This window comes from Scedosporium apiospermum, assembly GCF_000732125.1.
Source record: "Scedosporium apiospermum strain IHEM 14462 chromosome Unknown SEQ_SAPIO_0044, whole genome shotgun sequence".
NCBI lineage: Eukaryota > Fungi > Ascomycota > Sordariomycetes > Microascales > Microascaceae > Scedosporium > Scedosporium apiospermum.
The window spans coordinates 151,934-273,829 of NW_015971745.1; the positions used below are offsets into that span (position 1 = coordinate 151,934).

At 52.6% G+C, this 121,896-nt stretch overlaps 28 protein-coding genes and 2 pseudogenes across 28 annotated transcripts; 12 read left to right on the plus strand and 18 right to left on the minus strand.

Moving 5' to 3' along the window:
• Positions 1 to 4,447: 4,447 nt before the first annotated feature.
• SAPIO_CDS0895 (uncharacterized protein) lies at positions 4,448 to 5,457 on the plus strand (the record flags this gene model as incomplete). Its single annotated transcript, XM_016783575.1, has 3 exons — positions 4,448 to 4,630; positions 4,750 to 4,852; positions 4,931 to 5,457. The coding sequence occupies 3 exons, from the start codon at positions 4,448 to 4,450 to the stop codon at positions 5,455 to 5,457; spliced, it is 813 nt and encodes a 270-aa protein (XP_016645849.1).
• Positions 5,458 to 5,741: 284 nt separating this feature from the next.
• SAPIO_CDS0896 (uncharacterized protein) lies at positions 5,742 to 9,338 on the plus strand (the record flags this gene model as incomplete). Its single annotated transcript, XM_016783576.1, has 5 exons — positions 5,742 to 6,943; positions 7,006 to 7,045; positions 7,115 to 7,327; positions 7,416 to 7,747; positions 8,294 to 9,338. 5 exons carry the CDS (start codon positions 5,742 to 5,744, stop codon positions 9,336 to 9,338), a joined length of 2,832 nt encoding a protein of 943 aa, XP_016645850.1.
• A 537-nt stretch (positions 9,339 to 9,875) lies between these two features.
• SAPIO_CDS0897 (uncharacterized protein) lies at positions 9,876 to 16,086 on the minus strand (the record flags this gene model as incomplete). The annotated part of the gene is made up of 5 exons (XM_016783577.1): positions 9,876 to 10,056; positions 10,154 to 13,248; positions 13,749 to 15,285; positions 15,363 to 15,752; positions 15,818 to 16,086. The coding sequence occupies 5 exons, from the start codon at positions 16,084 to 16,086 to the stop codon at positions 9,876 to 9,878; spliced, it is 5,472 nt and encodes a 1,823-aa protein (XP_016645851.1).
• A 2,384-nt stretch (positions 16,087 to 18,470) lies between these two features.
• On the minus strand, positions 18,471 to 20,406 carry SAPIO_CDS0898 (uncharacterized protein; the record flags this gene model as incomplete). The annotated part of the gene is made up of 2 exons (XM_016783578.1): positions 18,471 to 19,973; positions 20,047 to 20,406. The coding sequence occupies 2 exons, from the start codon at positions 20,404 to 20,406 to the stop codon at positions 18,471 to 18,473; spliced, it is 1,863 nt and encodes a 620-aa protein (XP_016645852.1).
• Positions 20,407 to 21,532: 1,126 nt separating this feature from the next.
• Positions 21,533 to 22,391, plus strand: SAPIO_CDS0899 (uncharacterized protein; the record flags this gene model as incomplete). The annotated part of the gene is made up of 2 exons (XM_016783579.1): positions 21,533 to 21,790; positions 21,855 to 22,391. 2 exons carry the CDS (start codon positions 21,533 to 21,535, stop codon positions 22,389 to 22,391), a joined length of 795 nt encoding a protein of 264 aa, XP_016645853.1.
• Positions 22,392 to 23,122: 731 nt separating this feature from the next.
• Positions 23,123 to 23,911, minus strand: SAPIO_CDS0900 (uncharacterized protein; the record flags this gene model as incomplete). Its single annotated transcript, XM_016783580.1, has 3 exons — positions 23,123 to 23,342; positions 23,422 to 23,770; positions 23,863 to 23,911. 3 exons carry the CDS (start codon positions 23,909 to 23,911, stop codon positions 23,123 to 23,125), a joined length of 618 nt encoding a protein of 205 aa, XP_016645854.1.
• Positions 23,912 to 26,857: 2,946 nt separating this feature from the next.
• Positions 26,858 to 27,335, minus strand: SAPIO_CDS0901 (uncharacterized protein; the record flags this gene model as incomplete). The annotated part of the gene is made up of 2 exons (XM_016783581.1): positions 26,858 to 26,905; positions 26,985 to 27,335. The coding sequence occupies 2 exons, from the start codon at positions 27,333 to 27,335 to the stop codon at positions 26,858 to 26,860; spliced, it is 399 nt and encodes a 132-aa protein (XP_016645855.1).
• A 659-nt stretch (positions 27,336 to 27,994) lies between these two features.
• Positions 27,995 to 29,535, minus strand: SAPIO_CDS0902 (uncharacterized protein; the record flags this gene model as incomplete). Its single annotated transcript, XM_016783582.1, has 4 exons — positions 27,995 to 28,792; positions 28,966 to 29,042; positions 29,173 to 29,194; positions 29,506 to 29,535. 4 exons carry the CDS (start codon positions 29,533 to 29,535, stop codon positions 27,995 to 27,997), a joined length of 927 nt encoding a protein of 308 aa, XP_016645856.1.
• Positions 29,536 to 32,036: 2,501 nt separating this feature from the next.
• SAPIO_CDS0903 (uncharacterized protein) lies at positions 32,037 to 32,666 on the minus strand (the record flags this gene model as incomplete). Its single annotated transcript, XM_016783583.1, has 4 exons — positions 32,037 to 32,062; positions 32,212 to 32,435; positions 32,546 to 32,583; positions 32,664 to 32,666. The coding sequence occupies 4 exons, from the start codon at positions 32,664 to 32,666 to the stop codon at positions 32,037 to 32,039; spliced, it is 291 nt and encodes a 96-aa protein (XP_016645857.1).
• A 505-nt stretch (positions 32,667 to 33,171) lies between these two features.
• Positions 33,172 to 34,005, plus strand: SAPIO_CDS0904 (uncharacterized protein; the record flags this gene model as incomplete). Its single annotated transcript, XM_016783584.1, has 3 exons — positions 33,172 to 33,311; positions 33,392 to 33,575; positions 33,688 to 34,005. The coding sequence occupies 3 exons, from the start codon at positions 33,172 to 33,174 to the stop codon at positions 34,003 to 34,005; spliced, it is 642 nt and encodes a 213-aa protein (XP_016645858.1).
• Positions 34,006 to 34,623: 618 nt separating this feature from the next.
• Positions 34,624 to 35,772, minus strand: SAPIO_CDS0905 (annotated as a pseudogene; the record flags this gene model as incomplete).
• Positions 35,773 to 37,383: 1,611 nt separating this feature from the next.
• On the plus strand, positions 37,384 to 38,166 carry SAPIO_CDS0906 (Uncharacterized protein; the record flags this gene model as incomplete). Its single annotated transcript, XM_016783585.1, has 2 exons — positions 37,384 to 37,616; positions 37,683 to 38,166. The coding sequence occupies 2 exons, from the start codon at positions 37,384 to 37,386 to the stop codon at positions 38,164 to 38,166; spliced, it is 717 nt and encodes a 238-aa protein (XP_016645859.1).
• A 1,008-nt stretch (positions 38,167 to 39,174) lies between these two features.
• Positions 39,175 to 40,809, plus strand: SAPIO_CDS0907 (BTB/POZ domain-containing protein; the record flags this gene model as incomplete). The annotated part of the gene is made up of 3 exons (XM_016783586.1): positions 39,175 to 39,331; positions 39,498 to 39,707; positions 39,788 to 40,809. The coding sequence occupies 3 exons, from the start codon at positions 39,175 to 39,177 to the stop codon at positions 40,807 to 40,809; spliced, it is 1,389 nt and encodes a 462-aa protein (XP_016645860.1).
• A 2,368-nt stretch (positions 40,810 to 43,177) lies between these two features.
• Positions 43,178 to 45,249, plus strand: SAPIO_CDS0908 (Glutamate decarboxylase; the record flags this gene model as incomplete). Its single annotated transcript, XM_016783587.1, has 7 exons — positions 43,178 to 43,431; positions 43,540 to 43,567; positions 43,633 to 43,915; positions 44,001 to 44,162; positions 44,213 to 44,385; positions 44,504 to 45,112; positions 45,196 to 45,249. The coding sequence occupies 7 exons, from the start codon at positions 43,178 to 43,180 to the stop codon at positions 45,247 to 45,249; spliced, it is 1,563 nt and encodes a 520-aa protein (XP_016645861.1).
• Positions 45,250 to 46,255: 1,006 nt separating this feature from the next.
• SAPIO_CDS0909 lies at positions 46,256 to 48,679 on the minus strand (annotated as a pseudogene; the record flags this gene model as incomplete).
• Positions 48,680 to 65,469: 16,790 nt separating this feature from the next.
• SAPIO_CDS0910 (Hormone-sensitive lipase) lies at positions 65,470 to 67,760 on the minus strand (the record flags this gene model as incomplete). Its single annotated transcript, XM_016783588.1, has 2 exons — positions 65,470 to 67,603; positions 67,669 to 67,760. 2 exons carry the CDS (start codon positions 67,758 to 67,760, stop codon positions 65,470 to 65,472), a joined length of 2,226 nt encoding a protein of 741 aa, XP_016645862.1.
• A 2,003-nt stretch (positions 67,761 to 69,763) lies between these two features.
• SAPIO_CDS0911 (Acetylornithine aminotransferase, mitochondrial) lies at positions 69,764 to 71,195 on the plus strand (the record flags this gene model as incomplete). The annotated part of the gene is made up of 2 exons (XM_016783589.1): positions 69,764 to 70,096; positions 70,167 to 71,195. The coding sequence occupies 2 exons, from the start codon at positions 69,764 to 69,766 to the stop codon at positions 71,193 to 71,195; spliced, it is 1,362 nt and encodes a 453-aa protein (XP_016645863.1).
• A 715-nt stretch (positions 71,196 to 71,910) lies between these two features.
• SAPIO_CDS0912 (Ubiquitin elongating factor core) lies at positions 71,911 to 75,752 on the minus strand (the record flags this gene model as incomplete). Its single annotated transcript, XM_016783590.1, has 7 exons — positions 71,911 to 73,264; positions 73,339 to 73,431; positions 73,560 to 73,765; positions 73,834 to 74,568; positions 74,641 to 74,854; positions 74,938 to 75,584; positions 75,666 to 75,752. The coding sequence occupies 7 exons, from the start codon at positions 75,750 to 75,752 to the stop codon at positions 71,911 to 71,913; spliced, it is 3,336 nt and encodes a 1,111-aa protein (XP_016645864.1).
• A 3,861-nt stretch (positions 75,753 to 79,613) lies between these two features.
• SAPIO_CDS0913 (Calpain-1 catalytic subunit) lies at positions 79,614 to 82,743 on the plus strand (the record flags this gene model as incomplete). Its single annotated transcript, XM_016783591.1, has 2 exons — positions 79,614 to 81,100; positions 81,171 to 82,743. The coding sequence occupies 2 exons, from the start codon at positions 79,614 to 79,616 to the stop codon at positions 82,741 to 82,743; spliced, it is 3,060 nt and encodes a 1,019-aa protein (XP_016645865.1).
• Positions 82,744 to 82,901: 158 nt separating this feature from the next.
• On the minus strand, positions 82,902 to 86,199 carry SAPIO_CDS0914 (Uncharacterized protein; the record flags this gene model as incomplete). Its single annotated transcript, XM_016783592.1, has 8 exons — positions 82,902 to 83,111; positions 83,188 to 83,363; positions 83,436 to 83,996; positions 84,109 to 84,497; positions 84,567 to 84,685; positions 84,766 to 85,506; positions 85,576 to 85,832; positions 85,908 to 86,199. 8 exons carry the CDS (start codon positions 86,197 to 86,199, stop codon positions 82,902 to 82,904), a joined length of 2,745 nt encoding a protein of 914 aa, XP_016645866.1.
• A 1,181-nt stretch (positions 86,200 to 87,380) lies between these two features.
• SAPIO_CDS0915 (uncharacterized protein) lies at positions 87,381 to 90,604 on the minus strand (the record flags this gene model as incomplete). Its single annotated transcript, XM_016783593.1, has 6 exons — positions 87,381 to 87,429; positions 87,556 to 87,689; positions 87,766 to 88,580; positions 88,954 to 89,282; positions 89,983 to 90,001; positions 90,367 to 90,604. The coding sequence occupies 6 exons, from the start codon at positions 90,602 to 90,604 to the stop codon at positions 87,381 to 87,383; spliced, it is 1,584 nt and encodes a 527-aa protein (XP_016645867.1).
• A 3,175-nt stretch (positions 90,605 to 93,779) lies between these two features.
• Positions 93,780 to 98,113, minus strand: SAPIO_CDS0916 (Xanthine dehydrogenase; the record flags this gene model as incomplete). The annotated part of the gene is made up of 3 exons (XM_016783594.1): positions 93,780 to 95,565; positions 95,631 to 97,844; positions 97,935 to 98,113. The coding sequence occupies 3 exons, from the start codon at positions 98,111 to 98,113 to the stop codon at positions 93,780 to 93,782; spliced, it is 4,179 nt and encodes a 1,392-aa protein (XP_016645868.1).
• A 1,104-nt stretch (positions 98,114 to 99,217) lies between these two features.
• Positions 99,218 to 101,707, minus strand: SAPIO_CDS0917 (uncharacterized protein; the record flags this gene model as incomplete). The annotated part of the gene is made up of 3 exons (XM_016783595.1): positions 99,218 to 99,984; positions 100,051 to 100,662; positions 101,536 to 101,707. The coding sequence occupies 3 exons, from the start codon at positions 101,705 to 101,707 to the stop codon at positions 99,218 to 99,220; spliced, it is 1,551 nt and encodes a 516-aa protein (XP_016645869.1).
• Positions 101,708 to 103,435: 1,728 nt separating this feature from the next.
• Positions 103,436 to 105,090, plus strand: SAPIO_CDS0918 (putative Aldehyde dehydrogenase; the record flags this gene model as incomplete). The annotated part of the gene is made up of 4 exons (XM_016783596.1): positions 103,436 to 103,714; positions 103,801 to 103,855; positions 103,936 to 104,724; positions 104,804 to 105,090. The coding sequence occupies 4 exons, from the start codon at positions 103,436 to 103,438 to the stop codon at positions 105,088 to 105,090; spliced, it is 1,410 nt and encodes a 469-aa protein (XP_016645870.1).
• Positions 105,091 to 105,674: 584 nt separating this feature from the next.
• Positions 105,675 to 107,225, plus strand: SAPIO_CDS0919 (putative aminotransferase C6B12.04c; the record flags this gene model as incomplete). Its single annotated transcript, XM_016783597.1, has 4 exons — positions 105,675 to 105,736; positions 105,853 to 106,185; positions 106,273 to 106,442; positions 106,516 to 107,225. The coding sequence occupies 4 exons, from the start codon at positions 105,675 to 105,677 to the stop codon at positions 107,223 to 107,225; spliced, it is 1,275 nt and encodes a 424-aa protein (XP_016645871.1).
• A 1,030-nt stretch (positions 107,226 to 108,255) lies between these two features.
• Positions 108,256 to 109,283, minus strand: SAPIO_CDS0920 (Steroid 5 alpha-reductase; the record flags this gene model as incomplete). The annotated part of the gene is made up of 3 exons (XM_016783598.1): positions 108,256 to 108,849; positions 108,916 to 109,119; positions 109,200 to 109,283. 3 exons carry the CDS (start codon positions 109,281 to 109,283, stop codon positions 108,256 to 108,258), a joined length of 882 nt encoding a protein of 293 aa, XP_016645872.1.
• A 1,086-nt stretch (positions 109,284 to 110,369) lies between these two features.
• SAPIO_CDS0921 (DUF455 domain-containing protein) lies at positions 110,370 to 112,987 on the minus strand (the record flags this gene model as incomplete). The annotated part of the gene is made up of 2 exons (XM_016783599.1): positions 110,370 to 112,892; positions 112,961 to 112,987. 2 exons carry the CDS (start codon positions 112,985 to 112,987, stop codon positions 110,370 to 110,372), a joined length of 2,550 nt encoding a protein of 849 aa, XP_016645873.1.
• Positions 112,988 to 113,726: 739 nt separating this feature from the next.
• SAPIO_CDS0922 (uncharacterized protein) lies at positions 113,727 to 115,418 on the minus strand (the record flags this gene model as incomplete). The annotated part of the gene is made up of 3 exons (XM_016783600.1): positions 113,727 to 113,824; positions 114,312 to 114,830; positions 114,902 to 115,418. 3 exons carry the CDS (start codon positions 115,416 to 115,418, stop codon positions 113,727 to 113,729), a joined length of 1,134 nt encoding a protein of 377 aa, XP_016645874.1.
• Positions 115,419 to 116,172: 754 nt separating this feature from the next.
• SAPIO_CDS0923 (uncharacterized protein) lies at positions 116,173 to 116,711 on the plus strand (the record flags this gene model as incomplete). The annotated part of the gene is made up of 2 exons (XM_016783601.1): positions 116,173 to 116,248; positions 116,374 to 116,711. The coding sequence occupies 2 exons, from the start codon at positions 116,173 to 116,175 to the stop codon at positions 116,709 to 116,711; spliced, it is 414 nt and encodes a 137-aa protein (XP_016645875.1).
• A 967-nt stretch (positions 116,712 to 117,678) lies between these two features.
• SAPIO_CDS0924 (uncharacterized protein) lies at positions 117,679 to 118,728 on the minus strand (the record flags this gene model as incomplete). The annotated part of the gene is made up of 3 exons (XM_016783602.1): positions 117,679 to 117,960; positions 118,022 to 118,214; positions 118,301 to 118,728. 3 exons carry the CDS (start codon positions 118,726 to 118,728, stop codon positions 117,679 to 117,681), a joined length of 903 nt encoding a protein of 300 aa, XP_016645876.1.
• Positions 118,729 to 121,896: the final 3,168 nt, after the last annotated feature.

Here is a 121,896-nt window from a genome sequence, read left to right on the forward strand (position 1 = left end):
GTTACAGCCACAACTGCTGGGTGATGTGCGAAGATGGCGTCACAGTCTTCTCAAGACTCTCAGTCTCTGCAGCGAATCTGTTGACTGCCGCCCAGTCAACCGCAGGAGCGAAATGCACTAACATTTGCCTTTATATGCCGTTTTCCTTCGAAGGCGTGGTCAGCGTCCCAGCTCTGCTTCTGTCGGCGTTGACGCTTCTACGTTAGACCTTATAGATTCTTGTAACGGATCGAAACTCGGAATGAGCTTTACCCAGCAGCTCACAGGGATAACAGAGAGGTTCGACATTATGTTGACCCTCTGTTAATAGGCTTCGCCGGTTCGTGGAAAACTGAGACGCGCTCTGCTCTCCCTTTCGCTACTCTCAATCGAACCATGGCCATCAACCCGCCCAAGATACCATCGTTGCCCAAACTCCGGGTCCGTGCCTGGAGCCGGAAATGCTGCAAATGCCGCAACTGCTGAGAATGCATGCTGCTGCCGCGGAGATACTATTGGCGAGCCTAAACATGGCTAATTTGTACAGCGAGGTCTCATATCCAGGCAGCTGTCACGTCGTTTAATACACAGGGGCTCGCAGGGAAGACGTAGCGCCATCTGCCGTGTTGCAATCGTCCCAACCATCCTGCTGATGAAGGACCGTTGTGGACAGTAACCTAGAAATATACTCACGTGGTTTCTTTTCTCTTTTTCGAAAAGGACAAGGTCTGGGAGCTCGTGGAATGGAGAGCAGAAGCCGTTTACATCCACGCCGTCTCCCGAGTGGGCCATCTAGGCGAGGATGACAATGCCAGTATCAGACTCTCTCGTCGACTGCTATACGAACATCATATGTCTCATCCTCACCAGTGTCCCAGCGGTCTGCTTCATCCGTTCAGTTCCATACCGTTAACCGTACGATGGCCCGAGCTCCAACGGTGATCCACCTACTCCTCCTCATTCCTCTATTTTAGGCCTCTATTTCATTGCAAACCGCAATCGAGAAACCGATCAAGCCAACTCAACATGGCGCCGACTCTAAAAACTGCCGATCAGGCTCAAGAGTATCTACGGAAAGCAATGAGCGCCGTACCTCTCTCAGTCTATCGGAGCCTGGATGGAAATCGGATAAACAAGTTGCTTGATCGGTTAGCAGCGAACAAGAGTACGGCGAACCCAAGCAGTCAACCATTGGTTCAACGGGTCAGACGATGTTTTCCCAATGGTCGTCCAGCAAGAGCACCAGCGAAAAAATATACTCCCTGTTAATGTGTATGCCTGCTCTGCATCGAGACAGACGCGGAGTTCATGATCTGGGCACCACCGTCCACTGATGGGACTATTCAACGATCCTAGCCGCATCATATCCCCCTACTTCTCAGCTCGGAAATTGGCCCGCTATTCTCGACGAAGTTCCACCAATTGCTATAGTTTCCAGTCATTATAGAGATTTTCTCGTGTTTCCCTCAAAGGAAAGGAGATGGTCGAAGACCTGCCAGCCTGCAAAAATGATAGCGTACGAGCCGACAGCAAGCGTATCTCTTGCTGCGTTTACTCCGGCGGTTTTCTGTTCCTATCGGTGTGGTACCTCCTGAAATAATAATATTATTATTTTACTCTATATACCTTCTTCTTTATACTGCGGTCCCGGACTGTGGTTAGCCAGCAGCAAAGCTAACCGAAGGAGAAAGAACATGAGCGCACACGCGCCGCAGACGAGCTGTAGCTATATAGCAACATCGACCATAACATTGAGTTTCTTGATCCCGTCTTTCCCCCTAGGGATCCTATTAGCGGCAAGGATGGAAGCGATGGTGCCTCCTTCCCCTCCCTCCCTTCGGTCCCAATACTGATCCTGCACCTCCTCGTTCTGCAAGCGTCCCGTCCCCCCCACGCTGGCTGCCAAACATTCTATCGCCGTCTGGGAGGATGTGGGGGTTCTCCTGCGCCCCTTGTTTCTCCCGGCACCAGGTGCCAGACGCTGCCACAGTCACCTGGGCTTGTGTTAAGTCTGTCGGTTCGTGCACGCGCTGTCTGCATTCTCTCACGCCGACGAACTCTCACTTCTCCTGAAATAGTTATCCAAATAAAAACACCCAGGAGGTCATCGTACCCCACCAGCACGGCGGCAATTACCGTGCCACTAGAAGAGAATAGCACCGACAGCTTGAGCAGACTAGAGACAGAGATGTCCCAAATCTGAATCGCGTAGTCCCCAGGTCGCCGAAGCCCCGGCAGTTCACGACGGCCGGGACTTTGGAGCTATATATCATATATAGACCTATGTATGAGATCGCCGCCATGGGGATCAGTACATACGTCTTGGCCTGTAGATGGCGGAGAAGGTTTCTATGAGAAGGTAATTCACCATGGGGCTGTGGCCCAAGGTGCTTCGCGAGACTGTTCGGCATCGTGCCTTTCTCGCCGCGGCGTTACTGATCGGGGGCCCTCGTTGTCAAATATAAAAAGGCTCGAACCCTCTCTTCGAAACCCTTTTTTCTTTTTTCTTTTTCTTTTTCAAGGTCGTAAGGCACTCGACTTCCCTGCGACTCCGGCCGTCCCCTGACCCCTCCGCTTCTTTCGAAGCAAAGAAGAAAAATATATATATCAATCACAATAATTTCCAACTGTCCCTTCACCAGGTAGTACCCGCGGCCTCCTTTCTTCTTGGTTCTCACCTCCTTTACACCTTGTAGCGACGCCCCTTCTAGTTCGCTGTTACGTCGCTCTGCCCCCTTTTCCTTTGTCGTTTTTTTTCTTGCTCGTTTCCTCATCATGGCCCCAAAGCGGAAGGTTTCTTCTTCTGGTGGCGGCGATACCGCGAAGCATTCTCGGAGTCCTCGTAGTGACAACACTTCTACCTCCGTTGGTCCCGCCTCTTCTTCGTCGGGTCCTGCTTCTTCCTCTCCGGCTCTCGCGCCTTCTCCCGCGCCTCCCCCTCCGCTGGAGTAGCTGGGCAACCCTCTTTGATCTGGAGGCGTCTTCACTTCAGCTCAAGCCATGGCGCATCCCGGCAACGAAACCGAAGCAGTGGTTCGGTTCGCGTCTCTCTATAGCTTGCGAATCAGTTTCGTTTCTTCGCCTGCGCCTCTACCGCCCTGCCGGTGTTTAGTAGGTTGACACAACAATATCCATGTAGAACTTGGTAGGGGCTTCTGCCTCAATTTGTCCCTAGGCTTGCGGTTGGCGTTATTGTCTATCAAGCTGCCTCGACACGGACTCCTGCTTCCGGCCCCATCTTCTCGTTCGGCGGATGCGCCGTTAGCTCAAGATCTGTGTGTCGGCGTATCCGCGACAATGCTGTCTCGGGTTGCCGAAGTCACCACGGGGTTATTTAACGTCCTATAGAGTCCTTTAGCCACACGGCCGAGGGAATATAAACCACAGGCGCCTGATCCCTCTCCAACTGTCTTGTTGCATATTGCGAGGTGCTTTTTAGTAGACATAAAATCAATACAATATGCCCTCACCCATATCTGCTCTCCCATCTGTTTCTGCAAGTGATCCTCTCCAGTGAATGGATACTGTGATCCTCAATGTCTGACACCACTTCTTTGACCCATACAATTGACCTATGTGTAAATGACCCTCAGTAGAAAGGAGAGAGGACAATCCTCTCTTTCCACACTGATTGAACAATGGATGATTGAATGCTGCACTGGTCTTTTGTGATAATGCTCTTCCTTAAGCCCAGCTTGACATCGCACAGGCTCTAGCATGTCCTTGCCATGGTGATTTGTTCCATGATTGCTCCGCCTTAGTGACCCGGTCCGGCCTCGCGGAGTCCTTTCAGGACACACCAGACGCACGCTCCCACGATGATGATGATGATAATGATGATGATCGCAATCGCCATCCCCTCACAGACCAAGAAACAGAATGGCAAGAGCTTTGAGAAAGCCCTAGGATCTTTTTCCCTTGGCCCAACACACAAAGCTTTGTTTCTTCTCAAGTTCAAAACAAAAACGCGTCCGACTCCAAGAACTCAGACTTCTCTATCCCCATCCCATTCTCACATTTCACCCTCCCCAAGCATCATCGAAGCATCGAATCCCCTCTGTTCTTCCTCAAGAATCCATTGTCGTCGAGCGAGACAGCATTGTCTCGATCGTCCATCCCCTTTCATCTTTTATTCGTGGCCATCTCCCCTTTCCCTTGAACAGCCTTGGCAGTTCCTCAATCCCCTATCCCCTAGTTCCCCAAGCACTAAACAGCCGAACGTGTCCACCCACGAGAGGCTTCTCCCAATTCCCTCGTCATTTGTCAGGCTCATATCCACACTCAAATAGGTAACTCAGACAAAGCTCCCGATAGTCGTGACGACTGCGAAGGAACTTGCGAGGAGTGTCAAGGCCCTGAAGATCCCAAACCCCTTCGTGACATCGAAGACCTCAAGCCCAAACAGGGGACCGTTGCGTACTGGGACCCTGTACGTTCCCAAGTTATCCGAATTGGCCGAGTTCGTCGAATGCCCCAAGATTGGCTAGCTCAAGTTCAAGCTGCCGAAGCTCGTCAAGCTGCTGAAGCTCCTCAGGCTACTGAAGCGCCTCAGGAGGCACAAGAGGAACTGGAAAACCGGGACGAGAATAACGAAGCCGTTAAGCTTTGGCTAGAGACTCTGCCAGACTCGATCCCACCCCCGGCAGAAAATGTGAGTTGTCACAATATCCCCTATTGTTTTTCCCTTTACCCATGCTCTCAGTTCACAATGTTGTTTGGATTCGCTCGCTTCTGGTTCCAGCTAAGATGCTAACGATCAACGTCCCTCAGACTCCTGAGGACTTGGCGGATAATCTTCCAGGTATCGGCGACAAGATCATTAACTACGCCGCTCTATCGTCTTCGGATAGCGATTCTTCTTATGGAGAGTATGGTAAGCCACACGAGGCCTGGTTATGCTCGTCTCAGATTCCATAACTTAATGTGGTGCCTAACGTTGCCTTGGAAATAGACAAGACGCACAACTCTCCGATGGTGGCCAATCCGGAGGAGTTCGCCGAGCGGGATCGAGCGACCATGAACGTCCAGGGTCACCTGTTTCCTCTACCTCCGACTGGTGGCGTCCCGTATACGGCCGAGACTACCGGCCAGGATCCGACCTTTAGTGGTCTTGCATCGCTCGCGTCAAACAGTAGCGGTAAGAGGCAGGACGGCCAGGAGACCCAGGGTTCAAAGGCCACTGGGTCAGAGGAGGACGCGATCTCAGGTTCTGTCAATTTCATCCTTGGAAGTGATGGAAGCAAGAGTGTCAAGGATTTGAAGAAGGATAACCAAAAAGACAGTGACAACGACTCGAAGGGAGGAGTCCATGCCGACATCGACACAGGCCCGACACATCAAGATGAGAAAGCTCTTTCCAAAGGGAAGGAGCAGCCGACTGCCTCGAAGCCCCCGGGTTCTGGTCAACAGACGGCTTGCTCCAGTAGCGACAACACGCAAGGGGATTCTTCGGGCGGTGGCTCGAAGGAGGTGCCCTAAACTCGTCACTCATGACTCGGTCCTGGGCACACAAACACAACAACGACGCGCTCTTCCATCCCCAGGACCCGTGTTCAAAGCGTCGTTTCCTTAAAATCTAACTTCGACTTACCGAGACCACAACAAACTTCTTCCATCCGCCCACAAACCCTCGAGTGCTTTTTTTTTTTTTTTTTGCCTTCTTTCTCCCTCATACACAAACCTCACACCACACCTTCAGTCATTCTTATTTTGTCAAAACCCCATATTCATATCCACATCCACACAAGAATCGTCGACCAAAGATGAGCAGGTGGGATGACCAGATTCCCATGATGCCTGATGGGCATCAGTTTGCCCATCAGGCGGCCCAAGGGGAATGCCCTGGCGAGTTTCGAGCTCCGGCAAGCCCATACAGTCCTAACGAAGACTTCCAGCCACATCAAGGCGTCGTCCAAGGCTACTATCAGACCCAACTGCATGAGCAGGGCTTCCGCGACGGTAACCTCGCCCAGAATCAAGGCCCTGGCCCCAGATTCCCAGCCCTGCAGCAAGGACCTGGCCCCAGCACTCCAAACCAGCAGCAAGGGCACAATCCGAGCATGTCTAGCCAGCAAAGCTGCAGCTGTAGTTCTCAACCGCAAAACCCCTCCCAAAGCTCCTTGCACAACGCCTCCCAGACCTCGCACCGTCGGGTGTACCATCACCGGGAGCCGGCCCAGCACCATATCTGGCCCCTATTCTCACAGCCATCTCCGGAGGAAAGGTACTACGCTCCCTCTCCTTCCCCTCACGATGTCGCCATCAACCAGGGCCAGGGGCAGCCGCACCTGCGATTTTGCAGCGAGGGACAGCAACAAAACCTCGGTCGAGCACTCCGCCAAGAGCGGTTTCCGCATTTGGTGTTTCCCGAACAAGATGTCGGTCAATCTTCCCGACTAGCATCAGACAACTGGGCTCCAGCCCATACGGACTCTGCTCCTCCCAAGCTGCATCTTCCACCCATCGCTGATGCGTACCCGTCCTCTCCAAATGGGTTCGACGGACGAGTTCCACCCCCTAAGCCCCAACCTCCCCCCCTGCCTCCGCGACCGCGTCCTCAGAGGTCTCAAGTGGACACTCTGAGGCTCGCCCAAGCGATGGCTGACATTTTTGAACCAGTTGAGCCGGGCAGTTGGGAGCTAGCACCACTTGATGCGCCGGATTTGACTAAGCCTCTACCTCCACTCCCGTCATCAGCAACCCAGGTTCAATTTGTCACAGAGCAGGGCCATTCACACGAGAAAGGAAAGGAGAGAGCCCATTCTGCTAGTCGACGCCAGCCAATCGATGCGTCGACGGTTCAAGATCACGTTCTGCCGCGTCCAGACGCCACACCGGGCCAGATCACAGTGCTGGGTCTTCCAGTTCCCGACGACGTGCCCGAGCCCATGCCTGAGCTTCCTGCGCAGGAGTATAACATCCTGCTAGTTGGAGAGGCCGAAATTGGCATCACCTCATTGATCCTGTAAGAAATTTTCCGCCCTCGAGTTGTTTTTGCAAAGTTGACGCCAACGTTTTGTCAAACAGGACCCAGGTAAATGGCCGTTGGGTCGACGCTGCCGGAAAAGTAAGTTCAGCCAAAAAAAACCCAGAGTCGTTGAAAAGAGAGCCAGATGCTAACCAGACATCGCTTCAGTGGAGCCTCAGTCGTCTAAAGAGAATGGTCGAGAAGAAGATCTCCCACGAGACCGAAATGGCTATCGACACCCGCAGGATCAAGGTCACGCTCTGGGATGCCCCCCTCGACAAAGTCGACACCATCCATCTCTTGAACACCGCTGGTTGGGACGCCGTCATTATCTGCTCGGATGCATCTTTCCCGTGTACACTCCTCGGACCACTGCGTTGGGTAAGTAACCAGAGATCTTTCCCCATATACCCTTATTGTCCCTTCTTCTTCTGCTTCCAGCTACTAACTACTGTTTCCTCTTCTTCAGTGGGCCGCCAACAAGGACACCATCAGGGCGGCCACGTGCCACCCTCTACCAATTCACGTCGTAGCCCTAAAGCGCGATCTTCTGGTCCCCGCTCGTCACCGACTGTCCAGACAGCACGGGGAATTCATGGCCGCGTCGTTCGCCGCTACCGATTACTCCGAGGTCTCCGCCAAGAAGGCCGACGGCGTAAACGGTCTCTTCGGCGACATGTTGCGCAGGATTTACAGGCAACGACTGGCCGATTGGGAGGCCAACATTGAGACACACCGGATCCAGGCGCATCGAGCTCGTACTTACAAAAAGATGTGGGGAGAGGAGCCTCCGGCCGTGTTGTGAGTTGATGTTGTTGTTGGCGCGGCGAGAAAACCGTTCCTCACTTTCGTTTTCTCGTTTCCTTTTCGTTCCCCCCCTCTTTCTTTTTCATTTGTTTTAAGTCCATTCGGACGTTCCGCTCATTTTAACAACCTTTTCCTTTGTCGGCAACCACGCTCCTTTTGTTAGTTTTCTACTTTTCTTTTGCCATTGTCCACACTCCTTTGTCATTCTCGTTTCTTTTCTTTTGTACCTTTAGGGTCGGCGTTTGGAAGGAAGCAGCATGGACAGGGACAATGAGTTGATGATACCCGAGAAAAGACACGAGGGCAAGATTACGAGTAGTAAAAGGGAATGAGGATCAGGAGTTAGTTATGAGATCATGGGTTATGAAAGCCTAGTAATGAATTGTTTTCTTTTCATGCTCATGATGATGATGGACTGAGATGGGAGGAAGTCGCGTTCTGGCGCTACGCGACTGTCGAATTTGCATCTGACACCCCATGGGGTGGATTGATGCATGCACTCAAACACTTCAGCTCTGCTTATCTAATCTCACACCTCAGGCTCACGCCAGCTTCAACCTCATCTCTTCGAACTTCAAGCTCCCAAGCTCCCAAGCTTCAAGAGCAACCAACCAAAAACCACCTATCCAACGTCCACCGACCCGTAAAACTCTCCTCGCCCTCTGGAGTCTTCCTCGAACCTACCAAGACCGAGATTATTACCCAAAAACAGCAGAATTTTAAGCAACAAACCTTACACATCAAAATGGACCCCCCACCACTCCTCCTAACAATCCGCTTCTCAACCTCCCACCCCGACCTCCCCCTCGACATCCCCTCCCCCCGCACAACGTCTCTCGCATCCCTCAAGCTCCTCATCCGGACCTCTATCCCGACGCTCTCGCGCCGCCGCCTCCGCTTCATCCACCAAGGTCGCATCCTCAAGCCCGACTCGACCTCTCTTGCCTCGGCGCTCGACCCGCGGAACAAGGGCAAGTCCACGCCGTCGGAGCGCATTTTTCTCAACTGTTCCATCGGCGACGTGCTTTCGCCTTCGGACCTGGAAGAGGAGGCGCGGACGTCGAAGTTGCCTCCTTCGGATTCTGCGGCACATGCGTCTTCTTCTTCCTCGGAAGGACAGCAGCATCAGCAGCATGATGGCGGGGCGGGTAGTACCAGGAGACGGAGGAGAGGTTTCGATAGGCTGCTGGATTCGGGGTTTTCTGCTGGCGAAGTGAATCAGCTGCGGCTACAGTTTCGATCGATTCACGAGGCGAGACACACGCCTGATACCATGCCCAGTCACGATACCCTGCTCGATATGGAGGATGCCTGGATCGATAATAACGGTACGGGCCAGGAAGATACCACGGGCGAGGACCACTTGACCGGCGGCGGTGGAGGAGGCGCGAATGCCATCGGCGACGTGCTGGATGTGTTTTTGCAGGGGATCGTTACCGGGTTCTTCATGCCGATGGCGAGCATGGCGTGGTTGTTGAGGGAGGGGGGCCTCTGGTCCAAGAGGAGGCAGGTGGCGGTATTTTTTGGCGTCCTGGTTAGTGTTATCATCGGTTTGTTTAAGACCATATCCGGTGAGGCCCAGTGATTATGGTTTCAAGTGCACCGGGAGGAATCATCGACGACGTTTATGACCATCGGAAATGGGACCCTTTTTGTATGAATACGGGGCTTTAATAGGCGGCATTTTGTATTATGCACGACACGAACACATCGACTCGGCATAGATCGAAGCATTCAAGAGAAACGGCGTCAAGGATACAATGGCAAGGGGGCGCATACATTACTTTTCAATTTATACCTTAGCATGGGGATTCCAAGATCCCACAAAACTAATATCAATAAAAGATTCGTCCCATACAAACCAGAGTGTAGGAAAGAATAAAGTCTATATACACTGCATAGTGCATAGTAAAAGAACTCATCAAGGTATCATTATCTACACACAGACAAACTCAAGGAAATTCCTGCACACAGAGCTGTGCCAAACGAGCCCTTCGTTGACAAGACGCTCCATCACCTTTTGTTTGTTCCTCAAAAGAAGGCTATGCCCTTCCATTCTTTTTTTTCCACTCTTTTGCTCACACGCTCACACGATGTTCAGTCCATAGTGATATCTGAAAGATTACAGATACAAGCTCTGGGCAGCGACAATGTCGCGCCTGATCTTGTTCAGACTCTCTTCAAACTTTTGAGTCAGCTCCTCGCTGCCCATTACCTTGCCGGCCTGGGCCATTTGGCGAAGCAATTCCTCGAGGCGGCGGAAATGGCGGATAATGGAGCCCTCGTAGACGTCCGCCATTTTGCTAAAGAAATTTGTTAGAAACTAACTCGTCTGAACGGGTAAAGAGGGGACATCGAAGAAAGAATAGAGGGCAAGAAAAAGAAGGGGGAAAAACTTACCAAATCTCCGCAAACGGACGACCCTCAGCCCACGCATAAACAAGCTCCATCAACTGCCACTTCAGCTTCTCCACATACGCTTCTTCGTCCATATCAAGCTTACTCTCCTGGCTCACCCTCGCAATGATCCTCGCCTTGGCCACAATCTCCGCGTACGGCTTCGCCAGGGCCTCCCTGAGCGCCGGTGCGTTGACCTTCTCGTCGAAGACGAAGCAGCTGAGCACGGACGCGCACATCTCGGGCGTCATCTCGTTGAAGAAGCGCTCGAAGAGGAGCTCCGAGAGGAGCAACTCGTGGCCCTCGGTCGACGAGATCTCGCAGGCGACGCGCGCCTTGAGCTGCACGACCTCGGCCTCATTGATGAAGCCGAGGCGGCGGAGGACGCGCTTGCGGGACTTGAGCTCTTCCATTTGCACGATGCTGTGGGCTTTGGCGATGGACATCTTCGTCTCCTTGATCTTGTCCGTGAGCTTGAGCTTGCGGCGGTAGAGCTCCCAGAGCTTGGGTAGCTCGGGCGAGCCGTGGAGGGGGTTCGCTAGGAGACGGGACTCGAGAACTTCGATCTTGCGGAGGAGCTGCTTGAAGGAGTCGTCGGTGATGTCCATGTTCTCGAGCGGGTCGAGGATCGGCACTCCGTCGGGGAACCTTCGCTGCACTTCGCTGAGTGCTTTCCGGAGGTTGGCTCGCTCACTAGGCGAGTCGATGTTCTTGGGCATGAAAAGCCGGATCTGGCTAATCGACTGAATGCAGGTGAGGAGGCAGGGAATTCGCTCGAACCGTGTCTTCTCTCCAGGACGCTCAGGGCTGATCCCCTTAGGTAGGGCCAAGTCGCCGCTGGGGAAAACAAAGTTGGTGTCCGTATCGGCGGGCACATTCATAAGAACGTCTATCATCTTGGACTCCTGAGGCGGGTAATCGTCGTTGCCGCCAATCTTATTACGGCGACGATCCATGGAGTTGACAACAATACCCCAGCCGAAATCGCGCGTCTCGAGAACGTCACCCTCGTCTCCCGTAAATTTAGGGTCGTAAATGCGCACAAGGCGGCCGGGCTGTAAGAATTCCCAACAGTGCGCGGGATGCTGGATGACGGCTCGCATGTCTTGGGTATACGAGTTGATCTGCTTTCGCAGGTTGTAGTATTCTTTCATGGTCGACTCGTCGGGGATCATCAATCCGTCGCGGTCGAGCTGCAGCGACATGAGCTCCTTCTCCAGGGCGGGCACACTAGCAGCGTTCTGGAACTGGAAGAAACAACGCTCCAGCATGTACTCTGGCGAAACGGCCTCGATACGCAGAAGGTTCAGCACCATGTTGTAGCCGAGGTAGAAGGCAGAGTTTAGCCTCTCCTGTTCTCCCACGACAATCTCCTTGGCGACCTCCGGCTCCATAGACTCATCAATCATCATAATCACAATACCTCGAGCATCAAGACCACGACGACCAGCACGGCCAGACATCTGGACATACTCGCCGGGGGTGAGAGGGCGTCTCTTAATACCATCCCACTTTGTGACTTGCGTGAACACGACGGTCTTGGCAGGCATGTTTAGACCGATAGAGAACGTCTCAGTTGCGAAGAGAACCTTGACGAGGGACTCCTGGAAGAGAATTTCAATGGTCTCCTTCAAAATAGGAAGCAAGCCAGAGTGATGCACGCCAATGCCTCGCTCCAGAAGGGGGAGAAGGTTGGCAATCTGCGGAAGATCGCGATCGGCCTCGGCCAAGCTCATGACGGCATTGGAGAAGACGCGCTGCACCATCTTCTTCTCCGAGTCGTTATTGAAACAAATGTTGGATATCGAGAGGGCAAGGCTCTCGCATTCTCGCTTGCTGAAGCTGAAGACAATGACGGGGTCGAACTTCTTGCGAATAATCATCTTGATGACCTTGCTGATGTCTGACTTGCTATCGGCCACCTCGTTGCGTCCCTTCCTACCCTTGTTCTTACCCTTGCCGCCGCCGCCGCCGCCACCGGGCCGCTCTTCGCTCTCCTTCTTCTTCTGCTCGACCAGCGCCATGGCCTTATTGAAGTTTTGCTCCTTGAAATTCCTCTTTTCGTCCACGACGAGATATATTCCGTCATGGCCGGCAGGGAAGAAGTAGTTTTGCAGGGGTGTAGGTCGGAAGTCGGTATATACGACGTGACAGGCCTGGTGGTGGATCTTGGCTATCCACTCGGCGAATTGGAAAGCGTTGGGAATGGTGGCGGAGAGGAAGACGTAGCGGACCTTGTCGGGGAGCAAGATGATGGTCTCCTCCCACACGACACCTCTCGTCTTCTCGCGAAGATAATGCACCTCATCGAAAACGACCCAGGCAACCTCGCGCATAATCTCGGAACCTCTGTACAACATAGACCGCAAAATCTCCGTCGTCATTACCAGACACGAAGCCGTAGGGTTAATCGTGATATCACCCGTCATCAAGCCTACGTCGCCGAAGATGGCATCAAAATCTCGATACTTTTGGTTACTGAGGGCCTTGATCGGACTCGTGTAGATGACTCGCTGATTCCGCTTCAAGCACTGCGCAATAGCATACTCCGCAACAACCGTCTTTCCAGCCGACGTATGCGCCGAAACCAACACGCTCTCATCCCGCTCGATTGACGCCACCGCAAGACTCTGGAAAGGATCGAGCTTGAAATTCCACGTCCTCGCGGGCTCGGCCGGGGGTTTGTGTTCGGATAGCGGCACGTACTCGTAGTCGAGGTCCGGCGGTAGGGCAACCTGATGCTGGATATTGTGGGAAAGAACGAGGGAGCCCTCTTCGGTCTCGGTCGTGACCAAGGACTCGGCCGCAGCGACCTCGCGAGATGCTGCCGTCTCGAATGTATCTGTCAGGACGGGCTTCTCATCTTCCTTCTTGCGTCGCTTGTCGTCGTGCTCGTCCGAGGCGGGAGCACTATCTCTGGATGATTTTGTCGGCGCGGATTGGGTCGACTGTGGGGAACTGCCGTTCTTTATCGCACCGTCGGCCCTACGCTTCTTGCGCTTGTCTGTGGGCGGTGCGACCGCAACGGGGGCTTCCTCGGAACCGGACTCATCGTCGGATTGAGGGTCGGCCGCGAAAACGTCAAAAAGATCAGCCATCTGTGAGGATTCCGTTAGGGACAGATGGTATGGGGTATTGTGACGACGTCCGTCGATGGGGATTTTAGACGAAGAAAAAAGGTCAGATAAAAGAAGAAAAAAAAAAGTCGAAAAGCGGGCGGGAGTTGGCTGGAAGTGGCAGAAAAGCGAGAAGCTCCAGTAGGTTGAAATTAGGAAGGCGGTGGGAACATGTTCAATTGATCCGCAGATTTCCCGAGAAACCCAGCTTCTACGCCGAGATGTGGAAGGTACATACGGCGACTTAATTCCACGATTCTATTCAGTGCATTTTCGAGTATTGTCTGGTACCATTTTCTTCATCTTCTGCATCTTGGAGAAGGCTTATAACTAGATATCTACAACGGAAAATATGATACTAATACAAAAACAAGAGAAAAATAACGAAAATAAAAAGAGGATACTCAAGAAAGTATACGCTCCCACTATATCATCACAACCGCCGCCAAAGCCGCCACCAAAGCAAGAAGACTCCCCCCGACCCTCGGCGCACCAGCGACCTGAACCGGCGACTGCTGAGCAGCAGCGCCCTGCGCTCCCGCACTGGGGACGGGGCCGGCAAGCGTCGTAATAGTAGAGAGGCCAAGAGGTGGAGCGGGAGCAGTGTCACTAACCTGAGCCGCAGCCGCATTTTCGACGACGGGGACTACGCCAGGGACAACTGTGAGGGTGGAGAAACCAACAGGAGGGGCAGGAGCAGAGGCATCAGGAGCAAACACCGCTCTCGATCCGCTAAATTCCGCCGCACTCTCCGGCGCGGGAATGGCGCTTGGGATGACAGAGAGGGTGGAGGAGCCAGGTGGAGGAGCAGGAGAAGAACCAGGCGGAGGAACCACCGCGCTTGACCCGCTGACTTGAGCTGCATTCCCCGCTGCCGGGACAATGGTGATGGTAGAGAGACCAAGCGGAGGGACAGGACTAGAGACAGCTGGAGCAAGTACGGCATTTGTTCCACTAGCCTGCGCCGAATTTCCCGGAGTAGGAATGACGCCAGGGACAACAGTAAGAGTAGAAAGACCGAGAGGCGGGGCCGGAGCTTCGACAGACTGCTGACCGTCAAGCCCGCGCGTGATAGTAGAGAGCCCGAGAGGTGGAGGGACCGCGGTTGTAATGACGGCGGTAGGATCGACGGTCTCGCTGGCAACAGTCTCGCTGACATCAGTCACAGTCGTGCCAGTGGGCTGCTGCTGCTGCTCCCTAGTGACGGCATTAACCACCGAAGTAGGCACAAACGTCGAAGCATCCGTGATGCCCGCGAAGCAACCACGGGCCTGCGTAGCGGCAGGCGGGCAGACAGTAGCTTCGTAGGTGACGGTTGTCCTGAGCTCGATGGGACAGACTACGGCAGCCGTGGCGCAAGCGACAGCCGTAAGCTGCGTAATAACCCCTTCGGCTCCGAGGGTGCGACCCACGAGTTTGGGGGTCTCGGCCTCGTAGGTATGGATGGTACGTTGGAGAGTAGATGTCCTCGTAATATGGATTGTGGTGACGGGCTCGCCGGCAGTCAAGGTCCTCGACGAACCGGAGCCTATGGGGAGAACATTTGAAGCCGCCGGGGTCGCGACGCATTGACGTTCCGTAGCCAAAGGCAAAGACCTAATCGGGACCGGCTGGCCGAGCGGCACGATGCACGCAGTAGGCAGCGGAAGCACGAAAAGGGTCGTGGTGGCGGAGGGTTCGAGACCCACGAAATTGTCCAGGAAGGAGACGCCGACCTGGGCGAAGGTGCCGATGTTGACGTTGATCTCGGGGACGGCCTCCAGAGCGCAAGAGTTCGTGGGAGCGACGTTGCCGATGAACTCGACGATGTTGATGAAGGCGCCGACCTCGGCTCCGGCGCCGATGTTGGGGAGATCGACGAATGGGATACCAACTTCGCCTAGACCAGGGACAGACACCCCTTGGTCGGTTCCTCCACCGATTCCAAGAGAGGCTTTGAGTTGAAGATCCACTTTTATATCGACTTGGGTGTTGTTCTTGTTGATGGTGATTGGCAGAGGCTTCGAGACGACACCGGTGCTATGACAGAAATCGTGTTAATTTCCTTCCTTTCCTTTCCAGTAACCAAATTTTTGAAAAGGGGTTGTTGTTCATACAAATCTTCAGAGTGGAGGCCTTCAGCGGTGATATCAATCTCAAAGAAAGATCCATCAGGAATCTTGAGATAAAATCCACCACTAAGATCAACTTCGGCAGAGAGCTCAAAGAGGAGGACGAGATCGATGAAGAGACCAGCCTTGAATCCAGGCAGCTCAATGTTGGCGAGCCCAGGAGGAAGTTTAAGTAGCGGAACTTGAAAGTTGCTTTGAGCGGAGACAACTACGTCCAGCTCAACGAGGGCCTCGACACCCACGAGATCGATTCGGAATTTGGGGTTGACAATGTCGTTGAGGTCGGAAGGGAAGGTCGCTTCCACACTTCCTTTGGAGCAGCACCTCGTGCAGACTACTTCAATTGAGGGGCCGGTAAAGAGGGTGATGTCGGAACTATTAAACCATGTTAAGTTAATGGCCCGTTGCCAAATAAAATGAAGACAGGAGTGGCATATTACCTATTGAACAATGGCTCATTTTCAAGTGTCTGTTCAAGACTGACAGATCTCGTATCAGTCCTCGCCACAAGACCATTCCGCCTAACCATAGGCGCACCAGGTTCCCTCGAGACCAGGCGCCCGTCCCTGTGAACAACAGGCTCAGGTACGTTTCGGACTATCTGGGCTCCAGAACCACCCGCCTTTCCATCTTGATGAGACACAAAAGGGCTAGCAAGAGCCAGCGGCGCCACAAGGCATGCCGCGAGGAGGGAACTGAACCGGGTCATAGCGGGCAGAGAAAGAAAAGAATATGAAGAACGGTCAGGGTTCCGGCCCCGTGTTGAAGAGAAGGGTTGACAAAAAGAAGAAGGCACCGAGTCCAAGAAAAAGAGTGACTTGGTCTCAAGAGAACCAAGATCACAGAAGAAACGAACGAAAGGTGTCGAAGGAAAAGTCACCAAACAGGAGAAAGAAACGAAAAACCGAGATGGGACGGATGTTTCCATGGGGGGAAGGAATGGGCCGGGGCCTTCACTTATACACCCATTTCACGATGGCAAGCCTTCCCAAGCGGAGACCAGGGAGTTGGGGTTAGAATCCTTCCCAATTCCCGCATGGTCCAAATGTCAGAGACATACCCCGTCTTCGCCCGGGGGGGCATACCGAGAGAAGAGGGACGGCTCGTCAAGGGGCTCCCATCACCAGGCTGAGAGTAAGACAAGATCCCGGTCTAGACACTAGTACTTCGTAATACTACACTCAATGGGAGAGAATTCTACTGGTACTACCGTTACAGTGAGTAGAAATTCGCATGAGAACGCTAAAATACACTGCCATGGTAATCATCGATGCGGAGAACAGAGGTAGTCGAGGCGTAGCATTGGCAGAGGTGCAAACAAGAAAAGCGATCCCACAAAAGGGCAGGTCGACCACTTCTGCGACGATCATCTGAAGGATTCAATCCAGGAACTGCCAAGGGAGATCCCCAGAGGATGTGTTGAACTGTGGGAACTTTCCGGTCATCGGAAGCGATTTTCTTATTAGAGTTGGCCAATGATAAAAGTCCAAGCAGACGTCACATTGCCAGATTGGGTAAAAGGGGTGGGCAGCAAAGCACAAGAGTAGGAGCAGGGGTATGGACGAAGAGGGGGAGAAGGGAAATATAGCTCAATCACAATGGATGATGGAATTGGGGCCGTTTGAAGGGTCGCCATGACCAGAGGATAGACCAGAGACACATGGTCGATGCGCCAAACGTCAGTGAGGCTGGGGCGATCTTGGATACCAGTCGGTGTTAGAAGGTTGCATTGGACGTTCGTGCTGGCAGGGGCGCGACACACTCCGAGTTTCAGAGAATTTTCTTGAGCGTCTGTGTCCCTTGCTGCAAACTGCGACATCAGCACTCGATGTCTCGAGCAGCCAAGAACTGTGCGAAACAGACTCCTGCATATTTTTGTTTGCGCGACGAACATTGGACATTTCCGGTTCGCGATCATGGAGGACCTCGATTATCGCACCAATTTACCCAATTGAACTAGGGGAGGACAGAGCCCTTCTGGTCCGCATGGGCTGGCTATTACTATGCTCCCAGGCCATTCCGAGCGTTACTGCATTCTGGCGTCGGCAAGCCATCCAGGCCAGGCTCGCCATCAGGCTCCGTGTTCAGGCAAGGACTTTAGAGGCAATGGAGCTCAAGATAAATCGAATGCCCCGCGAAGGATCCCCAAAGGATCAAAGAGAGCCCCTGTATTCCAATTCTTCCAACTCGAGGCCAGGCGGTGTCCTGCACCCAACGTCTCGCAAAGGCCGTCCGTATATGCGACCAGGAATCCATCCACATTCCAGTTCGCAATCTCCAGAGACCAGGCCAGCCTTCCTAGCTAGCGAGTAAAAACCATGCCAACAATCAGAGAACCGGCCACCTTCGAAGGATCGAAGGAGCGGGCCGCAGGCTTAGTTTAGCTAGCCAACGTGGCGACGATTAATATGGCGATGGCTCGACTTCGTCAGTGTCAGTGTGTCAGATCTCCCATCGAAACCCGGTCGAGAAACAAACACGCAAAGAACAAGCATATCAATCTGATATATTCTAATGTAACAGTGAGCATGAAGGTGAACAATTCCACAAGCGCCCACCTACATCATTCACCTCCTGCTAGTAAACATAGAATAGGGGAAAACAGAGGAAAACCGACAACAGACAAAAATAGAAACGCCCTGAAGATGAGGAAGGCCCCCAGGCAAGATATCTAGAACAACAGCCTATAGGGAAAAAAAAAAGAACAATAAAAATTAGACCAAACAGTAACAAAACACAAGGATCCAACAGGCATTAATCATGGTATTCCCTTTCCCATCATCGCAAAACCCGATTTTTGCGCCTGAACACCACATGACAAAATGCATATCGTGATCCTTTTGCCCCCTTCATATGTCTGCATCACTAGTACAAAGATGAAAGGGGGGTAAATGAACAAAACTCAGCGGCTGCAAAAAGCAGCCGCACCTCAAAACCCCCTTACACAACACCGTTCATGAAGAATCACTCTTACAACATCCACCACAAAGGGCCTACAGAGCCCTGAGAGTGATCAGTGAAACTCCAATGCCTGCTTTAAGCGGCAGGTAGCCCTCGAGACACCAAGGCTCCTCACTTGCCGCAATAACTCCATTAAGATCGAGACTTGTTAGCGAGACGCGCCATCGGCGCACTCATGTCCCTCCTCTCCACACCCTTAACCATCTGCCTCCGTGGCGTCGCGGCTCCCTGTGCCGCGCTTCGCGCACGCCCCCGACGTTCACGGATCTGAGCAAGCGCCTGTTCCCGCGTCATGGTCGGCGTCAAAGCCGGGTTGGAGGCGTCAAAGGACGACTGGCTGCCCCGAGACTGGCTCCGAACGCGGTTCTGGAAGTCGGACTCATCCGGGATCTTATCATCTCGTAGAGGGACTGTTGTCGTGGTGGTGACCGTGTAGAACGCCGCCGAGGTATGGGGCCGCGATACATCCGTCGTGTCTATCTGCATCTGAGCGCGTGGCGTAGCGTTCTCATCCTCATAGACGATGCATCGGGCGTTGTCCTCGTTGGACATGTCGGACATGGTCGGGATCGAGGGGAGATCGTCGGTATAATCATCATGCATGTCTTCATGGGGGGCGTTAAGGAGGGAGAGGAGAGAGGTTCGCTCCTGTGCTAGCAGGGCAAAGGAAGGCGGGTCGACGGAGGGAGTCCTGGCGTACTTGGGATGATCCGGCCTAGGTTCGACAGGGGTAGGTGGTTCGGTATAGGTATCTTCTTCAACCTTTTCCAGAGCCTCAGCCTCTTCCTGCGAGATGGTGCGGAAGATGCCCTCCTTAGGGCAGAAAATAGTGCTTCGTCGCTTTTCCTTGGGTTTGGGCTTGGGCTCCAGAGCAACGACTGCCTCTTGCTCCTCCTCCTGGATAGGGGCTCTAGCCTGAGCCTCCAATTCTGGAATGGCCATTTCGGCGTCGGCGGCCCTCTTGCTAAGAATGGCCAAATCAGCAGCGTCCAAAATCTCAATATTCTGAGGTCGCATGCGGCGAGGCGAGAGCAAGGTCGTCCGTCTGTTCGACCTTGCGCATGGGCAAGAGCGTAGCTCGCACTCTGCGAGGAGGAAGTCAACGTGTTCTTGCGCCCGGTCCGCGCGCTTCTTCTCCCACTCGAGCTGCAGGGAGAGATCCTCAATCTCTTGCTCACTAGCTGCAGAGGAGACAATGTCCACGACGGACAAGGATGCCCTGGGCTTCTTCTTGGGGGACGCAAACTCATCGTCCGCATCGTCGGCCGGGGGAAGCGGTATACAGCCCTCGGCAGCGATGCGAGCTACCTCCTCGTTCTTCGCCAGGGTCTTGAAGGCATCACGTTCCTGTTCGACGACCTTGACCCTCTCCAACGCCTGCTCGAGCTGCTCTTGCACTCCGACAATCTGATAGCGTGCCTTGAAGGCTTCTTGCTCTCGAGCGCGACTGCGCTCCTTCTCCTTGACGAGGCTGGACTCGGCTGTCTTTAGGGACTCCTTAGCCAACTTGAGTTCTTCCGCATGTTTAACTCCGACCGAGTGCGCTTTGAAGTACTCCTTTCGTTGTCGTCGGATCTCTTTTTCCCAAATCGCTTGCGTATGTTGGTGCATTTCTTTTAAGCGGATGTATTGGTCCTTTAGAAAACTCCAATTAATATCCATCGAACCATATTCGAGGCCGCCATTTGGGGTGTAGGGAAAGACTTACCATAACCTGTTCCATGCGCTCACTAACTCGCTTCTCTCTTTCCTTGCCGTCTTCAAGGGCTTTTCTCAACAATCTATTCTCCTCGCGAGTTCTCCGCACCTCATTTTCCGCCTCTTCGCGGCCGATAAGGGCCCTTGTGAGCGCGGCGTCTGCCGTCTTGCGTTCGAGCTGCTTTCCATGGCTCGCGAGGCTGTTGAATTGGGAAATCTTCTCGTGAACGGAGCTGTCCCGTAGCTCGTTTCGTATCGTGGACATGAGGGCGGAATGGGGTCTCTGTTGGTTAACGCGGTCTGGCGAGCAGATATTCAGTGGCCTTGCAGACCCCGGAGGGCTGCTGGAGAAGTTTGGGTTATTTTCCATTGCTAGTGGATGGTGATGTAGTGCGTGGGTGTGTTTGTCGGGGCGTGCGGGAAATAAGAGAGGACCTCTTAAATGCTATTGCATCTTAAGCAGCAGAGAAGAGGAATCCGATTTGCCTAGTCGGAATTATTAGTCTTGCTTTTGGTTTTCTTTCGCAAAGAAAAGCGTTCAGTGACTGTGTGCCTGGGGGAAGATTCGAAATGCTGAATCCAACTTGTTCGTGGCGATGTTTACTTTCTAATTGAAGTTGTCTTGGTGTTGTATCACGCCCCGCCAACCCGCCAAAATTGGCAGGCACCAATGGATCATATTTGATCATATCATTGATAAGCCGTTGACTGGGAGACGGCCTGAGGACAAACGCGGCTGCGAAAGCTGGAAATGGTTATATCACGTGACCAATTACTGCCATTTTGGCCCTGCCGAAATTAGGCGTGCAGATGAAGTGGAGCGGAAAGAGCTGCACAATGCACGAAGATTGGACAGATCGTCACTCTCACCGTCGTTGTGCCATTGAGCCAAGAGCTCTCTAGATCACTTGAAGCTTCTGCAGCCACTTTGGAGCTCTCGTGTTAGTCCGAAGCTTCGTCCATAGACCTGTCTACATAGCTGCCAAGAGGCTGATCAATCGAGAGAGCTCCTTGGAGCTCTTCTCTTCTCGGCCCACTTTACTCAGAACCAGCCGAATCGCTGTAGGATTCGAGTCTCTCTCTGAATAATTCCTGGTTTCGTTCTTTAAGAAACGAGTCGATACGAGCCTCGTGTCCTTGACCATCTCTCAACACGCGATTGGTCTTAAGAAGATCCACCTCCCGTATTGGCATAAATTGTGGCGTGACCTTTCCAGGAAGTGTGGCTAGAGGAACGGGCCGTACGTAGCACTTTACCTCGAATCTGGGACGTAACAGGTGGGATATTAATGAGACAGCTGTCCTGAAATCAATGGGGTCTGATATTCTACACGGCGTCTCCCACTCTTTCCCTCCCTTTCAACTTCTCAATTGAATAGACGACTGGCTGGCCAGAAGTAATCGACCTGATAGAAAAATCCACAGGATTCCCACGATTCCAAGTTGAAGCTCTGAGACCACCCGGACGCTTCACCCACCCAAAGCCACAGCCCACCATGGCAGATTCAAGCTCGGTACGGCAGCGCAAAGCGCCATCAACCGAGAAACCCTCGCCTAAGACAAGCGATACTCGGAGAAGGGTTCGAGAAGAAGATGATTCCTCCTCCTGGGTGGTTGACGCCCTCCGCGTAATCACCTTTCTGTTCCTCGCCTCGTGCGGCCTCAGCTACCTCATCAGCGGAGGCGAGACATACTTCTGGGGCATGAAGAATAAGCCCAATTACATGCGTCTAGACTGGTGGAAGAGCCATTTCGTACGTCTCGTCAGCGCCCCAATATCCCTACAAATCCGGAGCTAATCAAATCATACAATAACAGCAACCACCCCTCGAACTCACCATCGAGGAACTCGCCGCTTTCGACGGCTCCGACCCATCCACACCAATCTACCTCGCCATAAACGGCACAATCTACGACGTCACGCCCGGCCGCCGCATCTACGGGCCCGGTGGCTCCTACCACTGGTTCGCAGGCTGCGACGCCTCTCGTGCCTACGTAACGGGATGCTTCGCTGATGACCGCACAGCCGACATGCGCGGCGTCGAAGAGATGTTCCTCCCCCTCGAAGACGTCGAGGTCAACGCGCTGTACACGAAGGAAGAGCTCAAGGAGCTGAGGAAGCAGGAGATGAAGGCGGCGAGGGAAAAGGTGCATGAGGCGCTGAAGCACTGGGTGGATTTCTTTGCCAAGAGCGATAAGTATAGGAGGGTCGGTACGCTGAAGAGGGAGAAGGGGTGGTTGAAGAATGAGCCGAGGAGGGAGCTTTGTGACGCTGCGAAGCAAGGGAGGGTGAAGAGGAAGACGCCGGAGGAGAGGGCTAGGGAGAAGGAGGAGCAGGAGAATGGGGGAGCGTAGACTCGGCTGGGGATTAAGATGAGCATATGGAATAACGATGATCATTTGGAATTCTGTGGCCTTCGTCAACTCGAGGTATTGATGCTTCTCTTCATCGTAAGAGCTGTCAATTCTTCAGATCAACTGTTCGTGATAAATACCCTACTCTTTCATTTCCCTCCACCACGAACCTCGATTCTGTGCTCGTCTGGCTGTTGTCGGACAGCCCAGCACCGGATCCGACCCTTGTAGACTGAGCACAAGATGCAACATGTCAACGCACAAGAAACCGCAACTACTCAACTCCAACTTCAAGCACATGTCAATATCACGGAGAGAGAGAGAAGATCAAATTCCAGAAAAAGAAATAAGAAAACTCGATTCATGCAGTTAATCGATATGCAAAACACGCCGTACCAACATCAGGGAACCATCTAAAGGTGGCCCACCAGAACCGCGCGAGGGAAACATTCCAACTATGTATAAATAGTAGAAGAGAAAGAGAAAAAAAAAAAAGTCACCTCTCCACCCCGACACCTAGCGAACTAACGTAGGATAGATTCCTTTTCCAAGACCTGGACATCGAAGCAGAGAAGGGGTTCTTTTCGAAAGGTATTAACTTCTCCAAACAGCACCTCCGTTTTGTACACGATTCCTCCAGAAAGAGGACCCAACTCCCAACCGCCATTCGAGACGTCTGAACCGTAAAACTGAAAAAGAGGAAAAGAAATGAATTTGCGTGTTTTCCCTTTTTACAGGAGGACGGCAGCAGCACCGGCCACGACAGCCAAGAGGGCAGCGGGTACCCTGAGGTCGGCGGCGGCGGACTGACCATCGGTGGGCTGGCCACCGTTGTTGTTGTTGTTCTGTCCGTTGGTGCCGCCGACGCCGGGGGAGGGGAGAGTAGCTTGTTGGACGGCGGCGGCGATGGTGCGGTGGTTCTCGAGAGAGCGGGAGCTGTTGGCGGCGGTGCTAGAGAAAGGAATCTCATGTTAGTATATTCCCACTTGCCCTTCTTTTACCAGCTGCTGGTTCCATGAATTCTACTTACTTCTCGTTGATAACCATGGTCATACCGTTCTGGCAGTGACGACCCTGAGCGCAGTAAAGCCAGATGGGGCGGGTGTCGTTGATCATGATGCTGTAGACGGGGATCTGACCGGACTGCATGGCGTTCATGGCGGGGACGAAATCCGTGTTGATGCCGACGGCGGAGGCGTTGATGGCGGAGATGGGAGTGCAGGGCTGGTCGAAGGTGGACTGGGTGACGGTGTGGTTTCCTCCCATGAACTGGAACTGGACCATGGAGCCGACGGGGGCGGTGACCTTGTCGGGGGAGAAGATGGTGCCGGCGGTTCCGTTGGCGCTCATACCGACGAGGACGGGGATGACCTCAACAGCTAGACAGTTCGTGTTAGTGCCATGTTCCCTTTCGTCCAATCCAATTCTGCTTCCATGTTCTCTCGATCTTCGTGGAGGGCTCGCTACGTACCAGAGGCGGCGCCGAAGAGGGCGGCAGCGGCAAGAGTCTTGAACTGCATTTTTTCGAGAATTTTTTATAAACTGGGTATCTGGAAAATTTGAAAGAATGGACGGTCTTCCTCAAGATGACGAAAAAGATTGTATGTAAAAAGATGTATATAAAAAAGCGTCTAGCGCTGCTTGCAAGAGGACTAGCCTTTTTGTTGGAAGAAGGTTAAGTTGGTGAAGGAAAAAGGAAGACGGAGAAGGAAGAGAAGCAAAAAAACAAGAGAAAGGAACTTTGGTGTGGATGGATTAGAAGAGAAAAGAGAAAAGGAAAAAAACAAAAGAGGCCAACTGGGTCTGGCAGGAGAGAAACGGCATGAATATATGGAAGCTCGGGATCGCCCAGAGCTCAGATCCCACCCCCTGCAATGGATGTTTGAAGTCCATCTCAGCAGGGATGGCTCCGGGCTTGGTACGAGTTACGGGTGGGAGAACGGAGACAGGACATGGAAGACGTGGAAGACATGGGGTAGTCGTGTGCGGGTGAGGTTTTTTGAAACACGTTTTGACCATCTCATCTCGACGTTGCGAGGACACCCATTGCAACGTCTGCTTGGCGGGAAAAGAGGAGACCAGCAGGTCTTCACACTTGCGCGTCCGAGGCCTGGCCAGCCATCATGAAGAATGGACGAACCACACCTTCGGATCCACGATGTTTGCTTGCTTCCCATAGCCTGCGAACAAGTAATTCGATGCATCCTTCACAAGTCAAGTCTCTCGCAGTATCTATCAAGAGTAGAGAATTTCGTTTATACTATCGCCACGGGCGAGTCCTGTGACAGCGGGTCCAAATAGAGTTAACTTCAATCTTCACCCCTTCACCCACTTACAAGATTCAATTCAGCGGAGCCTCAATCTGTCTTGGCTTCCTGCATGCTACCAATTGAGACGCAAGCCGGCCACTCATAGCCGGTAGGTCATCGACAGCAGCCGGCGCTTCCCAGACAAAGACCCCGCAGCAATAAAATCCGATAGGACCCTGTCAGGGGCAAAGAGAGAAAAGGTAGGGGTCACCACCACCAAAGAATTGCCTGCATACATTCTTCTTTTCCAAGGGGAGCCTGGGTTGCCAATGCGGACAAGAAAGAGGCCGAAATAAGGTTGAGGCAAGCGTCAACTGCCTTTTTAGCGTTAGACCAGGGGTTTAAGCTCGGTTGTGTGTCAAGCCGGCCTGGCTGTGACAAGGTCGAGACATCCAAGTGTTTCAGCCTCCAACCCCCCCGGGCCACCGCGCAAGCTCTCTGGGTTTCTTCGGTGGCACCCAGTAATACCGGAGGAAAAAAGGTAAAAAGGTAAAAAGCCAATCGAGGCAATGGAGTTGCAGTGATTCGGGTCCCCGGCACCCAGTCAAGCCGGGACCCGCGATGAGAGGTGAAGCTGATGAAGCGCCGAGGGCGCTATCATGGACACCCTGGAAGCGTAGAACGAATTTTGCTGGATGTGATCAATTCGTGTTATCTATGGGTTATTCGATTTGGGATGCCTTGCGGTATTCCTAGAACGGCGATTCGTATTTTCTAAGCGCCCTTCACCAGCCCGGGCTGGGAATTACTTTTGGGTGCCTGGAGCAAAGCTGGAGCCGGGGGACGAAATTGGGCCCTGCCAATATTTGATGACGTCTTAACGCATCGATGCAGAGTTGAATCGAAGCGTCCCTCTTTTGTCAATATCCTTGATGTCCTCCATTGATCAATGTCATCCTGTCATCCCCATCCAGTTGTTGACGGTGACTTGCTACTTTACTCTGTACCCCAGGAATGAATATTTCGCTCCCTGAAGTCTCGTTTACGGCACTAGAAGTGAAGAAAGACTCAAGGGCATCGCTGACACTAAGAATGTCACCTTCCATAAGATCGAATCTCACGTCTCGACCCCTCGACAGGGGCTAAAAGTCAAAGCACACTTCAGAGTCCGGGCTTTGGCAAAAGTAATTACATCGTGGTAGTGCCCCATTTTGGGTGCCGAGCAACCGCCTTCCAGCCTCCTTCGTAATCCACCAGACTAGACTATATAGCCGAAGGAGAAGACTCGCCAGGCGATGCAACGGTATTCATGTTTCGTGAAAAATCACACCCTGGGACTCAAAGAAACAAACATCCATGCACCTACTCCGTAATCGACTCCTCTTTGCATTCCAGATTACTATTACAGGTCGATGGCTGTGCTATGTAGTAGCTATGATCCCGTGCTCAGTCCTGATCGGCGACGTATTGCCGTGTTCTGTAGCCCTTAAGCTCGACGAGCCTGAGGGAAAGGATAAGCTCAACATCTGACATCAAGGGACACCCTAAAGTAGCATCCGCAAAGACAAGCCAACTCCTTGAATCCACCGAATCGAGTCGTAGGAAAGTATTATCGCCGTATGATAACACGCACTGGTCCTAAGTATAGACTAAGAAGTGTTGCAACCGAACGTCCGTTATCCCCAGGACCACATTCTCCCATGTTTCACACCTCAACCTTGTTCCTCGACCAAAAAAAAATCCCCTTCCCCCGATCCCCTCCTGAAAACGGTATCATGATTTTCCTTTCGCGCCGCATTGATCTACTCCAGTTTTCTGGACGTGTCAGAGGCCGCTATGTCGGCACATCGGTCCAGGAGATCAAGAAATGTGTTTCCTTCCTTCCACCGCCGTGGTTCGTGTGTGGCATCGGAAAAAATTGCAGACCAGAAGATCTTTGGGTGATGAGTGGCGAAGGGGGGACCAAGTCAATGAAACGTCTTCGTTGTCAGGAATATTCCCGAGACGTCCTCACGGACGAACCAATCTTCTCTGAGAAGATTGGCAGTCGTTTTTGGCAGAAACGTAGAAACATTTGACTCCTCAAAAACTCTGTATCCTGGCCCGTCAGACGACGTCAAAGGCCAAAGGGGCATCTTCTACCTCCGGGAGAGGCTCCTCTTTTCGTAGCAAAAATGGAGAAACCAAAACTCCCAATCATCGTCCCATCTGAACTCATCAAACATCCATCAACAACTGCGGCACGATCTTCTCCAAATCCTCAACCTAGCCCAAGAATTAGCATTCCCCATCTATCTTACTCCCGCCACTGAAAAACAAGGGGCTCAAAAGAGAATAAACTCACCTCCAAAAACCGCCCATCGCTCTCCTGCGCCGTCCTAGCAATGGCCTCCTGCACAAAAATCTCAAAATACTTCCCAACAGCGTGATTCGCCGCCTTCGACATCCGCGTATCCTCACGTTGGAAGAAATCGTGCAGAATCCTCGTGAGCAGGTCGTCGGGGATCCTCTTGACCTCGTTCGCGTCTTCACCGGGGCCCGGTGAGTCGTTGTCCATGTCTACATCTCCGGTCCTTGAGGCGCCTGAGGCCTTTTGCCAGCGGTCTGAGGTGTTGTTGGCTCGGGGCTTCGTCGCGTTTGGTCGTGTGCTTGACGATGATGCCTTGCCCCCTCGGGATGTGGATTCTCTGGGCATCGTTACTGTTTTGTTCTCTTAAGTGGGAGATGGTTTAATAATTCCCTCCCATTCGTATTGGGAAACGCAAAGGAAACACTCGTCCGTCTCTAGATCGAGTTGTGTTGCATGTCCTTCTCACAACGCTGGAATAATAAGGAGTCCTTACTGGGAGCCCACTCTGCTGGTGGGGCACAACTCCAGAGAGCAAATCAGGCGCCAAACCACGTGCAACCTACTCTTCTGTGGCAACAAGGTCTTCCTCTACCAAGCCAGGACTTGCAATTATAGTCCCCATCAAAATCATCGAACTACATTTATTGTCACGATTTTGAACACGAATTGCACATTGTTGCTCAACGTCAACTTAGATTTTAGAGAATCAAGGGAACTTCGCCGTTAGGTTATATTACAAGGGTCGTTGGTTGGTTGGTCCATTACTCCAGCACCAGAAGAGTATATGAAACAAGCCGAAAAGAAACCCTAAAAGCAGGCTGCTCAAAATGCCAAAGAGAAGCCTTCCCAGCAGTCTCCCTCATGCAAACTTCCATCTTTCGTCTGATATGAAAATATGAAACGAACCATCATCCATTTTTTGTTACCCCTCTATTGCACAACGTCCAGTCCGACTTACATCATCCACCGCGACGTCCCCTTCCCCGAGTCTAGTAGTGACACGCTTATTTGAAGGCCTTGCCGAAGAGGAGGACCTGGAGCTGATCGTAGATGGAGAGCACACCAGCACCGGCAACACCACGGAGAATGTTGGCACCGGCACCCTTGAAGAGGGAGCGGACACCCTCCTTGGCGATAATCTGGCTGGCGGCATCGAACGAGCTCTTGTACTTGACGGCCTCACCAGAGGTCATCATCATTCGTCGACGAATGGTGTCAAGAGGGTAGGAGGCGATACCGGCACCAGTGGTGACGCACCAACCGAGGAGGAAAGAGGCAAGGAAGTTGTTGGCGAGGGCACCGGTAAGGACGACAGGCTTGATGGAATCGTACATGCCGAAGTAGAGACCACGGTAGACGATGATACCAGCGACGGAGGGCATGAAACCACGGTAGAGACCGGCAATACCGTCAGAGGCGAGGGTCTTGCGGTAGACGTCAACGAGACCGTTGAACTGGCGCTCACCACCGCTCTTGGCGTTCTTGGCATCGTTGGCAAGACGGGTACGGGCGTAGTCAAGGGAGTAGACGAAAAGGAGCGAAGTGGCACCAGCGGCACCACCGGAGGCCAAGTTACCGGCCATCCACCACCAGTAACCATCACGGTCCTTCTTGAAACCGAACATCTTCTTGAACTTGTCGCGGAAAGCGAAGTTCAAGGCCTGGGTGGGGAAGTAACGGATGACGTTGGCAGTGTTACCACGCCAGAGAGACATCACACCCTCGTCGGCCATGGTACGCTTGAAGCAGTCAACGATACCGTTGTACTTGCGGTCAAGACGACCAGTCTTCAACATCTCATCCTGCACTGTTTGTTAGAACGCTTCGTCCAAATAAGAAATGGAAATATCGAGTTGCTCCTCCCCGATCGTGATGGCGTCGTCACACCCAACCATGGTGAGGGAGACAGAGCCAGGTGGATACAGGGTATGCCAAAGAGCAATGAGGAAGGAAAAGAATAAACGACGAAACTGACCTGGTTCTGGATGAGAAGCTTGACACGCTCGATGGGAGCGGCAGCGGTCTTCGAGACGGCAGCGGAGACACCGCCCACTACGATGATAGTTAGTGTTGGTTCATTCAGTATAGTTCCCCGGCATCGGAGTCGACGTGATCGTTCGCTCGTCGTCGCGAATTGACGGCGAGCATCGCGATACAGGTGATATCGATTGATAGAACGTACTCAGGAAGTCGACCATGAAGGGCTAGATGATGAACAATTGTTAGCTCCATGCCTTCCGGAGTATTGATGGATGTCGTTCCAATGGGAAGGGAAAAATTTTCCCTCGCAGAAGCTGCGCGGCCGTCGCCATTACCGAGGCCCTGGACCGAGCTCTGAGCTCGCAACCTCCACTGTCGCGACATCGCACAATCCCAATTGAAGGACGACGATGTGCTCGAGATGGCCGCTTCGAAGCAGAACAGGATCCGATCGGGCCGCGGATGATGGGATGGCCATTGGCATTGGCGACGTGGATGGCGACGTGCAGAAGGAGGACACATGAGAAGAACTTACCGGAAGCCCCAGAATCTTGTTGTCAGACATGGTGATGGCTCAAGAGGTGGATAATGAATCTCGACGAAGGAAAGAAAAAAGGGAGAGAGCGGAGATTGATTCCCGACAGTAAGAAAGGAGGGGAGAGGGTATTTAAAGTGTCGTGGTGAAGCGACAACTCTTTATTTTTTTTGGTTTTGGGGAGATGGACAGGAGGAAAAAAATTTTGGGATACGAACACCTTTCGGACTTTTGGCTCGTTGGCTGGGACTAAAAAGAGCGCAGGGACCAAGACGCGCCCCCACCCTCCTGCCTCCTTTGGTCCACTGGCTGGGAAGTACCTAAGCATTAGACAGGTCCTGTGCGGTCCTTGCTAGCTCCTTCCTGGAGTACTCATACTGAGCACGGTAATTTTAGTGGGAAGGAGCAATTGATTGGCAATTGCCCAGTAACCTCGCTCCCGCTAGCCCAGCCGCCCGGCTACTTCCCTAGCAACGAGGTCCACAGTAATTTTTGAGGTACAGTTGTGCCGACTCCTATCAGAGAAGTCAATTACCACCAAGAGGCTCGAGCCGACTTGCTCCGAGAAATTCTCGGACCAACCGTCCAGGCACTGTACGGGAGTAACATTTTGCTACCGAAACACCGCTATGGTGCCTTGCAACGCCCAGTATGATTTCCGAACCAGCCACTGTTTCGGCATTGATCCAGGAGTGAGAGAAAAAAAAAAAAAAAAAAAAAAAAAAAAAAAAGCCTTTATTTTTGGTTATCACCGTCCATCCGCGGCTATGGGCGGCCTGGCTCCTCAATCTGAACCATCAAATTTTGATGGCGTCAGCTTCGCATTCTGCTGACCGCCTGGAAATACAAGTATAATGCTCAATTACTATTTTCGTCTCTAGACAGATATCTCACGGAGGACAACCTCTGCATATGTCCTCGTGATGCTTTGAATGCTGCAGCTGCATTGGTTTTCCATCTATCCAAGGTGAGATTGCAATATTCACCGAGGTTGCCGATGGACCCGCGCCTTGATACACTTTCACTACGCCATCGACAATAAAAAGTAACGGGGAAGGAGAAAAATTCTTTCTCAATGTTCCCTTTCCCACAGTGTACCCAGGAACACAGTACAAGTAAACAGGCACGGCTACTGCTTCTCCAATCCGGTTGTCCCAAATTTCGCGTATCTCCGCAAGCCGTGAACCATAGCCGTAGGTAGAGACGGAGGTCCTCACTGGGTGGACGGGCGGAGGCTCGGCCAGCCCTTCGCCTCACGAATCCGAGTCGCTGAATTGAAAAAGCTTGGTTGGGCCTGTATTATTAGCGGCGTCTTGCCTTATCGCCTACCTCCTTTGTACCCCTACCCCATCACATTACATCTAGATCGTTTGCCCCTTTTTGGAAATTTGGTCCAGAATCACATGAAGGAAAGGTCGGCGCCACAGGGATTGATCAACATTCTTCAAATTCTTCCTTGCTCTTCGACAAGGTTAATAGCGTTTTTGCCTCCACTTGAAAAGATTGATGGTCGTGGCTGGTTTCGGAGTAACCTCGCAAACCAAGGCTCGGAATTTTGATACCTGAGTCGCTTGGTCCGAGGATACTGTATGGGGTGTACACCTTCTTTGTCCACAGATGCTTGTCCAGGTTGTCTTGGATGTGGATGCCCACATATCGCGCAAATTCAGCTATAATACCGTATATTCCGTACTTCCTACCATCCATCCTCGAAGGTGGCTTTCCCCTTGGCACCAAGACATGTGGCTTCGCCAATGTGTGGCTTTTCTCTCGCTGCTCAGTAACTGCGACACCAAGTAACAACTGTATTAGCTCCCCGAGCACTCATCCTCCTTGCCATCTTCTATACATTTTCCTCCTCTCCATTCGCTAACTCGAAAGAGGGATTGGCCTCCCTCCCTGAACCCCATGGCTGTCCCGTTTCGCGTTTCTCGTTCCTCATCTCCCGTCTCTCGTCTCTCTCCTTACAGGAACCGAAAAAGAAGCCCGCAACCGGAGACTGGGTACAAGTTCTTGGGGGAATGGCAGAGCACGGGATAATCAGGTTCCACGGAGAGGAAGGGGACCGGGGACCACCAGGCTTGAGGTCAATCGAAACGATCCGGTGGTTGTAGGACGTAAGAGATATCCGTGTCCCAGAGGTTCACTGGCAGGCCAATAGCCAAAAGACATAAACTCGTTCAAGGTTTCGGCCAAGCGGTCATATTCACTACCCTATTCTGTAGGAGGGACATCTGCCCAGAAGTAAAAGGGGGGGGGGATAAAGTCCGGCGGTGGTATGGAAGAGTGCGTGCGTTGCCAATTCAAGGATTTTTCATTTCCCTATGCTGGAGCGTATATCCGGGGCCAAAAGAAAAAAACGCCTCGCGGAGAGTGCAAACTCATTGTGGGACGTATGCCCGCCCACTGCCAAAGCCCGCCGTCTAACTACCCTCAGCCTGATGTTTCGTATCAGAGTTTTAACTCCTCCATGAACCCCCCCGAACAAAAAAAGATTCTACATAACCGGCGTGAGAATTTTCCGTTGCAATTTAGTCCGAAGCGCCAACCGCACGAGCTGAGGAAAAGGAGAAAACCGTTAGCTTTTTCTGATTCTGGCAGACGTATAGGGAGGTGGGGTGCCGTAATGGTTCAGGGCCCGATGTTTGAAAGCCAAGCCTCGAGACCAATTCCACAAGCGTGCGTTTGTACGGGTTCACGACATACTGTAAATCTTCATCTTGCTGTGCTCAACAACAGGCTTGATCAGGCCCTTCTCCTCGAGGTCCCTGAGGCACTGCCTGGCGAGAGAGCCGTTGATCTTCATTCGGTCGACGAGGGTAGCGACGGTGACGAGACGGTAAGACTGGACATCCTTGTAGAGCTTCTCGGTGGTGGCCTTGTCGAGGATGACGGCGTGTTGGGCCTTGTCCTTGACCTTGCCCTTGGACCTAGATTCCCGCCCTCCGTCAATATCCTGGTCCTGCGTCGCAAAACAAAATAGCAATGATGGATGAGGGGCACAGGGAAGTCGTCGACGAGCCCCGATCACGATACATACCACTTCTTCTTTTGCTTCTTAGCTCCTGCAGCTGGCGCCTGTCGAGAGCGTTAACATCTTTGCGTTAAAAAATAATCAGGACGGCAAAAGCCCTTCTTCTTCAGAGTAATATTCGTACCATTTTGATATGTGATTTTCCCTTGGTTGACGACTCGACGTTGAAGGTTGGAAAAAAAGGTCAAGAATTCGCAAAGAGGTAATGGAAGAGGGTCACACATCACATCACATCCACAGACAAGAGTTCGTCTTACCCAGAAAGGCGGGAGGGCTTGCCCTACTAGCAATTCTGCGCGGTGGGGCTACACACGCCACTCTGATTGGCCGAGACAGCAACCCCCCAATTTTTTCCCTCCACACAGCAAAAGTTGAGTGAGGGCTTCAATTCCACTTTGGTGGTTCGAAAGTCTGCTACATTTTCCAATTGCTACTGACCGAAACGACCAACCCTTCCCTCGACTCCCAACCGCCCACTGCATCCCCAAAGAGTGAGTCGCGCAGAAACGAGAAACATCACCAAGTAAAATTCTCGTTCAACACGCCGAAATTTTTTATTTCCTACTCTTTCTAACCCGCTCCTTTTAGATAGCCCCCGGATCAGTCAATACCCTCCCCCCAAATCAGCCAACATGTCCGACGCCGGTGATATCGAAGTTGAGAACGTCGAGTCCTACAACATCCTCCCCAAGGAGGTCGCTGAGGACCTCGGCACCGTCAAGCTTTTCGGTCGTTGGGACTACGACGTCGAAGTGCGAGACATCTCTCTCACGTATGCCATTTCGCGAAATCTCGAAAACCTTGGATATATGGTCGGTTGTAGCATCGCTAACCACTTGGGAAATTATGTAGTGATTACATCTCCCTCCGCAACCCCGTCTACGTCTCCCACTCCGCTGGCAAGTATGCCGCCAAGCGATTCCGAAAGGCCAACTGCCCCATCATCGAGCGTCTCACCAACTCGCTCATGATGCACGGCCGCAACAACGGCAAGAAGCTTATGGCCGTGAGGATCGTTGCCCACGCCTTTGAGATTGTGAGCACACCCATCATCACCACCGGCTTAACCAGGGAGGAGCCTAGGAGAAGGATGACGAAGAGAGGAATTAGAATAGACAGGGACACAGATTCTAACACACTATCCCTAGATCCACCTCATGACCGACCAGAACCCCATCCAGGTTGCCGTCGACGCCATCGTCAACTGCGGCCCCCGCGAAGACTCTACCCGTATTGGTTCCGCCGGTACCGTCCGCCGACAAGCCGTCGACGTTTCTCCCCTCCGAAGGGTCAACCAGGCCATCGCCCTCCTCACCACTGGCGCCCGCGAGGCCTCTTTCCGCAACGTCAAGTCTATCGCCGAGTGCCTCGCTGAGGAGCTGATCAACGCGGCGAAGGGAAGCAGCAACTCGTACGCCATCAAGAAGAAGGACGAGCTCGAGCGTGTGGCCAAGAGCAACCGATAAAGGATTTCGGAACCCGGGTTTTATCTGTTTTACTCACACACATCGGGGGAGAACCATTTCGAAACGGTTGGTTGTCGTTGTGTGGTTGTGGCTGGCATCGGCGTAGTTCCTGGCATCTTTCGAATGCTGCTTTTGCATTTCTGCGTTAGGGAGGGTCTTACGAGGAAATGGCATGTTCTTGTCAGATAAGGGCTTATGGGAAATTCCTTTTTCAAAATTTAGGGAGAGGAAGCCCGGACTCGGTAGAGAAAAATGAAATAAAAGTCTCTAATTCAGTGTCCAGCAGTTGATCGTTTTTGTTTCGAACGGGAAAAACAAAAGTTACTTGTATTGTCTTTTATCATGGTACATAGACAGAATGCTGTCCTTCCAGACTGCGTATATACTGTGGTTTTATTGTCTTTCTCATGATCTCATATAACCTGCGTATCTAAACCGTGGTCTTGTAATCGCCATATCATCCTTCGGTAGAATGGTCATGGAAGAACATGAAGAGTCGAGTATTCTTCGAATGCAATATGCATCAACACCATTTTTATGCAGAGGATCATCTCGCATCATGCATGCCTCTAACTCTCTTTACCAAACGCGGTAGGGGTCTGAACGCTCCAAGTCTCTCTAGAACTCAGCGTCAGAATCGGTCTCATTGCTAGACTCAGAATCGGCCCCGTCGTTCTTGGGCTGGCCCTCCTGCCCCTCCTCCTTCTCTTTTTCAGCCTCCGCCTTCTTCTTCGTTTTCTTGCCAAGTTTTTCCAACTTAACAAAAGGGTTACCAGGGAAATCAGGAGGAAGTAGGGGGTTCCTCAATCCAGGAGGGGGCTTCTCGATATCAAGACGAAGAAACATGCCGACGTGAGGAATACCCTCCTCGTCCCAGGTACCCATCTCCTCATCGACTTTGAACCCCCATTTCCCCCAGGCATCGGCAGCCTGCGCCTGCGCATGCGCGCAGACGAGGCCCTTCCATTGTGGGACGGCCGAACGCACGGCATCCAGTGGCGCAAGGCCATGGGCCGCGACGCTCGGGTCGAAGAAATAAGGATTGTCGCTCATCCACTGGACGGCGGACCTGACTAGGAGCGAAGCCATCCCCTGCCCGCGGTACTCCTTGACGACGGCGAGCCTGCCCAGCTTCAAGTACGGTTCCTGGCCGTCGTGGAAAGTGGTAGCTCGGTCGACGAAGTAGCCCAGCTCGGTCTTCTGCACGGAGGGAGGCGGCTGCTTCTTCTCATCAGCCTGGGCGGCAATCTCCTCCTCCGTCTTTCCGCCCCAGTACTTTGCGCCCTTGATAGGGTGCGGATCATGAGGAAATGGAACGATACGAATCGTTCCAATAGGCACGCGGCGCGCCTCACTCTTGCGCGGCACGAGCACCTCCCCCGTCTTCTCGTCGAGGGCCTCCTCGCGAATCGTCTCACGCACGCTAGCGTAGACAACAAAGTGGCACGAGCGACTATCATCGTCGTCGAATTCGTTCTCGGCGGGGACTTTCTGCTCCTCCACGAAGACCTGCTCGCGGACCTCCATGGCGTCGAGGAAGGTGGGCGGCACGGTGTCGCTCTGCTGCGACCTCGGCAGACCCCGCTCGTAGGCCTGGAGGTTGCTAGGCTTGAGGGTCGCCAGAAACGGGGTCGCCATTCTCTTCTTGCGGTCGGCCTCGCTCTCGGCCTTGGGGATTCGCTTGGCTTGATGTTCGGGAGGTGGTTCCCAGCCGATGCCCACGAGGGCGGTGGCTGTCTTGAGCCGCTTGTCAGGTGGACTGGACATTTTGCCAGCTGGCAAGAGGTGTAAATCTGTCACGTGTATTGCCACGTGGGTAAATTGTGTAATTTCTAAATCTAGATTAGCGCCTTGGCGGTGTGCTGTCTCGGTGTGCCTTCCTTTGGTCGAGATCACGGTTTCGGTCAGCTTGAGGGAGCTGAATTGTTGGCTGTTTTGGAGGGCAGGTCTCAACTTACCTTTATGTTGTCTGCAGGATGGCCTTCTTTGTTCTTGGAGATGATGAGGGTTTTTCACAGAGGAGAAGAAAAACAGAGAGCTTCACTGAGGAGCTATTTATTCTCGACATTCTGTCAGCGACAAAGCTGGGCTGTATAAGCATCGTGAATCATTGGTTATTCGGCCATTCACTGGCAGTGCCAGTTGATTATGTTCTTTTCCCAAGTAGTTCCTTCTTCTTCTGCAAACTTATCTTGGAAGATTCTTGTCTGCTCATTATAACTGTTGTGTTGTTGTTTCAAGGGAGACGATATTATCAAAGGCTCCTTTGTTGGAAGTGCCATGGCCTCTCCTCCAGCTTGAGTTTATTCCGCTCAGGATATTGTCAAAGAAGGAAGCAACGCTGTACAGCTAGGCCCTTTGCCAGCTGCGAAGCCCTCTATCAATACCATTGAGATATAAAAGATTGGTTGACAAGAGTAGAGGGCGCCGAAGTCCATAAGCGCCGGGTTCTGTTTTGACTTGAGGAGTATTGCGACGAAGTAAACTGCCTTGAAATTTGCTAATTGGAAATACACGAACTTCCATCCAAGTCTTGATATATCGACCTCCGGGAAACCGTGGATTGATACGTCCTTGGAATCATGTGGCTTGAGCGACTGCGTGTGTCCCGGTCGTTCTCCTTCCACTCTCCTCCTCTCCACCAGCTCTGCGGGCAGCCGAATCACACCAATTGATGTCTTAAAAATGAGATCTAATTGTGTTATTTATTTCGAACCTTCAATATTCCTCGCTGTTTCCACAATGCTTTTTTCCTGGGTTGCAAAGCCGCTTCAAACGTCGCATTAACATAGATCTTCACATCCACACATCATCATCTCCGTTACCGCGTGGTCCTCTCTCCCCTTAGCATTCGAAGAACATGGCGGGCGTCACAACTTCTTCCCGGTGACCTAAACTGGGTTCCCCCGCAAAATTTTAGACCTTTGCCGGGGACTAGGATGTGCCGATATCTTTTGCGATTCAACACACCGGCCGAAATTCCCGGATTCGGGAAAAGCGCCCCGTCAATATTAATACTACTCTTATAGGACCCAAAAAGGGCTCACCTCATTACTACAATACTACCCCATGTGCGGTCACGACTCGTCATCACTAACCTCAAGCGGGCGAAGAAGCAGCTCCGCGCAGGGATGCGTTGAAGATATGTCCGAGAGCCATCCGTCACCTGCGATGTCGTGGTGGCGGAGCGCCTTAACGCTCAAATCTGAACTCCTAATCGCAACCGCGGATTCACATGAGGATTGTTGATGATCGCGGTGAATGTAACGTCCGCTGGTATAAAATGGATGCCATTCGGACATTCCATCCGACTTGGTTCCTTGAAAAGATGAGATATCCAAGGCCATCTGGTTTCTAAATTCAATACGACTTGCCGCCATGCTTCGCCAAGGACTTCTGACTACACTTTCCTGCCTCGCGGCAATCAGTGGCGTAGCTACTGGTAGGCCGGTCGAGAGGCGGAGTGTTATCAACCACGACGCCGTCGTGGGCTTCTCAGAAACCGTCCCCGCTGGGACTATCGGCGAGCTTTACCTCAAGTACAAGCCGTATCTCAAAGTCTTTAACGGTTGCGTGCCATTCCCGGCCGTAGAAGCCGACGGTGACACCAGGTATGTGAAGAAAACACTATCCTCGTTACTAGTTTTACTCAAGATCCGCTCACAATTTGAATATAGCGGCGGTCTCTCCCCCAGCGGCTCCCCCGAAGGCGGCTGCTCCAGCAGCACCGGCCAAGTATACGTCCGTAGTGCACAATACGGCAGCGCCTTCGCCATCATGTACTCCTGGTACATGCCCAAAGACTCGCCGTCCTCCGGCCTCGGCCACCGACACGAGTGGGAAAACATCGTCGTGTGGCTCTCGGGCGCAAGCACGTCGGCGTCCGTCCTCGGCGTGGCCGTCTCCCAGCACGGTGGACACGACAAGAGTACGTCGCCCGACATGTCGGGGACGCATCCTACGGTTGGGTATATTAGCTACTGGCCCGTGAACCACCAGTTGATTTTCACGTCGACAGTGGGTGGGACGCAGCCGTTGGTGGCTTGGGAGAACTTGACGGATGCGGCGAGGAAGGCCTTGACGGAGACGGATTTCGGGGATGCGACTGTGCCGTTTAAGGATTCTACTTTTGGAAACCAGTTGGCGAGTGCGGCGCTTTAGGAAGGGGTGAACGTCGGTGAACGTTGAGGGTGTGTACATAGATGTATATGACTGTGTGTGCAGGTGTCCTGTGTGAAAGATTCAATATGGCCATATAGGAGAGAGGCACTTGCCAAGACATCAACTTTGAGAACAATAATCAATAATCTCTCGGCCACACAGCTTCCCGGGACATGTATGCGCCCTCGCCTTGAGCAGAAGGCACGGTACTATATATTAAGCCAGAGAATTACAAAGCTTGCTTAAGCGACTCGGCCGGGAATGCAGCATTGTCGGCTGTACTGGCCTGACTCGAGATTACGCCGAAGATGTGAGAGGAGAAGAGAGAGGCGGAGATGTGGATCTATCGACGGTTCGGCGTAGTTTCATCGTCGCCTGTGCAACATGGGAAGTTGAAAAAAGGAGCTCAGACATCAGTGATGATGGCTCAGATGTGTGGGCTTGGGGGAGACGTTGGTGTAACCAATTACGACTTGAATGTGTTACTCTTAAAAGATCTCGATAAGTCGGATCTCTGGTCTTCCCAGGAATAAATTTGCAGGTATTTTTCTATTTTATTTTTTCTGAACAATTAGAAAGCAACTTTCCTGGCCGTGACTGCCTGATACATCCAATCCCAAACACGCCGTTCTGTTTTTCTTCAAAGTTAAATTCCTGACCAGATCCGATTCTGGTAATCGTCATTGCTCTCTTTCAGATTAATGGTCCGTTAATTTGACCGACTTGCGACACTTTGGAGGGGGGGAACAAGCAGCACCACAAACCCCACAGGGCCTTCATTATCACTAAATGCTTCGCTGTTTGCCCCGCGACAAGTCATCATCACCCACGAAGTACAGTTGCTTCTCGACAGCTTTGGACTTTCGCGCGGCCGCACAAAATCTTCCCTCGACAACGACCCCCAGCTAGTCCGTTTCGTTCTCCTCGAGTTGATCAATTGCTTTCATTAATTGATCTGCCTAGGTTTCAAACTCCTGGCCGGTTTTTGTTTCTCTGGCCCCCAGAGCGATGGACACATCTCCAGATTTCTCGGGCCACGAGGTCAACGCCCACAACGAAACCACGATATCTCGAATCCCCAAGATCCTTCCACACGAGCGCGTGTTCCCTATACAAATTGGCACCGAGCTATTCAAGCTTTCCGGAGCCTCTCTCTCCTCTGACGGTAGGGCGAGATGACTACCCCGCATTCCATTTGATATTGGAGCCCCCCCTCGGTGATGGCTCTGTTTCGCAAGCCATTCGCTGGGTCGTCCTCCCTCTGTGTGATAAAAAAAAATATAGAAATTTGAGTCGGTGTGCTGACTGCTTCGGATGACAATCACATCCAGCTCCTTCTTACTTTTCGCAATACTTCCTCTGCCAACTCAAGACCGCCGAAAGCAATGGCGAGGACCCCACCACTGCCATCCGCACCCTCTACATCGACCGCGACCCCGAGACATTCCGAGACATTACCCTTCATCTGCAAGGCTACCATGTCCAGCCCCGCGATGGCACGCACTTTGTGAGGCTATTTGCCGATGCGCAATTCTACAATTGTATGGATGCCTAGTCCTAGGGTCTGGTCACACGTGGCCTACATATCTAGATGCGTACCTAACCGTAGATTTCCTCACAGTGCCCAAGTTGATATCACAGCTCTACGAAGAGTCCATCTTTATATGCATTGGCCACCGCGAATTCCAAATCCCCCGCGACATCTTCAGCGACCCCGGCAACTCGCCCAACTTCTTCTCCCTCGGCTTCGGCGCCTTCTTCTCCAACCCCACAGACCTGTTCCCCGGCCTCGACCGCGAAGGCCTAATACGCCCGCCCTCCATCCTCCCGCCCTCCGTACCCCACCGATCCGCCGACACCTTCGCCGAGATCCTCCAGCTTCTCAAGGGTTACCCCGTCCACATCCGTAACGACGCCCACCGCGCCGAGCTGCTCCGCGACTGCCGTTACTTCAACTTTAAGGGCCTCGAGCAGAGGCTCATCCCACACCACATCAGCTTCAACCAAACCCGCCAGAAGAAGGAGATCGTGATACGCGTAGAAGACATCCTCAAGAGCGGCATCAGCATCCTCAAGGAGGGACCCGCGACCCCCGCCGATTCCCCCGTTGCTTGGGTCAACTATGCCCGGCCTTTCGTCGACGACCAGGCTTCCGAGCTGGTCCTCGAGATCGGCGGCGAGACTACGCGGCTCCATTTTATCGCCTCCGTGGCGCGGGCCGAGTTTTTCGGTGAGGTTCGCACGAGGGTGACGCGCCTCTTCGAGGTCATCGCCACGAAGCTGAACCTGCCGCCAACCACGCGTCCGCTGGGCCTCCTCATGGCCACAGGCGGCGCAAACAGCCAGCCGGCGTCGCCCGGGAGCACGCCTCTCAGCGGTGACGACTTCGTCAGCGTGGTGATCGAGCCTGAGACCGCCATCACGCTGGACGGCCAGCCCTACAGCCAAGCAGACCTCGACGCCAACGCTGCTGCCGTACCCTTCGCGGAGTGGATCGTGAGGAGGGGTCAGTGGAGGCTGAGGATACAAGGGTCGACGACGAATCCGAAGAGTTCGTTGGAGTGTGTGCTTTTGGCTGTGAAGCTTGATGCGATGACTTCGGAGAGGGGCAGGAATGATGCGCGGGGGTTCTTGAATTCTTAGGATGGGAGAGGGAGGTTTATTTTTCAGGGGCGCATTGTTTATTCCCGGGGTGTAGTTCGGGTTTTTTTCTTTTTTTCATATGCATTTTTCGATTTACATTTGGATGTCTAAGGCGAGGTGTTTTGGGTGGGGAGTGTAGGGTTAGGCGGGATATAGTTCTGTGTACGGAGGGATTGATATTAACAAGCACGTTTTCAAACATGGAACTGGGCGTGTGTTAGTGGCATTCGTGCGGTTCCCGTGTCGTTGAGGACGTGCTGGCTGAACAGCGTTCCTGCTGACCTCGAAGATATTGAAAGCACACTGAGCAGGTGGTTTAGGAAGTCGGGCGACTACGATTAAGGCTCATCGGTGGGAAGAGCGCAAGACTGCCCCGGGCACGCAAACTACGAAAGAAGCCAACCTCACCACAGGAACGAAGATCATAGGAGCCAAGTTGGGATCAAGAGCAGTCGGCCTTTCTCTCGATCCACCAGGAATTCCCTAGATAAAGGTATGAGTTGCGCTCACCCTTGGGATCCCATGCTCTATAGAGTGTGTGCCTCCTGGCAGCCTGCGAGAGGTTTCAGCATTAATGGGGCTTGGACCGGGCGGGCGGTACTGCTGTGAGCTCCAATTCTCGTGTTTCGCTGTTGAATTTTGAGGAAATTGTTTCAGGTTATAGAAACATAAAAAGGCAGCAATATAATGTGCATTCTCGGATTCAAAGACCATCTCATTTCACAAAGCTCGGGGAGCTGCCTGACTGATGGGGCGACTGGAGATGATTGCGCAATACCATTTGAGGCACCCCGTCCGCTATATCCGAGACCTCGCCCTCTTTGCACCCTTGCTCCGTAGCTTTGTAACCCGCCTCAATCAATTGCAACACTGACCGGTGCTGTTTTCAGAGCTGCCAAAGAGAGCAGAGCAATGTTGAAGCTGACAAGTCGACATTGAGCTCGTTCATCCCTACGCTGCTGTTTATGCCCAGTGGGCTGATTGTTCCCTTCGGGTTCCGACAGCTGCTCCGTTGGGTGGTCGGAATTAGCGGTGGGCTGCTGTTAGATGATGTTAGGGGTGATTGAGGCTGTGGGAGACCGAATATCAAGGTTTCCAACTTTCGATATTCCAGGGTCTCTCAATAAACTTTTCGGTCCCTTTTTCAGGGGGTCTCCCGAGAAAGCCTCCCACTGCTTACAAGATTGATGAAATGAGGCAGCCCGGGGGTGCCGTTTTCCGAGGTGGAACACCGCCGAACGGGCCGTATCCTGGGGATTAATACTATTCTTGTTAAGGAAATGGGGTGCTTTTTCTTCCCGGCTTGAAACGGGGTGGTGGGACAGACAAGATTGTTTTCCAACTCACCTTCAAACAGGGCGGGGAGGGACGCGTTGCTCGACTATGGGTTCTCATGAGGTCCTTGGCCCCTTTACGAAAATCGATGACGTTGGAACTTGACGGGCTACATTCATTCGTTTGACACCCTTTGAGGAAGTTCGCTTTCGCTTCCCGCCCACCATCCAAAAGCCCACATGGTGCTTTTGTCCCGTCAGGTACTGGTGTCGAGCTACATTTCGTTTTCGTATACTGCTTATTAGAGCAATATTCCATAGCTAGGCCTACGACGAGCTCCATCAACAATCAACAGCAATCTCCTCGCAACTTCCACAACAGTGACTACAGAAAAAAAAGTATATAAGCTCCCAAAGAGACTCAAAACTCTCAAGTCCGAGATAGCTTCATAGCTTCCTCTGCAATATTTCCCAATGTCAATCAAGTGTCTCTCGCTCTTTCCTTCAACCCCGATGTTTGCCCCGCTTCCCTGACCAGACCAGCAAGCTCCTTCCGTTGCCACTTGCAGCTTGAACACCAACCAATCCTGGTTCCTGCCTCAAACCCGCCTCCATTCTGCTTCTCTCCTGCCTCTCATTTGGCCCCGTTGTCGTCGCTCCTGCCTCCCTCTTGCTGCAGTGGAACCCACTCTGCTGTCCTTCCGGCTCGCAACTTCCGGAAGCTGAGCTGGATACGTGCCAGAGCTGCAGGAGCTTCCCCGCTATACCTGCTATACCTTCGTACCACAACTCAAGTTAGTGCAAAGAGGATAAGATCATAATACAAGTAACCATGAAGGACATAATGCAGATAATGTATGCCTTACTCGTCTCCCAAAGCCTTTGATGTCTCCATCAATCTCTCCGACTTCCACCTCTCCACCTCCCTCCCCATCTTCCCCGGCCTTCTGATGCCGTCTATTACTTTTCCTCAAACTTCTTGCTATTTCTCGTCTTTTCCCTGACCCGTCTTCATCCCTAGGAAGAGTAGTAGTTCAATTGAAACAGAGGCAATTTCGAACACACCCCTCGAGATATTAATCGACTCTGCCGAAATGGTCCATCTTGCTTCCATTCCAGTGGTTAATGGAGATAAACCTCAAAGCGGGGGCACGCTGAAGATTCCGAGGCCGCGATCTCCACTTTACCTGTCTAACCATTCCGACTGCTATACCACGAGCGTCTATGGCTCACGTTTCGCGGCCGAGCCCCTCCCGAAGCTGGAGATGCCCGAGGGAGAGATGCCTCGGGATGTGGCCTATCGTTTGATCAAGGACGAGCTGAGCTTGGATGGAAACCCGATTCTCAAGTAAGCCAGGCGCCTTTTTATTTTGAGCCAACTTGAAAAAAACCTGTAGATTTGTCTAAACGTGTTATAAAATGTGTGAATTGAAACTGATACCTTGGGTTTGGATAGTCTGGCTTCGTTCGTCACCACCTACATGGTACGTGGAAATCCACTTGACACTTCGTCTCCTTACCTTGCAAGTTGACTAACTCATCGACATAGGAGGAAGAAGCCGAGAAGCTTATGACTGAGTCCTTCTCCAAGAACTTCATCGACTACGAGGAATATCCCCAGAGTGCCGATATTCAAAATCGATGCGTGTCCATGATTGGCCGTCTTTTCAATGCCCCCTCTGCACCTAACCATGTCGGTGCCATCGGAACATCGTGCGTTGGTTCTTCCGAGGCCATCATGCTTGCCGTCTTGGCCATGAAGAAATGCTGGAAGAATAAACGCGTTGCCAAGGGTCTCCCGTGTGATAAGCCGAATATTATCATGTCCTCCGGTGAGTGTTTCGAGCTTGGAGGCCCCTCGGCCTCCTTTGGTCTAACCTCTGTCTTTGGAGATCTCACTGACGCGCAGTTTGACAGCCGTCCAGGTCTGCTGGGAAAAGGCAGCGCGCTATTTCGAGGTCGAGGAGAAACTTGTATACTGTGCTCCTGATCGATATGTTATTGATCCCCAGCAGGCTGCGGATCTGGTCGATGAGAATACCATTGGCATCTGTCTCATTATGGGGACTACGTACACGGGTATGAGGAAAAGACCTACTTACGATGTCTCATCCTAACTCAGGCAATAGGCGAATACGAAGATGTAAAGGCTGTCAACGAGATCTTGATCGAGAGGAACCTGGACGTGCCAATCCATGTTGACGCAGCTAGCGGCGGTTTCGTTGCGCCTTTCATATCGCCCGAACTTGAGTGGGACTTTAGGTGTGAGAAGGTTGTATCGATCAACGTATCGGGCCACAAGGTAAAGATACACACACATACACACACATACACACACATACACACACATACACACACATACACACACATTGTCCTTATCCCATTTGTATCCATGGCAGGCTAACTAGTTTCCCCAACAGTACGGCCTTGTCTATCCTGGTGTTGGTTGGGTTTTGTGGCGTTCGCCCGAGTACCTCCCGCAGGAACTCGTCTTCAACATCAACTACCTCGGCGCCGACCAGGCTTCCTTCACACTCAACTTCTCCAAGGGTGCATCTCAAGTTATTGGTCAATATTATCAACTGATCCGCCTGGGAAAGAAGGGTTATCACGCCATCATGTCCAACCTGACAAGAGTTGCCGACTACTTGACCGAGAGCCTTCGCCAGAGTGGCTTCATCATCATGAGCAAGCCCGCTGGTGAGGGTCTTCCTCTCGTTGCTTTCCGTTTCGCCAAGGACGAGAACCGCGAGTATGACGAATTCGCGCTGGCCCATCAATTGCGGGCCAGGGGATGGGTTGTACCTGCCTACACCATGGCCCCTCATACGAATCGTATGAAGATGCTCAGGGTTGTCGTGAGGGAGGACTTCTCCAAGAGTCGCTGTGACAATTTGATTGCCGACATCAAGCAGTCGGTCGAGTTCCTTAACCAGATGGACCGCGAGAGCGTCAAACGACACGAGGCTTATATTTTGAAGCATCATACTGCTAGTGGCCGGTCTACGCATAGCCCCACGATCTACACGGTAAGTTGACACACCCAAGATATTTTTCCCTCCTTTTTACTTCGCAGAAGAGGGTGCTGACTGACTATGGCCACTCGATATAGAAGGAGGACCACTCGTTGCAGGCCAAGACTGGAAAGACGCATGCCATCTGCTAGCCTACTCGCCATGAGCTTTTCGAACTGAGCACTCAATAGGAGTTATCTGGTGTTGCGCTAGTTGGCAACGGAAACCGATCCCAAAAGTACACGGATAGACAGTCTCTTCGGTATTACTAGCTGTATTTCGTAGCAGAACTCCTTCAAGACTTTATGAATTCCAAAATGATGATCTTTCTCCCGTTTCCCAGCATGGAGGAACCGCCCCGTTAGTCTTGTGTGTGTTCTCTCCAGGCTTGTGTCCCTGACAAGTCATGAGGGGCATTCTCGCCATGAGAGAGACATGGAAAATATGTTCTTAACGCAAAAAAACTCCCTCGGTTCCGGTCTCCGTCGACATCTCGTCATATACAAGTGCTTCGTATATACACTAGACAAGCAAAAAACTATGGTATTCTTCAACGAAAACCATTTTCCAAGTTATTTTTACCTCCTACCGCTCCGCCCCGCCCGCCTAGCCGCCAATATGCTCTTTTTTGGCATTGATATGAAGGTTTCCCCCTTCCATACATATCCCATCGGAGATCTGAAGGAGGGGAAGTAAACCGGAAAAAAACTACGAGAAAAAAAGTTGACAGAAAACAAGAATGGTATCAAATGGAAGACCACGTCCCAAGATTCAGATCACAAAAGAAGACAGGAAAAGAAATCATCATCCCTCGAAAAAGGACAACCTTTAAACAAAAGTGAGAAAAAAAGATCTTCCCTTCCATCCCGCCTATGCCAACTCCGAACATATGCAGAGGTTGAAAACGGCCGTCAAAAATATCGATAATAAAATCCAAAAAATGATCTCGTCGTGACGCAAACAGACTTGTAAATCGGCTCCCCCCGAAATTCATTCGTGATTAGGTTAATAAAAAAAAAAACGTTACATTTTGATTCACTTTGCTTCGGTGACCCCCAGGGTCCCCTGGCAAAGAAAATCGGATATATCCCTCTCCTCTCTAAAAGTTCTTCGACGGCGGAAATTTCTAGGGATTTCCGTCTGATTTTTCCCTTCGGTTTAGATAATGTTCGCGATTGAAATCCTCTCCTGATTTCTCTGTTTCGCTTCCGCCGGGCTTCCTGCCGGATTCGGGCCGCTCGTCGCAGGTGTTGGAGGCGGTCCGAGATTGGTCGGCCTTCCCGTGACGCCCGGTTCCGACTTCACGGCCGTTGAGCCGATGCTACCGCCTGCCATCGGAGTCGTTGACCACGTCGCGCTCGTCGGTGTCGGGATAGCGCCCGCGCCAGAAAGGGACTTGACGCAGGCTTCAAGTCTATCCCAGCCGCCCCAGTCTCTGGCCTCCTCGCTCGAAAGACCGAGTCTATGCTCCGCAGACGTGAGGTAACTCCCGTTGCTTGGGGGCCCTTGCGTTGTCTGTGCCGATGGTGCTGGGTCGTGTTCGACACCCGTCCAGATCCATGATCTTTCGGGTGAGCCTTGCTGGTCGGCTGATACATAAATGAGAACTTCCTCGTCGCGTAGAAGTAGTTCTTGCAGAGGCGAGGGTCCAGGTCGGCTGGGCGGGGGAGCGAACGGCTGAGGAGGCGAAGTCCGGGCCAACATGGCGGCATACTCCGCCCTCTTTGCCGCCAAGGTCGACACGAAGAATGCCAAGTACCTTCCGCATGGGATCGAAACGTCCCGCCTTCCGTTGATGCTTGCCAGAACTCTGACGCACGTTATGGCTCGATCTACATCTCCCAAGAGCAGCAGGAAGAGTGCACAGCGAAATGTATGCATCGTGAAAAACCCCGTCGCCGAGTCAGCTAGATCGGTACTCGTTCTCGAAATCAGGCTCGCCGTCTCCAATGCCGTGTGGTAACACTGCTCCACCGCAGCGAGTCGTACATCGGGCGGGCACGCAGAGTTAAGGTTATGTCGATGCAGAGCAAGCCTAGCATTGAGAAGATAGGTCAGGGGCAGTAAGAAGTGAGGAGCCAACGGCACCGCGTTGGAGGGATCGCAGGCGGGCGGGAACATGCGTAAGCACGAGCCGAAGTGCTGATCGAACGTCGCCAGGCGTGTGGGGGCGATAACAGGGTTCCGGAGCGTCTTGAGAAGGGCGGTGTAAGACCTTGTGACGTGGATTATCGCGTGGAGGAAGTGGGTGAGAGGCTCCTGGCCGTTGGGGACGTGAATACCGCCGTCATGGATGTAATGGTCGTCGACAGGCGCGGGTAGGGGCACGTCGCAGTCGTCGTCGTCAATCGCTACCGGTCGTCCAAGTTCAAGGGCCATGCTCCTGTCCAACGCATACATCGTCCACCATACTCGTTTTCGCATCTCGCCTTCCACAACCGGCCACGGTCCCGAATCGAGATAAAGCCCAAGGTCTTGGCCGATTCTGATAGCGCTTCCCAACCAATTCCACGCCGCTGACTTGAGATTCATTTCGTTCAAGCAAATGGCGATCAGGGTGTAGGTTCTTGCGCATTCCAAGCCGTGATCGTCTGTCCAGGGATCAATCAGTCGTTTCGCCTCTTGGAGGAGTTCGGCTGGCTGACTGAAACGATCGCTGTGCCTGTCGCTGCTAAAGAGGGCACCAGCAGCCAAGACGGCGAAGAAGGTTGAAAGAAACGAGGGCGCGACCGTGTACGCGCCGTTGTTGACCGCGTACATTTCGTCAATAGTGCGCTGAAATGTGGGCCAGTGAATCATCGGGAACATGGTATGTACCGCGGCGTAGTATGAGCGAAGTAGTTGTTCCACAGCTTGTCGCTGGGGCAATGGCGGTCGCGGGCCGTCGTTGGATACTAATGGTCGTGTGGACCGGTGGAATTGGGGTGGCGGCGATTTCCAGATACCCTTGGAGAGGTCTCTCATGTTTGTCCTGGCTCTCGATAGATCGTGCATGGGTTGGTTCGGCCGCTTCCTGCGTTTCGGATCGGAGCCTATTTCCGGAAGATGTATCGTCAATTGCTCGAGACTCTCGAGGTCTAGATCTAACTGGCCATCTCGGTCCTGCAACATGCGTCTTAGGCTGAGGTTCTCTCGTCGCATCCTGTCCATCTGCTTCTCAAGGTCCTGGACTTGCTTGATTGACGACATCCGCCGATTCGTCTCCTTAGTGAACTGACACTTGACATTGCGACTGGAGCATTCGGAACAGCTTGTCGTTTCTGTGGCATCACACTTAACTTTTCTCTCCCTGCACGCATCGCAACTCGGATCCTTCCGCCTTTGCCTATAGGCTCGTTTTTGAGTGCCTGTGCCCCCGTGCCCAGCCGAGCTCAAGGATGCGAGAGACTGGTTTGGCGTGTTAGCTGCAGATTCCCCGGAAGGAAGAGATTCTCGGCCCATCGCGGAGGTCGCAGTGACGGGCGTATACGGCTGGAACGACCCGGCCTGGCTCGCTAGCGGGATCGGTGGCGGTATTCCAATGGACTGAGGCGGCTGCTGCTGCTGCTGCTGCACCACATTCCCTCTGGAAGACGGATTCATCGAATCTATGGGATGGTGGGATGTCAGGGGCCTTGGCGATGTTGCTGAGGAGATGGGTGATGAGTCGTAGGATCGCACGGAAGGATTCGGGGATCGGGAATAAGATAAGTTATGGGACATGGCCGAGTTCACGATGTTCGCTCGCACTTCCTCCCGAAGATCAATGCACTTGGGCACAGGCTCCGTTCCTTGATGAGCAACGGGCGGTTTGATGTCCAGGAACATGCAGGCTCTTGGTCGGGACGGAGTGGAAGCGTTCCACAAAACTGATGGAGTTTAGGATAGAACGAGTGTTAAGGAGAAGACGGCGGTTGAAGAATCAGAGCTAAAGGGTCTCTTTGCAACCCAGGCGAATCGATTTTGCCAACTCCAGGGGTACAGTTTCAAGCGGTCAGAAGATGAGATGCCCAACGGGCGGCTAACGAGGATGGATTCGCGCTACAGTCCAGGGGTTGCCGAGCTATGTATGCCGTTTTCTCCTGGAGCGACAACGCGGATACCGTGAGAATTTGGCAGAAGACTGTTACCGGCCGACGGCCAGGGTCCGCACAGGGCCGTAAATCGAGATTTCTATACCAAGAAAGTCCTCACTTGCAAGAGAGAACTGTTGAAGAAGAGTCCTCGGCTGCCGTTGGAATGCGATCCACACCCTGCGAGAAAACTTTGGTCGATCGTCGCGCAAAGCGTCGGTAAGCACAGGCGCATAGGCAGAGTACCACCCGGAAACTAATCAGCGAACCCTTGCGTACAGCCGAGAGAGTGGCTATTGTCGTATGCCTTCCACAAAACCCGACTCGACGAAACAGGTGATATTATCGGTAGATAGGACAAATCATTAGCAAGTCTCCGTTCTGACTGTGGACTGGTGCCTGTAGCGCATTAGAAGTCGGGCAAGTCGAGGTTCTGGAGGCTTAGATGAAGCGACAACATCGGCAGGAGAGAAAAAAAAAAGCGGAGAGGAAAAAAAAGAAAGAAGAGATCAAAGATAAAACAGAAGAGTGCTGGAAGAAAAAGGAATAGACCTGAAGAAGAAATGGGGCAAGAGCCGTTTGGATGAAAGTAAATGCAGAAGAAAGGGAAAGTGTAGCAGCAAAGTAGAACTGAAGAGAAGAAGAGGATCCAAAGAAACCCCCAAGACGCCAAGTGGGCTGAGGAGTGAAGACACACCCGGAACTGAAGGTGGGAAAAGGGTTCAGAGCGTCGAAGGGAGCAGCGCCATCCAGCAGCATCCCAGGAACGACTCCTCCTACAAGCTACCTCTACGACTCGAATGAAGAGAGGCTTCGAGGACCCAGACCTTGAGAGGTGTAAGTCACCCGCTGGATGGTTTGGAAAAGAGGTGTGAAGGAGATACAAGAACTTCGTAGGGTCAAGTTTGCAAGACGAGGGATAATAACAATAGAGGGGAGGTTCGGTAATGGAAGACCACCTCAGAGAGGGAGAGAGCGAGAGAGAAGAGATCAATCGTTGGCCCCAGAGCGTACGTATGTCTGCGTCTGTACGTGCGTGGTATGGTAGTATTATGAACTGTCACTCGATGGGGAGAGGCCGGGAGGGGGCGCTATTATCACGCCCCGCCAGGCCTTGCTAGGCCTGTGCTGGCAATTGAGGACTGAGGGCGGACGCCTGTGCTGAAATGGAGAAGGGAGTGGCGGCGGTAGTCTGAAGCGATAATCTAGACAATCTGGACCTCTGAAAAGTGGTTCCTCCTTTCCTTCGTATACTTCGCAAGTTCACGGGCTTGACGAAGGAAGGAAAAATCCCGGGTCTGCCATCCGAGAACCGACTAGCCTTCAGTGCTTTTCGGAAACATGACCGGTGCTGCGTTATTACTAGGCAAAGATTGGCAAGATCTCGTGCTCTGTTCAGTAGCCCTTGCCCACATAGATGGGCGAGGAGTCCACAAGAGAGCCACCTCGCACTTGCCTAGCAGCATATCCAACGGTACGAAGTACTTATACAAGGCCTAGATAGTGTACGTGGTGTACTTGCAAGTATTTTACCTGTAGCACAGGTAAGGGACGGGGTTGCAGGGCTGGGAACGGGCAGCGGCTTGGCTTGGGAGCAGAACACTGAACAGGCGAGTGATGCTGTGGACCCTTCGCATGAAGGGGAACTCGGATGGACCAAGCCAGTTCTCGGGTCTTTGACCAACCCTTTTGATGCTAGTGCACATTCCAGGATCCAGGGACTCCCGCGCAGTCGAACCCACGCAGAAAGCAATCCACAGCGATCCTACGAAGTATGGAGTGTAGTGTACACTACTTGTCAAGTGTTACTAAGTAGTAGTGTTCACTACTTCGTACTATGAATTATTAGTGGATATCCTAAAACGGCCGCTATGTAGTATTAATTAGCATCTTGAGGGTATTTCCTGCTCTGGTCTCCTTAGAGAGGAACCCCCTCCTGTATAAGACGCTGGAAGCAGACACCGGAGTGTCACCAGGTTGCAGAATAGTTAGGCTCCTACCAAAGAAAGCTAGCTTCCATATATAGAGGGGGAGCAACTAATGAGAAGGGTCATGGAGGGGGGAGGGGCAGATTGAAGGTCACTGAGGCCTTGCTAGGAGTAACGGGCTAATTAACTGCTTGATCTCTTGCTCTCCCTGCTGTTCTGTTGGAACTAGCAGCCAGGGTAACAGACTCTCCCCGGCTCTTACGGGCCTGGTCCCGACTTGTCAAAATCAACGGTCGTCGATTGATCTCGGTGCTGTGATACTTCGTATTTGGCATGTGATGTTATCTCAACTAGTCAAGTGCGAGGCATCCCCGAAGTACGTTACACACCTTATCACGTCCTTGAGTACCCTTCACTACCAGCTGCTTGAGAGGGAAGGTGCGGAGTGCAAGTGAGCTCCAGCTTTTCAATGCACTGGAAACACGCACTTGCTTCGAGCAGCGAGACGGGCAAATTGTGCATAACCCCTACTATTAGGACCGATACGTCCACTCTGCCGGCTTGTTACCTGGCTCGGCAGTGGCGGTGATCGAATTCATCGATTGATCTGTGTGCCGCATCCAATATTAATACTTCAGTGTTGGTGCGCCTTCGAGGGGCAAGCGCGACCCCTCGTGCCGCTGCATTCGTAATACTTGACGAATATGAATTGGTAGCTTGGAACGTCGAATCCCGGCTCGTACAGGTACACTACACTAAGGTACAGCCAAGCCGGGGGCGTGCTGCGCTTCGCGCCGGTCCCTTTCGTCTGACAATTTTTTTTCTCTCTTCTCTTTTGATCTCGGGACGTTGAAAAAAGGGAGAGGCAGCTAGGCCTCTTTCGGGAAATGATGTGCATACGAGGGTCTTGTTTAATTTTGCAACCGACGCAGCTGCACTTTAGCAGCCCTGGAAAGGGTCTTGGATCTCGTTCCGTTGTCACAAAGGAGCAGAGAGGGTCGAGGTAGCTCCACTGAGCTACGAATTAGAGGGTGGGTATGCATCATGCATGTACGAGTCGATTCGTGCATTCCAGATCATGAAAAATTTGAGAAAAAAAATTGTTATCTGCATTTGATTTGACTTCTCCAATGTTGTATCAATTGTGGTGTTTCGCGCAACTTGGACTATAAGACTACAAAGCAGAATTCGGAATGTCGGAGGATTTGATGTTCGGGCATCCAAGCGAACCAATATTGATCCATTGACCCAAGAATAGTTGCGGGGAGATTTTACTTTGTACCCTTGCTGAGGTATAATACCCCGTGCTATACGGTGCTTCAATGTTGGAGACGATCGTTTCTCCGAGAGGATCATGCAACGGGAGTGCAGCGCTTGGGAACAAACTGGGTTGCAGACCCAGCAGGGTAATATTTGAAGACACACATTGAACAAATTGAAGTACGAGTATAGGTGCAGAGCAATTTGAGTAACGAGGCTGAACTGTAGGTAGTTTGTGAGCCTGGGACGAAACTTAGCAAATCGAACAAACTTCGAAGGTGAGTCCGTCGAAAATTACTTCGTACTTCAATATACAGTAGCACCAGCTGGTTATTACTTACTACAATTTGGCATTCGTCATCGAAGGAAGCACCGGACGTGTTCCATTCACGGTCGGACCTGACATGATCCTACAAATACGACGACAGCGGGGACAATAGAAGACAATAGCTCCCGTCCTTTATTACCAGGCTTCAGGGAATTTACCACTCCAGCTGGTCGATGGTGATATCGAGCTGCCGTCCATAGTACCTTCCCTACATCCGACATGCCAAAAGAAAACCATCTCGTCCCATGCCGACGCCGACATATTTCAATCAACAAGGCAGGTGTCATGGGCACACCCCCCAAATCACAAGCCTGAAGTCCTGTCCGTCGGAACAGGATAAACTTCACAGGCCGCTCCTTCCAACCGGAATCCATCCATTCCCGACAATTATAGTGGCGGAAGGCTCCGAGGATGCGGATGGGGGATGCAATTACGAGGAAGAAGAGCCGGTCGAATTAAGCCAGAATAAATCGGATATAACATACCCCGGATGGAAAGCCAATTCAATCTTGCCATCACATCTCCCGGCGAGAAGCTGCTATTTCACACACCAACAGTAGCGATTCTCGTTGCGGGGTGCAGAAAGCGGGGTTGCCATCGTGATCAATTCATTTAAATGCGTTTTCACGCCCATCTTCCATTTATCAGGGGCCATTTTTCTCCAGGAGCAGCATTCTCGGCGTGCAACACAACAGATGCAGTATTTCTACACATTTCCATACTTATATCCGGGAAAGAGCCTAACCAGTGCGGCGTCAGTGTAGCTTATCCTTATTGCTTGTATCTTTGTATATATGTACACGCCTCACGTGGGCGTATTTGATTTTGACCATGTCTCGAGGCTCGAAACCTCGTCGTACTTCGAAGTTCCGAGTTAAGCGAACCGATTATCCTAGAGTAGGGTTGTACCATTAATCGGGCCAGCGCGGTCAAGTTTGCAAGCATGATTGCTTGCAAGCACAGTCCTCTCTTCCTTTGGACAGATCATTCCATGAAGCCCAGGAAGAGTCAAAGTACGAAATAGTCTAGTACGAAGTAGGAGCCGGTGGGCGAACTGGACTGGACTCGACTCCACGTTTCTGCGGAGCTCTTCTGTGGGGCATCGGGTCCTTCGATGACACGACAGTCGAGCCGATCAGAGTGGTATTTTAATAACTTCCTAACGGTCAGGCAATGGGGCGGACTAGATCAGGAGTGCACAGGAATATCAAGTGGGGACTTATATAAGGAAGCGCCCCCAGAGTGTCGCACCGTCTGCGCAGTACGAAGTACGTCACGATCAGGCTGCAAGGGGCAAGTAATCGGCACGCTTCCGAGATATTAATCAGTTTGATCAATATACCCCCGGATGATATAACAGGTACGGCATCAATTGGTACTTTACTTTGTACGTACCCCCATGTTTTCCAACTCCTAAGGCGACGTGACGGAAAGGGGCAGACGTACGAGAAGAGAGGGGAGTTATTAGTTATGGCTCGGGTTCCTCGACCAGAAAAATCCCCTCTACTGTGTTGTTGTATTGTAACAATTCCTCCCCATGGAGCCGAGGGCCCTGGTAGGAGCCGCGTGATACTTAGAGGACACTACAAGTACTCCGTGCACAATTATTCGCTGCAAATGCGCAACGATGCCATCTTGGCCTTCAAACTCCTCATGCGGAAATTTTCCACGGGAAATTTGTACGTGATAAGAGAGTAACGCATAATGTACTTTCCTCCGTACTAAGATCTTATTAGGTGGTCTGAGAAGGGAGAGGGATAATCAAAAACCTGTTCATATCCTCGCATTATGACCAGTAGCCGGAGGACCACCTCCGCCACCCCGCGGCTCAAAAAGAAATGAAGAAATGCTGAAACAATACACTAGTGCACCGAACCCGGTACATCGATTGATATGTATTATTTCGTCGTCCAGGCCTGGCTAATTCCTTGGATCTGTGGAACTACCGAAAAGTGGAGTCGGAATAGGGGAAAGGACTTGGAACAAGCAAAGCATGTCATCACGGATCTGTTAGTCGATATATAGGACTAGACCTAATGAGTTAAATGAGAGGCGGCAATCACTCCGCAGTCTTGCGAAAGCAATTGACCCTCAATGCCAATGATGCCTCGAGTCGTTTGTACCCAATTACCCATCTACTTCGTAAACTCCGTTCGTTCTTGCTGCCCTCTGCTGATGAAATAGTCGAGCACTCAGAAGCCGCTTCTTAACAACATTGAGGCACCATTTGACGGTCCGAGCGCTTAATCTGCTCCCTCCTCGTATCCGTTCTGGATCAATAAGATATTGATGGGAGATGATGAGAGTGCGTCCCCCACCCTCATTCCCCAGCTCGCTATGCTCTGAGTCGTTGAATGTTTGAGGATACACGTATGCACGAGTAGCGGCCCATGGGGCAGGAACAGCTAGTGCTACAAGTACCAGGGATCAAGGATCAATGATGCATCGCATCATGGCTTTCCAACGCTCGACTATCGCTGGTTTGGACCAGTGCCAGCACAATCTCAGTTCGCGGGCTGGGGAGCCACACCGACCTAAATCTCCGGCATTCTAGCCCGTTTAAGTCCTCAAACTCTAGATATAACGAAGTAAAGAGAGAGAGGGGGGGAAAAGAAAAGAGAAGAATCGTACTCCGTATGTGGTTTAACACTCTGACGAAGTCGTCCGGAAACGAAGGGAGTTCGGACTTTGCTTCTCTCTTGGCAGGAGGACGATAAATACTACTTTGATGCTTCCTTGGTTGGTCGAAAGCCTCAGTCCAGGAGGTAATCATAGTGTGGATACGTCAGTGTTCAAATTGGGGTTGATCCGTGATCCGTAGACCGATCCGAATGTACTGTTGAGCCTCGAAATCGGGAAGTGGGGGTATAAAAGTGTGGGGTGAAGGATTTGGGCCGAGCCTATCAGAGGACTCTCATATACTTGGAGGAATGTGTAAGTACGCAGTATGAACCCATCAATACATCAAATTGAGTATACCTGCACAAACACATAAAACATAAAATATTAGTGCACCCCACCCTCCTAACTGCCAATGTTCATCCACTGAGTGACTACGAAGTAGTGTAGTACGTAGTAAGCCGCGTACATCGCACATGTACCTGCCCCCACACCACCCTCAGGCTCCTAGAATGGGCATCTGGAACTGGACGAAGCGTTACAAGTAGTAGAAGGATAGAAACTGAGAAATAATACTTCATGAAATGTGTTAAAATGGCTCGAGTCCGGATATAAGACTCTAGGATTATTCCACCCTACTAGCTCGGCGATATCTCCCGTCCTTCGCCAGGGATGCGCTCATTACTGCCAAAAGCTGCGCTCATACATATAATCGTTTAACAACCGAGATGATCAGTCATGACCGCACGTATAAACCAGTCAGGGTGTTTCTCGGGGCGACTGGAGCCAGGGTGGTAAATAAGCTTCCACGCAGAAGAGTGCTCCGTCGTGTAAATCCGGCTGGCGATTTGACTTACGATGTATGGTAATACTTGCGAAGGTGGTCTGTGGCTCTCGCTTTCTCAAATGCTTCGTAGTTCGGGCGGAACGAGGCATCGTACAGTTACGAGGGAAACAAACTTCTTCCAAGTCGGGTCATTGCGAACGACTTGTGGGGGTGTTACTCGGATGATGGACATCGGCGACGCACGGCTGGCTAGGCCCAATCGATCTAGGCGGTCAGTAAAATTGACCTTTCTCGTACGAGTGGCTGCTGCCCGACAAAGAAGTTCGCCGAGTATAGTAATTTAGGATCCCTATTTCCGCGCTCCGAAGGGGACCCTTGATGTCGTCCCTGTCACCACAACCAGCAATGGATCTGCTGTGCGACATTCAACTGATGAAACACTTCAGCGTACTCCTGTGCCGTGCGGTGGACGCTTTAATGTGCTGTGACCTGAAGGTCGTGCTCAAGGCACTGCAACGGCATACAATATCAAATGACTTCGTACATTAATATTTGCAAACGGTAGGCAAGCCCCATTACTTCCTCAAATTGTAACATACTACCTCGGCACTGGGCAAGATACTAGAGTTCACTTTGTCTCCATGTAGCCATCAGAACCTGGAGCGTCAGCAGAGACCAGACTTCACTCGCTGTTCGAGGCTTTACGAAGTCGTTAGGTCCAAGGAAATGTAACTGGGTACAAGGATGCGGGAAGAAGAACCCTGGTCGCGGAACCCTCCCAACATGAGGAAGAAATAATCTAGTTGAGAGGTCATCGGGCAGGGTCTCCTCCCAAGGCCCTCGCTCAGATCAATTGATCTTTTACCCCAGAGACTGGGGTGGGCAGGAAACCGGACTAGCTTCGTACCAAAGGGGACTCGTGCAGTTTGAGCAGTGGAACGGCCATGTGCTTGGAGTTAAGATCAGAACCTCCAACCCACTTTGGGATGCCATGTGAAATGATCTTGTCTGATGAGAGGCAAGAACGTTCCCCTAGCACACGGCACGACCAGCCATCGATTGATGCTTGTGGCAGGTGTCACACTCGCTAGGCCAGGCCTATGCAGGTCCAGAGGACTTGACTCAGATGACCTGGTACTCCGTGGTGGATGCTGGTACCGATACCACCAACTTCTGGCGGAAATTGCCAGCGAGCGATTGCGGCATAGTCAAAGCGTCGCAATCAGATTGAATGATGACTTCCATTGTTGGAATGTCGAACGCGGGGTGGGGCTACGCCTATTTCGATCACAAGATGTTAGCTCCGTCGCTCCTGCCTTTGCTTCGATCGAGTATCAAGTATCAAGTATCACCAGGTACGAAGTAAAGATGTGGTCGGGTTGCTCCTGCCTCGAGTTGCCCTTACTCAGAATTACAAGACTGCTACGCTGGCGACTGCTCCATTCACTTAATTCACACACGCTACGAATTACCATCGCCAGATCCTACAGCATCTCATCTCCTACCCTGATAAGGTTGTACTCACCGCATTCTTTGTACATATATTGACACAACGCATCAAGCTCATCCGCTTCGGGTGTGGCGCACACATTGCCAGACGAAAAGAGGACGCCAATCTTCCTTTGATGCATGCAGTCATCATTCGAACCACTAGCGCTAACCGCTAGGTTCCCCTCCTGCACATCTCGTCCGTGGTGTGGCTTAAGCTATGTCCTTGACGTCCCGTCTAGATGGCAAGCCGAGCCCGCTGGTCTTGCCCAAGGGACTTTGGTAAGAAAGAGGCGCCTGCAAATACGAACGTGCAGGCACGGTCGGCGAAGTTTGCCATCCCGATGACCCCAAATAATAAACTAATCCCGAGGAGGCGTCACGGAGCATAGTTACTAACTGGCCGGTCAACCTCCTTCGTTCATCTGGTCTTATCGAAAGTCCAGTCCGAGATTAGCTTTGGCGAGGTAACAGCTGGTGATCAACAGCCCTCTATCTCCCGGATCATCCGGAGTTAGATTTCCTTTTTACTACTCCCGCTAACATGTCAACTTCATGAGAGCCGCGAAAGTAGACATCGAGTTGAGCCGCGCCAGTCCTTTCTAAGCGTTCTCTGGCGCGATAATCTTTCTGGAGTGCGCGAGGTGGGAAGGGAGTTTTGACCACTCAGACGCTCCGAGGTAAGCTACTCCGCACACATTGATCCCCTCCGTCTCGGCACCACACCCCCGATGTCTTACCCCAGCCGGGGTTGACTGCCCAAATCGACTTAGTTGGAAGGATGGATTGGGATGCAACGGTGCGGTGTCATCCCAAAATTGCATAACCTCACGTCACCCCGGCGGAAGCAGGCAGCGTGCCATTCAGGGTGCTCCCGTGGACCGTGGACCCGTTACCACAGAATCATAGAGGCTCTATTATTACTCGGTACCTGACTCTGCTGATGACCCAACTACCGGCTTTTGATGACCACATTCTCCTATAATCCCGCCAATTATTACTGCTCGGCAGCAAAGAGCCACTTTCGCACAGGAAGGGAGGAGGGTCGACAGCTCACTTTCTGTATCGACTCCGCCATGTAGGCACGCAATGGTGCTCGCCATATCCAAGACCGACCTCCCGGTGCTCACGTCCTCCAAGAACTAATATTCTGCCCGCTCGTGCCATCTGCAATTACATCTTGCGCATCTTGCGCGCATATTCCAACCATGCAGGTCATTTGGTTAACACCTGACCGCCAGGCCATAAGGGTCTTGCACAACAGCAAGGGGTACCCCAGGTGCGTCTTCACCCTCTTCTTTCTGGATGATAAGATGAGAACAATATTCCACCACAACCTGGGCCGCCTCGACCCAATGGTCCGAGGATTACTGACGACTGTGGGCGCTAAGGAGGATATTACACTAGGTATTAGGGTTGCACTCACATTTCCCTGGATGCTAGGGACTTAATACAAGGGTAATTTTCCTCAAGCCAGGCCAGGTGATCCAGCGCAATCTACCTGCCAACGCTTTGAACAGGTGGCGGTGATGAGGAATCGAACCGAGCTGTGCAGCTTACGAAGTACACTTCAAATTGATCGGAATTCTTCTTGCATGGTGCTGAACCTTACCGAACGCCAACTGCAGGGTTCTTGCCTCCTGGAGAATAGGTCCCCGCCATCCCGAAACAACTTTAATGCTACCTACTGTACGACGTAAGTATCATTGCAATCTACTGGTAGGGTCTTGATAAAGACAGGTCATTGGTACTTTCTGCATGGACTTACAGAGGATCGTTTCACCAAACTAGTGTACAGTGCCCCAAAGCTAAACTTAGGAGATAGCTCTCTCTCCATTTCTAGTGACTGTTAACATTTGGCCAGTTACGAAATCGAAGGAACATCTTGAACCGTCTCTGTGATGACCTTCGAGAGTCAGACGCACCCTAACCATCCAAGTTAAGGAGCTAATATGTCACCCACGGACGAGCCACTGGGTTTCCCATTTGGGATCGAGCAACGAGAGGAGAGGAGCGATAAGCTTTTCTAACTACCGCCGTCAACTCCCAATTTGGACACTAACTGGAAGATCATGTGAAATAAAACAAAGCCTCTCGTTAAGTATCGCAGATCGGCTTTGAATGAATTGATGGTAACGGTACAGAGCGCAATGCAATGGCTGGCGCCTTGTTCGATGGCACAAGTCGAGATTCGCGAGTTGACCCAAGTATGCCTCGAGGTTGAGCCCGAGAACCCACAGCAAATTTGCCTCGCGCCTCACGTCGATTCAGGACGCCCCCCCCCATATGGAATGATTATATTAATTACCGCGCTGTTCACGAAACGGGTACGGACGCCCTGCTGTCCGGGGAGATCTACCCAGCCGCCTTCATCTCAGGACTCATGTCAGTCATGCCGATCCTCATGACAGAGCCCGCTGGTCTGGTAAAGTACCATTGCTTCACCGCTCACTGAGAACTGGCCTCACGGAGATGTAATACACGAAAATTCATTGGGGTAAATCACAAAATCCCACTTACAATGTGGCATTCGGCATTACTTACTACTTCGGAGTTTATTCCAGGAACTATCTGCTGGGCATTACGGTGAGAATCGGGCCGTGTTGGTTACGATTTCACCATCTCATTCTGCAGAGCGGATAGGGCTAACGGAACCGGAATTTCTGCCAGAGCCCGATTCCGATCAGCGAGAGCAGGCCACGACAGACGCCCGAAGCCTGAGAAGATCCTACGAAGTAAATTCGGCCGATATTGCACAACTGGCCGAGGTAAGCGCGCAGAGACAGTAACACCGTGGCATCAATGATGAAGCTGTGAGGCCGGCCGGCGATCTGCAAAGTAATTTGTACAGCTTGCTGTCAGCTGCAAGACGAGCGCTGCAGGAGGTCCCGAGTTCCGTTACCTTTGCTTTTACGAAGTATCATTTGGTGCCCCCGTCCAAACGAGCTCCGGATCGGCCGAACCCGTCAGACTTCGGCTCGAATAAATGCCGTACGGTGATCGAACCCGGACTCGGTGAAAAAAAAATCGTGTAAGCGAGTGATCCAATGATTGCCGAGCTGGATGGCAGATCGCTATTAGGAGCGGCGCAGCACCTCGGCGGAATATGCGATGCGAGAGGTCTCACCAGCATGCTTGAATTTCATTACACTTATTCCGGTTCACGGCCAATCCGACGCCCTAAACTTTGAGCTAAACTGGAGGCGTTTCTGCTCTACTTCGCAGGTCTCTACAACCAGTGTGAGGCGTCCCGCGAGCCCCAAGCGGCTCGACGGATTAAATTGGTTGCCGGGTCTCCACCTTTTCATCATCATCGGAATGTTCCTCTCCTGCAAAGTGCAGTTATCCGAGGATGCCGGTTTTCCCTGCACAATGTTTATATGATGCGCCAGATCCACAGGGACGTGAATGCAGATCCTCGTCAATCTTGAAGGGTGTGCCTGGACCTTCACGATAGATCCCGATGCTAGGGTGATAAGCCAAGGATACCAACTTTGCCACCAAATTAGTTGACCCACGCCTGTTTGTAGTGTAAGTCCGAAGGGGGCACTCGAGCATATTTTGCATGGATTGTTCCTGGAGTCCTTGGCATGACATCTTGCATCCTTTCGATCTCAGGAAGACGGCACTATCCATAAACTTTTGTACTACTGATTCTCAAACGCTGGGTAAATCTTTGCCCCCCAGGTTCTGGGATGAATAGCATGACACTCATGCTTGAAGACAGGCTCTGTCTCTGCACCTCCGAACTACAAAATGAGGCCGGCTGACTTAAGAAGAAGGGGGGACACGGACGTGTCCAACTGGTGGGGTGGCTAATAAGTCGACGAACTAAAACATGGTAGCGATCGACCCCTTGTCAATCCCTGCCGGCAGTCCTTGAAGGCTTTGACGCGACATGATCCACGCCATGCATCGATGGATTACAAGGATCACATCACAACGGCACACAGAACAAGGGAGACTCAAGGCCTGGTCGGGAAGGCCTGGTCTCTTAGCCTTTCAAGCTCCCTGCACTTCCCAACTGAGCAAGTCCTCGAAGAGATCGATGACGATCATTTCCTCTCGAGGATATCAGAACGCGCTAAAATTCCACCACACTTTGGGCTACAAGTAGGAAGCAAATGACCAAGGACCTTACAAGGACCTTACACGACACTTACAAAGTAAGGACGAAACGTGCCGCTGGTGGCAAGCGAGATCTTTCGTCCGTACGGTTCTGACTGGGATCATGAGAATGATGGGACAGCCAGGCAAGGCGAGCATTTTCTTTGCGTGCATGACACAATGCCGACGCATGTACGCGCACATACACGCACGCACACACGACACGTATACTTGTATCCGTGGCGAACCCACTCAGCTCGAGGCAGTTTTAGCCATTGTGTAGCGCACCCAGCATTCCAAGATCTGGGATGTCCTCTGAACGGAAACCATGGCTGGATTCGGAAGTCCTCCCGGTCCGTCGATCTGCTCTGATCCCGCCATGTCAATTCCTGGCAGGGTTCCCTTGAGTTACTAGTTTAAATTATTCAGATTCTCCTTTGTGCGACGATCAAACACGATCCCTTACCTATCGATAGACGCCAGGGGCCCGGCCAGCCTTCATCGAAGGCATGATACAAGGAAGAAGGAGCCTTCGAGCGGCTGGAAAGATTTGCATTAAGCACCGGCTTCTTCAGGGCGCAATGGAGAGGCTGAGCGCTCTGGAAAATCGAACTAAACGCTCTCCCTCGAGGTTGTATGAGTACCTCGGCAGGTAGCTCTGCATGCCTACATTAGATCTTGGGTTCGTTGCTTCACTTGCCCCATTCTAGGCAGGTCAGAGTTTAGCTGCGTCAAAACGTCTTCCGAGGGAGACTCGCTCGGCACGATACAATTTTGAATGACTGCGAGCTTGTTTTGGCGCCCTCGGCTTCTCGTAAAGGCGTTCAGTTTGAAACTGCCGCGCCATTCATCTCGAGTTGTTCGGCCGCACCCGAGACTGCCGGAGGGGGGAGTCGATGTAAGGAAGGGGTTGGGTTCGTCTCGATATGCATCGCCTGTTCCGTGTACAAGTACGAAGACGGATCGAGCAGGTTTGTCAAGCCACCGGGATTGTTAGCGGCGCACAAGAGGGTGGTAACAAATAACTGCCTCCAAAAGAGCCCACCCACCGCCCCGTCGAAATCCCCGTCTTACTGCAGTGTACATACGCCAAGGACAACGTTGGAGTGTGTGGGACAGGTAAATCTTGCTCGCCCGGGAACGTTTGCCGTTGAGAATTTCACATCCCGACTTGCAGTAGTGTGAGCAACAGCAGGGAGGGAGAGATAATGGGGCCGTAAGAAGGCGAATTCTGGCGCCCCCCTCCTTCTCAGGGGCCGTGACCCGACTGGCTGTTTCCTAATATCACGACTCGCAGCGTAAACGGGATGAGGCCCCTGCAATCACAGCAAATGTGGCCGGCATTGATACCTAAGGCTCTTATGCCGGAGGGATGTCATCATCTGGACCGACTGAGCAGATTGCTCAACGGGATATTGCTGTACGTTTAACATAGCCAGGTCCAAGGTCTACAAGTCAGGTGCCAGATGCAGAGCTTGTTCGCACCTTGACATACCCACTCCCCTGTTATCAGTCTAACGGCAACCCTCCTCGTTTCGCTTTCGCCTGCCCCTTTCTAGATTGCAAGGGGTTATTCCTCCGCTGCCAGTTAGCCGGTTCGTCCTTGTACTAGGTCATCCTCTTGGTTGGCTCTCGGTAAGGTGCCGGGGGTCGTCGTTGCAGTTCCCAATCGTCGCCCTTCCTTCGTCCCTACCCTCCAGGTTTTACTAGGGGAGCAATTCCGCCCTGGATCAGCTTCCTCAACTAATCCCCTTTTTCCCGCTCCTGACCAACTGTATTAGGGAATGTTAAACCTCCTCGGATCGGTATTAGAAAAAGGATAAAACGGGGGAATGTTACGCTAATGTGAGACCCATGCGGTATGGTCGTCGATCCCACTTTCAAAAGCATTCTCGCGGGGCAGAAGGATGGAGAACGAGAATAGGGAGGAAGAGGAGAGAAATTTTTTTTTTCCTTTTGAAACCTCTGCAGGTGAAGAGGGGGGGCCTTTTTCTTGGTCTTCGTAATTTAGTAGGCAGATGGAGATCGGAAGAGAGGAGGGTGCATATGTGCTGTGGATGTTTCAATGTTTGTGAATGCGCTTGTGTGGAGCCTTGATGATCCGCAGGATTTGATGCCAGAGGAGGGACATTCCTCACGGCAGCCTTTGGGAATGTGAGCGATGCCTTATCCCTCCTCGTTCTTGACTCAGTGAGGCATGAAGGGACACCAATGGAGGAACGCCACAGAATCCTTCCATCCCTCGACGCCTCTTGGACTTACCCGTCGTCGGTCTCATCTCGATCTCGGGAAGGAAAAAAAAAGAAAAGCCACTGGTACAAGCCGGATTCTCGCCGAGACTAGATCTAGATCCTGCCTCTCCTACCTGGCTAGCAAAGACGTTTGAACAGGACAAGGTTTGATTTTTCTCCTTTCCTTTTCGCATTCTCTTCTTTCTTTTTTCCTGCGGCTCCCCCGCTCCACGCCGGAACCCGCCGAGTGAGTGGCCGCCTCCGTCCAAAAAACCGCCGTCACACAAGGAGCTTACGCCCGCGAGACGCCCGCTCTACTTGGTTTTTCCTTCTCTTTCCCCCGTACCCGAGCGCTGCTATTTTTATTGATTTTTTCTTAGATCTGCTACTTTATTTTGCTTTTTCTCTTCACGCCGGCTTTAACTGTTCTTTTTCCTTGTTTGCTTTTCTGGGCCAGAACGGCCGTGGATGTTGCTTTTTTTTCGTTTTTTGACTTACACAGGATTCTCTATCGCTTACCGCCCTAGCCGAGACTCGCCGAGATTTATATTTTCCTTTTCTTTTTTCTTCGGCATACGTGTTTATTTTATAAGTGTACACCCCCCCTCTTGGAAGGTGGAAGAAGTAAAGTTAGTGCTGGGGGTTTTGACTCACTCGAGGACAGGTAGTAAGACAGACGGATCTGTAGGTCGAGGTGGCAGTTCTTTTGCTTTTGTTTCAACTCCCCGGACTCCTTACAGTTGGCGGCGGCAAGCGCGGCGGCTTGGAGGAGAGTAGAAACGAGCTTCTCTCCGAGAGAGAGTCCTGAGTCTTTTCTTCTTTTTTTCTCTGGGGGATTTTTGGAGGGACACTGGGTGTAGCATTGTGTTACGTTTAGAGGGACTGTTTGCTCGCTTATTCTTGGGCGTTTGGTGGTTGGGGTTTCCGGCGTATCGAATGTCTGCGTGTTTGTTTGTGTCGTAGACGGTGGAGATGTAGCTGGGGGAAGGAATGGAAGGGAGAGTCTTTGTCGCGGCTCTCCTACAGGACTCGGGATATAGGATAAGGGACGCAGGAGCATAATAAGACCACCATGGAAGCTCTTGTAAGCGGACGGATATTCACGACACGCCAGTTAAGGGGGGGTTCCGGAGGCGACAACGTCGTGTCCGAAACCTATCCCTCTCGGGCGGTATATACCCCAAGACCTCAACACAATGCCATAATGAGGTTTAGTATCCAAGCAACGGAGTATTACTTCGAATTATCGGGTTCTAAGTTTGTCAGTATGAACAGGGAATGGAGCGTCGTGAGACGAGATATGGGAGACAGTAGTTATTAGTTCCAACAGAACTCGTCCTAACGGAGGAGAAAGAGATTCATGCCAAGCTCGGGTCTAGTCGGGCAGCGGAGATGGAAAAAAAAATATCAAGTTTAAGTTCATCTCAAGTTTATCAAAAAATAAGAAATTCATATACAGTCTAGTTTACCGTCTTTGATTCCGCCCATCATATACACCGACCTCATAAACCCTCATCCCAGAAACCATCCATCCAGATCTCCTTTCATAAGAAAAGAACCATTTATTTTCATTCATTCGTCATCATCCTCCCTCCCCGCCAACCCATTCGTAAGCCCCTTCATCCTCCTCCCCAATAAATCCTCCTCACTATTCAACTTCACCAAGCTCTTCGACCCCCTACCGTGACCTCCCCTCCGTCCCGGTTTCTTCCCACGGCCCCGTGCAGGCTCGCCGTCGTCCGCTCCACCGTTGCTGACTTTATTGCCTTTGGGAGGAGACCTGACGCGCATCTTCGTCATCGCCATCTCGAGGAATTTATCCTCGTCGCCGCTCGACTCGGTGCGCGCGTGGTAGTTTGCCCGTTCCTGTTCTTCTTCTTCGGCTGCGGCGGCTGCTTCTCGCTGCTGTTGGCGCTGGAGGATTTGTTGTTCTCGACGTCTGACTCTTTGGGCGTGGATGAAGAGGTCTTGGATCCACCCCGCCGAACGCTCGAGGTGTTTCCATGCGGGCGGATAAACGGTAGGAAACTGGAGGAATCCATGCGAGATCCCCGGGATGAGAATCACCTCAGCAGCGTCCTTCTCATCGAACTTGGGCGGCTTGGACACGTGTAGGCCGCGAGCCTTCTGCTCCGCCACCGCTTCTTTAACCTTCGTGAGACGCCCCGCGAAGATGACGGTATCGTCGACTAAGGGATCGCGTTCGCCCGTGAGGAACCACGTCTTGGGGAAGTGGGCCAGCAGGGCGTCCGGGGCGAGGATGGGCGAGAGGAGGTAGTCGGAGGAGAAGTCTGGGCGGTTGTGGGGGCCGATGTAGAGGATGATCATGGCGCGCATCATCTCGGGGGTGAGGACGCGGTCGTTGAAGTAGGAGATCATGGAGGATACGGCGAGGCGCGTTTGCATGAGTTCCGGGCGGTGGGAGGAGGAGGGGGATTTGGGCTCTTCGCCGGGCTTGGATGACAATGATGACGGCGGTGGTTTCGCGGGTTCCGTGGTGAGGGAGAGGGGACCGCTGTGCGTGTATTCGGGGTGAGTGCTACGGAGAGCCTCGGGGGATGGTGGGGGACCGGCTTCGACCGACTTTTGAGAGGAGGTGTCCTCGGAGGCGTGCTTTGAGGGCTCTTCGTCTTCATTGTCGGAGTGATGGGGGGTCAGGGCGATGTCGGTGTATTGTCTCGCCTTGCGGCGCATGATACTCTTGTTTCGCTTCCTGAACTGGCGGTCGCGGATGAGAGACATTTGCTCCTCCGACATCCAGTTGCCGATGTTCATGTCTAGGGAAGGGTAAAATAGGACCAGCCCATCTGGCATGGGTAGCTCGACGGTCGTCAAGTTGCGGCCCAAGGGATTCTTAGAGCGTTCGATGATCATGAGCGTCGTGGCGGCCGCAAGGTTTCCTCCCGCGCTGTCGCCTGTCATGACGATTCTGGGCACGTTGCGGCCTGACAGCCCGATGCATCTCCCTTTCGTCTTGACTAGGGTGCAGTAGACGTCGAAGCACTCATTGATGGCATAGGGATAGGGGAACTCCGGTGCCTTCTTGTAATCGAGGGCTAACACGGGGAGACCCGTCTTCGCGGCCCAGCAGAAAAGCTTATCGTCGTTACACCTCGGATCCATGGCGACAAATCCACCTCCTGGAATATCCAAGATAACCCTATTATGATGCTCCAGATCCGAAAGAGGCCCATCATAATACAACCAAGCCGACACGGGTTCCTTGTAATCGCTTTCGGCAGGCCTCGGAATGCGAAGCGCACGGGCGGGCCAGCGCGTAAAGCGAGGCCGCATAAGCCCCTGGAAAAAGCTGAGGTACGGCGTCTTGCCCTTGTTCCACGCCACTCTGAGATGGTCGACGGTAATCATGCTCCTGACTTTGCGGACCTTTTCGTCGGCCTTCTCGGCCGCCACGAGGTAGAACACGGAAAACACGATGCTCGCCAGGTCTCGAAGGCGCCTGGAGCGGATCTTCATGGCCGTCCAGAAACCGGCGTCGAGAGCGGTTAGGACCCAGGTGGCGCGGAAGAAGGTAGCGTCGTACATGTTAGACATGGGTTCGGGACTGGCGAGGCCGACGAGGGAGGAGAAGTTGTGGGCGGCATAGATGTACATGAAGGTGGCCACGATCGTCTGCCAGGCGGTGAGGTATTTGGTTAATATCCTGGATATGGTTTGGGCTCCTGGAGGGCCATGCTTGTGTCCTCTACAAGGAAACTTTGTCAGTATCAATCGGGAGCTAGCGAGATTCCAACCTAGGGAATTCCTTACTTGAAGAGGTAGAATGTCCAGAACGAGAGGACTGCGAGGACTTGTAGCCTCCTCGACTTGGCCGATGGGCGGCCAAGAACGTGGTCTATCATTGGGGAGATAGAAAAGACCACACAAGATTGGATGTGTTGTCTTCTTTAGATCATAGGCTCTGTGGGCATTCAGGAAACCTGCATCGAAGTTGGCATATAACGTAAAGGCCGTGAACGGCTGGAATGCTGGAATGCTGACCGGGAATTCCGAGGGGATCCGGTAACCTATCCTACGTCTCGACCACGACGTAGAGGGCGGCCCCAGCTGGTACCTTGGTCGCCTTTGCCCAGACGAGGCGCTATTGATCAAAGAGTCAGGATAGGCGGGGAAGCGCCTCCGAGGCCGTGTTATTTCGATAAGGCCAACTTGGTGAGGTGTAAGTATCGACGCAGGACCGGACAAGCTCGATGGGTCTCGAACGAACTCGGGGAAGATGAACAGCAAGGCCCAAAAGAACCTATAATATGCGACTGGGAATGTAATGTACACGCAGCTTTTGAGCACCCGGATATGCTTAAAGAGCACAAGCCCGAGATCCGTACTTCGACGAGGGTATTGACGGGAGGAAAATATATAAACCAAAATGAGATTGAAGATCAAATAAGGCTAGATACGGCAAATAAGCACATGCAAAGAAACCCTCCAAAAGAGAAGAATTGGATGAAACGACGTGAACGGGGTATTAATGGATGGTGTGGGTGGCACCTGCCCAATTTCTCCAAGTTGTCCGGCCCCCGGTTCCGTCTCTGACATGTGAAAGCTCCGGAGAGGGGCACGAGGGGTGGGGGACAAAACTAAGACGGCAGTGACTTTTGCTTCGGCCGAGTCCTGCACGACGCAATATGCGTGTCTAGTTTACAACTTGTGTTAGAACTGGGATAAATGGAGAGAGCTGAGATTTTTTTTTGTAAACTGAAAAAGGATATGACTCGCTTCGTTTGAATCATTCCCTCCTTTGTCCGGCCGTGGCAGTTTATTTCTTTCCATCCATGCCTTGGTTCCCAGACGAAGTACGTACTTCGTCATGGTCACGGGCAGAAGCGTCTGACCATGACAACTCAGAGCTCACTGCGCAAAGTGCACGTGGATGGCGGATGGAGAAGGTTCCGCCGGCCTGGCCACCCACGCAGCCCCCGCTATTACGTAGCGGGATAGTTTGGGGCAATGAAAGGTAAAAAAATGGCTTGTGACAGAGAGGTGAACAGGCTGAATGAAGTCTGAGTTCTAGCAATTAACTTCAGCTGGTGGAGAATGGACTCATGACAGTGTTGACAAGTGGTGACAACTGTCATGTCAGTTCTGACCCAAGGCGACCCGCATCTGGATGAGAAGTAATCATGCATCAAACGCAGGTCATCGTGAGTAGCTCGCAGGAGCTATCATTGCCCTTTTCAGGAGAAATCGTCCATATAACCAGTGAGTCAATCGACCAGGACGAGGGTCAGATTGCCAGCTATGGGATCTTAGCCGCATCAATTCACAGGAAGGGCGCAAAAATTGTGTCATGGTCTAGCGAAGAAATTGAGTGACTCTTAACTGGAGGGACCGCGCTTGAGAAAGACCACATCTCCTTGACCTTGGTAGACGGTCGAGTCAGAAAAATAAAATAAATCGAGATCAGATCGATAAGAAGGACTGGATACAATTGAACAGCTAAATATATCAATCAATGATAGCTTGGAGCTCCCAAGAGCCCCGAACTTCGGCGTGTCGACAAATTGAGGTGCTCAATTAATTGCCCCGCCATGTCACACGAGAAAGCAGGGGTCTCAGTAGTGGTACCTTCAACTGCCAATTCTTGCTACCAAAATCAAAGTATTCGCTACTGCATCGCTAGTCCTTTGCTAGCCGATCGCCGGCAAAGCTGCTCTGATTGATATTTTTTTCTGTCCACTTTCATCAACACACAGAGTCATACAACAAAACACCCAAGCTTGACCACCCCAGGTTCAAGCTTAAAAACCCGCCCAATCCACCCTTCCCTCCTCACTTGGGAGCCATTCCATATCTTCGATCTCCCTTCCCTGCGTCATTCGCCGTTCCCCGACACCACACAACACAAATGGCTCTCAGGGCTCCCCTCCGATCCCACCTGGCTCGCCGATGCCTGAGCCAGGCCCCAACGACTCCGCGCTTCGTCCTCGCCCGCTACCAATCTACCGCCTCAGTACCGAACCCGGATCCCCTCCCGGGCTCCCCCTCGGCCAAGATCATCGCCGAGAATGAATCCTACATGGTAGCCACCTACTCCCGACCCACACCCGTCTTCGTCCGCGGCGAGGGCTCCTACCTCTGGGATCTCGAGGACAGGAAATACCTCGACTTCACGGCCGGTATCGCCGTGAACTCTCTGGGGCACTGCGATCCCGAGTTTAGCAACATTATCGCCAAGCAGGTAAATGCCAAAAAACCAAATCAACCCAGCAATCTAGACAGTAACTGACCTTCTTCTTCTTTTCAAACAGTCCAAGATCCTCGTCCACGCCTCCAACCTCTACCACAACCCCTGGACCGGCTCCCTCTCCAAGCTCCTCGTCCAAAAAACCCACGAAGCCTCCTGCATGCCCACCCTCTCCTCCGTCTTCATCTGCAACTCCGGAACGGAAGCCAACGAAGCCGCCATCAAATTCGCCCGCAAAGCCGGCAAGGTAACCGATCCCTCGGGCGCCAAATTCGAAATCGTCGCCTTCCGCAACGGGTTCCACGGCCGTACCATGGGTGCGCTGTCTGCCACGTGCAACCCCAAGTATCAGCAGCCTTTTGCGCCCATGGTACCGGGTTTCCGGTACGGCGATCTTAATGATGTGGATGCTATCGAGGGGCTCGTGACGGATGCCACGTGCGGTGTTATTGTTGAGCCTATTCAGGGTGAGGGGGGCGTCAATGTCGCGAGCGAGGAGTTCTTGGTCGCGTTGGCAAAGAGGTGTAGGGAGGTTGGCGCTGTGCTGATTTATGATGAGATTCAGTGCGGATTATCGAGGACGGGTAAGCTCTGGGCCCATGCGGCGCTGCCCGAGGTCGCTCACCCGGATATCTTGACGACGGCCAAGGCACTGGGCAATGGCTTCCCCATTGGCGCCGTGCTCGTCACCAAGGACGTCGCCGATAAGATGAAGGTCGGCGATCACGGTACCACTTTTGGCGGAAACCCCTTGGCTTGCAGGCTCGCTCACTACATCCTCGGTCGTCTGGCCGATCCTGCCCTCCAGCATGGCGTGGTCGCCAAGTCGGCCGTCTTTAAGGAGGGCTTCGAGAAGATCCGCGCCGCGTTCCCCGAACTCGTCACTGAGATCCGCGGCGAGGGTCTCATTCTCGGTCTTCAGCTCACCGAGGATCCTAACCCCATCATCAAGGCTGCTAGGGAGAGGGGTCTCCTCGTCATCTCGGCGGGGCATAACACGCTTAGGTTCGTGCCGAGCCTGTTGATCTCGGAAGAGGAGATTAAGGAGGGCCTGAAGATTCTCGAGAGCGCCATTGTTGCGACTAGGGCATGAGCTTTTATACGACTGGGTAGACTTTTCGTTTTTTAGAGTTCGCGGGTCTCTCGAGCCGGGAAGAGTTCTCCATTGAGGCAAATTGGTTTCTTTTTTCTTTCAAAAGCGGTGGGGATGTTTTGACATTGCTGGATCAAAAAGAGGAGTTGATATCAGCGGATTTCTTGTCTTGTGAGTAAAATGGCGTTGTGGCTCGCTTCTTCTGTTCTTTTTTTTTTTTTTTTTTTCTTTTAGACATGGGTATTTCGTTTCAACAAGAGCAGTTTGGTGTAAAACTTGATATTCAGACAACATGCAAAAACAGTTCAGAGTCAAGAACTGTGGCGCTCGTTATTGACCCTCAAGACCAACTAGAAAGAATCAACAAATCGATGGAAAGGAGAGAATTGGCATTGAAAGGAGTCGTACATAGCTAAATCCTCTACAAAGGACCAAGAAAAAATGCCAACCTAAACGACGCCCAAGGACCTAAGAGAGACATCAACTTTCGGGGACCACCAATCTATAGAGGGAACAAGCTAAAAGAAACAAAAAACGACGCCTTAAACAGGTGTGAATCGAGCCTTTCGAGTGTGAAAAGGGGTTTCATGTCATCAAATTTTGGAGGTCCCTCTCTCGTCATAAACATCAATCCACATGCTCCTTCAACGAAGACCAAGAAAAAGAAGGACGGCAAAAAGAAGGAAAAAGAGAGAAACAAGATCCCCTCCCCTTTCTAACCCTCAGAGGTATCCATCTTTTCCACATCCTCCTTCTGGACATCCCCATCGACTTCCACCTCCTTGGCTAGGGCATCCTCAGCCGCGGCTGCCTCAGCGACAGCTTGAGCCTCCAACTGCTCCTTTGCCTTCGCCTTGGCGGCCGCAATGCGCTCCTCCTTCCAAGCCTCGATCTTGCCTCGCAGCTCATCGTCGGGAATCACTTGCTCAATAGTAAGGGGCTGGCGAGTGAAGGGGTCCGTAGGGTCGGAGAGCAAGTGCTGGATAATCGTCGAGCGATCCACCACCATCTTGGATGGGAGGATAACGGGGTCCTTCATCAGATCGCCGAGGATAGGGTCCTCGAAATCGGAGGGAATTTCTCCAAGATCGAGCTCCGCCTGCTCGGCCTCGAGTTTGGCCTCGACAAACTTCCCGCGCAGCTTGTTCCACTCTTGAATCTCTGCAGGGTTCTTCGTGGTCTTCGCTCGCAGAATGGTTGACGCCCTCTCGAACGTAGCCGGGCGATAGGATCGCCCGTCCGTGGCCACGGCCATGATAAAGTCGGGGGACGAGCCGAGGTTGATGTAAATATCGACGAAATCGGAGAGCAACGTGCCGGGACGGAAGTGGTACTTCTCCGGGTTCTCGACCTTGAGCTCCCGCGCCTTTGGTCCGGCGAGGGTCTCGAGGTTGTAGTTCAACATGCTGGCCAGTCGCTGGACGATCTCGGGCATGGTAAAGGCATCGCGCAGGGCCTTGGTAAACAACTTCATCATTTCAAGCGTCTCGTTGGCGAGCTGCATATATGATGTCGCGGCCCCGGCGAGTTGTTGGATCTCTTCCTCCTTCTTCTGTTGGTCCTCGCGAGAAAGACCACCGGCTCTCAACTCGGCCTCGAGCGTGTGAATCTTGGGGAATTTGCCCATTGCCTCATCAAGCACGTACGTGGCGTCGTTGAGGAGCAAATTGACAAATCGGATGAAGAACGACCGATTCATCTTGCTCTCGTGGGTCAACTGACGGCTGTAGACCGAGTTACCCCGCCAAACACACTTGATGACTTGAAAAATTTCATATCGTATATTAAACTTGTCATAGAATTGGGTGTGGGCGCCGGTCGACTCGCACTCGATGTAAAACTTAATTAAGGCATGGAGCAGGTGGTCGTTGGCGAATTTGGAGTTGATCAGCTGGTCGCCCAGCACACCGTTCCGGTGGCCAGGTGCAGGCCAGGTTCCTGAGAATAGGAGTGAAACGAGGGATGACTTGAGGTAGGGGTTCTTGATGTACTCAGAACACTGCAAGAATGCAATGGAGAGAGCGATGATCTCGTCACCAACAGCCAATGGTAGAATGGTAGGAAGGTATCTTTTTTGGGGAAGTTCATGTCAGCTTAGCTTCAATTCATAGGGTTCCCGCCATCTTCTTTCTTTAATACATACCTGTAGGCGAACTTGAAGTTCTCAACCACGTTCTGGAGAGCGTACTCTGGAAGAGAAGCAAATGCCTCGGGTTCTTTTTCGGGCAGAGGTAGACTAGAAATTTTCAAACCGAATGAGCACAAAAGACGAAAAAAAAAAAAAAAAAAAAAAAAAAAAAAAAACATGGTACATGTGGCATAGTTATACGAATTAGGGATAAGTAGGAGAGAATTGTCACGAACTGCAGAGTCTTGTCGGGTGTGTAGTCTGTCTGACTGGCAACCCTCAACAGCCAAACGGCAACATAGCGCATGAAGCGTAACGACACTTCCTGCATCTTGGTATCCCGCAAGATACCCTCAAGGGAAAATTTAACTCGCATAGCCAGCTCTAGAGCATCCGTGTGCTTTCTTAGGGTGACTTCGAAGAGCTGGAGCTGAACAGCGTTCTAGAATACCAAGTCGGTTAGTTAAATCTGGAGGCTAGATCGAGTAGCATAAAACCCGAGACACCTACATTCCCAATCTTTGGCCTCTCGGCTTCCATGGAGGCGAGGTGACGTTCGTAAATCTTGATATCTCTCTCAAGAGTCTTAACCTTCGATACGCAGCCCTCTAAGCCGTAATGATGGGCGGCCAATGCCAAGAAGAAAACTTCGGAAATAAAGTGAGGAGAGCCTGGGAGAGTGTTTGCGTAGAAGGCATCCGACTTGGCCTGATCTGCGTTGAGCTTCGTCTCGTCCTTGATATCAAGCTTAGGATTTTGACGGAAGTAGTCAACATTTATGCGGTCCATCTTGGAGAAGGAATTGTCCATGAAGGGCTCGCAGAGTTTATCTAGAACTCGGGTGACGTTGAGCATAAAGCCGTCGGAGGAGACCTCATTAGGGTCAACGCGCATGGCCCGGCGTTTGTGGTTGACATTGAGGATATACGCAAACCAGTCAAGAATACGACTACGGGTGTCACGGCTCGCTCGCACAAAGGCGTTCGTGATGGTAAAGAGGTCACTCTGGTGGAGGGCAAGTACCTGCCGCATCGAATCCTGTGAAAGGCCGATCGAACCCCGATCCATAGTCCTAGGTGCTGAGAAGAATGTTTGCATAGATTCCTTATTGACGGGAGAAATCTTGAAGAAGGGACCCAGAATCGTATGCGTCTCGATACCACGTGCGGATTGCGCCATCTGGAAGCTGGGGTGTTGAGCCAAGAGGTTCAGAAGCGTGGGGACTCGGCAATACAAAAGAAGGGCCTAGAGGTTTGAGCGCGTTAGTTAAATGACAGCCAGCACACTGGGGCAGCTCCCTCCCCGCGGTCAACGTACCCTAACATATGGCTGGTAGTTCGTTTCCATGTTCATGGTCGACAGCTTGTTGCTAATGTTTATCATGGCCTGGGTAAAGACATTGGAGAGCGCGTCATCGTCAGGGAAACGGTTCACAGCTTCCTGGAGGAACTCGTCGTCGATTCCCTCGGGATGGGTGGGCTCTTTGAGGAGATGAGGCATGAGACCCTGATTCTGCGGAACGGATTCTCGTCTGGGAGTGGGAGTGGTGTTAGCAGAGTTACAGCAGACTTCGGGGCACAGGGTGGCTCAGAAATGCTGGAAGAAGACACCTACCCAAACAAATCAGGGACCGTCAAGGCGAAGAGACAGTTGCTGATACATAGTCGCTTCGCCTCATTAAGCACTTCCATCTTCTCCTCGGTCGCATCCCTAGGTGGGGCGTTTCTATGCGACTGCGCCCTCGACCAGCACGGGAGCAGGTAGCTCAGTAGGGACTTGCTTTTAGGCCATTGCGACGCAGCTTCCATAATGGCCGAGTCAAAGTTGGCGGCCGAGAGCTTTAGAGGGTCGCCAGCATCGCTGAGCTCCTGGCTTAGGTTCGGTAGGAACATGAGATGGTCAACAGCCTTGCTCGAGTCGACGGTGGCCCGGAGGATATCTGTGAGCACCCTGTCGGAAAAGTCTTCGAGCGAGACCGGAGCCGGAGTATGAGGTTTCCTTTGCTGAGCCATTCGTACCTCTGCGCGCTCGAGATCGGGCGGGACACGTCGCTTTTGGGATGAGGAGGAGGAGGGCGTGGGCGTGGGAGGTTTTGCGCCGCTAACGGAAGCAGGTGTACTTGTGGAGGATTGAGGGGCGGCGGGCGTGCTCGCGGGGCGGGAGGGCGTTGTGGTAGACTTCTCGGATTGGGGCGTCGAGCTACCAGAAGCATCGGCAGGCTTTGAGGACGATCCAAGCTTCGCAAGTCGTCGGAGACGGATCTGCAGCGGGAGGGTTAGCATATGGAGTATACTCTTGGAGGTCCGGAGATCAAAAAAGGAAGAAGGGAAGCAGGCTCATACTTTCTCCATTGCCTCTCTGTCGGGGGCCTCAGGCGGGCCGTCTCCGGGAGGAGGGGCTGGAGGGGGTGTATTATCAGCAGGATCCATAATTGAAACGAGTCTGCAGAGACAAGATGAGTTGTGGAAAAGCCCAAAATAAGATCCCAAACTGGGAAAGAGAGAAGTGATGGGCTGCTGATGAGGGACGAGGAGGGTTGGTTGTGCTATTGGAAGGTAGATGTCGATGGAAACTGTTCGTCACAAGGTGAGATAATCCGGCCGGAGTTAATAACCCACAGTTGCAGCATTACTATTGGGAGCTCCCACACCAAAAGTCCAGGCAGCTTTTAGTGGGGATGGTGTAATGAGAGAGCCTACATAGCCAGGCCAGCAGGCATAAGCTTGGGCCAGGCTCGGGACGGATCTTGGTGGAAGGCCTGATTAATCAGCACCTTTTCTGTTTTTCCCCCATTGTCCTCTCACAAGAGCACCTTCCTCCCACAGGAATCAATGAAGAACTTTGTCTAGGTGTGCACTGTCTACAGTGAGCAGGAGCTTCCACGTTACTAAAATGTTATAAAAACTTCAATGTTGTGTGTCCCAGATTCTAGGGGATGCTTTTCTTGTTTCTTGTTTGTTTGCCATTGTCAATTACTGCCAACACTGAACTTGAAGCATCTCAATGTTTGGCTGCACATCAATTGGATCATATCTGCCTGAGATTGTTGTTCGAGGGAAGCCATACTCTCAAACACTGGCATGATTGGGCCATTGTTGCCACCCAGGCATCTGCATTTTCTCTCGGCTCGCCGACGTTGCCTCTCGCAAACATCAAGAATTGGAAGAAACTTCTCGAATTGTATGACTCCTTGCCCCTTTCATGAGTATGTATAATTCGGCAGGGGACGTTGCCCCCAAGGTGTGGAGGCAAGCAAAGTTCATGCCCAAGGCCAAGTCGATATCGGCGTGTGAGGGGATGATCACGGCCTCAAGTCTGAAGTCGCAAGTGCCTGATAAACCTAGGCAGTTGCCTGCCGTTTTGGAGAGCTCTCGATCAAAAATTACACCCCTCAGGAAGCCCTTGAGCTGAGGCGGAACTCCGCCCCGAGGTAAGGGGTTCTTCAAGTGTTGAACCAATTCGACGCCCATCTAGAGCCTATAGAGCCATGGAGTTTGACAAACATGCGCCGTACATGGTCATTTCCTTGGTCGATCTGGTGATTGCTCCGAATGTTCTGACGCCGAAGGCCTATCGAAGCGCCTCTGCAACGTCGCTATTTGCTAAAAATAAGACAAGGTCAGGAGAAGGATTTCATTGGTGCATGTTGTCTCTCTGCCTTGTCTGAGAGACATTCTGGGAGGCAGCGTCGGGGAGGATTGCCTCGAAGACGAGCCTCTCTGCCATGCGACACATGCGACCTATGGCGAGATGTCCCCAAACTGTTATAATGAAAAAAAAAGAGAAAACTTGTGAAAGGGTACAAAGGTATTATGTTCAATTGATGCTCTTTGAGAAGCCATTAAGAAGTGAACTTCGCAGGGGCTTCCCTGAATTAGCAAACCTTCGATGAGGGGCTGGGAAACGAAGGATTGGGGTGTCAAACAAGGGTCCTTTCGGGCAGCCCTCAAGAAACAGCATAGTGGCCTTCGTCTCTTCCTTTCCTTTCGAGGCGCAGCCCTTCTCTCATCTCGGTCCCAGGCTCACAAGAGGAAGCGATCAATTGATGTCGTGAACGTCCAATTGTCCTTCCACGGCAGGCTGCCATTGTCTTTCGTCAGTGCTCGCCACCCAAGACCAGATCTCGTAGGGCTGAAATTAGTGGAGATGAAGTGGAGAATTGGGGCTCCAGACGGGCTTCTTTTAGTGGATTGTAGTTACCTGAGTAGGGACCAGGCGAGATCGAATCTGATCGATTCTTGTCAACGTCCTCAGGCTGCCAGATCAGATCAACTCAACAGTGGACGCCACCTGAAAGACCCCGTCAAGCCAGAAACCTGCCTGGCAATTTTGAGATCGATCTCTAAATCGTGAATGATGTTTGGATCCTTTACGAAGTAGAGTGCAACCGAGACATTCGATCAATAGTGTGCGCTCTCAGCGCCCAGCACTTTCTCCCAAGTCCCAACCCCAACAACCCCTTCTGCCATTCGAATGATGCCAAGATTCTTCAGGATCGACTTTCCTCCCTCACCCCAGGCTCTATCGACACAACGTTGAACCCTCTCGTGATCCTTCGTAAATCATCCCCTCTAAAGGCCCCAATGCATATCTGAGTTGTCACCCACCCCCATGAACCAAGCCAAAAGGGTAAAAGATGACATTTAATTACGACACCCGCCACCGTCCGGGAGCAGCCTCGGCGTCTTTTCTGGCTATATCCTTGCCCCGTCTCATCTCACAGTGATATCGCATGCTGACATGCATACATTCAAGCGGGGGTGAAGGAGGGAAGCGACAGGCCACAAATCCTATCCGCGCTCTCTGACTTGCTGAAACACGAGCGTGCGGAGCGCTGGATTGGAGAGTGGGTGGTTCGGGGTCCTTGTGTGGAATGACATGCTGGTCCGCCTTCTTGGCTCAGCTCTAGCCCTGTCGGTGGCCTTTCTTGGGGTGGTTGGGTAGATTGATATCAAGCCTACGGCTTCGTGCCGCTCTACGCCGGATTAGCGTCTCATGGTTGCATCCCCCCCCCTTTCCCCCCCCCATGTCCCTAACAGAGCCCTTCGTGTTTTTGCCGAATACAAAGGTACGGGGCTCACATCTGGGGCATTGAGGTCTATGTGACGAGAAAGCAAGTGCATAGCGACGCGGCACTTGGTCGTGTGCTCGACCCAACACGCGTCGCGATCGTTCAGTCTGTCACCATCGGCATCGCCCATCCGAAATCAAGGTCACGCAGGCATGCGATGCTGGACAATCTGAATTTTGTCTGCCACCATGCTTCGTAGTCCCCCATGTACCAAAGCATTCCAAAATCAAATATCTGACCACGCAACAATCTCCTTGGCCAAGTTGGGCCGCTCAAGGTTTTCCATTTTAAGACGGCGCAGGGAGGGTAGCACGTAGTTTCCAGAGGATATCATGGCTCTTGTCTTTGAAAACGGTTGTTTTTTGCAGCTCTGAAGGATCAAATGCTGGGCTGCCAGACCCTCTTTAACGGCCTGCCCGACGTTTTGGTCCTTGGACAACCCCCCTGCAGATCAACCTACGCAGCCCTATGACAGACCGCCACGGCAAACAACATAGACGCCAAGCCCGGCCGGCGCGTAGCTCCGGTCTAGTCCAGAATTAGATCAAGAGAGAGAGCATTTTCGTATCCTGCCTGCACGAGATATTTTGCACGGCGGTTTCGCGCATTCCGTCCTCCCAGTTCGGCCCTGTCGGAAATGAAAATATCCCAGCCACCCCGCATAAGGCGAGACCTTGTCCGCGAACCGAGCCGGGGGTGGTGGAGGGGAGGGGGCATGGCCTTGAAACAAGGGCTCCTGGTGGTTAGGAGCCAGAATGGAGGGGCAGGAAGCTTGCTCTACGGACGAGAGCTAAGACCCCTCCCCGGTTGGAACCACAGGCTGCGTGGCAGGATGCATGTAAGACGAGTAGGAGATGCATCTCTTTGAGTGAGCACCTTTGTCCCGGTCACACCACTTGGGTGAGAAAGGGAATAGCTGTCCCATGCAATGCATATTATTAGTATACAGGTAGGCAGCAGAGAGCAGTGACATTTCGTGCTCACCTTGGCATCAGGTCTCGTAGACCCATGATATATATGAGGGAACTTCTCCCCCCATCTCTAATCGGTTCCCCAGTGAGCCTCTTTGTTTTCCATCTTTCTACCCAGCTGTTTCACAGAGCTCATTATACCTATACCTTAGCTCCTCAAGCTTTTGTTTTTTCTTCCCTTTTCTTCTTCTTGCTGTAATTCAAAACCACATAAAAAAAAAAAAGGCGAAAAAAAAGCCCCCTTCACAATGGCTCCTCCCCGCCGCTCCCACTCGGCGGCCCCCCGATCCCGATCCCGCTCTCGTTCCCGATCTCGCTCCCGCTCCCGCTCCCACCACCGCCACCGATCCAACTCCCCCAACAGCCGGCGCTTCGACCCAACCAAAAACCCGCAAGAGCTCCTCGCCGACTTCTGGACCCGTTTCCACTCCAAAAAGCAAGGCAAAGTCACCTCCATCTTCCCCCGCACGCTCTACGCCTCCCTCCTCCCGGGCACCCACGCCAAGGAGGCCCTCGCAGCGGGAGACGACGTTGTCCCCCCGACTCCTGGCGGCGCGCAGCCTCCCACGCGTAATGCGGCTGAGAGCTATGAGGCCGCGGCGAGGGAATGTCGCGAGAGGGTGAGGAGGGCTGTGGCGGAGTGTAAGCGGACCAATGAGAAGTTTACCGATCCGGACTTTGATATCGAGAGTGATCCGATGGATAATTGCTTGTATGGCTTGTATCGCTGGTGGGAGGAGATTGACTGGTTCATGTGGGCCGGGAAGAACGCCGCCGAGGATAACAATCACTGGCCTCCTTCTTCCGCAGCAGCAGCGGCGGCGGCGGGATTGGCCCGCTTCGGTCGCAATGACGATGAGGCCGGAAACCGTCCTCGCGGTCGTCCTCGCGATCCTCCCCCGCCCAAGGAGAGGAATTCCGGTCCTCCTCAGCGCCTTCATCCTCCCCCCGCCGCACATCGGGACGAATCCCCAAACAAACCGCGCGACAACGACGAAGATGGCGTCCGCTGGGGCTTCATGATCGGCCCTGGCTCCGTCCACCGCGTCTCCTGGATCTTCGAAAAGCCCCAATTCACCGTCAACGGCTACTCCTCTTCGGACATCATGCAGGGCCGCAACGGCGACTGCTGGTGGCTCGCCGCCGTCGCCACAATCGCCCACCGCAAGGACCTCATGGATCGCGTGTGCGTGGCGCGTGATGAGGAGTGCGGTGTCTACGGCTTCTGCTTCTTCCGCGAAGGAGAGTGGGTCTCGACCATTGTCGATGATAACCTATTCCTTACGAAGCCTGACTTCGATTATTATCGCGACATTTATGACCCTGCGGGGAAGAGGGCCTTGAGGCATAGACAGAGGTATCAGACCGGTTCGGAGGCCTTGTACTTTGCTCGTTGCGACGATGAGAATGAGACGTGGCTGCCGCTGCTTGAGAAGGCGTACGCCAAGGTCCATTGCGATTATGCCGCCATCGAAGGAGGTTGGTCGTCTGAGGGCGTAGAGGATATGACGGGCGGAGTTGGCACGACCATCGCTTCGTCCAAGATCTTGTCCAAGGATAATTTGTGGAAGGAGCTCACTAACTCGGAGGGAGAGTTTGTCTTTGCGCTGTCTGCTATGGGCACAGGCTGGGACTCGACGAGGAATGGTCTGGCTCTAGGCCATGCTTACTCTATTCTCCATGCTACTGAGCAAGAGGGCAAGGACGGTACTCGCGTGCGTCTTGTGAAGATCCGGTAAGTTCCCTCTCTCTTCCCAAAGAAGAAGACCCCCCCAAAGAAAACAAGGTTCTAAGTCTTTGAACAGAAACCCCTGGGGCCAACGCGACTCCTACGGTCTCGGCGAATGGACCGGCCGCTGGTCCGACGGCTCCAAAGAATGGACCCCCGAATGGCTCGACAAGCTCCAACACACCTTCGGCGACGACGGCGTCTTCTGGATGTCCTTCGACGACATGCTCGACACATTCAAATGGATCCACCGCACCCGCCTCTTCGACTCCTCCTGGACCGTCGTCCACCGCTGGACCTCCGCCAACATCTCCTGGGTCACGGGCTACCTGCGCACCAAGTTCCGCATCGAGGTCAAGAAATCGGGCCTCGTAGTTGTCGTGCTCACCCAGCTGGATGATCGGTACTTCGTCGGGTTGGAGGGCCCGTATTATTTCGAGCTGCATTTTGTGCTGCAGAAGGTCGGGAGCGAGAAGGGAGAGCATGTTTGTCGCGTTAGGCAGGTTCATAAGTGGGAGAATAGGAGCATTTCTTGCGAGGTGGACCTCGAGGCGGGCGTTTATGAGGTGATTCCGAAGATTACGGCTTCGAGACATGGTGGGAAGGAGACCGTGGAGGAGATGGTCGTCAAGTATGCTGATAAGAATCCGCAGAAAGTGAGGCAGGTGGGTATGCAGTATGATTTGGCCCATGCTAAGCCGGGCGTTGTTGATCACGACCTCGATATCGAGAAGAAGAAGAAGGAAGAAAAGGAATTCGAGGAGAAGAAGAAGGCTCGCGAAAAGGCTAAGAAAGCTAGGGATAAGGCGAAGGCGAAGAAGGAAAAGGCAAAGGAGAAATTGAAGGCCAAGAAGCTAAAGGAGCGCGAGAGGCGCAGGAAGCAGAAGGAAAAGGAAAAGGAGAAGAGGAAGAGGCAGAAGGAGAGGGAGCGTCGCGCGAAGGCCAAGGCTCGTCGGGCCAAGGAGAGGGAGCAGCGAAAGAAGGAGAAGGAGGCCGAGAAGCCCGAAGAGAAGAAGGCCGAGGAGGAGGCCCCCGCTCAGGCTGAAGCCGCCGCCGAAGGTGCCACGGTTCCGGCCGAGCAGCCCGCTACCGAAGTCGTCTCCGTCTCCGAACAGCCCAAGGAGACTACCGAGGCCCCGGCCGCCGCGGATGCCCCCACCGAAACCGCTGAGACCAAGGAAGAAACCTCCGAGCAAGCCACATCCCCCAAGGCCAAAGAATCCGACGCCTCCTGGTCCGAAATCTCCAAGCCCGAAGCCCCCTCTCCACCCCCGGCCATCACCGACGTTTCCGACTCCGACATCTCAGAGTCCGAGTCCGAACCAGAGTCTGAAACCGAAACAGAAGAGGAAGAGGACGACGACGACGATGAGGAATATGAAGCCGCGGAAGAAGCCTACGAAGACGAAGTAGAAGCCGAGAAAGAACGCGAAGAAGAAGAGCGCAAGAAGAAGGAAGAGGAGGAACTGGAGCGGAATAACTTCCAGCTCGATGCCGATAAGCCGCTGCCGTGGAACCCCGTCTGCGTCATGGGGTTGAGGGTGTATGCCAAGGATTCGGAGGTGTCTGTTACGCTTGTTGAGATGAAGGATGATGAGGAAGGGACGGCGTTGACGACTGCTGGGGAGCCTGCTGGTGCCACGTCCTGAGGGGGGATGAAGTAGGAGGATGGTTTGTTTTTGCTTTCTATTCCTTTTATTCTGCTTTTCTTCTTCCTTTTCTACGCCAATGTTTGTCCCATAGGTATGATCTAGTTAAACTCTCCTCAGATATGTCGCATAATGTACGAATTCTCAACTTCACCTTTTCAGTTCTCTTCCCACTTCAACGAGCCAAACCTATCTTGTAGATTCTTCTCCAGCCGCCCTTCGTCCTCGCAATAGTGCGCGAGATTAATCGCCTTGAGTGCCCACTTCTTACATTCCTCATCCTTGCCGACGGAATACAGGTCGACGGCATGGTTCCAAGACATGGTGGCCAGCCATTCCAACTCCTCGTCCGGGAATCTCGAGTCCGTCTTATAGCAGCGTTAGGTTGGAAATGAAAAAGGCTGCCATAGTTTAACAAAAGTGAAGGGAGGAATAAGAACTTACAGTCAGAGCTTCCCTCACAAGCTGTAACGACTCATCTGCTAACTGAAAAGCCATACTCCCCTGGAGCGGAAGCACCATCTGGAAAAGACACCGAATATACTTGGCCACCTTCTCAACCCCCAACCCCTCCAGCGCCCAGAGCTGGTTAATTATAGCCCGCATTGTAGAGAACAGTGCTGCAAAACATCACGCGTCAACCCTTCAAGTGTTCCACACTTGCATCGATGGAAAAGAAGAGGTCACCTCACCTTGCGACGGCACCCCAGATGCCCTCAACAAACAATCCGCCATAGCCTTAAACGCAACCGCATCCCCACACCCTTCCCCGCTCCTCACAACTTCCCTTAAATCATCCCACTGCCCCACCTCCACGGCCCCTTCGAAATCAAACACGAGCAAGGTCGCCAACTTGGCCTTCAAGTCCTCATAAACGGCGCCGTTCATATCCTCCTTGCGCGCCTTCTCGAGCTCGGCCTCGAAGAGAGCGACGTGCTCACGCATGGAAGAGTACAGCCGGCGCTTCTCCTCGAGGACGTCCTCGCGCCGAGCGGTGGAGACGAGCGCCGCCGCCACGACGAAGTGGCAACACATGGCCTCGAGGGCGAGGTCTTTGGCGTTCTCGAGGGGTATGTCGGGCGGGTAGTGTCCCATGATGGAGAGGCAAGCGTTGAAGATCCGGATGGTATGCTTCATCTCCCATGTTTCGCAGTGTTGGATGCCGATGTTGTAAGCGTTCTGGTGGAACCAGTCTAGCTCTTGTACGGTGAAGAGCTTATGATCTTTCTCATCGCGGGGGTCCTTCTTGATCGCTGAAACCGCTATATATATACCTTACCGGTCAGCAGATGCCTTTCGTCTGATTGAAGCTCTTATCTAACTTGCCCGCTTCAAACATTCGACATATTCCATCCGCCGCCTCACCACTCACAACCTCCCTCCCACTCTCAGGATCCAACCCCAAAACCAACAAGCGTATAGTGCACCGAATCAACGCTGGAAGATGCACCGGGCTCGTTGACCCGAAATTATGGTTCTCAACCAGGCTTTTCATCGCCTCTGCAGCAAAGTACCTGCTGCCAACACTTTGCGCGTCGAGGATGCAGGCATACAGAAACTCGTGGCACCTGAGGCCGGGATTGCTCAAGGTCGCGAGGCAGTCTGATGCTAACTCGCGATCGTCGTTCCGGATGGCGACCTTGAACATGAGGTATCTCGTCATGGGCTCCCCTTGGATGGGCTCGGGCATGGCGAGGTATAGCTGCTTGGCATTTTCGAATTGGTTGCGCATCAGAGCGCAGAGTATGCGCTTTCTGGGTTAGGGACTTTAGACAACCTTCATGCCCACTTTCTGGGGAGAAGAAGGAGGAGGATGGACGCACCTTGCAACTTTGGCTAGGTTTTGCGGGCCAGCCGGGTGAAAAACCTCATGCATCGCCAAGCGGCACCACTGATCCACCATCTCCAACTGCTCATCCGCGAACAACGCCTCGACTCGCTTCTAGATGAGCTACATCGCGGGTCAGCAATGAGGGGTTAAAGATCCAATACGGGCATGGAAAAATCCTCGCTAGAACCCACCGATTGCGCCGTCGCCGCAGCAGTCGGCTGTATAGGAACCTCCAACCCCTCTCGCACCCTCTCCAGCAAATCCCCCAGCTCAACAACATCCTCCGAAGCAGCCGCGCGACTCGTCCCCATCCACACCCTCATCACCACAGCCTTATCAACCCACGCCCCCTTCCCCGCCCCCAACACCCTCCCCACAATCAACTCATCAGCAACACTACACCCCAGCACGGCACTCCTCTCATAAAGCCTCCTAACCTGCGCCATCATGAATCGAAAATGCGCCTCCGTAAAGTCAAAACTCTTCACCATCCGCCTCAAGACGTCCGCATACGCCAGCGCATCAAACTCCTCGTCGGGAACGCTCATGAGTAACTCGAGTCTCAGGAGTAGCACGACGAGCTTGTTATCCCCGACCTCAGCCTCTACATACATGACCATGTCTCGCGCCTTGCGTAGGTCTTCGGGCTTGTTCGTGCTCACGAGGGCCTGGACGAGAGCCTGTAGGACGGTTAGGCGCAGCTCGATGCCCGAGCGGGAGAGGTTTTCGAGATCTTGGCCGTCGATGACGTTGTAGGACCGCTCGAGCCACTTGGCTGCTAGTTCGAATTCTTCCTTTTGCAGGAGGGAGCGCCCTATTTCGAAGAGGGCGTCGCAGAGATTCTCGGCGTGGCGGGGGTCGAGGGATTTTAGGGTGTCTCCTGCCTTGCGGTACATGTGCTCGGCAACGTCAAGTCGATCTTCTTTCCAGGACTAACATGAAATAAAGTCAGCATCGAGATCAAGGCGAGAGAGAGAGAGGGAGAGATGGCGAAAGCCCACCAGCACCGTCCTCAACACGAAATACTCAGTCTCCATCCCTCTGAACTCCCCCTCATACTCCCTAGGGCACTTCCCTTCTTTCACCTCCCTAATATAATCCACAGCCTTCTGCAGGCATCCCAAAGCCAACTCCAGCTCCTGCCCCCCACCCTCTATACAACTCCTGGCAGCCTTGAGGGCCAGTCTCAGCAAGTACATCAAGTCCTCCACCGCCACCATGTCAGACCTCTTCTTCTTTTTCTTCTCCCCCTCAACTCCTACAGACCGCCTAGCAACATCAATAAGCAAGAAAGCAAAAACACGACACCGCAGCAGCAGCGACTTCCTCATACCCACAGCACTGTTCGTCGCCGTCGACGCCGCATCGTTGGCCGAGACTTCGCGACGCAGTCTCGTACAGAGATTCCAAAGAGAAATCGCCTCGCACTCTAGCTCATGGAGTGTCTGGGTTTCCCGCACGTCCGGCCGCTGTTGCTGTGATCTCTTCTGCCAAAACACCTTCACCGTGCGTAGGTGGATGGTTACGTCGTCGAAGAGTGCCTCGATGGCTGCGCTGTCGGTTGAAGTAGGGAGGCGGGCTGCGAGGTCAGCGCAGAAGGCGAGGAGGGAAGCAACCTGCGCCATAGTGAGAAGGAGGGGGAAGAGATGTGAAGATTCAAATGTCAGTTTATATTAGATCAGATCCCGACTCCCTTTCACTACTTCTTTTCAATCCACCGACGGCCTCGTCTCCTGCTCGGGAAAGACAGAGAGATGTCAAATATCCCCGGTCTCCTACGGTGGAAGCGCGAATTGTACATTATTAAGTGACACTTGAGTATGTCAGCAGAGGGGCGGATCAAGAAGGGAAAGGGCCTCTCACCCGCTACTCTCCAGGTCATGTCACGAACAAGAGCCGTTGAGACCCGTAAGGCCCGGACTCGAGCCTGCCTAACGAGCATCAACCTGAAGAGCCCAAGATAACGCACTATCAAGAGCGCTCAAGTGGAATATTTTGAAATCCGGAGTTCATTATGGATTCGGAGCGTCACGGTCTCTTCTACTGAAAAGCAGAACCAAGTAACCATGGAAAATCAGAGTTGATAATCGTACCTTCTAACCAAGTTCCCTCTCAGGCATGAGTAGAAATGCACATCCTCATCCTCTCTATCTCTGTTTCTCACTCTCTCTCTCGCACACAATAAGCCACCTTCTATATGCCCAATCCGATCCATTCCCGCTTCGAGACATCCTCCCAAGCCGTTAAAAAAAAAGGCACCAACCGAGAATATCTCGATGCAACTGTATGTTCCCTAAGCACCTAAAGAGGCGAGGAAAATGAGAGGAGAAAAAAGGAAAAAGGAATCAATAAAATAAAACAAGTGGAGTTTAGCGATAAAAAAAGAAGAAAAAAAAAAAACAAAACACCCATCACGCCGATTGTGTTGTGCCCGGATTTTGATCTCCTTTCCTTGGCCCTTCCGAATTCAAGAACCACAAGAAAACCAAAATTAAAAAGACAAGAGAAACTATCCAAGAGCCCATTTCCTACCCATTGTTTTTGTAATGTTTCTGGTTGTTATAATATAGCTTTTGCAATGAGAATAGGAAATCCCAAAGACCTCGCTGGGTCCAGACGTCGTCTTGGCGCTGGAGTGCTGTCCGCCGAATGCGATGCATGTATCGGGTATCGACACAAGCAGTAACGTTGAGTTATAGCAGAAGAGCAAAGAGGTGACCACTTGGTAAAACGTGGTACCGCTTGCTCGAACCTTCAACCGTGGCTGAAGGCACATAACATATATAAATGAGCCCAAGAAGGATCCCTAAGGCTCGGGATCAATGGGCAAAAAGTTGCCAACAATGATGGTAGGTCTAAACAACACGTCAGCAAACTAGAAACCCTGTTTTTCGTCTCAGAGAGAGAAGACTTGCAGTTTATGCTCATCGCGTTTAATCATAAACGAAAATGAGCACTCGACAAGCGTCGGCACATCCGACCTGTCATCCGGAATCTTCAACGTACACGACGTAAGAAGGCTGTCATGGTGCGGGTCGAAAGCGATGGTCTGGAACTCCTCCCAGTACCGAACACACGAGTCCTCGGTCAGAATCTCATGAAGCGCAAGCCGGCCCTACCAGACACAAAAGGTTAGAAAACAGACGAGAGGGGGGGGAAAGTCAAAGAACCACGGTTCCAGGACAACTCACATTTCTAAGGCGCTCGACAGGCACACCAATTAACTCCGCCATCTCCTTATTCCCCCTGAAAATCTCCCCCGTCCTCCTCCACAAGCACGACGGCACCGCCATGCTAGCAAACACGCGATCATACTCCATGAGCTGCTTCTCGAACCACATCTCCACGATGACGAGCTCCATGTCCGTCAGCGCCGACGCCCTCTCGCGGAACTTTGGCCTAAACTGCCCCAGCGTGCGCAGGATCTTCTGCTTCGACGACGCGCTGATGTTGCGGTCGAGATAGGCGCCCAGGCGCGAGTAGCCCTTGATGTAGTTGAAGGGCTTGAGCAGGCCTGCATCGTACTTGGCCTTGAGGAGCCGCTGCATGCGCTCCTCGGGCGTCGCGTTGCCCGACGGGTCCGCCGCTTGGAGGTAGTACTCGCGCCGCGCTCTGTCGTCGCCGGCGGGGGTAGCTCCACCTGCCGTCATGGGCGGTCGGCGACCGGAGGCTTGTTGTTGGTCTGCGGATTGCGGGGGAAGAAGAGCCGCCTGCTGGCGTTGCTGGGGTGAGATTCCGGCCGCACCGGCGAGGCCGGCCGCGCTGTTGTTGCGGAGTCCGGTGATCATGTCCGCGGCCGATTGGCTGAGTCTGGGGTTGTTGTTCGCTGAGGTGCCTGCTAACGCCTCGGCTAGCTGGCCGCCGTCATCGAGCAGGCTGGTGTGGAGGAAGTTGTCAAGTAGATTGAACTCGTCCGTCACCTCGGGCGCAATCATGTAATTGCCGTGATAGGGGAGGCCATTGAGGTGGCTTTGCGCTGCTAGCCACGTGTCTTGGAATCCAGCGACTGTTGCAACGGCAGCAAGAGGAGGAAAGAATGCCTTGTAGGTTAGAGAGTGTTGATTGAATCTTCGAAACTTTTTATTTCTTTCTCCAGAGAGGAAACGGAGCAACAGGTGGTAGGGGAGTGTTGTTTGGAGGGGGGGGTGGGTGGTGTGGTGTGGGTTAAGGCTTCGGAGGAAGGGGTACATAGGAAGGTATTAGTGAAGCTTGGATCAGGCGAGGGAGAGAATACAGCGCAAAACCGTAAGAGGTTACACGCCAAGAGAAACGTGATGCCCAATCGTACAAGAGGAAAATGAGTAAAAGGAAAGAAACGGCATAAGAAAAATAAGAAAAATAAGAAAAAAGGGAGCAAGACCCACACTGTCCTAAATTACCGCCTCCCAGCAGGTTCCCATGCAGTCTCGCATGCGGCGATTGTTGTACAAGATGGTGAAGCGAGGCCCCGCCAAGCACATCATCGCCGAAGGAACCGGAGCCCTGCCTCTGGCGGCCGTCTAAGGACGGCGGACGAGGGGCAGCGGAATCGAATGCGGGCGGCACCGGCACGGTGCCTCTCGCTTGTTGTTGTTGCTGCTGCGGTTGTTGTTGTCCTGTTGGGCCGGACACAGAAGTTCGGCGCTCGGTATCGTCCATGACTGAAGACCCAGCGACGCTTTTCGACTTTCTCGAGTCGGCATCGCGAGGCTCGTCGCGGCAGAGGTGGCTAATATTGCGCTTGATACACCTTGTACAAGGACGTTCCTGGGTTTCCCAACGAAAGTGAGTTAAATGACTCAGTTCTTCTCGAAAATGGCAGCGGGGTTTCAAGGAAGTTAGGGCGTGAGAATGTAGGATGAGACGAGGAAGAAAGGAACACAACGGGAAGGGAAGAGGCGGGGATGATGGAGAGTAGGTAAGGGAGTCTGGAAGCGAGAGGAGACCGTGGAGAAAGGGAGGGGTCTCAATAAGGCAAGTTGAGGCATCTTACATACAAGGTCGCAAGTCATATGCTGAATATAGATCGGAAAGAAACACGAATGCCCAAAGTCAGTCAAAAGAACCAAAACATAGATGGAGAAAATGATGTCCCAGAGCCCAATAGCATATCTGCAGAAGTTGTGTTCCTGGCCCCGGCCGCTTCATTCGCCGTGCAAGGTCAGCAACAGCTGCAGTGCAGGCCGGAGCCGGGGCGACCAAGAGAGCTGATGGTGTCGGTTCTCGGACTCGGATACGAACAGGTGGCTGAACTGATAAGGGGAGAAAACTCACAGAACGGCGGCAGTATATGCAAGCTATAATGTTTTGAACAGTCTAGTGTCAGCGCAGTTCAGCACACACTCACTTGTCGAGAAAGGTGATGAGACGGAGGGTTTATTTCACGAATCAACTTATACAGATCCGCGATCCGCATCCGCAAAACTCACAGGTTTCCCATCAAGTTCACTATTCCTCATGTAGCTGCCCCACTGGGGGCGAGGAGCAAGACGAGAGTAGGTAAAGCAGGTATATCGGTATCCGCCCTAGGCCTTGGGCGCAAAGTCTCACAGGTTGGGCTGCCACGACAAGGGGAATTTTGGAATTGAGAGGGCAGGAAAAGGGCAAAAAAGGGGTAACAGCATGCATTCGTGTAACGGGAAGCAACAGAAAGGTGTGGTCACATCAGGGAGGGAGCCGTATAAAACGCGGCGAACTGCACGAAGGGAGGGAGGGGCGTGAAGAAGAGCAGCAGGAAAGGACAAAAGGAACATAAGGGGGAAAAATTGGGGGCAAAAGTAGACAGCAGGCGCCAAGAGGGAGATCCTTCTTACCATGATTAACCTTCCTCCGCTTCTTTTGTCCGCGCTCAGTGTGAACGGACCCCGCAGCCTTGGACTGCGCATCTCCAGCCTTGGAACCAGCCGTGCTATCCCTGCGCTGTTCCCTACCATCGAGGTCGCGCTGGCGCAGTTTCTCGTCGGGGCTCTTCCCGTGTTGGTGTTGGCGGGCGGCCGCCGTGTCTACCACCGCTTGGCTTCCCATGGAGGCGGCGGCGTTCTGGTGACTCATTGGGCGCTCGTGGCCCCGGTTTCCATTGGGTATATCTCTTTTCGTCGGGGTGGGTTACGCAGGTAAGGGCCGGGATTCGCAGATCATTTGAGGAGGGAGAGCTTCAGATTTTCGCCGGTATCTACAGTTGGAGAGGGGGGGAATGCGCGTGTGGTTGGAAGGGGGGTATATCGGAGCACGGCGAGGGGTTCGATGAGGGAGGGAGAGAGAGAGGCGCCGGGCCAAGAGCGGTAGGTGGAAGGACGAGCTGTTCGGGTGTCTGCAGGAACGGGCAGGAAAGAAAGGCCGGGACCGGGGGGAGGAACCAGTTATCGTCTTGCGAAACGGGGGGTGGGCGACGGGAGTAGAAGAGGCGGCGACGAAGGAGAGATTCGTTCACCGGTGTGCGTGTGCGTGCGTATTCTCGTTCAGCGTGGGCGCAAAAAAAGAGGTCGAAGCTTGCTCTCGGCGTAATGTTGTCCGACACTTTAAATTCCGCTTTCTCTAAGGTCTCAAACTTCTCGTGTGTGCCGGTCGCTACATAAAATATATACAAGGCGCAGGCGCAAAATTTCCGTTGTACGAAGTTGCAGTGTGTCTCTATCCGTTTCTTGTCTCCCTTGCCTTGAAAAAGAAAAAGAAGTTGTGGGTACAGGTACAGAACAATTTGAAGGGACGGAGGATTTCTTTCGTTCAAGTTTCCTCTTTGCTCGCTTGTCTTTTGCGGTTTTGCGGCTCGCGCCGACGCCGAGCATCCAATGATCCGAGGGAAAACAGGACGATCACAAGGCTGCCCTGTGCCCCCCCGTTATCGATAAATGATGGCGGCGGGGATGGGGTGGGTGGTAGGCAGGGGTTCGAAGGGGGGGTTCGAGGGGAAGACTCGTTTCTGGGTAGACTCAATTTGAAAAACGGGGCGATTTCGCGTGGGGAATGTTCTAGTGTAGCGCGGTCGGCGAAGGCAAACTGAGCTGAGAGTTGAAGTAGAGATTCAATGATGGCGATGACGACGGGCTCAACTTCCTCTTGCCTGAGGAAGACAAGGATTTTTTTGCGACTTTTTTGGGGGAAGGTACGAAAGAGGGTACGAAGTACGGAAGGACCCTGAGCTGACTGGAACAGGCGTTGAGATCTAAATGTGGCAATCAATGCAAGGTCGCTCCTGTCCTGCTGCTGCTCACTCTTGCTGCTGCTTCTGCTACTGCCGCTTGTCGTCGGTCGGATCGAACTACTATTTTTATCCCGGTTAATAAAATTTCTCTTTTTTTTGTTCTTCGTCTTTTTTTTTTCTCTCTTGTCCCGCTCCGGTCGGTCTGGTTCGCGCTGAGGGTTATTAGAGGAGAGCGGATTGGATGATCGGACGACTTGGGCCGGCAGGTCGTGGACGTGTGTCGGCGTGGGACAGTGGGCAGTGGGACGTGGACCGAAGGGAAGGGAACCAATGCACTTCAGGATGTGCGCACGAGTTCATTCCCAGTTGGGATTTCAATCGATCGATATTCCTTCCAAGCTATCACCGCCGCAAGGGTTTCCAATCAGAGAAAAATCTGGAAGAACGAGCCGGGCTGGTCCAAGGAGTCGTGAGGAGGGGTACTGAGTACTTTGGGACTGAGGGCGAGATTGTGGCTTTTACCCCGCACCTCGTGTCATGTGCCGCGGTAGATTGTACATAGGAATGGGCTGGATTTGATGTACATCATCGTACTTCTTGCTTCGCACTTCGCAGATTGCTTTCGCACACAGGCCAGCACTAAAATGACATCAATTGAAGGGAGCGAACGATTTGGAAGGATGCTACGAGTATTACGAAGGACTCTCATTTCAAGAAGACGGTCAAGATTGATGCCAGGCTTGGAAGTATGAGGATTTGGTCGTTATCAACAGTATCACCGGTATGCTTATGCAGCCATTGATAGCATCAATCCCGTGTCAAATCACCTCAAGTCGGCCAAAGAAGGGGGAAAAAATGTAAGAGGGATTTGATACACAAGTGGCAACATCAATTGATCGAATTCCACGTCGAAGAAAGAGGTCCAACGGCCCCAGCCATTGACCCATCCCCATTCATCTCAGACCGCCATCTCAAATGTCAACGTCAGCCAGGCAAAAGCATTCGATCATTTGATATCAACCGATCAGCAGACTCGAACCTCAGCCCACACACCTTCTCGGACCCGCATGGGACGAATCCAGTTCAACCTTGATCGAACAGGCAGTTTTAAGAGGTTCCCTTTACTCTTAGATCGCTCCGCTCCGATGCTTCGAATCCTTCGCTCATCGCCAAGCTCCGTTCCCCAAGATCTCTTCCCAACCACCCCCGGGACCATTGCTCAATGCGAGAAAGAGACCCTTACGGCTTTTTATAACATCAAACCGGACGATTTTTTAGAAATCCTACAAAAAGCACGGCGCACCTGCAAGGACGGACCACCTGCATCTCCATCCCTCCCCCCCCCCCTTCAACCCCTATCAATGCTATTAATGCCGAGGATAACAATCCCTCAAGATGCCCCGATTGGACTCGGAGCTTCTCCCTGCCTCCCCCTACGGATCCGATGATGAATGCAATATGCCGCAGGGCCCCTACCCGCAGGGCCCCTACTCGCGTCCCCTCCCTCCCCGGGGATAAAGAGAAAAAAAAAACATCTCGAAGTGAGAGAGGGAAAGAGTGTGTGTGTGTGTAGGTATGCGCCACCTCTGGCCTTGCTAACGGAACGGGTGAAAGGGTGGTTGGGGAGGCTGCGGTAAAGAAATACCTCGGTGTACATTGGATCAATTGCCCGCTCCGCGAACGAGAGATTCCCAATTGCCAATCCCAATTCTAATCACGGATATCCGAGAGCTCTTTGCACTAACCCGAGGCTAAGACCGAAGCGACAGGTGCCATTAATTTTACAAGTCAAGGGAGCCAAAAAAAACAACATGCCATTTGAGATTATGATTCATCTTCCGGCTCTCTCTGTAGCATAACGGGGTTATTCGAAGCTCTTCGGACCGTGCCACAGCCCCGAGCCTGACCGACTCGGCCATCGTCTTCATCTCAGGAGTGGAAACAGGATCAGTGTCAAAACTCATATTATCAACATTGTCTGTAAACCTTTCAATCAACTCCCGTAATATGTTGATGCAATCTTGCGTAAAAGCCATATCCGTAAATCATAAATCAGATTTCCAAATCCAACCGCAGTAAATCCATTTAAATCTCGACAAAAAACGACTTCTCCCCCTCCCTCGGCACAACCCTCGCCCTCCTCATAATCGGATCCTCACATGCCAATCGTATTCTCTCAGGCGTAGCCGGACTCCTCAATCTCAATAGCCCGTCTTCGTCATCCGCACCCTCTCTGATACCCTGCTTTTCTCCGCCCGTCTCCTTACTCCACGTCCCCGCGTCACGCACCGTCCTGGCCGCAACGCCATGCTGCGCCCTCGCCGCCTTAAGCGCATCCCTAATCGCAAAGAACACCGCGCTGCCCATAAAAAGCGGCGGCTCACCCACGCCTCTCGACCGCTGAATCGTCCTGAGCTCCTCCCACTCCACGCCCTTGAGCAAGCTGACGTTGAACTCCTGCGGTATGTCGCGGAACCCGGGAATCTTGTACGTGCCTGGCCCCCTTGTGAAGAGGTTGCCCGCCATCGGGCCCGTGCCGCCCAGCCATAGCGACTCTTCCATTGTAAAGAGCCCCATGCCTTGCACAAAGGCGCCCTGGATCTGACCGTAGTCGATCGAAGGGTTGATCGACCGCCCAACGTCCATCTTGATGTCGGCACGTACGCACGTCCACGTCCCCGTGAGCGTGTCGACCTCGACCTCCGCCGCCGCCACCCCTTGCGTAAAGTAGAAGAACATCTTGCCCCGGTTCTCGCCCCACACGTACCCGATCTCCGGCGTTTTGTAGAACCCTTGCGCCGAGAGGTTCACCCGGTCGAAGTACGCCGCGTGGGCGAGTTGCTTCATCGTGGCGTTCGGGCCGAGCTTCTCGCGGTAGGGGGCGAGCCTCTCGTTGAGCTGCTTGCAGGCGTTGTAAATCGCGTAGCCGTTCATGTCGGAGGACGCCGAGGCTGCCGTCGAAGATGCGTTGGCGACGGTGTTCGTCGCCGTCTCGGAAATGAAAACCGAGTCGAGCGGGACCCCGAGCGCCTGCGCTGCAATTTGAGTCATCTTGGTGTGAAGACCCTGTCCCATCTCGATGCCGCCGTGGGCGACCAGGATCGATCCATCGTGGTAGATGTGCACCAGCGCCCCGGCCTGGTTCAGGAAGAGTGCTGTGAACGAGATGCCAAACTTTGTAGGAATTAGTGAAAGCCCGCGCTTCCGCCACTTCGACTCCTTGTTAAACTTGGCCACGGCCTCCCGCCTGCGCTCGTATTCCGATTCCTCTCGGACCTGCTTGTACATCAGCGGCACATGCCAGTCCTTGATCGTCTGGTTAAAGTGCGTCTGATCATCCCGCCTGTAAAAGTTGATCTCTCGGAACTTTTCGACGGGGATGCCGAGACGGTCAGCAATTTCTTCCATGTACGTCTCGGCGATGAACATGCCCTGGGGCCCGCCGAATCCTCGAAACGCAGTGTTCGACATGGTATTCGTCCGGCAGAGGTGTCCGCGAATATGGACGTTCGGAATGAGATAGCATCCATCCGAGTGCGACATGGCTCTCTCGCAAACGGCCATGCTGAGATCGGATGACCATCCGGCGTTATTGTAAACGTCGGCAACTAGGGCTTGGATCTTGTAATCTTTGTTCACGCCAACCGTCCACCGTCCGTAGAATGGATGCCTCTGGCCTGAGGTAACCATGTCCTCTTCCCGAGTGAGCATGCATCGTACCGGTCGTTTCGTCTTCTTGGCGGCGAGCGCACAAGCCGCGCTCAGCGGCACCGACCTCGTCTCTTTGCCGCCGAAACCACCTCCCAGTCGCTTGACTCGGACGACGACCTTGTTACACTGGACGCCGCACACCTGAGAAACGAAGACTTGTCTGCGTAGAGTGTTAGTTGTTTAGTTAACCAGACCAGAAAGCAGCCAATATCAAAAGGTACTTACGTTTCATTTGCGTTTTGCGTGCTCGAAAATACCTCCAGCTCACCACCCTCAGGCTTCGGCACCACCAAACACGCCTGTGTCTCAAGGTAAAAATGCTCCTGTCCACCCATCCTCGCCGTCCCACTAAAGACGTAGTCGCAGTTCTTGAGCGCCCCTTCAGCGTCCCCCTTCTTGATATACCTATCATAGGGGTAGAGGCTATTCTTTTCGATCGCCTCCTCGATGGACAGGATGGCGGGCAGTTCCTCGTACTCGACTTTCACAGCCCTCGCCGCCTCCTGCGCTTTCAGTGCAGAAGTAGCTAGCACCATCGCGATGGGCTGTCCGGCGGTATAAACGTATTCCTCGGCAAAGAAGACTTCGTCAAAATTGGGCGCACCCCACTTGTTGGCCTTGGGATCCGGAAGGTCGTCCTTATCAACGTAGTCAACGACGCCGGGCATGTCCAAAGCCGGAGAGTAGTCAATAGAGACGATACGCGCGTGTGGCTTCTTTGATAACACGTAGCACCCATAAAGTTCATTCCTGAGCGGTGGCGTATCGTCCGTGTACTGTGCCTCGCCTGTCGTCTGTTTTAACGCCGCGAGGTGAGGGTTCTTTTTACCAACAATCTCTTGTTCGTAAGACGCAGCGGTCGACTCGTCAACCATACCTGTTGATATATCCCGGTCCAGTTCTTCAATGGCTTCTTCGTCGGCTTTGCCTCCGCGCCCCGTAACCTTCGAGTCCATGTCGCTGAGCGTATCGTGATAGAAGCGGTAGAAGAATCCCAAAGCCAAGGCCTTTCGGTAAGAGGCCATACCGCCTGGGACTCCAAAGGGTAGGTTAAAGTCGGTCTCGAGGGCGCTCATGGTACCCTCCAAGGTATCTAGGTCGGCAAGGCGCTTTCCAACGAGATATTCTTGGGCCGCCTTGGCTGCAACGGTCATAGCCGCCATTCCACCATAAATCAAATCGCATTCCTTCACGAAGCCGCTCGGATCGACTAACACTCTAAGTGCTGCCGTAACAATGGCAATGTCGTCATCCTTCCTCTTGGCCTGTTTGTAAGCTCGAAAATACTCACCCTTTTCACGAGTAAGGGGAATGCGTATCGACGTGATGATGGCGTCAGGTGCAAGCGAGGTCTTTCTATACCCAGTAAAGAAGGAGTTCATAGGAATCTCTGTCTCTTTGCCAAGTGACTTGGCCACCAAAACGGCATTCGCTGCGCGCAAGACGGGGTTCAAGTCGGAAATGGGAGAGGCAGTCACCAAGTTCCCTGCCGGGGTACCAACGTTGCGAATCTGCCTCCCAGCAAAGAACTTGAGCTGCTTGTGAATCGCCTCGAAGACTTGGGCTCGCTCTTTCCCATAGTATTTAATCGCTTCCAGTGATATCGCCTCAAGATCCGTCAGAGCAATGTTACCCCCAATCTCGAGATGATCGTCGTTGAAAGCATACTGCCGGAGGTCGGGGATGTCGCCAACGTAGATGGATACGGGGTATTGAAGCGCCTTGAACTTGATTTCGATCTGAGTCTCGGTGCTGCCACCAATGATCTTGGCCGCCGGATATACGGCTTTGATTTGGAGAAGCTGGTCGAGCGTGACAGGCCGACACCAACGTTTTCTCTTATTTCCAAAGGCCAAGGGCTTCATCTGATATTTCTTCAGATGCGGAGGGAAGATGAGTTCGGTGTCCCGGTCGTACTTGATAAAGTCAGGCCGCATGAACTTGCTCTTGACCGGTCCATCATCCGTTAGACTTTTGTCCTTGCAGCAGCCTCCGCCCCCGTTCGGCGTCTTCTCCATACAACACCCACTTCCTCCGTTGGCGGTAGCCTTTCCACAAGGGCTACCTGCTCCCCTAAACGAGTGCGCCGCGTCTAGGATAGGCCTGTATCCTGTACACCGGCACAAGTTCCCGTCAAAGGCTTCTTCTACTTCAACCCCAGATGGATCTGGGTTATTTCGTACCAGAGCGTACAAGCTCATGACAATACCCGGTGTGCAGAAACCGCACTGGCTCCCGTTACCGATGGCGACCCGCTGCTGTACAGCATGAGGGTTCTCGGAAGTGCCCAGGCCTTCGATCGTGATGACATGTTTCCCGTCGACGCTTACGAGGGGTGCGAGGCAGGCATTTACGCTCGCGTGGTAAATTTTTTTCGTCGTGTGGTTATACTGGCTAATGACGACGGTACACGCACCGCATCCTCCTTCGCCGCAGCCCCTAGTTGGGGATAATCAGGTTAGCATTGGCAGGACAGGCTTAATTATCAGTGGCGAGGGCGAGTGGGTGGTTGAAGATGTTAGTCCCTACAGCTTGGTCCCTGTCAGCCCAATTCCTCGCAAATACTCCAAAAGAGTTATCTCCGGATCAACATCTTCCAGGACCACTCGTGTGCCGTTCAGGTAGAAAGTAAGCTTATCATCAAAGTCGGCGGTCAAGGCGGAGAGGCGGCCCAAGTCGGAAACCTCCGAGGTGGCAATAGGAGCCATGTCGACAGCGAGTGAGTGCCGGATAGAGAAATACTAGCTCTAGGTTGGGCCATGCAGGGAGAAGAGAAGAAAAGGTACGAGATTAGAAGAGAAACGATTAAATACGGTGGAAAATATGCAGGGGGGAGAATGAATAGATAGAATGAATGGAATAGATGGAATGGACGAGATAAGTCGGTCCCATCGGAGTTGCTGGAGATGTTCTTATCATTATCAAAAGGGCAGGGGCGGTGGAGCCCGGCGATTGCCGCTAAGGCACGACGGCGTTGAAGCTACGAAGCTGCTAAAGTTGCTAAACAATGACGGAGCGAGCTAAGCAAACACGGCGTTTTTGTGGGGTAGCTGCAGCTGGCCCGGTTGGTCTGGCGGGGAAGCAGCACGTGTCGACGTGCTTGCTGCACTTAAGCAAACAGCATCGAAGCTTTGAATGGTCAGAATTGATCCGTTGATCCCAAATTCTTGGTCAATCTACGAAGCATCCCTGCCAGTCGATGAGTTTGGCAACTGCTTGGATGACCCCCACCAATCAAGGCCTTCCCAGGCCTTTCCATCAATTGATACGTCATCTGCTGAGTGCTGAGTGCTGAGAGCTGAGAGCTGAGAGGACGGGATGCATTGGGAGACAACAGCCAAAATTGGTCCGATCCGTACCAACCAAGGAAGATCCTACACGTATTAGAATTCGGCATGTTCGAGATATACCCAAGGAGTGCGAAGCCCTCGGATTATTGTCTGGGGAAAGACAGCTGGTGGTGGAGGAGAAGATCATCCTTGCTCTGACATTTACAGCCCCTGTCGCCTGTTCGAGCAGTCATATTCCAGCACGCATTGACAGCAGCAGCGAGCGCCTCGGAATGCCACACGATATCTTTCGTAAGTTGCCTGCCATCGATGCAATCATGATGTCAAGCGATCTCCATGGCTTCCCTAGCCAGGCTTTCCGCCTCCACGTCCACGTCTAGCGGACTAGCGGACATAAAATAGCAACAACTCTCCTCGACTATCAACCTCGCCAACAGTTGGCATCCGTATTCCCCAAGCGACAGGAGGAATGGGCAGACACAGGCAGCAAACTGCATTCAGGGCCTACCACTCCTACCGCTCTCACTTCAGTAAACGTTCGAGACGTTCGATGACTGTTGCAAGATCCAGAGTTCCAGCCTTCAACTTTTCCTCCATGCTCTCAACCATCTTTTTCTCATCAAAGAATGGCCTCAATCCATCCAGCTTTTTCGTGACGAATGCTTGAGCTTCTTCACCAGCCACTTCGGCAGCGAGGTTCTCCCAATCGGGAGTGCTAGCTATGAGCTGGTCACAGGGCAAATCCGTGACGTCGATGTAGAAACCCCGGAGCACCATGAGGTACCACATCGTGCCATTTTCTTGGGATCGCTTCACCAGCGAGGATAGTCCCTTGCGCTGGTCCGGCTGTAACTTCTCCTCTTCCGCCTCCAGGATCTGCATGAACTTATTCAAATATTGGAGGTACATGCCCGCGTGCTCATCGCTCGCCGCAAGGGTGTTGGGCCTTGCCTGAAGTATCCACCAGGGTGCGGTCGCGAGTAGTTGAGCCGGTCCGATGTATGACCATTCCAGATCGACGACCCCGACAATATTCAGATCGTCCCTGTTATCGACAATCATGTTGGCTGGGCCGAAATCATCGCAGATGAGCTTAAACGGGCCTCGGTCGAATTCGGGCCAGGTATGCCGTTCAACTAGAGACCCGAGGGCTTTGTGAAAAGCGTAGTTCCGCTTGCCGCGCTCTTCTTCGTAGACTGAGTTCCTCTGCGTTGTGAATTGTTGCCAGTGCTGCTTCACGACGTGGTTGAAGTACTCTCCGGCTGTGGATAATTGCTCCGTTCTCGGGCCTAACGAGCGGCGGTCAGTATTTTAGGGAAAAAAAGGACCAACGTAGGCGGTTGGGTAGGAAATACTCATGACTTTCGCGCCAGAATAGAGATTGATCTCGTTAGCGGTCATGGTAAGTGGCGGCTGCAGAGGTGATGATGCGCCAGGCAGATTGCCGATCTGGTCAAAGTCGAGCGCAAAAAGTTGGAGCATGAATCGAGCAAGCTGCCTATATATTATCTCGAATGTCCTGTCGTCTAGCTTGTCGCTCAAGATGTGGTCGCCGGGGTCGCTAGAACCACTAAGAATCGGCTTAAGCCTCTCACCCTCGATGAACTGCTCCATGATGAACGGCCCCAGCCCGAGTCTATTGTGGTCGGCAGAGCCCCAAGCCTTGACTTCTGGGACTGGGATATCAGTCTTCTCGCTAATCAGCTTCAGTGTCTTTACCTCGTTGATAATCTTCAAGTCCAGATACTCGTCGCTAGTGTGGCCGACCAAGGGAAAGCGAATGAACCACTTCTCGCCATTGGTAAATACTGCAGTTAGGCCTACGTTGTACGAGCCATGAAGTATTCGTTGTTCCAGGGAGCATGGTAACCTCTCCGGGTGGTGCTCCGTCACCCAAGCAGGTATCTCAGGCCATTTGGATTGAACGACGACAAGCCACTGGCTGGCCTTGTGGTTGCCGAGGCTCTCTAATTGTATGTCAATGTCCATGACATGACTAGTAGTACTGCTGAGTTGAGTGATGTGATAGAGGAGCTGAGTATAAACGATGAAAAAGTACAATACACAGATGAGGATGGATAGGTAAGAGAATAGGCACTCAAAAAGAAGAAGAAGAAGAAAAGAAGAAAAGATAGAACTGGTTCAGGTCAAATTTGGTACTAATACTTGGCCCCTGGTTCTGTCTCGAACAGACTATTACAGCATTGCTGTAAGCCTTGGATTGGTCTGCTGCCTGGCGGTCGGACACCTCAATGGCAGCCACCAGACCTAAATATCCACTTTCTTGTTGTGTAGCCTGTCTTACAAAGTAATTATTCTTCTTCCTCATTCACAAGGTAATTCTCCAAGCTAAAGTCCCTATATTTCTTTCCGGTATGCCTGCCGGCTTAAAAAATAGTAATTTCTAAACGATTTATAAAGGCTTTAGACAGGACATAACTACATGGAAAGACCTAAATTACTATTAGCAAGCATTAAGGCTTGAAGTATGGAATAGCTCTTTATTTTGCTACTGCTGTAGATATTGTTGTGCTCCCCAGATCCTCTGGCTAGCTCTATGACTTGAAAGAAGTCGCAGTTAGACACTCCCCTTGACCCGAAAACGAGCAGAACACCATTCTAAAGTTTCATGGCTGGTGGACCAACCGAAGAGAAAATAGCCCAAAATAACTCTATCCTTGCCCTATTAGTCTGTCACCCATCTCTCCACCTTGCTGGAGTAGTCGCCGTTCCTGCCGAAAGGACGCCGCCGTGGTTAAGAGTCACCGCTCTGGCATGATCTTTAGCATTTCAAGAAATTATCGGGATTGCGCAGGCTTTTTTTACCTTCGATGCGCCACCTTTATTCTTCTCCGCTTCGGCCTTCTCTCGCGCCCTCTGTGCGTCCAAGCGTCTCTTCTGGGACGATCTTCCAGTCTCCTGTATGATGGTCACGAAGCCTGACGGGGTGTTGGACACTTTGTCGTTGACCGCCTTCCTGGCTTCGTCTGAAACTTGGTTTTTGTCCGACATGGTAGTAGGTTTGGGGGGATGTGGTAACTTATATCCTTATTGGAGAGTGGTGATGATTTGGTTTGATCGAAGGTGTTTGTGAGTTTGGTCATGTTGATTTGGAACAAAGGCTCTGGCCCTATTTATGTGCTTTCATGTCCACCCCTTCTCGTCTCTCTAAGCGACGACGTGGTACTTCTTGCCGCCGTTTTCGAAATCCCCTCTCATCCACACCTCCTTCGCAACTCACATCGGCAGGTCGACAGAGACGGAAGCCTATGAGGTTGGGGATAACGAAGCATCCACGAATAGAAGGTGCCCGGAGCGGCTTGGAGGGTAGGACGACATGTCCTCAGAGGGCAATGCAGTGGCCGCCTCCATCACCACTCAAGCGAGAATAACACGTCGATGACGTGCTCACACGAGGTGCGCATGAGGTTCGCCTCGAATCTACTTCCGAGTTCACATCAATAACGCATTTAATGCGCAAGACGAGTGAATTGGTACCTGGTGTGCCAGTGGGAGAGACGGGCGCTCTCAGAGGCTCCATCAACCAGTCAGAGTTTACAATCATGCCTCTTCACGCCTGCCGCAACATCAATGCCCCGGCCAGCCACGCCACCTTGGGCATCACCCATTACCATGTCATCGGCCTCCTCCAGATCGGTGGGAAGGTCGACCGAACAGCTCTCTACCTTATTGTGAGCGCGACATGTACTTGGATCGTCCTGGGGTTCAAGAGACCCAAGACTAGGCAGCAACGCGCTCAGTCTTGGAAAGTGTGGGGAAATAGGTAGGACAAGGCGAGCGTGGCGTAGAACCCGCCTGAACCTGTGCCACCCGTGAAGGAGAGCAAGAATATCCCAACCTCCTCGAGGATGTCTGAAAGTGGGTCAAGTGATCAGTGTGATGTGTGATGTGACGGACTCCAATGCGGCATCACAGATGAGGGTCCAGAGCTCGGGTTGAATGGGGGGATGAGAACCTCATCCCGATCCTCTTCCCTTGGAGGAAACGTGTATGTCTGGTGCAACATGAGTCCAAGTCCAGCCCATCGCTTCTCAGAATACGAATAGTTTGTGTTACGCTAGCCAGGTCAGCGTTGTGATGCCAACGATAGCCTCATCGCCCAGAAGAAAGACATCTGTGGTCTCAGCTAGTTTCCTCATTGAGCTCCCCCATCCGTGTCGTCTTGGGCCTCCTGGTTGATTGTCTTGGCCGCCAAATCAGGAGACCATACGAGAATTGTGCTTTAAAGTTAAAATCCGATCGATGGTGGATATGCTTTCATCAAGAGAATGTATTGACCTGGTCGAGTCTGAACCATCCCCCCCTCATCACCACTGTGTATATCTAGAGATATGTGCCCATTATTGCTTCGTCCCGTACCACCAACTGCCGTTGAAGCGCATGGGCCTTAATATTTTTGCCAGCCTCTCGGCTGATCCTCTGAGCGCTTGTGTCTCGAATGCAACTTCAACAGCCGCTGAAGCGACCCCTCAATCTTGGCTTCGCAGCTTTTAAGCGGCACAGAAAACGAGACTGCGTACGGGCTAAATACGTATAAGAAGCGAGCTGCCCGTGTCGCATCTTGGGAAATAAATACTCCGCATACGTATTTTTTCCAGATTTTCTCTAACCTTTCCAAGTTTCTATCCAACACTCTCTCTCACTATTTCACAATCCGTGTTGCTTAAGAGGAAAGACTCTTCGAAGCTATATTCGAGACGAGGGCTGATTTTCGACACCATGACTTACACCTTCTACAACACCATCAACGGCGAGAACCGCATCAGAGCCAACGTCCACCGAGGCGTCGACCCCCGCACCGAAAAGGAACTCTGGGATGCCCCCATTGCCAGTGTCGAGGACCTTGACGAGGCTGTTGCCGCGGCCGAGAAGGCTTTGAAGACATGGTCGCGATCGACGATAGAGGAGCGGAAGGAGGTTCTTACAAATATGGCGGAGAAACTGAAGGAGCATGCTGCCGAGATTGAGGAAATCGTCAAGCTCGAGACGGGGAAATCTGTCAGTTACACGCCGGGTGCAAATTTGTCTTCTAGTTTGGGTGGGAATAGAATGAATAGCAGATCTAACAAGGAGTTGACATCTAGGCACTCATGGCCCATATCGAGGTTGCCAACAGCGCAGGCCAGTGCCTCTACTACGGTAAAGAAGAGCTCATTCTCAATTCCCAGCACTTTCACATCTCGAGCCTCCGCACTAAATGATCCGTATTCAATTCTTAGCCGAAAACTACCTCGAGGACGAAGTAGTCCACGAAGACGATACCGTCAAAATCGTCCAAACCCACGTCCCCCTCGGCATCGTCGGCGCCATCTCCCCCTGGAACTTCCCCCTAATCCTCAGCAGCCTCAAAGTAATCTCGTCCCTCATCACCGGCAACTGCGTCATCGTCAAGCCCTCCCCCTTCACGCCCTACTCCACCATGAAGGCCGCCGAGCTCTGGCAACCCCTCCTGCCACCGGGCGTCCTCCAATGCCTCAACGGCGGGGCGGACCTCGGGGCCGCCATGACGTCGCACCCGGGTATCGCCAAGATTACCTTTACCGGCACCATCGCGACGGGAAAGCGCGTCATGGCGAGCTGTGCTAAGACGCTCAAGCGCCTCACGCTCGAGTTGGCGGGGAACGACGCGGCCATCGTGTGCGAGGACGTGGATGTTGCCAAGGTCGCAGGGTTGACGGCCGCAGGGGCTTTTTTTAATGGTGGGCAGGTGTGCGTGGCGACGAAGAGGGTGTATGTGCATGAGTCGATTTATGATGAGTTTTTGCAAGAGTATGTGGAGTATGTTAAGGGCAATATTCTGATTGCTGAGGATGCGACCATGACGACCTTTGTGCCCATGTCGAACAAGGCGCAGTTTGATATTGTGAAGAATATCATCGACGACTGCAAGAAGAATAACTACAACATTGTCGAGGGAGGGAATGTTCGTGACAAGGGATTCTGGATCGAACCGACCGTCGTCGCCAAGCCGCCCGAGGATTCACTCCTTGTGCAAGAGGAGCAGTTTGGTACGATAGCCCAGACACTTACCTGCCAGTATTACGAACCCTTAGATTTACTAACATGGCGTTTCTGTTCCCCTTCCAGGCCCTATCATCCCCATCCTCTCGTACAGCGATATTGACGACGCGCTGAAGCGAGCCAACCTCGCCAACGCCGGTCTCGGCGCCACGGTCTACTCCAAGGATCTCAAGCGAGCCGAGGACATCGCTCGTAGACTCGAGGCCGGGTCCGTATGGATTAACGGTCATGAGAGACCACACCCGGCGGGTTACTTCTCGGGCCTCAAGGATAGTGGATACGGAGGAGAGATGGGCAAGCAGGGACTGCTATCGTACTCGTACACCAAGACGCTTCACTTCAACAAGGATTGAATGAGGGAGACGGTCTTGGAATTCATAGTGCAGAAGGAAATTGAGTCACAGTGACCACCTATTGTACCTGCTAAAGGCCGAATACCGCGGTGTAAAGTTGAGTTGAGTTGCCAAAGTCAAAAGGGTCACGTCTGACTCCTCTTGATGAGTGATAACGTCCAACACCTGTCCCACCCTATACTCTACGCATGTCGGCTGTTAGCAACTGCTGCACCCACCACCGAAACCGGCAAGTCGCAATTACGCCATCGCGAGACTTGGATAGAATCGGCCATTTCGGGTAGTTCATGTCTATGAGTCTTTCACCCACCCTCACAAGCTTCCCCATCCTCTGCATTTACCGACCAGTAACGCTCTCCTATCGTTTCGTTCTTGGTTAAGTGAGAGGGGAAAGGGACGCAAAAAATAAGTGGATCAATTGGATCGATTCAATTACAAAAGAGGCGGCCCTCCCGCTTTACTTTACCATTGCCAATCGCAAAGAGACCCGAAACCCCATGTCTTCGCGACTCCGGCCAATCTCAGTCCTCCAGTTCACTTCCAAACCTATACACGCAGTCTTCGGCAGACCGTTCTCAACGACCATGGCGACGACTGAGAAGCTAAAGCCCGCGAAGAGGGTGACTGGTCAGAGGCAGGATGTATGGTGAGTTTGGCTTATTTTTCCAGACTTCTCCATGAGCAATTCGATTTTATTGTTATATCTCCCTCATCTCTTCTTGCTTGTTCCCCGGCGCGTTACTTATTCCCCCCCTCACGCAGGTCCTTCATCAATGAAGCCGCCGCCGCCTCACCCAAGCAACCCATCATAAACATGGGCCAGGGTTTCTTCGGCTACAACCCGCCGGACTTCATTCTCGACGCCGCTCGAGAGGCCCTCTCGCGCGTCGAGTGCAACCAGTACAGCCCCACCAAGGGTCGGCCCAGGCTAAAGAAGGCCATTGCCGATGCGTACTCGCCGTTTTGGGGCAGGAAGATTAATCCCGACACGGAGGTGACGATTACGACGGGGGCGAACGAGGGCATGCTGAGTGCTTTCATGGCGTTTATTGAGGAGGGGGATGAGGTTATTATCTTTGAGCCCTTCTTCGATCAGTGAGTTTTGTGCCCTGATGAGTGAGCCGGGGGAGGGTTCTGTGAGTGAGGGGTAGGAAGTGAGATCAATGCTAACTTTCGCGATAGGTATATCAGCAACATCGAGATGCCGGGCGGCAAGATCGTCTATGTTCCCATGAGCCCTCCCAAGGACGGTGCTACCGTGACCTCCTCAGCGGCGAACTGGACCATTGACTTCGATGCGCTTGAGCGTGCCATCACTCCTAGGACTAAGATGATTGTTCTCAACACGCCTCGTAAGCGACAAAGTCCCTTTGTCTAGCAAACGTCTCATTTCGCGTAACTGACCTGTTGGTTTTTTTTTAAAAGACAACCCTGTTGGCAAGATTTACTCTCGAGAAGAGCTAGAGCGTATCGGCGACCTCTGCGTCAAGAACCAGATCATCATCCTCTCCGATGAAGTCTACGACCGGCTCTTCTACGTCCCCTTCACGCGCATCGCGACCCTCTCGCCCGAGATCGAGAAGCTCACCCTCACAGTCGGCTCCGCGGGCAAGAACTTTTACGCCACCGGCTGGCGAGTAGGCTGGCTCATCGGCCCCGCCGACCTCCTCCAATACGTCTCCGCCGCCCACACCCGAATCTGCTACTCCTCCGTCTCCCCCCTCCAAGAAGCCTGCGCCGTCGGCTTCGAACAAGCCGACGCGCACAACTTCTGGGCCGAGTCCATCGACGAAATGAAGGGCAAGATGGACCGCTTCAACGAAATCTTCAAGGAACTCGACCTCCCTTACTCCGAGCCTGAGGGCGGCTACTTCGTGCTCGTCAACATGAGTAAGGTGAAGCTGCCGAAGGACTACCCTTTCCCGCCGCATGTGGCGAGCCGGCCGAGGGATTTCAAGCTGGCGTGGTTCTTGATTCAGGAGTTGGGGGTGGCGGCGATTCCGCCGACGGAGTTTTATACGGATGAGAATGCGTGGATTGCGGAGGATTATATTCGGTTTGCGGTTTGTAAGCCGGATGAAGTTTTGGAGCAGGCGAAGGAGAGGTTACGGGGTTTGAAGAAGTTTATGGAGTGAGGAGGAGGATCTGAATGTAAATGAGAGGGTAGAAGGTAGAGGCGTCGCAACGGCAGGGACGGCCGGTTTATAGACAAAAGAGATGTTGGATCTCCCACTGGTACATGGGTTAGTCTCTTGTCATACCTGTGTATGGTATAAAAAAAAATGGTTAAGAGTATGAGGGTCTAAGAGTAAGAGGCACGTATTGCCCGGTATGCTTCCCACAATTCTCCTCTTGCCTCTGTGTCTATCTGAGAGTCAGTTAACCCCCATCCAAGCAGAGGGAATGCGAGATTTTATGAGTAGACAATCAAGCCTGACCAATTCAACACGTCCAACATACTTCTCCACAAGAACAAGCTATCCCATCCATAACCCCTCCACACCGTTCCTCACGATAGTGCTCCGCCCACTAACTGCAAGCTCGAATCTCGCTCAAGGTCTCAATCCAATCTCTCTCACTTTGGCTCGAGCATGGGACCGCTTTCGATTTAGACCCACCTCGGATTGAGCCGTTCAAGCAACTAAAAGTCCTCATTGGTCTAGTGGTAAGGATACCTGCTTGTCAAACGACAGTTCGCAGGTGGCCAGGGTTCGATTCCCTGATGGGGAGCTTCAAGTTTCTTTTTTGCTCTTATCATCTTTTTTCTTCTTTTTTTTTCCCTCATAGGCTCGCTTGTGAAGACTTTATAAACCGTCCGATTTCATCTTATCGCCGGAGTCTGCGCTACCTTATCGAGGATGTCCTCACCAACGGTCGAGAGCGGATCAATCTCACTCCCGATCTCTCCTCGAACCCCGGCGATATGGGTATCAGATCTCTACAATATGAGACTTGGAACAAAGAGCAGTGTCGCTTGCATTCAGAGTCATGACGTAACCTGATTCTGCATTGAGGTTACTATTACCTTCCACCTCTCTACCAGATCATACGTAGAGTCTCCCTCGTCGTTGATAGAACCACGTAGATGCCCCCCCTCTACACCTCTCATCAAGCAAAATAGCATTATTATTTCCTACCAAACATCCTCATCCTCTCCCTCTCCTTTCAGTAAATCCCCGGCAAAACAGCCCACTTCTTCCCAACCTTCTCCTCCCCAAACCTCTCCACATACCACCACTTCCCCTTCACAGCCCTCGGAAACATGGTCGCAACCTCATTCACCAAGAACGCCCTGGCAGGAACGCACCCCCACCCCGCCGCGATCCAAAACCCTAGCCACTCGATCCACTCGCACAGATAGTGCGGATACAACATGTACTTGAACAAACCCGCCTGAGGGATCCTATAATGCTTTGCCACGGCGTTCTCCTTTTTCTCCTTCCCTTGTTCCTTAGCCAGCTTGTCCTGCCGCCGCTGTTCAGCCCTTCGGATCTCGCGCAGCTCCTCGTCGTGGAAAAAGTTACCCGCGAGCCCGAAATAGAAGATGCCGATGCCGATGACGAAACGAGCCGTGGCGAAGGGGCCGGTGGAGAGCCAGGCTTCTTCGGTCGTGGGGCCGTAGGCGGCGAGCCAGCAGCCTAGGGAGGTGGCGTTGCAGATTTGGAAGGTGATGGCTGCGGCCCAGACGAGGACGTGGATGGGCGACATGGAGGGTTGGAGGTAAGGGAAGAGGACGGCGCGGTAGCTGTAGTGGATGACCTGTTGTAGAGACGACTGTTAGAAAGGTGAGGAATAAGTACAGGAGGGGGGAGCGGGGGGGCGTACGAAGAGACCAGCGAGAACTCTATTCTGCCAAGGAAGATCGGTGATGCCGTGTTGGGCTGGCAGTGTCTTCATTATGTAGAGGAGGGTGAGGAAGCCGGGCGATTCCATGGTGAACCAGGCGATGCGGCCGGGGATGTTGAAGCGGCTCGCTACGGAGGTCTTGCCCATGCCGTACCAGTTGACGAGCCATTGGAGGTTGCCGAGCTGCGAGGGTCTGAGTGTCAGTTACACAGGATGAGAAGGTCTAGGGCGTAGGTTTGCCGGGGAGGGAAATCATCGCGTACGACGGGGTAGAAGAGCTGCCAGGCTCCGACGAGAGTCTCCCACCTCTCTCGCGTCGGCGGCATCCATCCTTGAATAAGCGACATTGTCCTGGTAGGTGTCGACTGCTTGTAGGACAGAAGGAGAATGGAGACGGCGAAAGAGCTTCCTTGCGCTGCTGTCGATTCTTCTCCTGGTCCAGCTATGCCTCGTGCTCGGATCCGTAATCGCCGAAGAGGGTCTTAACAACAGGATTATTTTCGCGGGGTGCAGGACGGAATTGAAGAAGGGGAAAAACGAGAATGAAAAAATACAACGTTACGAAACACAATTTACAAAAAAAATCCGTCGCAGGAGTTACAGCAAAAGGAGGAAATGGCACCACCCTGACAGAACCAGGAAATCCCCCAATTGCGACGCGGGCGGGAACTCGTGATGTCAGTCCCCCGGAGTTCGCAAGCGATGTTGTTCGAGCTGCGACAACGGAACGAGGGAAAAACGGCAGAGTGACCTCAATGTCTCGCTCGTCATTCGTCGGGGAATATTTATTATGTCCTCGATTGGGAAGGCGGTGGAAGATGTCGATGCAAGTTTAATTTGCTTCCCGCCGCCAATCACGACCTTGGAGACACTCTGGAGCTGGATGGTTCTTGTTAAGCTTATTGTTCGAGACGACGAGTTGCTGTCAAGGAAATTGCTTCATCTGGCGCAAACTTTGAACGTATGTGTGTGGGGAGAGAGTATCTCAAAAAGTATCGCTGATCGAGTCGCAGCTATATTGCACCGCTTCGCACCGCTTCGACTCCAAAACGTAATTATATTCATCTCAATAACATATCCATATCCTTGCCCATGTCCTGCGTTCCCTCTCCAAAGCAAACCCGAACCTAAATTCCCCAAAACCAGAAAAAAAGACAAAAATAACTTAAGCTTACTATGAACGAGAAGAGAAGATAAAAAGGAAGGACAGAGAATGGGAAAGCAAAAAGAAGCTAGAGAAACCTTGATGCAATTCATGAATTCATACCGCTCATCCTCCTTCCACCCGCTTCACAAACCCAACACCCTCCAACCAACCCACACAACTCCCTATGCAATCTCTTCCTTCCCTCATGCCCACTCCCTTCGCCCCTCGGCCCGTCCCGCCTCAACAACCTCTTCCAAAGGCGCCTGATCCGCTCACGTATCCTGTTCTACATGACCACGCAATCACGGTCCCTCGTTGACCCGCTCGAGCTGCCGGCGATAGCCGATGGCGGTACGGGTCGTCTCTGAATCGGCGGTTGCAGGGGGCGGGGAGAAGAGGAAGAGGCCACCATGGCGGCGCTGGAGCGGCGCGGGCCCGCATAAGACTCTTGCTGCTGCGAGACGCCGCCAGGGACGCTGCTAGGGTGGCTGGGGTGCCCGACCGGCGGGCGAAACGGCGTGTCGTTGGCCGACTCATCGTATGAAGGCGGCGCGTCGTCGGCGCTGGCGTCTCCCGGTCGGTGGACGGCAGGTCTGCCGACGGGGGTTCCTGGGGGAGGGACCAGAGGTCGTACCACTTGCTGAGAAGGTGTCGTCGTCGTGGTAGCGCCGCTGGGTCGTCGGAGGCCGCTAGTTCGGTTAGGGATAGCTGGTAGACTGCTTCGGTTAGAGAACGGTTCCGGCCTGTGTCTTCCCTGCTGCTCCATGACACGCTCGGAGAACCTCCGCTCCTGCTGCCGCCGAGCTTCCTGCTCTTGGCGGTGCCTCTCGTCCTCTTCCTCCTGCAACTGCAAAGCCATAGCATAATCCTGATCCTCCTGCTCGAGGTTCAGGGACCGCTGTGGTTCGTCGTGCCGCCCACCGTTACCACGACCGCGTACTGTCGTCCAACCTTCCTGATTGTCTGACGACGCGCCGGGAGTGGGCCAGTCGCCCTCACCTGTGCTGCCGGGGAAAGCTCCAGGCACGTTCTGACCACCCCTACCGGTCTCGGCGCCGCTGACGATACGGAAGTCGCCCGAGTAAAACTCGACGTCTCCGTTGACGTTGCGCAGAGATTCCCACACAACCTCTTGGTGGCCAGCATACCCTGCGTCTGTCACCAGAGTGAGGAGCCCCAGCGTCTTCGGGTGCTTGTAGAGGGTAGAGAAATGGTCGTTCCGGAACAAGATGGCCACCATACCGGGCTCCATCGCCTTTCTAAGGACTTCGAGGCCCCACGGCGTGAGCTGCGTTGCTGAGCCATGTAGGAACGTCTTGATGATCAATAGGTCTTGGTAGAGTACCTGTTCCTCCGGCGTGAGACCTGAAGAATTTGGATTTTCTAGTTTTTCGTTGAGCTCCTCCTCTAGGAACAGGAGATGCTGCGCCTCCTCGTACGACGTGGCGCGTCGTTTTAGCGAGTCGTACACGAGCTCGCTCGAGCTGGGAAGCCATCCGTGAACCAGGGGGATAGCGAAGGTGGCGTACAACTCCATTTCCTTCGTCGCCTCGAACACTCCAGGTATACACTGATCCCTCTCGTATGCGGGTACATGTGATAGGTACGTGGCTTTTATACGTTCGGCAACGTCTTCGGATGGGATGAAGCGAGGATTCACATTCATGCCTGTATCGAGCCCCTTCAAAAAGTTATAGAGGTCCGTCATGTCGGGGAGCTCGCCACTCCCTTGCCGGGGTATAGATATGAGCTCGTCAACGACCGCGTCAAGTAGTAGTGATATACTAATTTGTTCGCGAGATTTGAGGACCTGGATGATGGGGGTATCTTCATTTTCAGGCGGGTGAGTTAAAACGAGAGCGTTGACCAGCGCGACCAAAGGACAGGGGCCGTTGGCGTTCTGGACTAATATGGGAGACGTTCTGGGGTTCCGACTCGCTCTGTGGTCGTACCAGTTTATCGACTTAATGTGATACATCTCCGTCACTTCCCTTCCCGTAGTCCTCGGAGGGGGTCTAGGTGGTGGCACATATGCCTGTGTCTGGCTCGTTGTCGGCTCTGGAGATGGAGCTACTGATTTGCCTGAGGTAGTTTCCCTCAACGGTGTTGTGCTCGAAGTTAACAGGTCTTGGGGTGTGCTGTTGTCTCTGGCACTTGAGTCATTAAAGATCATATCCCACTCCTCAGACGGCTCTTCTGTCCTAATTTCCGGCACAGCAGGCGCCTTGCCAGTATCGGCCGGAGTGCGTTTGAGACCATCATCCCAAACATTCTTCTCTGAATCTACCTTGTCGTCGTCGATCTTGCTCGGCGTGGAAATGGGCTGCTTGGGCGGACGCGTAGGTTCATCAGCCCATATCAAAAGATCCTCGCCATCGTTCGCAGGAGCCGTGAGAGTGGGCTGACTGGACAAAGAAACTGCAGCGGGTTGTCGCGCGGGGTCGTCCATTGCCCAAGGGTCCTTAGTGCCATCTAGGCCATGGCCTATGACCACGCTAGACCCAGTGTTTGTAGACGGTAAAGTGTCCCACGGGTTGTTGCTGGGCTCGTTGAGTGACAACCTGTCGAACGCACCACTCGGCGCCGACGTGTTTGTGCTGCTACCTGTCTTTTCCTCCGCCATCTTTCTCAGAAAGGGATTAGTCTCGCTCCCGTGCGAGCTTGAGGGTGCGAACGTTTGCGGTGCATCGAGGTGGCTTGACCCACCCTGTGGTTGCCTTAGATCGGCATCCTCCCATATATTCGGGTCTTGCACAATACCCGGCCCGCCAGGCCGGAGGGATGCAGGCGTATTTCCGGTCGTATCACTCTGCAAAGGAGCTCGTGGGGGTAGAGGCAAATTTGAGTCGAAGGTCGCCCAAGGATCTATTTCCGTACCTGGTTGTTGTTGCCGGCGCTGATCATCAGGCCTGGGATGGGGCCCTTCCCCGGCGGTATCCCTTTCCCCACCCATCCCAGGTCAAACAAGGGGAAAGAATGTCAATGTTGAAGAAGGTCGATATTATGAATCAGGTACTGCAAAGACCTTCGCATAAATATTGTCGTATAGTATAATTGTGAGTTCGTGGTGGTGGCAGCGGGGAGAAGGGGGTGGATCGCGTGAAGGAGGGGTAAACAAAGGTCGACGTTGAGAGGGCAGTAAAGGTCTGTTCAAAATCCTAGCTCACACAAGTTAGAAATATTGAGGCAAAGGGGGCCAAACAAGAGGCTGAGGAAAGTCCATCCAAACCTTTTCTCTCCAAGGTGCTCTTCCTCGACAACACAGCTTTCACCAAGCAGAGTGGCAATGGGGGGCTGAGCTCCCTTCGGCCAGGAGGACGGCAAATTCCGTCTCTTTCAGAGCAATTCTAAGCTTCTCCGAGCTGCGCTCCCACTAAATGAGTACCAGGAAACTGTCCACACTTGCATGTTCAGCCTCGCCCGAGCCGCGTTTCGAGTGGATCTGCCTTGAGGAGGCAAAGGTGGCGGGTGTTGAGGAATACGCTTGCGCCGAAATGAGTGGATAGCAGGGAAGAGGAGTTATACGTTCGTTTTCAATTTTGAGGCCAATGTGTGTAAAGCTTAGGAACAATATTCGAACAGGGAGGCGAATTATCTAGGTCTTTGTTGCCTGGCGTTGCGTGTCCCCGGTTGAGCGGACAAGCTAGGCTGCGTGGAAGGATCCGGTCGTCGTTGCTCTCTTAGCCGCCTGTTGCTGGTAGATCAGTGGTGCCGCGAGGATCCGTGTCGTATTCCTCAGAGCTGTCGTCATCAATTAAGACTGCTGAGTCAGCGGCTGGAACCTCAAACGAGGTCGCCCACTTGTCGTCACTGTGAGTGGCCCTGGTGGCGGGATGTGGCAACATCTGTGCCACAGAACAACGGCGGCAACCACAACTAAGATATCAATGGAGCAGGCAGTATCATAGGAGACGCTATAACACTGAGTTTGCGTTTACAGAAGACGGTCGACATTAATGTTCCCAGACCCAGGACAAGAAACAACACGAGGAAACAACGGAAACCTCAGACTATATACAAATGCCATGCAATGCCAGTGTCGTTAGGGCTTGTAGGGCGGCTGCCCTGCAGGCGTGAAGGAAAAGACTCTAAGACGCTAGGAAGAAAATAAATTACACATTTCATCTCTCCTGTTATTACTCCCCTCTCCTCTCCACTCCTCGGCCCATAAAGGAAAAGAACGACTTCCAGTACTACCTCCTCACACCTAGCTTCTCCAACCGCTTACATCCCGGCATCTCATAAGCCTTCGCCCTCTCCATCTTCTCCTCATCCTGGAAAAGCCACCCATTCGCCTCGTCAACAAGTCTCTGCTTCGTCCTCAGCTCCGTATCGCACTCCGTCCTCAACACCCTAAGAAGATTCGACTCCGCGGTCTTGTCTAGTTGCGAGAGCTTGCTGTTCGAATACGAGTCGATGTCGGCCGGGTTCACAAAGTAGTTGACCTTGAAGTTGGGCGTCTGTCGCTTCTGGGTGTACGGTGGCATGGGGTTGTCGAAGACCATCCGAGGGCCAGCGGGTTGTTTTGTCGCCGCACTGTTGCCGGAGATGAGGGATGAGATGAGCGGAATGACGAAGAAGAAGAGGATGGGTAGAAGACCGAGGAGGGTTTGGAGCATGCTGCCGCCGTCGTCTTGGTCGTTGGCTTCACGCGGTCGCCGCCGGGGGCGAGCTCCGCCGAACTGATGGACTCGGATACCAGGACCGCCGCCGAAGTTGAACACAAATTGAGGACCCGTATCGAACGCTACGGGGGTCGGTTAGCAAAACCACATCATGATATTCGTATTCCTGTAGTCTCTCCCCAGTAAAACTCACCTCCAAAAGGTCCACCACCGAACCCACCACCACCAAAGAACCTCTGAAACATCTCCTCTGGCGTCATCTCTTCCTGCCACCCGCCGCCACCGCCCGGGAACCCACCACCACCCGGCCCCGCCGCCCCCGAAGGATGCCTCCTCGCAAACCCAGCAAAAGGATTCTGTTGCTGCTGCTGCGCGCTCGCGAACCGACTATCGGGATCTGTCCCGAACTTGTCATACTTTTCCCTCTTCTCCTTATCGCCCAGGACGCCAAAGGCCCTGCTGACCATCTTGAACGCCTCGTCGGCGTGCTCGTGGCAGTTTTTGTCCGGGTGCGTCAGCAGCGACAGTCTCCTGTAGGCCTTTTTGATGTCGGAGTCCGTCGCCGTCGTCCGGACGGTTTCGAGCTCGAGGATGTCGTAGAAGGCCGTGGGGCTGCAGCGGCGGATGCGTAGCACGGCGGCTTTTTGTTCGGGGGTGCATCGTCGCTGGGCTCCACCACCTGTGTCGGCGCCGGATGCGGTCGCGCTCATTGTGGGTTGGTTTTTAAGAGGTTGAGAGCTTCTGTTGAGCTCGATGTAGATGGGTTCCGGATTGGGGGTTTGCTTGAGATGCTCTGTGTAACGCAATCATGTACTTTTCGTAATCGAAATAACCGGCTATGCTTGGATGTTGACCGTTTGATGGCGCGGATGGCGGGTGTTGGCTTCGACGTGGTGTGGGATATATTTGAGTCCCCCCAGAATTGCTTGTGGTTATCTGGCGAGATCAAATGTTCGAGGGGAAATCTCCGAGGGATTTGTAAGGGGGACCTGGTAGCACGAATCCAGCACAAGGTTAAAAAAAAGACAGCGTGGGAAATTCGTCAGGACGCGAAAGAAAGGACTTCGAATGCCAAAGAGAGAAAGAAGAAATAGAGAGGGCTTGGGAATTAACCTCAAAATACCCGCGATAGTTGCACGTCAGAAAAAGTGCCGTGTACGTGGCGGCGGCGACGAGGTGTTCAAAATTGTAATGTACAGGCGGCCATTGCTGGAATTGCTGCGACTCTCTGGGACGAACCACGAAGTAGATTTTGCAACTGCAACTGCGCACGGGCAAGACATGGGCACGCAACACCCCGTCAATTGCTTAGTCAGAGCTGCTCTTCAAGCTCATGCAGGTAGACATCATATCACCAAATGGAGAAAAAGCTTCACTTGAGCTCTCAACTTTGCGGAATTTTATGAAAACCAATTGCTGTTCATTCCACACAGAAATCTTTTTCAAAACTCATACACTCTCACAATGGCGTCTAAAGAGCCTACGGAGGTTCAGCAGACCCCCCAAGAAAAGATTACGTCCACCCTCCAAAACTGGGGCAGTAAGTCACCTCATACGATCAAGCTCTCTCATCAACATATCCAGATCAAGAAGCTCACCCAAAAATACTAACTTTCTTCCCCTCTTCCTCCCCCTCCTTCAAAGCCTCTTCCCTCCCTCCAACAGGCCTAGCAACCCTCGTCGTCGCCCTCCACGGGCGTCCCCTCCAACCCCTACCTCTTCTCTTCGCTCCCGTCCTTCTCTTCTCTAGTTACGTCAACCTCGCCGGCTTCCCCACCGATAGTGCGGGTATTACGGCAGCCTGGAGCGGTCTCTACGTCCTTCTAGCGCTACGCAGGCGCCAGTCACTGCGTAACAAGTTCTCCCTGAGAGGGGTGGTACGCGGGTGTGCCATTGGCTTGGGGACTATGAACTTTGCGTCGGGGGCGTGGGTGTATGCGCATGGGGATAGGAAGGCGGATAAGGAGGAGAGGATACGGAGGAATAGGTGGGGTGAGAACTAAGATTTTGAGATAAAACAGGGGTTTGGGTGAAAGAAAACACCCAATCGTCTCCGTGATGTGTGTGCTATATGTATCAAAAGGTGTATATCAAAAGGACTTGTATAATAGGGCGGCAGGATAGAAAGCAGATTCCACGGGAATGTATATATATGCATGGCTGATTTCAGTTAAGAGACCAGTGCATCGGTGCCATAAATTCAGTGCTCTAGGCTAGCAACGACACTTAATCTACGCACCGTGGAAGTGGCATCATGATAGGGAAGGGTGCGAGAAAATAAAAACCTGCAGGTGCGGAAGGCTCACGTCCGCTACGTCGATAGTATTTAAGGGTCATCTCTCGTCTCTGTTGTATAGTACAGGAAAATGCAAACTCCCAAAACGCCTTGGTCACGCCATCGCCGAGCTGACCATCTCCTCTAAGATGCCTCAACACTTGAGTACACCCTTTTAAAAACCAATTGATGCCCTTTTCTGCGGAACTTTTTGGACGACTATAACATCGAGGCGACTAGAAGGGAAGAAGAAAATAATGTAGGAGAAGGGTAGGAAAAAAAAAAGGTAGGAAAGAGAACAAGATGACGAAAGAAATCGATCGCAGCCCTCATCGTGGGCAATGCGTAATCCTTGGCCGTAAAGGCCTCGTCAACTTCTCGAGTCTGGGTCTCCGCGTGTGTGTCCGCTCTATCGTTGAAAAATAAACCGTTTGCCGCCGATGCTTTTGTTTTTGTGGTTCGCAGATACGCCACAATGCTCTTCTCCTCTATTTCAAAACGCCCCAGATGCGGAATGAAAATGCGAAATCCGACGAAAAGTCGCGGGTATCATGGCTTCAGTTCAGGAAGCCTCAATCCTCTCGGAGAAGGAAAAAATTCATGACATGACAAAAAAGGAAAAAGAAGAGGAAAAAAGATGAAAACAAAAAGAAACAGAGAACATGGATGCTGGGAAGTTGTCGGTTAGTTACCCATCATGACGTTCGGCCCATAGCGTTTCCAAACTCGTACCCAGTGAGCAGCCAGATGAGTGTGCCAAGGAAGGCGAAGATGAGGGTTCGAAAAAAAGTCTTGGGGCGAGGTAAATGGTCGGAAGTAGGCTCCTTGAAAAAAGAGGTCGGCTCGGTGTCGGTAAGGTAGGCGATATCCGCCCCCCGCGGCTTTGGATCCGCGTACAAGTGGTACTCGGCGAGGATGGTAGGGGTGTCCCAGCCGTACAGTCTTCGAATGACACCAACAACACAGCCGGTACGATGCTGCAGCGGATGTTAGCCTCGGAAACGACCAGCCAATGCCAGGTGAATGGAGAATACGCACCCTGCCGTGATTACAATGAACCAAAACTGGGTGATTGCTCTCATCGAGGACAAGTCGAAGGACATTCATCATCATCTCTGCCGGGATGGCCTGCTTCTTGGTACCCTTCATATCGATGACATACTGCTTGATACCATTGGTCCTCAAGAAGGTCGTGTAGGTGGTATCTTCAACCTCTCGTTGAACAAGAGTCCTACAAAACCAGTTAGTCCCCCGTTTCCCCCAATGAAAAATTGAAGCAAAATCAGCGTCAGAGGCGTTTGGAATTAATATACGTACACTACCGTTTTCAATTTCAGATCCTTGATGAAGCCGTACGAGTCGGGAGCGGGCCAAGCACTCCTGTAAATACCTGTGCTGACAATTCCGAAGTTGGCGAGTTGCCCTTCCACTTCAGGAACGGGCGTAGTGGATTCCGACAGGCTGGGAGTGGCGGAGCTCTCGGCCTTCTTCAGGTAATCCCAGTCATCGGAGCCAAGGGCAGCTTCATCGGAGGCAACGGAAACTTCATCGGAGCCGAACTGTTCGGAGACGTGAGAGGTATTGGCGGTAGGGTGGGCGGCCGTGGTCTTGTTGTCGAAATGGGCGTCGAGTTTCTTTAGCTCCACAGGAGTGTCCACGTCACCTATCTTTGAGCTTCGCCTTGAACGCAGCTCGTTCTGGTCAAGTGTATGATTTGACATTGTCGTTTCGACAGCCACCTCCATATTCTGCTTTTTCGTACAGGGTTCGCAGTTGGATTTGCGTGGGAGGATGATGGGTGGGAATCTCCAAAGGTGTGGTTGGAGGAAGGGAGAGAGAAGTTCGTAGACCTGATCTTTGAACATGGGTGAGATAAAATCAGGTGGAAGAAGATAGCTTTTGTGATTGAGTAAATAGAGAAGGTGGTTAAAGGATTGGCAAGGAGATCCAGGAAGCTCTTTCCTAGGCCAGTAGTAACCAAGTAAAGCTCCAGTTCACGAGTGAATCTTGAAGCTAGCAGGACATATAGCCAGGTGATCAGATAAGAAGAAGGAGCGAAGCGGGAGTGTAATAATGGGAAGGTAAAGGCCAACGTTGAAGTTGAGGCTTTGGATGGAAATGATGGTTGGTGGTGGTGCAGCTGTTGAAACAGCAGCAGCGACAAAGGCAGGTTGTAAATGTCTGTGACCCGAGGGAAAGGTGCACACAATGGGATATTTAGATTGATATTCCAGTGACCAGAAACCGGCCTGTTAAGCGACCTGGATCCAGGACGAAACTAGTCACTTTGAATTGGCCATTTTGGGAGACGAACAGGCGTGTTGTTTTGTAGTTTGGGACTGCTCGGTGAAGAAAATGGAAGGCGTTCGCGTGTAAGTCGTAAGTCGCACAGGTTGCAGTGATATCCTCGAAAGGAAACCCTGCTTCTCCGTGGGGGGATTTCGTGGGAGAAGCGAGGTCTGGAGAGTTGATGGACTCTGACGGAGGGGGCCAGGACTCTAATAGCCCAAAGGCACAAGGGATCAATTGAGTAGGATCAGGGTGTGTCTGGCTACTTGTAGGATGATTTTAGGGGTTTTGGCTCCCCGGCTTTTTTTTGTGGTGCCTCAACCAAGCTCGATCACACTTTTGCTGCGGTCCCGCTTTCGCCTCATTCTGCACCAGCTGGCAGAACGATGCCCTGTCCCAAGTGTCCCAATTACTATTGCTGGCAATTCTGTAGCGTACGAAATGCACGTCTTAGTGTAGAGAAGTACATGAGAGTTTCTTGAGGGTGGCGTCAGGGATTCGGTCGACCAAGAAAGTGGACTTGTCAAAAGCGAAAGTACGAAGTACTTCGTACACTAACCACAGGACATCAGTATCCTCAGTACATTACATTTGATCCCTACTGATTCGCCTTAAGCCGACCTGGCTGTTCGACTTGGTAGTCTAAGCTCCACTAGTCCGAAGAGTGCCCATTGATACTTCATCGATGCCCATTTATAATATAGTGCCAGAGAGTGAGCATGAACTCATTTGAAAGCCACACCAACAGCCCTAGTTCAAGGCGGCTCTTGATTTCCCACCCCGACCAAGTCTACAGAGTATGAAGGAGTACCAGATAGTAGTTACTGACACATGTCGCTTCATGTGCAAGTACATTAAGGATAACTCGGAATCGACGAAACCTGTTGAGATGAGGGCATGAAAGTTGCTGGGTAGCGAGTCGTTGAAAAAATGCCCGTGATGTCAGAAGTAATAATACAGGGCGGATCAGATGTGGGATAGACAAGTATTTGGCTTGATACGATTCGCCCCCCGCCTTGGCCAGGTCTCAAGTCTGGCCTAGCTCTGATGGCCCTGGCAAAGTATAGTCAGTGATTGCCCTCAGGCTGCTGGCAGTATGTATTGGTGACTACTGAGCTGTCGGAAATAGAGGATGCGAGAGCACATGCCTCGTGTCCATCATACCTGACTTTAACCGATTGATGTTGACTCGATGAGGTACATCGTGCATCAATCACGGGTCATTTGGGCAGCATGTACAAGTGAAAAATGACAATTGTACCTCATCGACATTCGAGCCAACGACTGAATGATGGAAATAAGCCCTTCAATCCAGCGAGCTGGAAATCCTAGTCGATCACAACCATCACACACAACATTAAGCAAGAGGACACGAGAGTCGGATGAAGACGGGGATCAGACCTCTCTCAACCCACCCCAACACACGCGCAGATGCATGCAGCAACCTGCAGGAAGGGACAGCTCCAGATGGAGCGAAACCTTTTTCAGCGACAGCACAGATCTGAAAAGGGAACAAAAATGCGTGAGCTCATTCGCTACAACTAGAAAAGTTTACATCGAACTGGAATGGGGGGAGGACGAGACTAGCAACGTGTATCTGTAGGACTCAGACCATAGTCCATGATAGCTCCAGCCAAGAACCCGGCAAAACTCGAGCTTGTTGAGCAGAGTTTACTTTCAGGGCCCTCGTTCACGACTTGGAAGGCTGTACGAAAGCAATAGAAGCTTCACAAGCTGGAACACAAAGCCTCAGCGGGAATGCCTCGCTCTCGGACCTCAGAAAAGCCGGGCCGAGTTTTTGGGAAGCTGGCAAATGTATCGATCTATTGATGCCCGGAAACCATTTAAGCCATCCCACGCGGAGCTGAAGTTTCATGACTGAGGCCCCACAATTTATTCTTGACGCCTGTTGCTATTACGAAGTATCAATGCTCGACTGGAACTAGCCGACGATACTTCGTACCCCTTCCTACTCCTTCCTAGAGTGAGGTGTACAGAGGGAATGTGGTTTACAAATTACACTAGATGGACTGACATTGTGGGTTCCTGTGGAATGAAAGCCGCCTGTTTATCCTCTCGGATTTGCGATCCACACTAGAACATTGGCTCGTTCACAGGATCACTGATCGATAAAATTCCGCCCAAAAGTCATAATGCACTAAAACATTGAAACTTTCCGAGCAGCGGAAAACGGGGGTCCCTGAAGTCCGGACCCTTTCGTGCGACGGATTGTGCGGGATGTGCTCCATGCAGACCTGCATGGAACGGTTATTGGAACCGCAACGCCAAATTTCGTTTGAATCCATGTCAAGTCTCATGTTTCCAGCAGGAGACCTGGAGATTGGGCCTGGCCTGGCTGGGGGGGACGGCAAATGCTCCCAACCCATGTTCCCGTTTTACGCTGTCCAGCGGTTCGTGTCGTGCGAGCTCTTTCCTTCCCAGATGTATAGAGGTACGTACCTGGTTTGCCCGTGTTTTTCTTTCTTCGCTCTTTTGCTATCGCCATTCGGAGTGGGCATTCGGCGATAATTCCTGGGGAATCCGATGCTGCCGAGCTCCTCCACTCCGTCCGATTCTCTCCCGTGGTCCAAAAATCGATCTCTCCTATTTTCCTTCTTTTCTGG